The sequence below is a fragment of the Corvus cornix genome, chromosome 4A, assembly GCF_000738735.6.
Source record: "Corvus cornix cornix isolate S_Up_H32 chromosome 4A, ASM73873v5, whole genome shotgun sequence".
NCBI classification, from domain to species: Eukaryota; Metazoa; Chordata; class Aves; order Passeriformes; family Corvidae; genus Corvus; species Corvus cornix.
Genome location: NC_047058.1, coordinates 2,285,233 through 2,422,526, shown reverse-complemented (window position 1 = coordinate 2,422,526; position 137,294 = coordinate 2,285,233). Strand labels below are relative to the sequence as shown.

The 137,294-nt window shown below is 54.5% G+C and overlaps 9 protein-coding genes across 17 annotated transcripts in view; 2 read left to right on the top strand and 7 right to left on the bottom strand.

The window, feature by feature from the left end:
• The window catches only part of RAB41 (RAB41, member RAS oncogene family), a 16,337-nt gene extending 2,335 nt beyond the window's left edge, over nucleotides 1-14,002 (bottom strand). Inside the window, exons 1-8 of one of the 4 annotated variants that reach the window (XM_039571871.1) lie at nucleotides 13,813-14,002; nucleotides 12,399-12,457; nucleotides 10,612-10,665; nucleotides 8,509-8,608; nucleotides 5,592-5,720; nucleotides 5,205-5,316; nucleotides 2,310-2,403; nucleotides 600-666 (exon numbers count right to left, since the gene is read on the bottom strand). In XM_039571871.1, coding sequence (XP_039427805.1) covers nucleotides 600-666; nucleotides 2,310-2,403; nucleotides 5,205-5,316; nucleotides 5,592-5,720; nucleotides 8,509-8,608; nucleotides 10,612-10,665; nucleotides 12,399-12,457; nucleotides 13,813-13,891 — 694 coding nt within the window. In that variant the 5' untranslated portion in view covers nucleotides 13,892-14,002. The remainder of the gene's footprint in view (nucleotides 1-599; nucleotides 667-2,309; nucleotides 2,404-5,204; nucleotides 5,317-5,591; nucleotides 5,721-8,508; nucleotides 8,609-10,611; nucleotides 10,666-12,398; nucleotides 12,458-13,812) is intronic. The other 3 variants (XM_039571874.1, XM_039571873.1, XM_039571872.1) reach the window with 3 other exon arrangements.
• A 721-nt stretch (nucleotides 14,003-14,723) lies between these two features.
• Nucleotides 14,724-22,517, bottom strand: ARR3 (arrestin 3). Of its 2 annotated transcripts, XM_019287707.3 has the most exons (18): nucleotides 22,338-22,513; nucleotides 21,049-21,098; nucleotides 20,590-20,620; nucleotides 20,200-20,260; nucleotides 19,806-19,850; nucleotides 19,321-19,520; nucleotides 19,161-19,220; nucleotides 18,839-18,906; nucleotides 18,409-18,544; nucleotides 18,248-18,332; nucleotides 18,069-18,141; nucleotides 17,428-17,565; nucleotides 16,908-16,991; nucleotides 16,621-16,644; nucleotides 16,491-16,543; nucleotides 16,031-16,040; nucleotides 15,208-15,210; nucleotides 14,724-14,922 (listed from the first exon to the last, which is right to left on the bottom strand). In XM_019287707.3, exons 2-18 carry the CDS (start codon nucleotides 21,063-21,065, stop codon nucleotides 14,823-14,825), a joined length of 1,188 nt encoding a protein of 395 aa, XP_019143252.1. In that variant the 5' UTR covers nucleotides 21,066-21,098; nucleotides 22,338-22,513; the 3' UTR covers nucleotides 14,724-14,822. The 2 variants fall into 2 exon arrangements, with proteins under 2 accessions (XP_019143252.1, XP_019143253.1); XM_019287708.3 differs by lacking the exon at nucleotides 15,208-15,210 and having other exon boundaries at nucleotides 22,338-22,517.
• Nucleotides 22,518-25,736: 3,219 nt separating this feature from the next.
• LOC104691345 (phosphatidylinositol 3,4,5-trisphosphate 5-phosphatase 2-like) lies at nucleotides 25,737-34,743 on the top strand. Its single transcript, XM_039571870.1, is given in 28 exon segments — nucleotides 25,737-26,077; nucleotides 26,230-26,650; nucleotides 27,616-27,679; nucleotides 28,246-28,378; nucleotides 28,457-28,574; nucleotides 28,651-28,791; nucleotides 28,938-29,025; nucleotides 29,147-29,233; nucleotides 29,370-29,477; nucleotides 29,566-29,680; nucleotides 29,866-29,972; nucleotides 30,167-30,269; nucleotides 30,666-30,862; nucleotides 31,117-31,234; nucleotides 31,343-31,439; nucleotides 31,609-31,747; nucleotides 31,827-31,926; nucleotides 32,181-32,269; nucleotides 32,495-32,576; nucleotides 32,677-32,766; nucleotides 32,849-32,965; nucleotides 33,049-33,137; nucleotides 33,306-33,393; nucleotides 33,581-33,606; nucleotides 33,608-33,737; nucleotides 33,853-33,934; nucleotides 34,011-34,090; nucleotides 34,093-34,743. Coding segments are annotated over 27 exon segments (3,198 nt in total). The 5' UTR covers nucleotides 25,737-26,077; nucleotides 26,230-26,513; the 3' UTR covers nucleotides 34,566-34,743.
• Nucleotides 34,744-35,605: 862 nt separating this feature from the next.
• On the top strand, nucleotides 35,606-40,958 carry P2RY4 (pyrimidinergic receptor P2Y4). 2 transcript variants are annotated; one of them, XM_039572209.1, is made up of 3 exons: nucleotides 35,606-35,746; nucleotides 38,185-39,058; nucleotides 39,297-40,958. In XM_039572209.1, the coding sequence occupies exons 2-3, from the start codon at nucleotides 38,283-38,285 to the stop codon at nucleotides 40,435-40,437; spliced, it is 1,917 nt and encodes a 638-aa protein (XP_039428143.1). In that variant the 5' UTR covers nucleotides 35,606-35,746; nucleotides 38,185-38,282; the 3' UTR covers nucleotides 40,438-40,958. The 2 variants fall into 2 exon arrangements, with proteins under 2 accessions (XP_039428143.1, XP_039428144.1); XM_039572210.1 differs by lacking the exon at nucleotides 38,185-39,058.
• Nucleotides 40,959-41,737: 779 nt separating this feature from the next.
• On the bottom strand, nucleotides 41,738-46,039 carry LOC104691343 (diacylglycerol O-acyltransferase 2-like). 2 transcript variants are annotated; one of them, XM_039572212.1, is made up of 8 exons: nucleotides 45,934-46,039; nucleotides 44,350-44,478; nucleotides 44,167-44,274; nucleotides 43,845-43,915; nucleotides 43,563-43,767; nucleotides 42,843-43,017; nucleotides 42,549-42,751; nucleotides 41,738-42,408 (listed from the first exon to the last, which is right to left on the bottom strand). In XM_039572212.1, exons 1-8 carry the CDS (start codon nucleotides 45,971-45,973, stop codon nucleotides 42,254-42,256), a joined length of 1,086 nt encoding a protein of 361 aa, XP_039428146.1. In that variant the 5' UTR covers nucleotides 45,974-46,039; the 3' UTR covers nucleotides 41,738-42,253. The 2 variants fall into 2 exon arrangements, with proteins under 2 accessions (XP_039428146.1, XP_039428145.1); XM_039572211.1 differs by having other exon boundaries at nucleotides 44,350-44,544; nucleotides 45,934-46,037.
• A 1,250-nt stretch (nucleotides 46,040-47,289) lies between these two features.
• On the bottom strand, nucleotides 47,290-52,197 carry IGBP1 (immunoglobulin binding protein 1). Its single transcript, XM_039572213.1, is given in 7 exon segments — nucleotides 47,290-47,814; nucleotides 48,152-48,255; nucleotides 48,854-48,939; nucleotides 49,824-50,019; nucleotides 51,174-51,240; nucleotides 51,243-51,472; nucleotides 51,995-52,197. Coding segments are annotated over 7 exon segments (1,023 nt in total). The 5' UTR covers nucleotides 52,186-52,197; the 3' UTR covers nucleotides 47,290-47,665.
• A 3,998-nt stretch (nucleotides 52,198-56,195) lies between these two features.
• Nucleotides 56,196-63,228, bottom strand: LOC104691341 (protein Wnt-11b-like). Its single transcript, XM_039572310.1, has 5 exons — nucleotides 60,002-63,228; nucleotides 59,694-59,914; nucleotides 59,009-59,286; nucleotides 58,009-58,301; nucleotides 56,196-57,267 (listed from the first exon to the last, which is right to left on the bottom strand). The coding sequence occupies exons 1-5, from the start codon at nucleotides 60,070-60,072 to the stop codon at nucleotides 57,093-57,095; spliced, it is 1,038 nt and encodes a 345-aa protein (XP_039428244.1). The 5' UTR covers nucleotides 60,073-63,228; the 3' UTR covers nucleotides 56,196-57,092.
• A 617-nt stretch (nucleotides 63,229-63,845) lies between these two features.
• Nucleotides 63,846-70,205, bottom strand: LOC104691284 (transforming growth factor beta activator LRRC32-like). Of its 3 annotated transcripts, none has more exons than XM_019287710.3 (2): nucleotides 69,828-70,205; nucleotides 63,846-68,500 (listed from the first exon to the last, which is right to left on the bottom strand). In XM_019287710.3, exons 1-2 carry the CDS (start codon nucleotides 70,122-70,124, stop codon nucleotides 66,557-66,559), a joined length of 2,241 nt encoding a protein of 746 aa, XP_019143255.3. In that variant the 5' UTR covers nucleotides 70,125-70,205; the 3' UTR covers nucleotides 63,846-66,556. The 3 variants fall into 3 exon arrangements, with proteins under 3 accessions (XP_019143255.3, XP_039428243.1, XP_039428242.1); XM_039572309.1 differs by lacking the exon at nucleotides 69,828-70,205 and adding an exon at nucleotides 69,047-69,680 and having other exon boundaries at nucleotides 63,846-68,915; XM_039572308.1 differs by lacking the exon at nucleotides 69,828-70,205 and adding an exon at nucleotides 69,047-69,680.
• A 2,748-nt stretch (nucleotides 70,206-72,953) lies between these two features.
• On the bottom strand, nucleotides 72,954-135,470 carry EDA (ectodysplasin A). Its single transcript, XM_039572223.1, has 9 exons — nucleotides 135,439-135,470; nucleotides 134,696-135,197; nucleotides 98,499-98,604; nucleotides 82,228-82,257; nucleotides 79,000-79,179; nucleotides 78,165-78,199; nucleotides 78,011-78,062; nucleotides 75,579-75,709; nucleotides 72,954-74,203 (listed from the first exon to the last, which is right to left on the bottom strand). Exons 1-9 carry the CDS (start codon nucleotides 135,468-135,470, stop codon nucleotides 73,952-73,954), a joined length of 1,320 nt encoding a protein of 439 aa, XP_039428157.1. The 3' UTR covers nucleotides 72,954-73,951.
• Nucleotides 135,471-137,294: the final 1,824 nt, after the last annotated feature.

Sequence of the window (137,294 nt, the reverse complement as noted above, 5' to 3'; positions counted from 1 at the left end):
CTAGCCCATAAACAGGGTCACACGATCCCACCATGGTCTGGGTTGGAACAGACCTTAAAGATCACCCAGTGCCACCCCCTGCCATGGGCAGGGACACCTCCCACTATCCCAGGCTGCTCCAAGCCCCATCCAGCCTGGCCTTGGACACTTCCAGGGATCCAGGGGCAGCCACAGCTTCTCTGGGCACCCTGTGCCAGGGCCTTACAATCCTCACAGAGAAGGATTCCTTCCCAATATCCCATCTAACCCTGCCCCCTCTCAGTGGGAAGCCGTTCCCCCTTGTCCTGTCACTCCAAGCCACTGTAAATATTCCCCTTCCATTCTCCTTGTTGGCTCCTTCACATCCTGGAAGGCCCCAGTGAGATCACCCCAAAGCTTCTCTTCCCCAGCCTGAACAATCCCAATCCTCCCAGACTTTCCTCATGGCAGAGCTGCTCCATTCCCCTGCTCATTTTGGGGCTCCTCTGGACACACTCCAACAGCTCCATGTCCTGTTTCAGCCACATCCCTGCAAAACCCATCCCCACAATATGCCAAAGAAAGTCAGTAAGCCCAACTTAACACCAGATAATTCCAATTCCATGGGAAAACAAGGATACTGTCTTCTTTGCTCTTCTCTGGTGTGCTGTCCATCCCAGGTAAGGCAGCAGCCACACGGCGGAAAAGCTGGAAAGCAGCAAGAGAGAAGCTCAAGGCTTGTCAGAAAAAATTCCCGTTAAAAACATTGTTTTACAGCAGGACTCGGAGTCTGAGTTGTATAAAGTCATTAAGGGGGTACTTCAGCAGGCAGTGATCAAAAATGCCATGAGAATTTTATGCAGGAAATTTAACAGGTTTGAAAGAACTTATTTTAAAGAACTTGTTCAGTACCTACAAAGCCCACAGTTTTATTTTACCTGGTCCTGCTTGAAGAGAACATGGAATTAATTACTAAGATTCTTCCAGGGATCCATGGAACTCCCTCCTGCACTCACTAAACACTATTTACCATGTCCAGCCTCTGCTCGTGCCCACAGGGTGAGCACCTGGGGATTTCTGATCACTCACCTGGCACTGAATATTCCCCTGTGGAATAACTGAGCTTTTACAGCCCAGCCCTTCAGGTCGGTCCTGCTGCCAAACAGCCATTCCTGAGCTGGTTCCAGGGAGCTGCAGTTACACTGGCAAGGCTGTGCTAGAGCTGGGAAGGGCTATTTATCCCCAGAAAATCCAGAAAATGGCTTTGCAAAATTTCTCAGTGTTTGGAGCTCATCCTGCTGCCCTCACACAGCACAGACACTGCCAGGCTGCTGAACTCTACTGCACCAAACACCAGAGCAATCGCTGCTGCTGAGGATTTTCCTCCTGGCAGCTTGGCAGGGGCTCCTCAGCCACCCCTCCAAAGGGTGTTCCTTGGGAAACCAAGGTCCCAGCGAGCTGCTGGAGTTTGCAGCCTTCAAATCCCAGCTCTCCCCACAAACACCCGCTGGGCAAAGAAGGCAACAGGAGATAAAATCAAACACTAAAGAGGGTTTGATCCAGACCAGCCACAAAAACCGAGCCCAAAGCCTCCTAATCCCACTGTGAGGTTGCACCAAGCTGCTGGTGTGCAGCAAACTCCTGAGGATGTTTCCCAACTCCCTCCAGGGCTCACAGGTCCTTGTTCCAAACTCTGTCACATCCAGAACAATCCCTGAACCAGTGGAGATGGGAGTCACAAGCAAGAGACAAAGGGCACAAGCAGAAATCTGAGAAATTCTGCTTAAAACAAAAATGTAAAGGGTTTTTTTTTGCTGTTTGGTCGATCAAACACTGGCACCTGGACAGTCCCTATCCTTTGAGATATTCCAAACTCAGCTGGAGTCAGCTCTGAGCAGGAGGGTTGGAAGGGAAGATATCCAGAGATCCCTTCCAGCCTCAACTCTTCTAAGATTTCCAAGATTCTCTGGCTGGCAAACAGAAGGAGGAACTTCTACTCCAGTGCATCAGCAGAAACAATTCTCCCCGCTGATGTCAGCAGTGATTTCAGCAAACAGCGCATTGACTGTGGACCACACCAAACCAAATTCCAGCTGATGGGCTGCACAAAACTACGATTTTTCCCCTTTCCCATCCCTCAGCACATTCTGGAGTGAGTTCTCCTTTCTTTCAAGGTTTAGCTTTGACAGGGAATCATTGACTCAACAGGAAAGGAGCTTCCACTACACAAACCAAGACAGGGGTTGGCATTAAACAGGAGGAAATTCCTGCAGGATCACAAACCCCACCCTGGAGCAGACCCAAAGCAGTGAGGGACAGATTCCTGGCTGGAGAACAGCACATGGATGTACCTGTTTGACATTGTACCCAGTCTTTGCACTGGTCTCAATGAACATCACATTCAGCTCTTTGGCTCTCTGTTCCCCTTCCTCTGTGGTGATTTGCCTGGAAAAGGTGGAAAACGGAGACACAAGGAACAGGAGGAAGAGTTAGAGATGGCTCTGAGTGAGTGGCTGCTCCCCCTCCAAGAGGCTACAGCCCACCTCAGGACCCTCAAGGCTGCACCACAATCCAGCTCGGAGTGAAACCACCTCAGGGAAGCTCCCCAGGGAACACCTGGAGCTGTGGTAGATGAGCAGCACAGGATGAAGCTCGTGCAGAACATCTGAGCCTCATCCACAGCATTCCACAGAAGGAAAAATCCCCACACCGAGACAGGGAATTTCTCAAACCCGACAGAGAGAGTGTTGTGAGGTGACACAAAGGCTCCAGAAAGGCTCCAGCAGCAGGGACAGTGCAACAGCTTGGGAACAAGCACCTGGAATTGCCCCTCAGAGCACCACCCTGTGTCCCACTAAATCCTGCTTCAGCACTGCTCTCAATACACAGCACATCCAGCTCTTGGGCTTTTCCCTCCCCATCCTTAACAGAAACCTGTCTCCAGCAATGGGAACAAATCCCAGAGCACAAAAACCAAACCAAAGCAAAAGAGTTCAAAAATGAGAGAAAGAAAACTGCAGGGAGAAGAAAAACAAACAAAAAAATAAACCAGCCACCAACTGAAGCAACATTGAGAGGAATGAAAAACTCAACAGGCTGCACTGAACAGGAACAGAGCTATTTTTAGTGCTGCTTTTCGGCCTCAGAACTTGCCTCATCCCCGGCTTTTATCAGAGGATGAATGGCTCCCCTGTATTCTGCCTCAAAAAATGTCACCTTTGTGACACCAGTGGTGGCTTTGTCCAGCCTTACAGGCCCAGAATTTCAGCCTCACACAAATCCAACTTCCTTTGAAAAGAAAGGCAAGGCAGCTCCTGTTCCTGACACCCGGATATTCCCTTCCCCATCATTCCAAGTGCCAGCCCGGGAATGCTGTCACATTCCCCTCCTAAAATACGAATTTCCAGTGCTGCACGAACTTCAGCTGCAGCTGCTTCAAACCATTTTCTGGTACTTTGAACTCTTCCAGCAGTGCTGGGCCAGCTGTTGTGCACCATCAGGAAACACTCCAAGGCTGAAATGATCCCACTGGGCTTTCCAGTTTCACATGAAACCGGACTTTGACAGGAATTAGAAATGCCAGGTTACTCAGTCAGGGAGCTGCAGTTATTCCCAGCTCCCAGAAGGGCATGGGAAGGGCTCAATGGCCAAAATCCAGAGCTGGCTCAGGGAGAACATCTTGGATTTTGCTTTTGTGAATGATTTCACAGACAGACCATGAGTTCATCACACATGGAATTCTTAAGCAAAATGAGCTGGACATACTTCATTGCATTCCTGAAGCCCTGAGCACCAAGTTTTAGGAATATTTCCAAAGTGCAAGGCATAGGACACCTCAAAATGCTTCCCAGTGAAGTGGGAAAAGCCAAGTAGAATTATCCCTGCTTTCCCTGCTGGGGATGAAAACTAAAAACCTGCATGGCAAACAGCCAGGGATGTAGGGGATGTTGGGACACAAAACCACCAGAACCACAGGAGAAAATATACATCACAGCACATCCTGAAGGAATGTTCAACTGCAGGAGTGAGTAAAGCTGGGGCTAGAATTTAAAATGTGGGAATGTCCCACAATGGAACACTCAGATCACTCTGCCCATCATCCCAAGAAACAGAGTGAACAATGACACTCAAATGAAAGTGCAAGATTTTGCTGAGAAAACACGAATTTCATCTATAAATTGTTCTCCTTTGATCAGGAAAGTCTTGTGAACAGCCAAAGGAAAAGGATTTGATATTTTAAGACTATTTTGCTGTGAGATCCAGGTGTTTCCCTGTGAGGTGTGATTTTCTTCGCATCAGATCAAAATCCCCTGTGGTTCCAACCCCTCACACATCCCCTGACACCCAAAGCCCACATTTTTGGGGTGTGTGAGGCTGTTTCAGTTGGAAGGGTTGGAATTGCCTGGTTTACTCCATCTTCCCTTTCCCAACTGCTTCTGGCACCACCCACTAGAATAAAAACTTTCCCTTATCTCCACTGCTCCTGATACCTTCCTAAGGAACAAAAATCTCTGAAAATATTCAACAAAATTATTGTTAAATCAACAATCCAGGAAGGATTTGAAATAGGAACACAAAGTAAAGCCTGTGCTCTTCTAAGAACCCATTACATTGGTTATTTTGGTTGAAGTGCTGGAGAATTAAAAGTTTTAAAGCGAAACATTTTATGGCACCTCCCAAAACATTAAGTCTGTGTCATTTTAGGAGTCTAATTAAACTTTTGGGTCTCTTGGGGAAGTTTGGGTTTTGCTGATCTGGCTTCCTCACACACATCCACAAGCTCAGTGTGTGCTGTGTGTGTGACATGAAATTTATACCCAGAGAAGTTCGTACTTTTAGATCAATCCTACAAAAGTTCGTGCTGCATTTTAACGAGGAGAAACTCTCATGAACTTCCAGCTGCACATGCAGAGAGAGAGAGGGAAATTAGGGAAAATCAGCTGATTTCCTCACTTTTGCAGGCAGCTTTTAGCCTTTGCCTCAGTGTGAAAATGAAAATCAGACAAAATACCCCACTGAGAAAATGCTGTGGAACCGCTCAGGTAATTTTTTTTAGGTGGGTTTAGGTGAGTTTAAAACTATTTGTAGGAGAGAAAAGGGAATAAGTTTTGCTGAAACCAGAAATGTGAATTTCCTGACAAGTAAATGATGCTGTGTTTAAAACCAAGCCTTGTTTCAAGCCCAGACTGGCCCCAGTCCCTCTGGTGGCTCTGGGCAGGGCAGCAGGGCCCAGTTTGCCCCGTTACCTCTTGTCTGCCAGGTCGGTTTTGTTCCCCACCAACATGATGATGACATCACTGCCTCGCTCTGTCCTGACGTCATCGATCCACTTGGAGGTTTGCTGGAAAGAATTCAAGTCTGCAGGGAAGAACGAAACAGCAAAGCTGAGGATAAAACTCCTTCAGGAGAGGGAGAATGCTTCACTTGTACTCAGGTGCTTCTCCAAACCTCCCCCACCCTATAAATGATTTCCCGCCCAGACGGAAAAACAAGGAAGGGGGGAAAACATTTCTGATTTTAATGATCTTTGCAGAACTTGTGGTTGTAACTTCTCAGTTCTGCTCACATGGGGTGTTTCCAACAAGGCCACAGCAGAGCACCGCTGCCCTGGGCTGTCACAGGGCCACACTCACTTGTGATGTCATAGACCACGACAGCGATGGTGGAGTCGCGGATGTAGCTGGGGATGAGGCTGCGGAACCGCTCCTGCCCCGCCGTGTCCCAGAGCTGCAGCCGGACCTGCTGGGGCCAGCCCGGCCCACCAGGGAGAGGAGAGAGAGCAGGAAAACCCTTTAGGGAAAAGGCCACTTCCACAGCCAACTGCAGCAGCTGAGGTGACCTCGTCATCTTGCCCCAAATCCAACCACTGCAGAGCTGCTTCCCAGATCTGTTTGTAAAGGGCTTTAATTCCCTCCTTTGCTTGCCCAGAGATCCTGCTACTCCCAAACATCTCTAGGATTTGGCTACCACCTCACTGCTGGGGGTAGCCAACAGTACAGCACTGATCTCCCAGGATTATGGATGGGAACTCCACAGGACTCGTAGCCTGGAGCATCTCTGATCAAAGCTTTTGGGGCAACCCCCACAGGACAGACACCAGGCAGGAAAACGGCATCCAACCTCCAGCACGGAGCATCCAGATGATGGCAATGGAGATTTTCATGTGAGATTAAAGCAATGGTAACTTAAATCCCAGCAGAAATGAGAGCAAATGTTACACACTGCAGGGTTCAGGTGGTGCAAAGGGCATCGGGTTCTCCCTTCCAGAGCAGCACGGGAGTCACAAAGATGCTGGGCCAGGTAGAGTTTGACCCCAACACAAACTGTTGTTATTATATACTATTATATATTATTATATATGACAGCTCCAAGGTCTGGGACCTGCCTGGCTGAACCAGCACTGCTCAAAAACTCCCAAAACGCTCCAAACAAAAAGCTTTCTGCACTGGGAGTGCCTCCCTTTCCTTCACCCCACAGTGCCAGAAAACAGGATTGCTCCTCACTCCCAACAGTTTTATGGAGGCAGCCACTGGTTCCCAGTTTACAGCCAGGAAAAATCCCAGCAGGGAGGCAGAGCACTGGTTAATGAGGCAGCCCATCAAGGAAAAAGCAACTTCCCCAGGACCAATGATTGCTTGTTTAGAAGAGGAAGAGAAGCTGATAAAGCACAGGGCTGCAGCCAGATTCAAAACATCATCTTATCTACATCAGGGAATGTCGAGCTGATGCTCTGAGGCTTAAGGAAGATTAGGGTTTATAGTTAAAGCAATTAGCTCTTGCTTCATTTTGAATGCAGGTTTGATTACAGGAGCAGAAGTCAGGGCTCTTCTCCATGCCAGGAAACTCAAGGTGACAAACTGTGAGCACCTGGGCAGTGTCACAGCAGAGCTGGAAGATCAGATTGATCCCGACAGCTCCTGGACTTCCCAAGCTTCCACACCCTCCCTGGACAGTGCTGTTACACTGGGATATCCACCATGAACATTCGTCCAGGTGGTGACTGAACCACCCCAAACCTTCAGACTCACAGGCACAAGGCAACTGGAAGAAGCACCACAGAGCTGGCCCAGGTAATTCGTTTAATTTGTCATTTGTGCAGGGTGATGCTCTTTGAGGGAAGGTCTCCAGTGAGCAGGAACCACACAGACACTCCTGAGGTGACCCAGGTTTGCTGCATTTCTACAAGTCCAGGTTTGTGTGCACCCATTTTAGAAGGGAAAATATAAATAACCACCGTGGGACACCAGGAATGAGCCCAGCCTCCCTTAGGAACAACCTTCAGGAGAGGCCTGAGCTGAGTATGGACTCCCCCCATGGATCTCTCCACCTGCCTTTTGGGATGTCCAGCACATCAACAATAACTAAACAATTTCCTTGTGCCCCCCAGAAGTACCTGAGCATGTTCCTTCTGCAACACATGAGAACTTTAAACCTCTCTGTCACTAAGAGCAGTGAAACAATGAAATTATCTGCAAAGATCAGCCCGTAACTGAAGAATGATGAGATCAGCTGTCACTTAATTACTTCTGACATGACTGGGAGCTGTTAAGAACAGCCTGGACTGGCAAAATGTTGCCAGCTGCCTGGATAAACAGCATCCTGTACCTGTACAGTGGGAAAAATGATGCCAAGCTGTGCATTCTGCCCTGCTGCCTCAGCCAGGAGAGTCCCCAGCACAGGCCACCACCTGCACATCTCCGTGCTCCCCACACAGGCCAGTTTGACATCATTTGCACCAAAACAGGAACTCCCCCAGAATTCTCTCCAGCTTCAGGACTGGGAGAAAGACCAGGAAATTATTTGCCCTGAATAGTGAGGATAAATCACAACCTATTGTTTGCTAAGCACTTCAGCTTAGCAGAGTGAAACAAACACCTGGTCCTCACTCAAAACTTGCTGGTAAAAGAATAAAGCTGGGCCAGAGCTTTTCCACCTGCGCTGTTTTCTTTACTGAAATTTATATAAATCCTGATACTGGAGATTAACAAAACCCCCACCAGATCAAGTGGGATCAACAGCAAGGAGTTACAATGAAATAATTCTCTTCATGATTTCCTATCTTGTACTAAAACATTCATGTCAAGAGTCACAGAGAATTTCCCTCTAAGCTTGTTTGTTCTTTAGAAATTGTGGTTGTTGCATCTCTCCTCTTTCAAAAGCTCTCTCATGAATCTCCAGGTCTCTTTTCCAACTAAATGGGAATCTTGAATCCTCCTAAGTCACTCCATGGCTTCTCTGTTTAAAAGGGTCTTGTCCTGTTTTATCTACTCTGACAACGTTCCTTTGCTTTGGCACCTGAAGCTGTTACTTGTACAACCTGTCTCATTACCCAGAAATGAAAAAAAAATTAATAATTTTGAAGTTAAAAAAATAAAAAACACAACAGAAAAACATAAAGCTTTCCAAAGGCTACCAACAACCAGCACAGACACAGGAATTCCCAGTCCTGGGAATGAGCTGTTTTAGCTCTTTTTAGGTACCACCACCACTTCCAGAGTAAAGATATGTGTTACAAGCAAGGTCCCTGCAGACCCTGGGCTCGATACCTACTTGTGATGTCAAAGACAATGAGAGCCACAGCAGAGTCACGGATGGAGCTGGGAATGAGGAACCTCTCCTGGCCGGCTGTGTCCCACAGCTGCAGCCTGATCTGGGAAATGGAAAAGTGTAGGGGAAGGGGAAAGGGAACAGCAGGAAAATGGAGAACAAAACCAAAACTCAAGTGAAATAAAAACAAATAAATAAAAATAAGTTGCAAAGCAAAACTAAGGCAACAAAAGGAAAGTTCAAATGGAACAGAAACATGAAAAGAGGCAGCGACACTTCCCGAGGTCTGGGAACATCCCTCCCTCCACACACCCGGGAATATCTCACACATACCAACACCAGAAACCAGGAGAGCCCTACAATCCCTCCTCACAGCACCTGCTAATGAGGGAAATGCACAGGCAGGCCTCAGGGATCCTGCCAGAACAGCCACATGAGCAGCTGGCCAGATGTGGGACTCCTGCCCCTACGGACCACCTCACCCTGGTCCGGATGATCCCACTGGAAAACTGGAGGTGGTGGAACACAGAACAGTGACCACCCTCCAGGCTGACTTCTCCTGCCCTGCAACCCAACAAGGCTGGGAAGATACGGACACACAGAGAAGGAAATACTGCTCGGTCTTTCAGGAATGAGGGGAACTGGCACATGGATGTGGCTCATGACAGCCAGGACTGAGCATGGGGCTTCTGGTGGCTCCAGCTCACTTTATGCCACACATACCAGTGCTGGGAATGTCACACAGCTGCCCTTCCTGGGAGATGGTTTTGAAGAATCAAATGTATTCCACATGTATTTCATGGAATCCCAGAATGGTTTGGGTTGGATCTTAAAAGTTCATCCCATTCCCACCCCTGCAATGGGCAGGGACACCTTCCACTGCCCCAGGTTGCTCCAAGCCCATCCAACCCAGCCACGTTTAGAGCTGAGTGACGGAGCACAGGTACAATTTCAGGATGCATTATTTGCTGTAAGGCCACATCAAATCCACCAAAGCACACATCCCAGCTGGAGGCTCAGCATTCCTCATTTCCAGCCCAGAAATCAAAGCCTATTGCAAAATCCAGCATTAAGCACATCTGAGAAATTATTCCAGTGTCTGAATTTTCCCAGCTTGTTTGCTTGTATTTGTCCCTCCTCTTATCTACACTCCACACCTCTGTTATTTGAACAGGCTTTGTGGGCTCTGTGGACCACTTACACAATCAGGAAAGCTAACAGCATTCCAACATTGGCAGGAAAATGGTATTTTGGGGATAGCAGGGCAGCAGGTGAATGGCATCCTGACTTACACAACCATGAGAAACCCACAGCGCTACAACAGCACACAGGCATCCACAGGTGTCAAGCAGCATTCCCAGGATCTCTGCCTTAAACAAAGGTTAAGGAAGGGCTTTTCTAAGAGTGAATCATTGGTAAAATGGCAGAGAAGCTCTCAGGAAACGCATCACACATGCTGGGAAGAGACTTCTTTGAAGCAGGAGGCCCAAAGCTCCACACAGAGCGTCCCCTGCTCCCCACAGCTCTGTCACACTCCTCACACAGCAGTAAACTGGGAAAAAGGCAAATACTGGCAAAACATGAGCAAACCCACAAATACTGAGAGGAAATCCAGGAGAAGGGAATGAGGAGTCTCTGTGCAAACAGGAATCTCATGCAGGCTAAATCCTAAATTGCTTTATTGCAGTAGGTCAGAGCTGTGTTATTACTCGGAACACCAACTCCTTGGCTTTTTATTGGCTTCAGGACCTGCACTGGATGATCCATGTGGGTCCCTTCCAGCTCAGAATATTCTGTGGTACCTGAGGTCTGCTCAGCCCTTTGTATCCTGACAACCCCAGAGGCAGAGTTGCAAATTCTGGGAGCAACCCACACCTATAAAGCAGGTACACACAACAGGCAGCACGATCCCTGGGAAATGGCAATTATCTGGCACCAGTTTTCCATGGAAGACTTTGACTTCCTCATAGGGGTATCAGATCTTGTACCAGTGATGGGATTCAAGCAAGGCTGGCTCTCAGGTGGCTGCTGGGGGATTGCAGCAGCTGCTGGAGGAAGGGCCAGGGGGAAGAGCCCTCCCAGCCATCCCACTCCCACCCCACTCACCGTGCGGTCCTCCAGGTACATTGTTTTGGACAGGAAATCAATTCCAATGGTTGCCTGGAAAGAGGAGAAGCATTAGGAGCTGTGACTTGCCTTCCAGCATCCCCATCTTTCTGCACAAATTTTCAGAAATGTTCACAAACTTCTTGTGAACCTGGTGAAGTGATTTGCCTTCAATCGCCTTCAATTGAGGTGATAAAACCAAAGCAATCTGGGGATCTGCACCAGCTGCATTTCACAGCGTTCTTCAACACTTCTCAGCTCCACAAGAACCTCAGAGTCTGGATTTTAACCTCAGACATTCCTGTATCTCCACACAGATCATACCTGAGCTGGCAGCTCCTTCTAGCCTGCCCCAATTCAGTCTGGTAAGAATTATCTTGTTAGAAATACCCAAAAGGTAGAATAAACGAGATCTATAAAATATGGGCAACTGAAAGCTAAAGAGCCACGTTTATCCAGGCCTTTCCACTTCAGCATGTGCTTCCAGTGACACTCAGCAGCTTCATTTCCCTGGCAGGTCTGCATCCACTCCCATTCCCATTGCTCCAGCAATTGCAGCACAAAGACATTTAAAATAATGCACTCAGTTAGGTGCACTCCCAGGCACTTCAGTCAAGGAGCTGTCCCAGCCCATCAGAACCCCAGGAAAGAGGAGAGAGCTCCTGATGTAACAGATTTGAGCGTTTTAGGTAGATTATCCCCACTCTTAACACACACGGCTTGTGCTGGGAGGGTTCCAGCAGAACGTGGACCACTGGATAATTGGAAAAGAGCAACACAGTCGGTTTTGGGAGGGAGAATTTATTTCTGGGAGGTCTATTTTCCACCCAGGCCATGGTTTATAACAGCTACAGTAAGCAATAAATAAATCTATGAGAGCATCTTACAAGAGTCAGGAAAAGAATGGAAGCACAGGAAAAGAAAAAACACAGGAAGCACAAGAGGATTCAGTTCCAGTGAATGACTTGTCCTCAACTTCAAATCACCCCAATCTAAACCAGTAACTCTTTCAGGCTGAATTAAAAGAGGAAGCCCCAACCTCATCTGCTTTACAGATATTTGATATTCCCCTGAAATATTTCTGAGTGCCTTTGATGCAATTAATTCTTCCCAAAATCTTCAGGCCTCTTACACATCTTCTGCTTTTCATCTGCAGCCTCTTCATCCCTACCCCCTCTTTGCCTGCCAAGACTTCCCTGGCTTTTCCTATCTTTAGTCCTTCAGTCAAAAAATAGGAATAAAAAAATTGAGAGACAAAGTATACCAAGCTGACTTCTGGCAGATCCATCTACACACTCCAGACTCAACTATTCCAACTTAAATGGAAGCTCTAAAGATAACAGACACCAAGAATGTCAGAGGATGTTGGCATTTTATTCATTCCTCGTCTCCTGAGGCTCCCATATCCATCACCAGAAATCCTGACTGTCATCTTCCCATAAAACAATGTTCTCCCCATTTTCCTCAAGGTTTCTCACTGGATCTATCCCACGTCCAAAGGGGATCTACCCCACATCCAAAGGGGATCTATCACCCATCCAAAGGGGATGTAAACCTTGCTGCCTTTCTGGACACGGTGCTTCCTGACATCACACTGGATGCTTTCATTTAATCATGAAGCTTCATCTCCATTTCACGGCACATTTTAACCTCTCATCTGATCTTGAACTGACATCTCACAAAGAAATGGTCTCCCAGGCATCCATCTGAACAGCAGGGAATAGATTTATGCATATATATATATATATATATATATATTTAAAAAGCAAATAAATACTATCACATACCTGGTATGTATTGTCAAAACTGTCATACATAAACCTGGTGATCAGGGAGGTCTTCCCAACTACAAGAGAAGAGAAAAATTACTTTCAAGCAGCAGTGGAAAAAAAAAAATTAGCACTGCTTTGGGAGTGGCACTGATCTGACAGCAGCTGCCAATCTCAGGCCATTCCAGCTACACCTTCCAGGGAAATAGCCAGCTGGAAACTTCATTCCCAAAATGACAGAGGCAGATCAACCTCTGCAGGTCCAAAATTAATCATGGAGATAACCTAGCCCTCAAATCAGGTGTGTGGATAACAAGGAACCAGTTGTTTGCTTTGGGCAAGCAGTAAATCTGCTTTGTTACCCTGTTCTGCTCCTTATGTAATCCCCAAGTCTGGGACATAAACATCAAAACAAAGCAGGTGATACCACAGATGCTGTTCTGCTGCCTCTGGCTGCATGGAAAAACAACATTCCACACTCCCACCCTTCCTTCGTAACAAGATTTTAGATACAGAGCAAACTCTGGTGGCTTGCTTCAAAACTTTAAATTTACATCTCCAAATACCATCAAGAGACAAAGTGCAGAACTGACAAGAAGTGAAAAACAAAGATAAAGCTCCAATTCTCGCTCAGGAAGCTGGAGGAAGCCAAGAAAAATGCAAAGGACATGGATGGAAGAGGAAAAAGGAATAAACTGCCGAAAAACGTTGTGAAATTATGAACATTGGAGAGGGTTAAAAACAGATTAGACAAACGCATATCAGCAGCAATGTCAATCCTGCATTGGAAAGGCTGGCAAATTAGAGAACTTCTGGAAAACCCTCCAGTCCCAGGCTCAAGGAGAAGCTGAGCAGTAACAACCCAGGGATGGTTTAGATTGGAAGGGACCTTAAAGCTCATCCAGTTCCACCCCTGTCATGGGCAGGGACACCTTCCATAGCCCAGGTGGCTCCAAGGCCCCTCCAACGGGCCTTGGACACTCCCAGCGAGAAACACCACGATTCCAAGGAAAACACACAACTCATCCATCTATTCCCGGGGAAGGGGCACAAAAGGGAGGCCATTTGAGGCAAAACAAAACCCCCGCGGGTGGAAGGGAGGCCGCGGCCAGGGGGGCAGCGCAGCCGCCGGGAGCCCCCGCAGCTCTGGGGCCGCCTCCCCGCACGGGCTGCGGGCGCACTGCGGGCCCGGGAGGGCGGAACGGAGCCCCGGCCGATGGGAAGGGCCGGGAACGGAGCCCCGGGCCCCGCCAGCCCCGCCCGCCGAGGCCTCAGGCCGGGCCGCCCCTCCCCGAGCCCTGGCACGGCCCCGCCAGGCCCGAACCGCGTCCCCCAGCCCGGGCACGGCGCGGCCTCGGCCCGCACGGCCCCGGGCGCTCCCCCCGCCCCGCCGGCCCCTCCCGGTTCCGCCCGGGCCCGGCCCGGCGCTCACCGCTCTGCTCGCCCAGGAAGACGAGCTTGAACTTCCTGAGCGGGTTCCCGAAGTCGCCGCCGCTGCCGGGCGCGGACATGGCGGCGCGGGGGGCCGAGCGGGAGCCGTGATGGGGACAAGGAGACAGCGCCGAGCGCTCCGGTACCACCGCCCCGCGCGTCACCTCCGCCGCGTCACCGCCGGCCCGCCCCGCGGGGAGGCGCGTTGCCATGGCGACGGGAGGCGGGACGGGACCATGGCAACGGCGAGGGCGAGGGCCGTGGTGCCGGGGAGGGCGGTTGCTATGGCGACGGGAGGGGGTTGCCGTGGTGCCGGGGAGGGCGGTTGCCGTGGCGACCGGGCGGCCTCCGGGGCGAGGATGCTGCGGCTTGCGGCGGGATGTGCCCGGGCTGTAGCGGGGATGTTGTACCGCGAATGGAGCCGGCTGTACCGGGATGCACCCGGCTGTGGTGCGGCTGGACCCCGCTGTACCGTGGATGGTTGCAGCAGAATGGGTCTGGCTGTACCAGGGATGGTTGTACTGGGATGTACCAGCTGAAGCGTGGATGGGCCCGGCTGTAGCAGGGATGGGCCCAGCCGGGACTGGCTCCACCAGGTCCTGCATCACCTCATCTGCCCCTGCACAGGATGCTCCCCCCCAGGCACAACACGGAGCCTGCACCGGGCCACCGGGTGGGTTTATTGGTATCAGTGTCACAGAGCTGTGCACAGCACGGGCAGGTGACAGCCACGCTGGTGATGCACTCGACTGGGGCCATCGCACCCGCCCTGTCCCTGTGCTGGTACCCATGGGAACAGGGAACACCGTGGGGCTTTCCAGCGTGGTGGGCCCGGGATGAGCTGCAGCAGCTCTCACCACCACTACCAGGGCTTGGAGTGGGTGCCGGGAGCCTGGGGAGGAAGGGGGACCTATGGCGACTGTGAGGGGCTGAGGGGGCTGTGCCAAGTGTGGCACAGTGGGGACACTACAGGTGGCTGCAGCCCAGACTGGGGCGTGGGGGGCTGGCAGCTTAACTCTCCTCTTTCTCAGCTTCCTCCTTCTCATCTTCATCATCCTTCTCTCCCTTGAGCTTCTGGCGAGCAAATTCCTCAATGACAATGTCCTCCTCGCTGGAAGGGAGAGCAGAGCACAGTGAGCCCGCAGGAGGGGAAATCCCTGCTGAGCCCAAACCCTGCTCCTAATGGGACAACGCAGTGGCCACTCTGCCCTGTCACCCCCCCAGGGAACACTCAGGTCACTGTGAGGCACAGCCTGGCCCCAGCACACAAACCCAGGCCCCATCACTGTGAGCCTGCATGACCAAGGAGCTGGGCCTGCAGCTTCTGGTGGTTTTTAAGACAATATTTTGCATTTCCAAGGGAAAAGAAGGAAAGGAAAACAAAGAGCTGAGTTACCTTCTGGAGAAAGGTGAGCAGCGAGTGACAGCAAGGGAGAGCATAAAGTGAAAAGTAGGGGAGAAAACAGAAAAAAGAAGTCAGCAAAAGAGATTCCAAAAGCTTGGAAATGTGAAATGATTTGGCAAAACCTACATGGAGCCATGGTGGGTACAGACCAAGAGATTTGCATGACAGAAGTTTAAATAGTCTCACTGAGCTGGGAAAAGGATGGTGTGAAAGGGATAGGTGTGAAAGCCTGGAGCTGCAGCCTGGTTTTCCAGGCCCCAAATCCCAGTGCTCGTGTCCTGTTGCAGGGTGTAACCAGACCCGAAACCTTTGGGGTTTTACAAGGCAGGGCCGTGGCTGTCAGGAATGGATTTGGCACTGCAGCTTCCCAGCTGTGGCTTCAGACGGAATAAGCTGATGTGGGAGGAGAAGAGGCCTCTGGTGCTGGGGAATGGGCAGGGGCAGAGGGATGTGACTTCCAGCAGCCCAGGGATCTCTGTGTGGGGACCAAGACCATGGGGATATTGGGTCCAGTGGCGGCATTTGTGGCTGGAAGACACTGCCGGCTGCTTTTGAGGGACAGGGCAAGGCCTGGGCTTGCAGCTGCTGTGGTGGCAGCAAGAGTTGTTGTCAAATAAGCCCTGGAAGTTTGCAGAACACATCCCAATCCTAGGATTTGATCCCTCCTGCTGCCTCTGGGAGTGGCTGCTGTGACGCAGGCTCAGGGCTTTGAGATCTGGGTGGTTTAATCCAAGGATGTAACCTCAAGCTGGAATGTCACATCCATCTGTGATGGATCTGTGTGGTTTGTGTGTTAGAGGGAACGTCTCTTTACCTGGGCTTAGCTGTACTCCAGTGAAAAGCACAGGGAGAAAGGGATGGGGAGAGAAAAGTTGTGCAGGTTAATACAGAAAGGACATTTCAACTAACAGCTCTCCTTAGTTCTTGTGTGTTTTCCTGGAAAGAGGAACACTGGGAAGGGTGCTATGGGGAAGACATCTCCCACCCTGCTCCAGGACACAGGGTGGGTGCAGCACAGCTGGGAAAACTGCTCCCACCCCGCTCCAGGACAGCTGGACAGCTGTGCCCATCCCCTGGGAAAACTGCTCCCACCCCGCTCCAGGACAGCTGGACAGCTGTGCCCATCCCCTGGGAAAACTGCTCCCACCCCGCTCCAGGACAGCTGGAGCTGTGCCCATCCCAGAGAGGGCAGAGCAGGGCCCTTGGCAGCTTCCCCCTGAACCAGAAGTGCCTCTTCCCCACTGATTTTTGGCAGCATCCCACACACAACTCACTGTCTTCAGGCTTCGGGTGCATGAGGATGACGGGCATCTCCACCCCAACATCACTGGAAGGAAAAGCAGCTCAGTCAAGGATCCTGCCCAGCACAGCCCCGTGCTCAGCCCCACAGGCAGCCCCCCTTACCTGGCAGTGAGATCCCCCAGAATGCTGTGGCAGCAGGAGAGAAGGGACAGAAATGAGCCAAGGCAGAGGAGGGGAGGTGTTAGACTGTGCTTTATAATGAGGTGGAAGATGGTTGATAATAGGGGTGGTGGGGTGGGCGTCAGAGAGCAGCCCAGTGCCCGCAGGGGAGCAGGGCAGGGATGAGGGGGCCCATGGTGTGAGTCCTCTCTCATTTCCCCAGGGTACAAAATCCCCCCCAGCACAGCCCAAGATGATGATCCCTGATTCCCATGCCCACAGAGCCTCACCCTCCTCGGGACACCACCAGGTTGACCTTCACTTTGTAGGACACCAGGATGCCCAGCACCTCCTTGTCCATGCCAGGTCTCAGGCTGTGAAAAAGGCAGAGGGGAACAGTGAGGGGGCAGTGCTGCCTGCAGACCCCATCCACTCCCCCCTGGCAGTTCCCAGGATTTATCTGTGTCCTGCCCTACATGGGATGTGCTGGGGATTAGCAGGAGAGGAAAACAGGAGAAGAGAGGAGAGGGCACTTGGGTGAAGCCACAGAGCAGCTTCTGGAGGCCCCTTCCAAGATGAAGCCCAGCTCTGCAGAGGGATCCAGGAGCTTTGAACAACACTGGAGCTGGGAAGCTACATCTCTGCTATGGGATGGAGAGGTGAGTCTGTGACAGTGTCACAAAACGCCTACATTTTCCAGCTGGATGGGCTGGGCTCAGGGGCTCTTGGTGGGAGCCCAGAGCATCCTGAACAGGGGGAAGTGAGGGGAAGGTGGTGGTGGGGGGCAGGGGGAGCCCACACAGCCCTTACATGGTGGTGGAGGCCAGGTTGGTGTCCTCGTGCTTGAGTTTGCCATCAAGAGCGAGGCCTCGCTTCTGGCGGTTGGACGAGAGCAGGGGGGTCAACGAGTACGTTTTGGTGAAGGTGGAATTGGCGGCCACAGTCTCACTGGAAGGGTGGGAGAGGAGAGCTCAGAGCCAGCCCCAGCCTCGGGGGGCTCAGCATCACAGCAGGCACCTGTGCAGGGCCAGCCCTGCCCTCCCACAGCTGCTGGGCCATTTCCTCCTTTCGTTCCCTCCTCTCTTTCCCCTCTACAACCACTTCTTTTTTCTCCCCGCCGCCTTTACTCCCTCCCTCCTCATTCTCAGCGGGGCAGAGGCTTTGTCTGGCCTCAAAAATGCAAAGTGAGGAGATGAAGAAGCCTGGGAGCAGCTGTGCACCTTCCCCAGGGACCTTCCCAGCCACCACCAGCTTGTGCTGGGGGGACGTTGTCCACAGCCTTCCCTCTCCTCTGCTTCCTCTGCACCTGCACTTCTAACCCAGAGATTTTTGCTGCTTGGTGTGGAACTGTGTCACATCCCCTCTCCCCATCACTCGCCCATCCTCCTCCTCCTTGTTTCTCTTCCTCCCTCTCAGAGATGCCACATCACCTCCAGCCCCTTGTCCCTTACTTTATCTCCTCGGTGCACACAGTCTTCATGTATTTATCCAGGGAATACAGGACCACGTCTGTGATCTGATCCACTGGGGACAGACAAGGAGGAGCCATGTTGGGGACGTGGCAGGGGCTCACAGTCCCCATCTCTGACAGTGATGGGTGCTGGGACACGCCCCTTCTTCCCCCTCTCACCTGCAATCTTAATTTTTTTCACAACCTTGTTGGTGGTGTTGTTGATGTTGACGGTCACATTGATGGGTTCTCCGTGGTAGTAGATCTGCAATGGGAAGAGGCTCAGTGATGTGACCAGAAATCCTGGTCCCTGGCCTTGGGGGGACAGTGTCCCTACTGACCTCCCTGTCCAGGGAAGCTTCGAGGTGCAGAGGCTTGTCTGACATCATGAACTGCCGGGTGGTCTCGGCTCTCGGGGCTGGCCCCGTCTTCGTCGGGGCGAACTGGACCTTGCGGATGATGAGGCGCACAGAGTTCCTGTGGGGACAAAGGTGGCACCCCCAGTGTCCCCCACAGCGTCAGCAAGGCCTTCAAGGGGGCACAGGGACTCTTTGGGGACATCATGGGGTTTCCAGCCAAAGGGTGCAGGTTTCAGCTGGCTCCTAGGACATGACACGGGGACCACTGCCCCAGTTTCAGGCAGACTTCCCCATCCAAGCACAGTACAGGCTGACAGAAGGTCCTCGGCCCGACCCCTGTCTGGTCACCCCAAAAAGATCCTGTGGTTTGGTTTTAGGGCCATGGAGCAGGAAAGGGATCCCCTGAAAATACCTTTTGTGAATTTTCTCCTCCAGATTTTCAGCACAAAATCCTTTGACCTCGAAGTCCACGCCACAGGCCTGGGGGAACATGTATGGTCACTGAGCGGGAGGGGCTCAGAGCTGCCTGAGCTTTAGGTTCCTTTCCTTCCTTCCTTCCTTCCTTCCTTCCTCCACTGCATTCCCAGAGATCCTGGCGCTGACTCCGGCCATCCTCCCTTCCCACCCCTCACCCCATGGGCCATGAGAATCAATTCTCATTTTTAGCACCCCACAACTCAATCCCCTGCCAGGGAAGACAGTCCAGGGGACACAGGCTGGGGGCAGCAGTTCACCTTTCCCACATCATCTGGCCCGGGCTGGAGGGTGATGGAGCAGGGCAGGTTGGTGGCAATCTGGGCAGAGAGAGAAAAAAGGGAATAAAGGGCATGTCCAGAGCTGAACCCCAGTGACACCGCGGAGCCATGTGGCCGGGAGGGGCTGACCAGCCCCTACCTCAAAGGTGAAGGGGTAGGCGTTCTCCCCGAGCTTCTTCATCAGCTTCTCCTGCAGAGGAGTGAGGGTCTTGGGGGCCTGGTCCGGCACGGGCGGGTACAGCTGGGTGGTCAGCACGTAGATGTCCTTCCTGAAGGTCAGGCCGATCACATCGAGGTCATCGCGGCCGTAGCGGAAGGCGCAGGTCAGCGTCACATACACTGAGCCAGGGAGGAGGGGCAAGGGTGGGATGGAGGGAAGGCACAGGGGGTAAATAAAGAGGGAAGAAAAACTATTTCAAAAACTCTTCAACAGAAATGAGACTTCCCAGGACCTCAGACACTAAATATGAACAGGATCCCTTGTGTCCTTTGTTGCCATGGGCCCGAGGGACAACGAGCTGTAGGTGACCTGGAGCAGCTTTAACCTGAGCACAGTCCCAGGTTGCTGCTGACCTTTGAACCGGTTCCATCCCCTTCCCTCACGCTGTATTTCTGTATCAATACCTTTCCTGTCCTTTAGGTACTCCGGGTCGATCAGGCAGACACCATCTGCAAACAAGCAAAAGGAGAAGGACCGGTGAGCTCAGCTGCCTGGGAAGATCTTTGCTAAAACACAGCTTTTTAAACCCAAATAATCCACGTCGAAGGTGACTGAGAGGACCTGCTACCAAGGGGGATGGTGATGCCTCCTCCAGCATCTCCACCAGCAGCGTGGCTGGGTTGTTTTGCAAAGGGGCTTTGTCCCGTTCCCCACTACTCTTCCTAAGGATACTTGCAGGAAAACATGGCATTTGCTCCTGCTCCTCCTGCTCTACCAGCAGCCCCCAGCACTGGGACTGGTCTCCCCAGCCTCTCCTGCCTGTACTTCTCCCTCAGTGCTGGGCACAGCCCCACTCACCTACAGAGTCCACTGAATCCACATGATCCACAAAGTCTCTCTTCCCCAGGTAGAGGGAAAGCTGGAGGCAGCACATGGGGAAAGGGAGGGAGGAAACAAGATCGTGTTTGTCATTGAATTGGCCCAAATTTCAAAGCCCTGAGTTGTGTCGTGGGGTTTGTTACCAGGTTGGACCAGAATCACCTTTACGGGGTCCCATCAGAGTATTTTTTAATGTCTGTTTTGGGAAGCCAGTCCTGCAGTGACATCGTGGCAGGTCTGAGAATCAATCAGGTTTCAAAGGCAAGGCAGACCCAGCCTGGATCCTGTGGGTAGATCCAGCCTGGAGGGATCCCAGCACAGCCTAAACCTTGGGCTGGCCACACGAGGGGACAGGGCACACAGACTCACCTTGCTGTTGGGGCTGGTCTTCTTGAAAACCCTGTGGAGAAAACAGAGACGGATGTTTGGGAATGCCTTGGACAAGGCTGGATGGTGCACAGGGGGATGACGGACTGCCCTGCAAATGTGCTGCATCCCCAAGAGCCAGGGTGTTCTGTCCCTGGGGAATTCCATGTCCTGCAAATTCAGAGCCAAACCCACTTTGTGTAGCTACCCCAGGATGTGCTCCTGAGCTCAGGGTGACCATGCAGGAGTGGGTGGATTTTGTGTCTTAAGGACAAGTGAGAAAGACCAACACAACAGAGAAGGGGCTTTGTTGGCTCCATGACAGCTCCATGGGAGCTCACATTCCAGCCCCTGGGAACAGCAGCCGGGGGGAGCTTGGGTCTCACTTCCTCCCTCTGCTCCTGCCCTGCAGTGCCCTGCTCCATCCCAATTCCAGATAAATAAATCAATAAAGATACTTACTTTGCTCCGTCTGCCATTTTAAGTCAGGACAGGAATCTCCAGGTGGAAATCTGTGGGGAGAAACAGGGAAAGTGCTGGATGAGGTCCTGGGGAAGAGGCAGCCCCAGCCATGGCCACCATCCAACATCCTGCATGTCCCAACAAACTGCAGAGCCCTCGGGCTACGGTGCTGCCACCTTTGCACAGCTCGGGAGCTCCAGGTTTGGCTTTGGAGTGGCACACAGGAGCTGAGCCAGCTCCTTGTTCCAAGCCAAAAAGGTGATGGAGTGTGAGAGAAAAAGGGAGAGTGTTGCTCCAGAAAAGAGGGAGCACAGCGGTGATTCCCAATGGAGCAGGTTCAAAACTAGGAAAGGCAAGGAAATGAAAAAAAGGCCTTACAGAGTCTCAGTTATAAGAACTTTTCCGGTATGCTGGAAATTGTCAGTCATGGCTCAGTGGTAGGAATGGGCTTGTTTTGTCCTGTCATCCAGAGGAAAGTGAGGAAAACATAGGGAGAAAGGTCAAGGGAAGCTCAGCTGCCCCATGGAAAGAGGAGTCTTGGGGCACACAGTCCCTCCATCCCCATCCCTTTATGCTGGGAGTGGGGCCGGAGCTGCCCAGCCCTGCCCAAGCTCTACTGGCTCGAGCCTGTGTCCAGACGGAACCTGTAAAGATCCCACTGATCACCAGCTGATTCTCGGGATACTGGATGGGATGAGCTCAGCCTCTTAGGGATAGACAGCTCTGACACGAGCACAGCTTAAGCCCAGGCAGGATTTTAAGCCCCAGGGGCACGTGGACAGAATTTCCTCTGTACACAGCCACAGGAAAGCTGGTGAGAGAGAAGAAATGGCCATGGGGGTGAGGGGATGAGTCTCTTCCCCACGGGAAGACAAGGGAGTAGTCCCAAGCTCAGGATCTTTGAGGCCCTTGGGTGCTGTAGGATGTGAAGTTTGGGAATCCTCGCAGGGTGAGATGGTGCAAAGGGAGTGGGAGCAGAGCTTGGCCCCTTCCAGACTCTGGGAACTGGGGATGAGGCAATGAAAGGTGGAGGGGAGAAGAGCTCCTGCTCTACATCTCCCAAGCCCCAAAGAGGGGACTCGGACCCTCCCTGGCTGGGCTCAGCTGTCCCATACCACTATCCAACCCTTGTGCCATGTCCTTTGGCAACACTGGAATCCTTTTTGTCCACGTTTTTCAACCATAAACCACCCTCCTTCCAACCACAATCCAGCAGCAGTGTCCCTGCCCTGAGTGTTTTCCAAACCCTCAGAACCCCGGAGCACTGGCAGGGCCCAGGCAGCACTCACCTGGCAGGTGGATGGACAGACAGATGTTCTCCTCTTCCTCTCCCAGCACGTCCCAGTGCCACCCAGTCACTACGGGCTGCTCCCAGTCCTGCAGCTTCTTATATCCCCCCAGGCCGTCCCTCCCCTGGCATCTGATCTCACCCACTCAGCCCTGGCCAGGGGTGCAGGGCGGGTGTGTCTGTGTGTGAGGGCTCCGTGGGAGAGGGACTTGCGGGAAGAATCCTATTAGTTGATTAACTGGGGAGACGCTTCATGAGTAAGAGTGGGCTATAAATACATCTCTTGTTGGAGCCCTGGGAAAGCAGCTTAGGGGGATTGGCAAAGCGGGCTTAGGAGCAAGGTGATGGTAATTGAGGTGGAAGCTCTGCTCCTGGTGAGAAGGGGTGTGGATTCCCACAGGGGCTCTCTGCAGCTGCTCCCGTGGCAAGGGGAGATGGGCCGGGCCTGGGCATGGGGTTGGATGGAAATGGCAGAGAAGGAGGGACCGGCCTGGAGTTCTCCCTCCCTCACACACCTTCCTGGCTGGATAACAGATGGATGGAGGCACAAGCAGCTTCCTGCATGGCCAACATGCCCATGTGGTCAGTCACCTAGAGGTGACCTGCTGTGGCCCAGGGCACACAAGACACCCTCCCCACAAGACACTGTTGTACAAGATGATGGGGTGAAGGCAGGATTCACCCTCCCTGAACCATGAGGGAAGGACCAGCCACCCCTGGGGGTGGGACACAGAGCTGCCACTGTCCCCAGCACAGCCTGCCCAGGCCAGCATCATTTCGTAACTCCCAGGCTGGCCTGGCCTGACCCGATTAGCGCATCATTAACTCCAGGTTTGCTGCTGCAGAGAGAAGACTGTGGAAAGCCCAGAGTGGCTCTACCTTATGGCTGCCAGGCAAGAAGAATTCCCACTGCAACCCCATCCCAGCCACAGCCATTGTGTGGGATACCCCTCCCATGGGAACGGTCGTGGGACTAGCTCTAGGGATGGGGCACAAGGACAGCCCAGGGCAGCTACAAACTGCTCCAGCAAGGCCCCACTCATCCTCCTCACCCCCACCATCCCTCAAGCCCTTCCTTTGGGGCTGCGCTTGGTTCTGGCTCAGCCCCCAGAGCGGAGCACCAGGATCAGGATATCCCTGCTAGGAGCTGTGCCTCCTCCCAGGACCCTGCATCAGCTCAACAACCTCCATCACCTGGGTACCAACTGCCCCCAAACACAGCTCACCTGTTCCCCCATGGCCACTGGGAGCCACTGGGAGACACCCTGGCATGTCAGCCCCAGCAGCCCCACTGCCAGGGCTTTAGCTGCCAGCACACGTTCCCCGGGGCCGGGACCTGTGATCTCTTTAATTGCACACAGGAGAGCTGCTTAGGTTCCAGATTAACGGGCACTATTTCTGCCGCAGTCAGGGGGACACGTGAACTGTGACCTTCACACTGGCGGGTGAAAGAGGAAGAGGAGGAGGCAGCCCCACCTGGACACCCTCAGCCTGGTCAGCGCCCCCAGCACTGTGCCCAGGGCATCTAATCCTGGGTTTTGTTTGTGGCTCTTCCTTACGCTCTCAATGAGGGCCCTGTGATAGGGGCCGCTCCTCAGCTCTGCAGGGTCTGCACAGTGAGGTGAGGATGGAGAGCAGGGCTTGTCACGGGCCCCTTCCGCTCAGCCTAATCCAAACTGGGTGGATTCAGCCCTGCCCAAGATGAGGACCAGATAATTCCCCTCCCCAAAACAGTGGGGAGATGGTCAGAGCACACATCCCTTCCCACGTTCATGCCGTGCTCCAAACCAAGCACTGCGGAAGGAAGAGGGGTGCAAAATAATAGGGAAATGAAAGAGGCCTTCTTCCTTTTTCCTGTGTAAATGAATGGCCAGAGGTTCCTCTCATCTCCTTATCCCACCACCCCTCCAGGTGCACGTACTGTGAAGCACAGCTCAAGGAGCCACTTCCAGAGGGGCAGGACACCAGTGGATGTGGGGCTGGTGTAGGGTGGGGGACGGCCTGCCTTCATCCTTCTGTCCCAAGGGACAGTGCCCTGGAGCGTCCTGCCTTCCCAGGGAAGGGCCATGGGGCTTCCTGCATCCACAGGCTCTGGAGGGAGCCTTGGTGCAGCCAGAGCCCCTCAGCAGTCTGGCCCCAGTGAACCCACGTTGTCCTCCCAACCTCACCTGTGCCCAGGTGCTGGCACAGCTCCCAGGTGCCTCTGGCACGGTCCCAGCTCCGCCTCTGGCACTGCACACCGCAGCCACCTTACATAAACACTCACAGCAGGCTCTGCTGATTTCCCAAAGCCCCTCAGAGCTCCAGGGCTTCCTCCCCTGATCCGGATTAAGCGGCGTGGATGGCATTAATCGGGAGACAGGCTACTCCGCACCTGCCAGGAATTACTGCCGTGCTGTTAAGCAACGGGAGCGAGCAGCACTGGTGGGACTGGGGCTCCAGCAGGATGGGGGTCTCCAGCCCCACACAAAGCTGCCACCTCTGTGTATCCCCACGGCAGGTGCTGGGCAGAGTTGCACCTGCTGCTGTGTGACCAGAACCACCAGCCCAAAACCAAGCAGGTGGCCCAACTTCTCACAGGCCTGGCCACAGGTTCCTCTCGAGGCTGGGAACGCAGGAGGAAGCCTCGCAGGGGGTTTTGGCACATCTGTGCTGGTGGGCTGGGGCAGGAGGGGGGGGCACCGTCCCTTTGCATTGGCCCAGGGCTGCAGGGATGTGCAGGGGTGCCAAGGGTGGTGGACAGCCAGGAGCGTGGCTTGGCTCCATCCTCATCCTCCTCCAGCAGGACTCTGATTCTCCAGAATCTCTATCCCCCTGGAGCTGCCAGGCACTTGGACAGAAGACGGTGGCTGCTGCTCATCTGTAATTAATTGCTGCTAATCACCCTGGCAGCTCGAGCCACCGCACGCGTGTGGCCCCGCTCCCGCCCGGCCACGAGGAGTAAAAGCTCTGCGGCTGCACCCAGGAGCTGCGGTGCTGTCCGAACCCTGTCCTGCTGGGAAAAGTCTCCCTGCTTCCCGACCCCTACCCGGAAGCCCCTGACCCCCAATTCCCTCCCACCTGCAGGCAGGGCACACACAGGTGGGGTGACATGAGTGCCACTGTGGGTGCCCAGTGCCCGCAGCAGCTCTGTCTCTCTCTGCCAAGGGCAGAGCTCGGCCCCAACGCAGGCAGCAGGTCCCCAGGAGTGGGCCGCCCAACCCATGCCCACCGCCCCAAACACATTTCAGGGGCTTTCTGCCATCCTGCACCACTGGCAGTCCCTTGTCCCAGGGTTCTGCTCATCCCTCGGTCCCGAGGAGGGAGAGCAGCGGGAGCCGGTGGAGGCGGAGCGCGCTCCGGGAGCGGCCCCGCTGTCCCCGCCGTGCCGAGCCCGCGGGGCCGCTGCCTTGCCCCGGTAGCGGGGCTGGAGGAGGAGCGAGGAGGCCGCTCCCGGGGCTGGGGAGAGCTGGGCGCACGGAAGGAGGAAGAGCGCGGCCGCCGCGGTGCCGAGCGAGCAGCACCGAGCGGGGGAGCCCGGCCCGCGGGACGGGGACCGAGGGCATCGCGGTGGGCACTGCGTGACCCCGAGCTGCCGCCCCGATGGGCAGCGTGGCGGGCAGGGGGCCGGTGTGACGCACCGGGGGAAGCCCAGCAGCATCAGCGCTCCGCTCCCGCTCGGCTGAACCCCAAAAGCTCAGCTCGCTGCCCACAGCACCCCACAAGGGCCACGGGAGCCCCGCACGGCGTCTGTGAGGGACGGTGAGTGTGTCGGGTGAGGTCGGACCCCCGGGTGCCACCAGCGTGGCCTGTCCTCGCCGTGCACCACGGCAGGATGGTAGCCCAGGGCCACCTTTCCTGTGACCCCCCCCAGGAAGGATCCGCTCGCTGATCTGCCCCCGTGTTCCCTGCAGGCTGGAGCCTCCGTGATGAGGATCATCCAGACCTCCAGCCTCCCCCAGCTGCCCCCCTGGTGCTCCTGCCACGCTGCCTGCCCGCAGGGTTCCCCGTCCCTATGAGCATCACCTCGGTGGCTCCCTGTCACCCGCCGAGACCTGCAGCCAGCACCGCTCTCGGGTACCGGGGGCCCGGTGTCCCCACGCCACCCCCTCCTTTACCCGCCCCAGCAGCCCCCGTGACTGCCAGCAGCCCCTGCTGAGCTGGATGTGGGGCTGGGGCGGGGACACGGCGCAGCAGGATGGCGGCAGCAGGATGGTACCACCGCGACATCAGCCAGGTGGTGGCCGAGGGGCTGCTGGCCAAGGCCGGGCGGGACGGCTCCTTCCTGGTGCGGGACAGCGAGTCGGTGAAGGGGGCATACGCCCTGTGCCTCCTGTGAGTCCCTGCCCTGCTTCTGCGTGTGGCTTCTGTCTCTTGTCCCTTGCCTGCCTTCGTCTGTGCCTCTCCCTGCGCCAGGCACTGCCACAACCTCATGGAAGGGCCATCTGCAGGGATGCCAGTGGGGTGAGCAGGGTGGCAGCTCCCTGGCGCCAGGGTTTTGAGTGATCCCCAGCTCAGGCCAGTAGAGAACCCTGTGTCCTTGGGAGCAGAATGAAGGTTGGGCCCGCAGCCCTGCCAAGCACCGTGGCTGCTGAATGGATCACCCCAAATTCAGGGAACATTGAACTGTTTGGAGCTGCCTGCTGGCCTGTGAGCATCTCCCATGCTGGGGCTTTGGGGCTACAATCCCCAGTATGGGGGCCTCTTGCCATGCGTACACCTGGAACCAGGTGTGCAGCCCCTGAGAACACTGCTGCCTGCACCCTTCCTGCTGCCTGCACCCTTCCTGCTGCCTGCACCCCTCGTGCTCTGCCCCCTTCCTGCCTGCTTGTCACACATCTGTGTGGGCAGGTTTGGCAGGATGCACCTCCTTTCCTTCACTGGCCTGGCCCTTTTTGTGGGACAAATTGTAAATACATGGTGCCAAAGGGCACCAGGCATGCGGGGCACTAGCCAGAGTCCAGGTTGGTGGCACAGGGTGGTGGCACAGGCAGGGATGTGCAGTGGTCCCACAGGCAGCATGGCAAGGGCTCTGTCTGGCCAAAAGCCACGGAGCCATGGCACTGTGGGTACCCCAGTGAATGCTGCTGGAGTCACAGCTGTCCCACGCTGTTTGGAAGCAGGGGGACACTGCACATCCTCCCACAGACCCCGAGCTGAGGGTGATGATTTATTTCTGGAAATGCTTGCTCAGTTCCTCTCTCTGCGGAGGGGATGGGGTGTTTGCCTCAGGGCCGGGCCCCCAGCACTGCCACGGTGCCGTGGGCAGCGGGCAGGGGCCCCTCACCTGCTCTTTCCAGGTTCCAGAGGCACGTCTACACCTACCGCATCCTCCCCGATGACGAGGGGCTGCTCTCCGTGCAGGTGGGTGCAGGGGGGGTGCACCCCCGGCCCCGGGCGGTGCCTCGGAGCTGGGCGTGGGCAGGATGCAGCTGCGGAGGGCCCGGGGTGCTCGTCCCCGGTGCGGTGCCAGCAGCCTGTGGTTTGTTTTCTGCACGAGCTGCAGGATGCGGGCGCTTCGCAGCCACTCCTTCAGCTCGGGGCCGTCGGAGGCTGCCTCCCGACAGCACAAAGCATCCTGACACTGTCCCTTCCTGCCACTGACCTCATCACTGCCTGTCCCCACGGGGTCTGTCCTGGCCTCGCTTCCCCTCCTCGAAGTCCCCTCAGGGTTTCTCCTGGTCCCCAGCCCTCTGCAGCTGCCCTTTCTGTCCCCTAAAAGAGCATCCTGGGTGTCCACAGGGAGAATGCCTGTCTGCTGAAGGAGGCCGATGCCCCCATGCTCCTCACCCCACGGGTCCGGTGTCCAGCTGGCACTTCCAGCTCACCACGGGCACATTTTGGGGGACAGACCCCCTGCACACGGCAGGCTGGGGCTGCCCTGGCAGAGGAGGGGATGTGATGGTGCTTCCCCTGCTCTGCCTTCCCAGACCATCCAGGGCATCCAAGCCAAGTGTTTCCGCACCCTCCCCGACCTGATCGGTACCTACCAGCACCCCAACAACGGGCTGGTAACCCCGCTGCTGCACCCCGTGCACCGGGCGAGGCCGGACGAGGACTCGGGTGAGCCGGGGAGGGCCCGGGGGCTGTGCCAGGCTGGGAGAGGGGAGGATGCCGCTGAGCTGGTGACTCTGCCCACAGACGGGGAGGATGCCCGAGGCTGGGGGCACACGGTGCCGTGTCCCGGCGCTCCCCCCTCCAGCCGGACCCACATCCCGCAGCAGCTGCACCAGAGGCTGCAGGAGCAGGTCCACAGCAGGTAACGCACCCCTGCCCGCTCTGGGCGGTGGGATGGGCATGTCCAGGGGCGATCTTTATGTCCACCTCTCTGCCAGCCCGGCCAGTGACTTCATGGGCTTCATGGCCGAGTACCTGACCCACCACGTGCAGCTGGACCTGGAGGCTCTGTGCCACGGGCACCCGCAGCTGCGGCACCTCAGCACCGCACTCGCCACTGCCTGCCGGGCACTGCACAGGTCAGTGGTCTGGGGACAGTGGGGTTGGAGCGGGGACACTCCCCGGGGCCACCCACCTTGTCCCCGTCCCCTTTCGGTGGCTGAGTGTCGCGTCAAGGCACGGAAACGCCCACACCGCCTCTCGCCCGCTCTCTCCTCCTCTGCAGTGAGATCGACTTCACGCTGGCAGGTCTGGAGACCCTGGCCAGGGTGTTCGACCCCCCTGTGTCCCCTCGCAGCCCGGCCAGGGAGCAGGTGAGTGCCCCTACAGACCCCAGGGACCTCCACATCTTGTGGTGCAGCCCAGACCCACAGCGAGGAATCCACAGGTCCAGCGCGGCTGTGCTGCTCCAAAACTATCCATCCTCCCCCGCAGGGTTTCCTGAGCAGCGATCCAGACTTGGAACTGCTCCTCAACAAGATATCCACTGTCAACCAACTCCTCTCTTCGCTGGAGAAGAAGGTGCCTGACCCAAGTCGGAGGCACAGCTACCCCTCCCCTAAATTAACCCCTCTGTCAAACCGAGCTCTGGCAGCAGCACAGCCCAGGGCTCCCCGCTGGCCCAGTGCCCCCAGCACAGTGCCCGTCTCTCCGGCAGGTGCTGAAGTCGCTGCAGGAGACGGTGACAAGGCACAACCTGGCACTGCCCAGCGTGGCCGTGGCCCCCCCGCCAGCTGCCAGGCCCCTGGCCGTGCAGAACTTCGAGGTGAGGCTGGCAGCACAGTGGGACCCCAAAGTCACTGCTGGGCAGGGCAGGTGTGGGCACAACTCCGGAGCCGTGCCCCTGTGTGCAGGTGAAGGTGGGGAAGTCCCAGCGTGCGGCCCTGACGGTGGACGTGGAGTTGGGGACAGTGACCGTCACCAAGCGGGGCAGCGGCTCCCCGGAGGAGGTGATCCCACAGGATAAAAGTAAGGGGCTGCTGCATCCCTGCTGGCTGCCAGCAGGATTTTTGGGGCTGTAGGGTTCCCTGCACAGGCCTGATGCCACAGGGATGGGCCACATGCCCCGTCACACCCCAAACCCCCATCTCACACTGCCCTGTGGTGGGAGGTGGGGGCCACCATTGCCCCCCTGACCCCCTGACCCCCTTCAGTCCTGCAGCTGATCAAGTACCAGAGTGTGCAGAGCAAGGTGAGGCTGATGTGTGCCCGTGACAACCAGAAGAGCGTGAGCAGGGATTTCATCTTCCCCAGCGCGCGGGTGAGCAGCACTGGCCATGCCCACGGCGTGTCCTGGGGGAATATGAGGCCCTTGGGAATATGGGACACAGCAAATCAGTGGTCTCAGGGCTGAGACCACCCCTGCAAGCCGGTTCCTATGCCTGGGGGTGATGTCCACCTGATCCTGGGGTGCTGTGCCTCCCGTCTCCCTAAGACACCCTCACCACCCCACAGAAGCGAGAGGCCTTTTGCCAGCTGCTGCAGCTGATGAAGATCCAGCATTCCAACCTGGATGAGCCTGAGCTCATCTCAGTGTATGTCGGGACATGGAACATGGGTAAGGAGCCAGGAGAAGGTGGCCTTGTCCTGGGAGGCTGCTGTGGCTCCTTGTGAGCCTGGGTGAGTTTTGGGAGGTGTCCCAGGAAACCTCAGGTCTGAGCTGGTCAGTGGGAGGAGGAGGCTGGGGAAGATGCCAACCTGACTGCTTTGGGCTTTGTCTGTCCTGTTGTGATCCGCTCACTTGGAGGGTGCTGGGGATACAGAGGAGCTGGGCTATCACGAGAGTTTTGGGCTGTAAATCCCAGCAGCAGTCTGGGATGCACACGGCTGATCCATGGGGCCGGCATGATGCTTCCCACCCCTGGCAGCTCCTGGAGACAGGCAGGGCCTGTGCCGGAGAGGAGCTCGGGAGCTTGGCACGTCCCCTCTGTGTGACCCGTGTCCCTGCCCGCAGGCAGCACACCCCCACCCCGCTCCCTGGCCTCCTGGCTGACCTCGAGAGGTTTGGGGCGCACGCAGGATGAGACCACGGCCTGCATCCCCCACGACATCTATGTCATCGGCACCCAGGAGAACTCCCTGGGCGACCGCGAGTGGGTCGAGTTCCTCTGCGCCTCCCTCAAGACCCTCATGGCCATCGACTACCGAGTGGTAACGGCGGGCACAGCCTGGGCCCCGGCAGGCCCGGGGGGCTGGGCACCAGCAGCCACTGCCCCGTGGCTCCTACCCCAGCCCTCAGGTCCTCCCCCACCCAAATCACCCCAAATCTGTGCCCCACGGACTCCATGAGTGCCATCCCCAGGAGTCAGGGATGGGTTGCTGACCTACCTGCACGTCCAGCCCCATCCCCCGTGGCCGTGGGGCAGGATGGGGGCCCGGCAGGCTCACCCCCTGCCCCACCACAGGTGGCCCTGCAGTGCCTGTGGAGCATCAAGATCGTGGTGCTGGTGAAGCCGGAGCACCTGCGGCGCATCAGCCACGTCCACACCTCCAGCGTGAAAACCGGGATCGCCAACACACTGGGTAGGGATGGGATGGGGCAGGGAGAGGACCCCGAGGGAGGGGACAGCCTGAGGGCCAGGACAGGACCTCTGGGCCCCCCCAGAGCTCAGTGGTGGCGCATCCCTGCAGGGAACAAGGGAGCTGTGGGCGTCTCCTTCCTTTTCAACGGGACCTCCTTCGGCTTCGTCAACTGCCACCTGGCCTCTGGCAGCGAGAAGACCCACAGGTGATGCAGGGACGGGGAGGATGGGGCTGCCCCGGGGCAGGTGGGTGTCTCAGGGTGCTGGAGGTGCCTTGAGGAGCTGTGGGGCTGTCCCTGTCCCCAGCTGGCAGGGGCAGAATGAGGGTGAGGTGTCCCCGGGGTGGCTCACACGGTGCTGCCGTCCCTCCTGCAGGCGTAACCAGAACTACAGTGACATCTTGCACTCCCTGGCCCTGGGGGACAAACGTCTGGGGGGCTTCGACCTCACCCTGCGTTTCACCCACCTCTTCTGGTTCGGGGACCTCAACTACCGCCTGGACATGGACGTGCAGGTGGGACCCCAGAGGCGCCAGGGCGGGGCCAGCGGGGGGAGAGGAGCCCCGGGGGTCACCACCCCTTCCCCTGGCACAGGACATCCTCACCCACATAGTCAAGAAGGATTTCCAAGCCCTCCTGGCTGTCGACCAGCTTAACCTGGAGCGGGAGAAGAACAAGGTGTTCCTGCGGTTCAGTGAGTGTGGGGACAAGGGCACTGCTCCTCCCACTGGGACAACTGGGGCACCAGGTCCCCACAGCCCTCCCCAGCTCTCGGGGGTTGCCTCTCCTGGCACAGCCCTGCACGAGGTGCCCAGAGCCTGGGAGACTTTGGTGTGCACCAGGCCAGGGGTGCCAGCCATCGGTGTGAGCCTCCTGTGGGGACCATGATACCCCGTGGGGACAGGCAGGGACCATGGTCCCCGTGCCACCTGCGTGTCATGATTACAGGTGAGGGTGACATCTCCTTCCCTCCCACGTACCGGTACGAGCGGGGCACCCGGGACACCTATGTGTGGCAGAAGTCCAAGCCCACAGGGGTGAGTTCCAAAGGCTTCCCACCAAGCAGGACATCTCTGGGGACAGGGACAGCAGGGTGCTGAGGGGGCTGTCTGGTGATGCTCAGTCCCCACATCTCCATCAGCCTGTTCCCTCCCAAAACAAGGTCTGGACAGGAGGGAACTCACTTTTTGGGGTGCTGGGATGCTGGGCTGGGGGAGCCAGACCCGAGAGGCCACTGAACCAGCTGCTTTCCCCATTTCCAGGTGCGGATCAATGTCCCCTCGTGGTGTGACCGCATCCTGTGGAAGTCACACCCAGAGACCCACGTGGTCTGCAACTCCTACGGTGAGTGAGACCCCGGGGACAGAGCAGCCAGGGATAGCTAGTGCTACCCAGGGCCCCGGGGCTTGGGGACTGTCTCCCAGCTGCCCCTCCCACCATCCAGGCTGCACCGATGACATCGTGACCAGTGACCACTCACCTGTCTTTGCCACCTTTGAGGTGGGAGTGACGTCGCAGTTTGTGCCCAAGGAGGGTAAGGGATGGGGTCTTTCACCCCCTGGGCCAAGTTTGGGGTGAGCCCCGGCACGCTCTGACCTGCCAGGACCTGCCTGCAGCTCCCGGCTCCAGCCCCGAGGCGCTGGCCTGCATCGAGTGGGAGAGCATCGAGGTGATCCTGAAAACCACGAGCCGCAGCAAGTGCTACATCGAGTTCCACTCCTACTGCCTGGAGGGTGAGGGGGTGCCTGAGGTGCAGGGGGTGGCTGGGAGGGTGAGCTAGCCTGGCTGGAGCTTTGTCCTCCTCTGTCCCCCACAGAGATGCAGCGGAGTGGGGAGAACACCTTCCAGAACTGTGACATCCCCGGATTCCTCAAGCTGGGCTGGTCCTCCAAGCATCTGCCTGTGGTACGCAGCCCTGGAGCATCCTTATCCCTCCTCTTCCCCATCCCTCTCACTGGCTCTGTACCCTGAGCCCCAAGGGGGGCTGGAGCTGTCACCACACCCCAGGGCAGAGCCACCCTGTGCCCCCTACACTGCAGCAGCCTCCCCAGAGCACCCCCTCTCTGTGCACAGCTGAACCCCATCCTGCCCGACCTGGAGTACCTGGGGGACCAGCACCTGCTCCTCAGCATCAAGGGCGTGGAGAGCTGCGAGTCCTACGGTACGTGGGGATGGTGACACTGGGGCCACCATGGTGGCACGGTGGTGCCAAGCACAGCCCCCCAGGTTACAGCCGGCTGAGTGTGAAGTTGGCAGCTGGAGCTTGGCAGGAGGGACCGTGGCACCCACCCTGCACACGGGGGTCTCCCGTGCCCCCCGAGCCCCGGGCGCTGACACTGTGCCCGCAGGCGAGTGCTGCCTCGCCGTGAGGTCAAGCGATCGGCACCACGGCCCAGCAGTTCGAGACCTTCCTGTTCCACCGGGGCGAGGAGACGGGCTCCGTGCGCGGCTGGATGCGGGTCCGGGTCCCCCGGGGCCGCTGCGGCACCCGCGAGAGGCTCTACGGTAACGGCGGCCGCACGCAGCCCCCTCCCGGTGCCCTGGGCTCGGGGACACCCTGGGCCACGTTGTCCTCTGGCCCCCGGCCGTGGGGTGAGGCCAGACCGCCCTGTCTTTGCAGAGTGGATCAGCTTTGAGGAGGAGGATGCTGAGCCGGCGGCAGAGGCCCCGGTGTGCCCCAAGCCACGCCCGCAGCGCCTCAGGTACCCCAGGTGGGCTCAGCCCTGCCGGAGCCCCAGAGGGGGGATGCTGAGCCCTTTTCCTCCCCGTGCTTCGCAGGAGCCGCCCCCGCAGCCTCCCGGAGCCGGCCACCGGCTACACCAACCCCGCCTACTTCATCTTCGAGGGCGTCCCCAACGCGTGGCTCCCGGCCCCGGAGCAGCCCCCAAGAAGCAGGCGGAGGGCTCGGCCGGGGGCCAGCAGAGCCGGAGCCCCACTGGACCGCGGGTCCCGTTGCCCTCAGAGGAGGAACCGTGTGGTGGCCGGCCCCGCTGTGGGCCACCGAGCCCATCCCGTGGGCACCCACTCAGCCCCCCCAGAGTGGGCCACCACAAGAGACCCAAGTCGGCCGTCCTGACGAGGGACACGGCGGGGCTGGGCGACTGCTCGCTGTATGTGGCCACTCACCTGAGCCAGCTGGACCAGGTGTCACCGCACTGCAGGGGGGACAGACACGAGGTCCCACTGCGCCAGACCCACCCCGCCCTGGAGCCGCCGCCGCGGCCCTGCCGGGAAGCGCCGAAGCCCCTGGGGAAGCGGGGAGGGCTGGGTGCTTTGGAGCTGGAGGCTCAGGCTCCTCCTCCCGCCGACCTGCAGCCTGCCAGGATGCAGTGACAGCTGTGCCAGCCCTGAGCACCCTCGTGCCCTCGGCAGCTGCTCCCTCCTGCTCAGCCCTGCTCAGACGGTGTTCCCGGAGGACTTTCCCTTCAGCACAATTCCCGAGGCTGCTGCGCTGGTTCCTTACAGGATTCCCTTTGCTATCACTGTCCAGAATAAAGCGTCAGGGACTTGGGTGCGTGTTTGCACACCTGGTTCTGCGCAAGGGCAAGGAGGGAAAGTGCCGAGGCAGGTGAGGGAACACCGGCTCCCGGTGTCCTGGATGGTCCAAGGAATTGCTCCCCACCTCCTCCTGTTCCATGGGAACCCTGCACACCGACGCCTCGAGGTTGCCCTTGCCCGTCGCAAAGCTCTCGGTTGTCACCGCCCTTGTCCCCTCCGCTCTGCTCTGCCCGGCACAGGGAGCGGGGTGCTCCCCAAAAACATGGGGACACCCCGACCCGGCAGTGTCCCGGCTGTGCGACATCCGAGGTGGCCCCGACTCTGGAACACGATGCCCGGGCTGGCCTCAAGGTGGCAGTGGCCACCTTGTCCTCAGGATTGCCCCGCAGGGCTGGGGGCCAGCGGGACAGCGCCGCGGGCTGCGGGACCCAGCGGGGCAGGGGGGCTGCCCTGGGGCGGCCGAGGGCCACGGGACCCAGGGATGGGGGGCTATGACCCTCGTGGCTGAGGGACCCATGAGTGAGGGGCCGTAGTCCCCATGGGCTGAGGGACACAACCCATGGGTGAGGGACTATGGACCTCGTGGTTGAGTGACCACGGCCCCGTGGGTGGAGAGGAATGTGGTAGCCACGGGCGGGGGGACACGGTGCCCGAGGATGAGGGGCTATGCCCTCGTGGTTGAGGGGCCGTGATCCTCCTGGGGAAAGGGCTGTGACCCCACGGGAGAGGCCACCATGCCCCATGTCCAGGGGCTGCAGGTGGCCCAAAGCCTGCGAGGGCAGCAGAGGGATGGGAGCGCAGTGGGGCTGAACCCTGCGGCAGCTCCTGCCTCCGCCTCCGCCCGCCTCCAGCCCTGCCTTCCCTGGGCACTTTGCTCCCGGCCGCGGGAAGCGGGCACACTCGGCACGGCAGGGCACGGCCAGGGCCGCCCGCAGCCCCCGGCATGGCCCCGTCCCGCGTGGGGAACAGGCTGTCCCCGTGGGGGCCCCACTCCTGAGAGCCGCCCAGGTCTGCAGGTGAGCCGGGACAGCCCCTGTTTGGTGACAGCCGGGACAGCCCTGCCATGGTCACGCAGTCCCAGCTGGGCTCCGGGGACGAGGGACAGAGGTGGGATCTGCAGGGCTGGATGGGTGCAGGGTGGGGTCAGCCAGTTCTCACCAGCCCTCCGCCACCCTCAAATCCCTCTGTACAGCCTCCTCTCTAACACGCCGCCTCCTTCCTCTGTCACCGAGGGCCTTCATCCTCCCCGGTGTGGCCCCCTCCTCTCCTTCATCCTCCTCTGCATCCCCCAAATCTCTGTTTCCTCATGGGCTGAAGCTGCCCTGGTGCTGCCGTGGCTCAGCCTGACACCGTGGGCTCCTGCCCATTCCCAGGGGGACAGGGACAGCCCAGCAAGGGTGGAAGGGACCCCTCACCCCCACCCTGCCCAGGGTCACCTCGGGGCAGGGGATGGGGTGGACAGCGAGGGAAATGCCCGACCCTACTGGTGTCCCCGGGGAGGTGTCCCGACAGAGCGTGCCTTGGCTGCTCTTCCAGGCGAAGGGAAGGATTGGAATTAGGTCACATCCCCTTGTGCCGGGGCTTTGGCTGCATCAACCACGTGGTGATTAGGGACAAGGGTCCTTTTGCAGGATGTTTTGCATAATTTCCCCTTGTTTTGCAATTTCCAAGGGCTTAGTCGAGGAGAAAAGCCCTGTTTTTCCCATGCTCCAGCAGCAGCCAGTCCCAGGCTCACCCATCCCTTGGCAGCTGCTCCAAAATCCGCTCTCAACTCCCCTCTCCGAGCTCCTGCCTGCTGCTCTATGATCCCCAACACCACGATTCCCATCCTGTCCCACCAGCAGGGCTTTGGCTCTGGGGCAGAGTCTGCTCTGGTGTTGTTCCACTCCTTCATTTTATTGGAGCCTTTCCAACATCTCCATGAATCCCCAGGGCTGGGGGAACCCTTGGATGTCACCAGGACTGGTGCTGCCAGTGGGGCCAAAGGACCGTTCTGGCTGGGCACGTCTGCAGGACCAGGAGCTGGGAAAAGCTGCCATTCCTGTGGCAAGGGCATCACTTGCCCTCAACGTGTGCCCCATGGCTGGCCCCTGCCCCTTCCCACTGGCCCATGGCTACTGCTGTGTTTTCCACGACCCCTGGCTGCTTCCTGGGGAACACCAGGGGCCAGTCCATAGGCACCATGGGGGGATGTGTCTGTCATGGGCAAGGGATTCCCCAGCATTCCTTGTGGATCCACAAAATGGGCAGAACAGGAGCACCACCTCTTCCTGCAGCACCTTCCATCTCCCTGCTCCAAGTCCTCTTCCTGCAGGACATTCCATCTCTCCAGCTCCACGTCCTTCTCCTGCAGTGCCTTCCATCTCCTGCTCCAACTCTTGGCTCACACCTCGATCCCTCCTCAAAAACCCACGGCCAAGGATAGTTTTGCTTGGAATGTCTGCAAGGAATAGGAATGGGGCTGGTGGTGATGTGTCCTCAGGCTGGACTGATATGAATCAGTAATTTCAATCACTGATTTTGGTTGTGACTAAGATGAGGAAGCAAGAAACCTGTTGAGATATAACTTGCCAAATGTCATCTTCTTCTGCATTTCTGTTTTTTCGGGGGTTAACCTCAAAGGAATGTGCTTGGGAATGGTTAAGTCCCACTGCTGACTGCGCTCAGGCTGTATCAGCTGCCAGAAGCTGGGTGCCTGTGCTCTCCTCTGAGCAGTCCAGCACTCCATAGCTGCTCAGGATTTTTCCCTATGCATTTCTCCCACTCGATAGTTAATTTTTATTTACTGTCTTCTCCATATCTTAATTGTTTGGTGACCTGTGTCAGGGATACTGATTTTGGACACTGAACCTGCAGCAGCTCCACTCTGGTCAGGCTCAGGGCTTTGTGCTCCCTTGCACTCAGAGGTTGGAAGAGGAAATTGAATCTCCTGGTCCCTCATGTCCTCAGCAGCTTGGGGACATGTGGCTGCTGGGCCAGGACCACCACTGGCACCTCGCTTGCAATCTCAGGTTTTCCTACCGCTTGTTTTCCCTCCTGGCTCTGGGAAAACAAACCAAGTTGTTCCCCACTGTTAATATTTGATCAGGACCTGCCTGTTGCTCTCTGAACTCATCCCTGTGATAACGGCAGGAGCTGTGGCGGGCCGGCAGCCGCAGGGTGTTGGATGTGGGCCCGGAGCTCAGCCCACAACTCAAACAGAGCCCCGGGAGCGCCGCTGGAGGGGCCCGGCCCCGCTGTCCCATCTGCCTGCTGAGTCATTTATGAGCACCTCTGTCAACCCCGGGTGTCTCTGCAGGCAGGGCGTGGCAGGGATGATCCCACAGATACACCCTGTGGGATATTCCTGCTGGGAGAAACCTGCTCATCCTCACGGCAAAGGGAAAGGGGAGGGGGATGATGAGGGAGCCAAGGGATGAAGGAGCCTGAGAGGACATGTCCTTCCACCTTGTAGCACCAGCTCCAGCCAGCGTGCATCCCTGAGCCCCGAGTCCTCCTCTGTCCTGGTGCCTGTCACCTCCTGGGTGAGCTCTGAACAAAGAGATCTAGAAGATGCTGCAGCATTCTCTCCATCAAATATGGTTTTGGCTACACCCTCATCTCCACCAGCAGCACAGCAGCTCCTGCTCTCCGGTTACTCATGCAAGCATCCATCCTCGGTTGGAGGAATTGTTTCACCAGGAATGGTGGAGGGTGTGGTCAAGGCACAGGCAGCCCTCACCAGTCCTTTGCTGGACACCATGGTGGTGGCAGAACCTCCCTTTTCCCTCGAGAGTTCTGAACTTTGACAGCTTGTCCTCATGCCGACTTCCCAGGAGTTCCCAGATCCCAGCCTTTGATCCTAATGCTTGCAGGAGGGAATGTCCTGCCGGCCTTGTGAACTTGCTCTGCCATGAGCTGGGACATGGCTCCAGCAGCTCCTCTCCACAGGGCTCAGTTCATCCCTTCCCTACGGACAGCACCCGGCGGCTCCTCGCTGTCCAGGGACACTCTCTCCCAAAGGCTCCTTTAACAGCCCCTGCAGGACTTCTCTGGGTCACAGCATTCCCCCGGACAAGCCTTTCTTCTCCTCCCGCCTTTCTTCTCCCAAGGAGCCCTTCGGGAGCAGCGGCATTGTCAGGATGGTGCCAATTAGGCTGCGGCAGCTTCCAAGAGGCTGCGCTGGCCCCGGCCGGGGGCTGCTGGTGCTCGTCAAGGTCTCATTGTTCGGCAGCCGTGGGGCTGTGCCCGGCGGGGCCGGCGTGGTGCTCTGTCCCCGGGGCGGAGCTGCGTCCCCGGCCCGCTCCCGGCTCCGCGTGGCGCAGCCGCCCCTGCGCCGGCTCAAAGAGGTGATTAACGGGTGATTAATGGTGTCAGTGCAGGGGCTGCGGAGGGGAGGCTTTGCCGAGAGCCCCCCCGGCTCCCCGCGAGGCCCGAACACGCGAGTTGAGAAAAACCAGAGAACCATCAAAGTGGCCGGAGCTCCTGGAGGGGGAGAAAATCTGGCAGCTTTGGCTCCCTTCCATGCTTCGTGCCTGACAATGGTCAGGATCAGTGACTAGTGTGCTTTTATGAACTGCTCCCTAGGTCTGGCTGGCAGAACATGGCTGCTCCAGTGAGGACGTTCCCAGTTGCCCTGTGGACACCGACGCCGGCTCCCTGGCTGGGAGGGAACACCACAGCAGAGCCTGAGGCAAAGTGTGTCTTCAACGAGGAGTTCAAGTTCATCCTGCTGCCCGTCTCCTACAGCTTCGTCTTCGTGGTGGGGCTGCCCCTCAACTCCTGGGCCCTGTGGATGTTCATCTCCAGGATGAGGCCCTGGAATGCCACCACCACCTACATGGTCAACCTGGCCCTCTCGGACACGCTCTACGTCCTGTCCCTGCCCACCCTCGTCTATTATTACGCCGACCGCAACAATTGGCCCTTCGGGACGGGGCTTTGTAAGATCGTGCGGTTCCTCTTCTACGCCAACCTCTACAGCAGCATCCTCTTCCTCACCTGCATCAGCGTGCACCGCTACGTGGGCATCTGCCACCCCATCCGCTCCCTCAAGTGGGTGAAGACCAAGCAGGCCCGCATCATCTGCGTGGCCGCCTGGCTTGTGGTCACCATTTGCCTCATCCCCAACCTCATCTTTGTCACCACCAGCTCCAAGGGCAACATCACCCTGTGCCACGACACCACCAAGCCCGAGGAGTTCGACCACTATGTGCACTACAGCTCCTCCGTCATGGCCCTGCTCTTTGGGGTGCCCTTCCTGATCATCGTCTTGTGCTACTGCCTGATGGCCAAGCGGCTCTGCAAGTCCAACTTCTCCAGCCCCAGCCTCCGGATGCCCTCCTACAAGAGGCGCTCCATCAAGATGATCATCGTGGTGCTCGTCGTCTTCGCCATCTGCTTCGTCCCCTTCCACATCACCCGCACCCTCTACTACACCTCCCGCTACTTCCAGGCCGACTGCCGGACCCTCAACATCATCAACTTCACCTACAAGGTCACGCGGCCCCTGGCCAGCATCAACAGCTGCCTCGACCCCATTCTGTACTTCATGGCCGGGGACAAGTACCGGGGGTGGCTGCGCCGCGGGGCTGCCCAGCGCCTCCGGCCCGTGCCCACCCTGGACGTGGCCTTGGTGTCACCCTTCACAGACAACGTCATGGATGGCAGCCACATCTCCAGTGGCACCCGAGGGACCGGGACTGCACGCAGCGGAGGCGGGTGCTGAGGGGATCCCATAACCTCAGCCCTGGGCTCCAGGAGTTGCAGCCCCCCAGGGCCCCGTGTGGGCACCCCCAGGTCCCCAGACCTGAGCTGCCCCTGCCCAGCCCCTCAGGGCTGAGGGCTGGAGGTCATGGGCTGGTCCCAGCTCTGCCCCGGGATCCTGTGGGAGGAGGGTGCTGGTGCTGGGCAGGAGAGCCACTGGGCACTCATGGGAATGGGAAGAACACTGAGGAGGCTCTTTTGGGGCAGCAGGCTGGTGTTCCATTCCAGGACGCTCCTGGGGACACAAGGGGCTGACAAGTCACTAAAGAGAAGGGACACTGGTGCCTCACTGTGCAGACACAGCTCTTCCAGATGACTCAGTGGTGACACGCAGGGACCAGACTGAACCTGGGGACAGAGCCCATGCTGGGCAGGTTGTCAGAGATGTCCCTGTCACACTGCTGGCCTTGGCAGAGGGGGAGGGACATGGCCTGGAGCACTTGCTGCCCATCACCCCAAATAAAGGCCCTTCCCCTCTCTACACTCAGGCCTGGTTCTCCCTTCAGCACAAGGAAGGGACAAGACACTCACCCTCACCCCAGAGAAAATCCACTGGGGCAGGCCCAGAGGGATGAGCCGGAGCTCCTGTGGTTACAGGAAGGTTCTTGGGAATTTCCCTTTATGGGTGTTTGCTCCTCAAATGTTTACCCAGGCCTTTTGTTTGACCAAGTGCCTGCGCAGAGCGGCGCTCTGAGATTGGTATCAGTGCTGTTGACTCTCCCACGCCAGCCTGGCAGGGATGGGACAGGGACAGAGCTGTCCCCACATGGGGAGCCCCAGGAGGGGCTGTCCCCATCACACCCTGCGAGTCCTGCCAGCCTATGCCTAAGAAAGGGGCACCCAGAGTGTCACTGGGGTGTAACACCCCAGCCACTGCACCAGTCACACACAGCCACATCCCACAAGAGCTGCCCAGAGCAAGGAGAGGGCCCCAGGGATGGCACATCCCAGCCCCACAACCCTGTCCCACCCAGAGAGCCCCTCACTCACCGCTGAGCAGAGAGAGCAGGAGACCTCCCTCCTGAGCCCAGTTCAACCAGTAAGAGCTGCCCCTCACCTCCCATTATATCCAACGTGGCCCAGGTGCACCTGGGAGCTGCTTGGCTGCACCTGAGCGGTGCAAGGGCCCTGCCAAACACTGCCCCAGCTGGAGATGGGACTGCTAAGGAGGGGACATGCTGAGTGACAAGGGCACCCACATGGACAGTGCAGGTGTACGACCACAGCGCTGCCAATCCCAACCTCTGGAACACACACAGATGGTAGTTGGGAGGTTGGAAATCTGTATTGGGTATGGAGATGGCAGAAAAGGCTCATCTAGGGCCACGTGGTCCTGGCTCAAGCCACATCCACAGGTCCCCAAGTCCAGGAGTGTCCCCCTTCCACCCCAGGGTGGGCTGTCCCCCCAGGCTGGTCCCACTCATCATCAGGATGCCACCCCAAAGACCCCACATCAATCCCTGCTCCCATGAGAGCCCCTCCCTCAGCTTGTGGTGACCTGGTTATTCCAGGGGGACTGTGCCCATTGCTGGCCCCAGCCCCACACCAGCCCCTTGCAGGGGACAGCTGTGTCACCCACAGCCCCTCCAAACCCCTTGCAACGGGGAGCCTTTCCCAATCTCCCCCTCGCTTCCCCCTCTCCTCCCACCTCCCGCTCAGGTCGGAGGAGCAGAGGGCCAGAGTGGGGACTGTCCCCCGCATGTCCCCCATGCCAGGCTGGCCAAAATTCCCCCTGCAAGAGCCCTCGTGAGCCAGGACGGGGCCGGCGCTGGTGGCACTCAGAGGATGTGCAGCTCGTCTGACTCGGACAGCCCATACTTGGTCTTGTTCTCCTTGAAGAGCTTGAGCAGGGCATGGATGTAGAGCTCATGGTACCGGTCCACCAGCTCCCGGCTCGGGTTCTCCACCTTGGGCACGGCCACCGGCTCCCCCACTGCCGGCAGGAGACGGGTCAGGATGGTGGCAACACACCCGGGTTGTTGGGGACACAACCCAGGAGATGCCTTCCAGCACCACCCACTGTGGGGTGTCCCCTTACCCCCCACCCTGGGGAACCCCAGCCCCGCTGCTCACCCACTGTGGTGATGGGTCTGGAGAACGGCAGGAAGCCGTGGGAGCGGCCGGAGGTGAGGCCACGGCCGTAGAACAGGCAGGGAGCGAAGCCCATAATCTTCTGGAAGCGCCGCTGGATGCTCCTCATCCAGCTGCCCTCCTCAAAGACCACCTGGCGGAAGAGGTCGTTCTCCCCAAAGGAGAAGGAGGGGACGAGGAAGGCCCTGAGGAGGGGACACGGTGCGTGGTGACGGGGTGCTGGGGACTCCCGGGATCCGCGGGGGTGGCAGTGCCGGTGACCCAGCCGTGACCCACCCGTGCCGCAGGGCCATGCGGACGAAACCCTTGCGATTCTTGAGGATGAGCGTGGTGACGCCGGGCCGGCAGGACAGCGACTCGGCCGCGCCGCCGATGACGATGGCCACGGCGTTACCGGTGCCTTTCTGGGACAGCAGGTACCCGATGGCACGGCGGGTCACCGGGCACAGCCCTGCGGCGGGACGGAGCACCGGGGCTGTGGCACCGCAGTGCCCGGGCACCCGACAGGGACCGCCGAGGGAGCGATGGGAGCTGGTGGGAGCAGCGCAAGGACCGTGCAAGGGCTCCTCCTGCTGCGGGCAGGGAGCGGGCAGGGGGGCGGGCGGAGCGGTGAGGGCAGGGTGGGCACAGCGGCGAGGGAGGGCACAGGCGGGGTGTAGGCAAGGTGCGGGCAGGGTTTAGGAGGGGTGCAGACAGGGTGTAGGCAAGGTGCGGGCAGGGTGCGAGCAAGGTGAAGGTGTCGCTCAGGCAGGGTGCGGGCAAGGTGCGGGCAGGGTGCGAGGTGAAGGTGTCGCTCAGGCACGGTGCAGGCAGAGCACCATCCCTGCCCTGCCTGCTCCCGGGAGCACCATCCCTCCCGTATTTCCCTCAGAGGGATCAGCCCCCTCCCCCGCACCCCCTTGCCCATGGGCACTGCGGGCAGAGCTGGGCAAGAGAGGGGCGGGCAGGGGCTCGAAGCAGCCCCACCCGAGCTGGGCAGGGCAGGCACCCGCTCACCCCCACTCATCAGGTACTCCCGAAACACGGGCAGGCGGAAGTTCCCGGCCAGCGTAGTGAGGAAGGAGCGGATGCCCGGGAACAGCTCCTCGAAGCCCGTGGAGCCCGTGATGAAGTTGCAGAAGGCGCCGACGCAGAGGATGCCGTGGGGGTGCGAGCCGATGATGTAGTTGTGGCTGGGGGAGAGGTCGTGTGTCTTCACCAGCTGCGGGCACAAAAAGCGTCACGGGGACGTGACGGTGGCACCGCCTTTTGGGTGGTCCCATCCCGTCCCGGCCGTACCTTCACGGGGAAATAATCCCTAAAGTGCTTCCACACGGTCCATCGCCGCAGGCACGGCAGCCTCCTGCCACCTGCGAAGCCGGGAGGGGCCACAGGAGATGACGGCCAGCCCAGCCCAGCCCAGCCCAGCGGGCAGCAGGATCCCAGGGAAACGCGCCCCGCGGGCCGCTGCATCCCGCTTCCCACCGTGGTGCTGATGATGAGGGAGCGGGGGGAAGGAGCAGGGCGGTGCTCCCCGTTTTCTGGGAGGGACCCGGAGAAAGGGGGACCCCACCCCCATCATGCTGCAAAGCTGGAGGAAGGGGGGACACGGCCACCCCACCTTTCTCCGGCGTGTCCCAGTCGAAGATGATCCACGCCAGGTAGAGCACGGGGACGAGCCAGAGGCTGGTGAACAGCAGGTAGATGAGGAGCAGGAGGCTGACGGTCCCTGCGGGAGCCGGGCAGGGGGTGAGCGGGTGTGTGGCCCCCCTGGGGACCCCCCCGCAGCCCCCCACTCACTCACCCAGCAGCAGGAAGCTGAGCACCCACTGCAGCACGGCCAGGAGCTGGAGCGCAGAGCGGACGTCGCGCTGCGAGGGCCAGGGCACGGCCAGCAGCGTCCTCAGGGCAGTCTGGATGCTGGCCCGGCTGCCTGCGGAGAGGGGGACACGGCCGCCGCCCAAAACAGCACGGCTCGCACACGGGCGGGGCCAGCGGGCTGCCGGCCAGCACCCAGGGGCGCCGGGAGGGAGGTGGGATGGGAAGGATGAGCAGCTGGGTGAGGAGGGATGGGATGTGGGGGGTGGAATGGAAGATGCTCATCCCCAGGGAGCTCTGGACCATTCCAGGAGGTGGCCCTGGGCAATCAGGGCTGTCCCCAGAGCAGGGGACACCTGGGCACCCCCAAGCCCAACAGCTCCGTGCACCAGCGGGGCCGAGAGCAGCGGCACATCCCGCTCAATGCCCAGTTCCCCAAGGACAGGACCATTCCCGTGCCGTTCTTGGTGTGCTCAGGGTCCCAGGGGATTTGGGGATTTCTCAGATGGCGCAGCAGGGAGGCACCACCCCCAGCAAGTGCCAAGGCCAGCGGCAAGGCCATCCCAGTGTGTCCCAACAGGGACACGGCGCTGGCAGCGCAGCCACTCCGCTCCCCCTGCCACCCCTTCCCTCCAGCCGACCTTGGTGAACCATTAACCTCCCTGGGCTGGGAGCCAGGATCCAAACTCCAGGTGCGGCCCTGTCCCTGCTCCCTGAAACGGGCCCGAGGCGCTGGCCCTGCCAGCACAGCGCACCTGGCCAAAGGTCCCCCACGCCGAGACCACCCCAGTGTCACAAGAACCTTGTTTTCTTGGGAAAGCAACCCCAAATCCGCATGTTGGCCAGAGAGGTGATCAGGGGGACATGGCAGCAGCCCTGTTCCTGTGGCTCCCCAAGCCAGGGACCCCCGGATCAGAGGAGAACCACCAACCACTGGATGAGGAAGCTGGTGGAGTTTCAGTTCTTCCCAGCTCAATCCAAACCAGGAATGGGACAAGTGAAATAAATTAAACACTGGAGCCATCTCTGGCCCATGGGGGATTTTTCCAGTGAGGAATTTTTGTTCCTTTCTCCCATGCAGCATGCTGGGCTCTGGAAGATCCCTTCCACCCACCCTACATCCCCCAAATCCCAGCCACCTGCAGAATCCAGTCCCTTCTTTTTCCCAGGGAAGACACAGAGTTCTTCCCAGCAAACTTGTGCCCACCAAACAGTTGCTTTTTAACATCCTTCTCCCAGCTCCTATTCCAAAAGCTCCATGGAAGTCCAGAGCACAGACACAGAACACCCCAGGGCTCTGCTGCCGGCCCCATCCACGGCAACAGGAGCCTCTGCAAACCCAACACTTGGAATTTGGAGGAGCATCTTGTGTGAAACATTCCCAAATGTCATCCGAAATTTCATCCCTGTGGAGCAACTGTGCGTTTTCCTGTGGAGTTATCCCCAAATCGCTCCCAACACCCCCTTTCTCCTCAGCACTCCCAAGCAAGCTGACAGCAGTGACCACCACCAGCTCCCCACATTGCTGGAGAATCAGGAACCATCCCAACCCGCTTTGGGAATCTCTTACCGCTGAGATTCTGGGAGCAGGCTGCGATGATGGTTTTCATGGTGGCAGGAGCGCCGTGGTGCCGTGGCTGGAAAGGTGAGTTGGGCAATCAGAGGGTGCCGGGTTGTGTGTCCAGAGGCTTTAACCAGGTGACCAGAGGGACCTGCTGAGGGGAGGGGACCTGCTCCAGCTGGGATTAGCAGCACGGAGAGGAGCTGGAAGGGTCACACCGAGGGTGAGGCGCTGCTGCCGTGCTGGGTGGTTGCCGCTCCTTGGAAAATCCCGGCTGCCGGTGCTGGCAGGGGCTGAATTCCTCTGGGAATGGTACTGCTGCATTCCCCTGGGAATGGTACCGTCCACGCTGGGGTATGTCACAAACACTGCCGTGTGACAGCCCCAGAGCCACCCAAAAATATCATCCCGAAGCTGCACAGCCACCAGATGATTCCCGGTGCTCCCAGCCCCAGGATGGGCACTCTGCCTCCAGCCCAGGAAGCCTGGAGCGCTATCTGCAGAGGATTAAGGGTAAAAATGATGAGAAAGGGAAATAGGAGCAGCAAAGAGTCAGCACTGAGGTGGGGCTTCAGGCCAACAGCCCAAGGAATGGTGAGAATCCACAGGGAGTAAGTCCCTGAAGCTGCTTCTCAAGATCCAGCTCTCCAGAGGTGCTCCCAGGAATTGCTGGCTAGCATCAGTGCAGGAAAGGGATAAACACACCCACAGGGCTGTGGTGGGAAAGTAAGAAACGTTTCCTGGGAGATTTGGAACCCACAAACCCCTCTTGTGAATTGTAGGCACTCAGTACCTGGGAGTAAGGACCGTATTCCCTGCAGGCTTCCTGGGCGAGGATCAATTCCGAGGACAGGGATTGCAGCTCTCCTGCAGCCCAGCTGTGCCCAAATCCTGCTAATTGGAAGGAAAACCCCCAAACTGTCACAGAATCCCAGTGTCCCAGGGTAAGGAGGCACCGTGCAGGTGACACTGCTCCAGGTGACACAAAGCACCAGCCAAGTTTCGTTTTCCATCCCAGTATTTTTACCAGGTTTGGAACAAGTCCGTCCACAGCTACCAGCCCATACTGGGCACTTCCAGAGCTTCCAGCTGTGATTCCTCACCTCCCTGCACACACCTGCCCTGTGCCAGCACCCAGTGACAGGTGCATCCTGTTCTCCGCCAGTCAGGAATGGTGCCAGAGGGATCCAGAGAGTTTTTCCCCCTTCAGGGGTTGTTCTAGAGGGTTTCAAAGCACATTGACTACTTTGTCTTGGAATATGGCACCATTTGTCCCAGTTCTGTCCCTTGTGGGCTCCATGAGAGAGTCCAGGGTTCACCCTCTGGAAAAGCTCGGGATGAAGAGCAAGGGAATTTCACAACAAGAACGAGGCAGCACAAAGAGAGTTTATTTTGCTTAAAATAGAGAGGAAAAAAAAAAATAAATACATCCACCCACAATACAAAGAGCAGTTTCCAAATCCATGGAGCTCCCCTTGGAGGCTGCCTCCACCTGGAAGGGCAGAGGGAGCCTGACCCTTTTGGAGCTGCCCCTCAGAGCTCTGGGGCACCCCCCAGCATGACCAGTGCCCCCAGTCTGACACGGAATGCGAACCAAAGCAAGGGGTCACGTGTCCTCCTGCCATCCTGTCCCCTGCCCATCCAGGCAATTCCCGGATGCTCCACCTATGTACACTGTATTCCCTCCTCCCTCTCCAGGTTGCTCTCCCAGGATCTCCAGGCCCTGCTGGCAGCCAGAGCATCAGCCCATGTTGTGCCTGTTGCCGTAGCCCCGGGGGTGTGTGTCCTTCCAGTCGTCCCAGTCCCGAGCTTTCCGAAGAGCTTCTTCATCATCCTCCTCCTCCTGTGTCTCCTGCTGCTGCTTCTGCAGCTCCTCATCACTTGCACCTGCTGGAGTGGAGGGACAGGGAGGAGATTCAGGTTCCTCAAAGCCCTGCTGGAAGCTGGGCTTGCCAGGCAGCAGGAGTGGGAATCATGGAATGGGCTGGGTCACAGGGGATCTTAAAGCCCATCCAGTGCCACCAGGGACACCTTCCACTATCCCAGGTTGTTCCAAGCCCCATCCACCCTGGTCTTGGACAGGCCAAGCACAGTCTAACCCAGTTGTTTTCCTAATAAAGCTTAAATTCTTCCACAGACAGGGGTGTTCCATACCCTGCACACATCCCTGTTCGCCCACCCCCTCAAGAGGCTTCCCAAATCCCCTGTTCCCATCTCTGTTCCATACCTGGAACCCTCTGAGGGGTGGACACAACTCCCTGCCTCTGGCGCTGCTCGTACCAGTCATTCACAGTCATGGAGGGCACCGCGGGATAGCCAGCTCCAAACACCCTGCAGTGGGACAGAACCAGGCAAAACCAGGCAATGGAATCCCCTGGAATGAGCAGGAGCACAGGCACAGGGCTATTCCACGATCCAATCTGTGCTAAGGATATAAGGATGGCACAAGGAGGGCTTGAGGAAGGCTTTGGGGTGAGCCAACTGTGGCCTTCCCATGCCTGAGGTAAAGACGGAGAGGGCAGGGTTAGGTGGGATTTTGGGAAGGATTTCTCCCCTGTGAGGGTGGGGAGGCCCCGGCACAGGGTGCCCAGAGAAGCTGTGGCTGCCCCTGGATCCCTGGAAGTGTCCAAGGCTGGGCTGGACAGGGCTTGGAGCTCCAGGAATAGGGGAAGGTGTCCCCAGGACACCCCTGGGAACTGAAGCAGATACATGGAAAGCTCAGGATAAATCATGTCCCAGCCATGACAGGAAACCTGGTTTCTATCCCATTCTGTGCTTCACGTGCTGAAATTCCTGCATGGATTTCAGGGTGCCACAAACAGAAATGCAGACATGAAGGTACCACCTGGATTTCTGCACCTGATGGAATATTTCAGACTCGACATGAGAGTCCTGCCTCAAAGTGTGGTTGGATAATCCCAATCCATACCTGGCCTGAGCAGCATCCCGGGTGAGGATGAAGGGTTTCAATGGAGGTCTGGCTGGCCGGGAAGGGCCGCGGAAACCTGCTGGAGCCTGGGATGCAAACAACAGTCACCAAGGAATTGTGGGGATGAGAATTCCCCCTCTGCTTCCCACTCCCAAGTCATTAAAGCTCTGGTAGAGGAGAAACACCTCAGTTCTCAGAGCAACACCCCAGGATGGACAATCCAGGCCTGAATTTGGTTTAAATCAGGAATTCCAACTGTGCCTGTACAGGAATCACTTCCTGTGTCTCTGTGCCACCTGCTGGGGTCAGAGCAGAGCTGCCAGGGCTGAGCTCAGAGCAGAGCACGAAATGTTGCTCATTGCTCCAGTGGAGCATTCCAAGCTCGTCATTCCACGGCATCTCCAGGACACCTCGGAGGAGCTGAGTCCCGCAGTGCCAAAAATGACCCCCCCAAGCAACCCTGCCAGGGGGCTGTGCCAGCACATCAGGAGCCACTGTTCCCAGCAGACATCCCAGGTCACAGAAATCCTGGACACAACGTTCTGCACAGGGATTGCAGTTCTGGGGGAATGTCATTCCAAAAGGGCTGTAACACCCGGACACCCTGCAGACCAGGAGTGGAGGCTTGACAGAAACCACAAGGGTCTTATTTTAATTCCCCAATTCAACTGTTCTTCAGAATTAGGGATCTGCAGAACCCAGGAAAAGCCTTTGCACAGCCCAGTTCAGCTCCGATATTCCAAGCTCCAGCATTCCAGAAGGCCAGGACTGTGAGAAACATGTGGCAGCAGAACCCAACCCAAAACTCAAAATTCTGAATGAAGGAAACCCCACCAGCTCACGTTGTGATCGAGCCCAATTCCAGCTGGGAAGTCACTGAATAAAACTCCAACTCTGCCACTGAATTCCTCTGGGATTCATCCCACCATGCCCATCCCACAGCACCCAGATTCCAGGAGAGCTCCCTCACCTGCCTGGCTGCATCCCTGCTCCTCAGGATCACCAGCTCCTGCTCGATGCTCTCAGTCTCCTCCAGGCTGGTGCCGATCCATTTCTGGATCTGGAGGATGTAAAACTCCCGGATCTGATCCTCATCCGCCGTACCGCTCTCCACGGAGCTGCTCATGGAGGCCAATTTGTTCTCCAGCTCCTTCTTCTGTTTGTATCTGGCTCAAACACAGCAAAATCAGATCATGGAATCATTTTTCTCCGGCCCAGCCCAGCCTTGGAGTCTTTACCACCCTTTCTAAGAGGTTCAACAAAATTTCATGGAGGTTGTGCTGGTTCCTGTTGGAATTTCAGCCTCTCCTGTCTCTTAAAAGCAGCTGTAAAATGACATTAAATTCAGAGGGGCCTCGATGGTTTTATTCTTCTCCCAAACATTGAGGAATCCTTGGAAACTGAAACCTTCCTGGTAAAATTAAAACATCAGTCTCCTGGAGAAAGCAGGACTGAGAAAAATCAATGGAATGGCTGGTTTGAGTTGATTCCATGTCACACAAAGAGAATAAAACACTTTTCCAACTTCTGTCTCAGGTGGTTTTGTGTGTGCAGGTGGTTTTTTTAATATAATTTTGGCTTTTTGACCTATTCAGGAATTAGTTATTAAAGGGGAGAACTCCCTATATAACAAACTTCCAAGCTAAATTTATTTTTACTTTTTCAGGAATTAGTTAGTAAAGGGGAAACTACTCCTGTAGAACACTTCCAAACTAAATCCTTGTGTCCTCCTTCCCTCAGTTATTGTCACCTGAAGAATGAACAATAAGAGCCAAGAACCTCTGGGAGATGAGAGGACAAGGAGCATAAAAGAGTAATTCTAAACAAGAAACCATTCCCAATTAGAATATAAATTGTGTTTTTCTATGTTTTTCTACCCAATTTAAGCAGGTCCAGCCCAGTTTGGACCTCCCAGTGTTGCCACAATGAGCAATTCAGTGGCCAAAATCCCAACCAAAGCACCAAAGGCACCAACCACCTCTTTTTTAAGCTCTAATGAACCCACTGGTAGGAAATTACCGGTTTGGAAGTCTTTATGCTGTCAGCAGTGATTAAATAACTAATGGTAAAATTAATTATTAAAGATTAAAGAGCTAATTATAGGTTTTTGAGCAGTTTTTCCTCAGAGACCAGAAACTGGAGACTCTGTCCCTCTCCAGCCCTACCTATTAAACAATGAGCTGCATCTCTTAAAATAAGCATTTGATGATCAAATTATTCCAATGCCCAGGAAGCTCTTCCCTGTCCAACCCTGCACTGCCTTAAGCTCCCACTCCTCCCAGACCCATTCCCAAAGCCCTTCCCACTGCACAGAACCCACCTTTCAATTTTGGCTGTCCTACTCATGGCCATGGCCACCAGGTTGGGCTGGGCGGGGTCCCGGGGGCCGAGGGGCTCCCGGCTCCCTCCTCGCTGGAGGTGCCGGGGGCCAGCTGGAAAGATCCCAGCCCGTAGTTCCTGCAGAGCCGGAGGAAGCGCAGGAAGTGCTCCCGGGCAGTCTCCAAGTGCTCCCTTCTCCTGCTCAGGTCCACCTGCTTCAGCGTCAGGGCTCCCAGCAGCGCCGGCAGCAGCATAAATTTCAGGTCGGCCGAGGCGATTTCCTCCAGCTCCTCGTTCTCGCTGCGAGGGAGAGACCAGGGAGTCCAGGAAAAGGAATGGAGATGGGAAATGGGTTGGAGTCATCCTGTGAGGGGCGGCTGAGGGAGCTGGGGGAGCAAAGGGGGCTCAGGGGGGACCTTGTGGCTCTGCACAACTCCCTGACAGGAGGGGGCAGCCGGGGGGATCGGGCTCTGCTCCCAGGGAACGGGGACAGAAGGAGAGGGAACGGCCTCAGGCTGGGCCAGGGGAGGCTCAGGCTGGACAGCAGGAGGAATTTCTCCATGGAAAGGGCGGTCAGGCCTTGGCAGGGGCTGCCCAGGGAGGTTTGGAGTGCCCATCCCTGGGGGCGTCCAAGGAAGGTCTGGAGGTGGCACTCGGTGCTCTGGGCTGGTGACAAGGTGGGGATCGGCCACAGGTTGGACTCGATGGTTTTGGAGATCTTTTCCAACCTCAGTGATTCTCGGATTCTGTCCCGCTCCCGCCCTACCTCTGCCCTGGCCGGGGACCCTCCCTGTCCCCCTCAGACGCGTCCCCTGCGCTCACCTGAACAGCTCCAGCTGCGCCACCATGGCCGCCGCCCGCTGCAGCGCGTCCAGCCCCTGTCGCACCTTCTCCTGCACGGCCGGGGCTCCCGAGGAGGGCTCGGTGCTGGCCTCCAGCTCGTCCCAGAGCCGCTGTCCCAGCCCCAGCAGCTCCGCCAGCCGGGGGCCGCCCGCGCCCGCCTCCGCCATCATGGGCCGGGAACGGCGCCGCCGCCACTTCCGGCGCGATCCGGAGCGACCGTACCCGCCCCGGCCGCCATCTTGGGGAGGTCACTGCCATAACAACCACGCAGGGCGCCATCTTGGGGAGGTCACTGCCATAACAACCACGCAGGGCGCCATCTTGGGGAGGTCACTGCCATGACAACGAGGGGCGCCCTCTTGGGGAGGGCACAGACACAGCCGGGACGCGGGTGCCGCCATACTGGTGAGGGCAGGCCGAGGGGCAGGGGCCCGGTGGGCGCCGTGATAGCCCCGGTGGGCGCCGTGTTGGCCCCGCGCTCGCCCCGCGGCCGTGGAGCCCCCCGGGACCCCCGCGGCGGGCGGGCACCGCGGGCAGGCACGGCTCGGCGCGGCCGGGGCCGCTCACAGGCCTCGAGTGCCTCCACTCTTTTCCCTGCCAGGTCCTGCCTGGCGCACGGACTCGCACGGGTCCTGGCAGGGAGCACTGGGATGGAGCCTGGGAAAGTGGGAAAAAATGTGGATAATTAAGATAAATTGGCAGAAAATATTCGTTTTCCTGCTGTATGAAAGGCGTATACAGTGGAGATCCTTGATAGTGCAGTGCTGGATGTCAATAAATATACATTTATTTGTTTAAGCACAGCACTTTCCTATTCTTCTCTATTCTTTCTACAGTACCAGTGGGACATGCGACCTTTCTCCTTTCTTTTTCATCTATTTCGCTCCTAAAATCTCTAAAATTCAACCAGGCATCAGGCAGGTTAGGGTTAAATCTGTGTTTTTGGGAGCAGGTTATTTCCCTTAGAAATGCAGGTGATTGACCTGTCTGTGAGCAAAGTATGGATGTAGCAACTACTACTACTGCTTGTTACTGCTGAGCAATTCTAACTCAGCCTCTGAGGATGACTCAGTTTATGATTTATTCTGTTTGTTTTCTTCATGCCTGTGTCAGATTGTGCAATAAATTGTTACTCACAGAGCCCAGGAGCGCTGTGGGTCCTCAAAACCTGTCCGGCCACAGGTCTGGGCTGATGGGAGGATCTCCTGGATATTCCCAGCGGGATGGCAGCCCCAGGGTGCCTCATGGCCACGTCAGTGTCTGCTCTGCAGAGCAGGGAGTCCCAAGGCTCCCTCCTCACCGGAATGGCTGCCCAGCCTGGGAGAAATCAAATCCTTCCCTGTGAGGGTGGGGAGGCCTTGGAATGGAATTCCCAGAGAAGCTGTGGCTGCCTCATCCCTGGGAGTGTCCCAGGCCAGGCTGGACGGGGATTGGAGCAACCTGGGCTAGTGGAAGGTGTCCCTGCCCATGGCAGGGGGTGGGACAGGATGGGCTCTGAGGTCCCTTCTACCAAACCATCCCAGAATTCCATGATTCCAAGGGACAAAGAGCTGCTTCTCCTCCGAACCCCCTGCAGCCCCTTTCAGAACTGACCTTCCAGCTACACCCAAAATTCCTCAGGCTGCAGCTGGATCCCCCTCGGGTCTTATGGTTCTTACTCACCCCTGTTTGTCCCCGTCCCTCAGCTGAAGATCCCCACACGGACAATCCCTGTTTTTGTTTGTCGTCCTTAGAGCACCACAGCACTGCTGAACAGCCCGGGAATAAAAGAGAACAGAGAGGGAAGGGTTTTTCCTTAAATACGGGCATTTACTCATGTGTGTGTCTTGTGGTGCGATGGTGCACGGACCAACCATCCCAAAGGTCACAGCAACATCCCCCAAATATTCCCAGCAGTGCAGGTTGGACGGGGCTTGGAGCAACCTGGGCTAGTGAAAGGTTCCCTGCTCGTGCCAGGGGGTGGAACTGGATAAGCTTTAAGATCCCTTCAAACCAAACCATTCCAGGATTCCCTGATTCCGTGAGATGCTGATCCACAGCTGAGCCCCTTTCTGGGCTTTCTCCTCCTTCTGGCTCAGCTCTGTGAGCAGCACAAGGGAAAGCAGGTGCAGGTCCTGATCCACATTCCGGTGGGAGCTGCAATCCAGGGCTGTGTGGAAGAGGTATCCCTACATATCCTTGAACATAGAGTCATCCTTCCTCCAAAGTACTTAATTACAATCAGTTTGTTGCCCTTGCTCAGGTTACCCTCCTGGAATGAGTTATGCAGTATGAATATTATAATATTCAATTATAATATTATAATAGTTAACGAATAAAGAAATAAAAGGAAAAATAAATATATCAGTGTTTTAACAGCAAAATCAAAAGAATCCATGAAAAGCACTCGCCTTCCTCCAGACTTTGTTGTTTGCACAAGTTTGACCAGCAACAAATAACCACGTTCACACCAAGGTTACTCCCTTAAAACCCCTGGGACAAACGCAGTGATCATTCCCACCGCATCCACCCTCTGGCTGCCGGTTCCTGGCGGATGCTCCCAGCCCTGCAGATCTCACATCCCTGCTAATTCCAGGTGTGGGCCCGGATCCCAGCTGCTCCCATGGGGAGCGTTGTCACAGAGCTGTCACCCCCTGCCAGCCTGACCCTTTGCACTCTCCAACTAATTCCGGCGCCTTCCCATTTCCCGCAGGATTCCGCCTGCACAGTGACACCTCCAGTCTTTTCCCAGCTCTTCCCCGTCGGGCTTGGAGTCAAGGAGGGAGAGGAGGAGTGGATTCTGCATATTCAGCACTTGACCCTGCCTTTTTCCCAGGCAGAAATTCCAACGGGACCTCTCTAGGAGGGATCCCGACGGCTCCCCTGGGCATTCCTTGCTATTGTGGCTCCTCTCCTCTCCCCCAGGCGCTGCGTGTTTGTAGTTACCAAATGCAAATCACATTTCCCACCCTCCTGGCTGGAGTTCTCCACAAGATCCTTCCCGGTTTTTTATTCTCCTCTCACCAGCTCGTTTTGCAATGCTCGGCGGAGTCCGCAGCCCCTGCCGGTGTCACCTCCCTGTGATCTGGGATGCGCTGGGAGGTGGATGGAGGGAAGGCACCGAAGCAATCCTAGTTTAGTACCCGCAGCTCTCCGGACACAGAAACTGCGGCAGTTTTGCAGCCTGGCCGCTGCAACTCCTTTTCCTGAGGAATGCCGGGCACTGACCCCTAATTGCATTTTAAAGGGAAAACTCGAGATAGCTTTCGGCCTTGGGCAGCTGCGGTTTTCCAGGCGCTCTGGGAAGGGAGATGGCAGCGGGCAGAGCCAGTCAATGGCACGTTAACAACTGATAACGAGGGTTAACTCCCTCCTGGCGCTCCCTGAGCTCGGGCTCAACTTCCAGCCCCTGCATCCTCTCGAGCCACCTCCGACTCCTTCCCTGCTCGCACGGAAACCTGGAGCACATTAAGGGGAGGGGATGTTTTACAAGAAACGCTCATGAATTGATTCCGTGACCCAGCAGAGACCATTAAAAATGATGGAATGGATATGGAAATGAGTAATCGCCCAGCTGGGCTCGGGCTGAGCGCGGCCAACTCCAGTCAATGGGAACCAAAAATAAAGCGGAGCTGCTGGAGCTCTCTGGGAGCTGCAGGAATCCACACAAAGATTCCCATCCCATTTACCTGTCCTCCTGGTGCTGTGGAGTCTCTCCAGCACTTGTTTGGCCTCACCCTTCCTCTCCAAAGTCTGCAAAAGCAGGAATCTCATCCCATCCAAGCTCTTGGCCAGAGAGCCAAGGGAAATGTGGGAGCCCCCATCCCTGACTCCCAACCCCTTGCTGTTCACACACACCCTTGACTAGTCCAGCCCGCATTCCCAAGGATCAGAAATTAACCCTGGACTGCTGCAGTTTCCAGCACCAGCCCTGAATCCCAGGCAGCCAGTTCCCAGGCAGCTGGAGACCTGAGGCAGCAGGGGATAAAACAGGAGCTGAGGCTGGCAGGGATCTGTAATTAAAGGCAAATCTAGGCCAGTGAGAAGCAGAAAGTTGAAAGTGAGCTGGTCCTCAGATATGTGTAAGGAAACGTATGGACACAGGGATACAGCCTCTCTTTCTCCAGGACCAGCTGGGAAGGACAGGGAGGAAAGATTGTCCTAGAAAACAAGGCACAGAGAGTTATAACATATTTATAACATATTTATTTAAAATCCCACACCAGAATCCCGCTTACAGGAAGTACAGAGGCTAAAGGTTCTTTCTTGCTTCCCCAAGGCCCTGGAGTCGTGTCCCCTCTCCAGGCCAGAATTCCAACACACCTGGCCCTGAGGGGTGGAAGGAGTGGGCTGAAGACCTCAGTGGGCCAGAAGGAGGGGCAGGAAGGACAAGCCATGAGAATTTCACGTACTGAGTGAGTGGGCTCCCACCTCCGACGTGGGGACAGAAGCTACAGTGATGCCATGGCTGGGCTGTCAACACATGGTCAGGTGTGGGTTTGCCAGGCTGCCCAGTTTTGGCAGCCCCCAGGACCTCTCCTGTCCCTGGTGTCTCTGCCATCAACAGAGCAGCACCATCTCCATGCAAATGAGATGCTGCAAAGGGCACTGGAGCAGTGTTTTCCCCTGACGAGGAACATCCTGGATGAGCCCACAGCAGAATCCTGTTCCCAAAGGAGCTGCCCACGACCCCCTCACCCGAAGCAGCATTCCATCCCTGCAGCCTTGTCCCAGTGGATAACTCCACCCCTCCCATCCATCACTCCTGCCTTTCAGGCCGCTGTCAGAATCCTCCTGCAAAGGGACAATGGCAGCCCAGGGTCCCTGTTCCCCCAGGAGAAAGGGGCCTGTGGAATGATCAATGGCTTCTCCCAGCTGGAGACAGAGGGCTGGCCACTGACCAGCTGCAGGAGGGCAGCTTTGTCCTGCCCTGAGGTCTGGGTTGGAGGGGACCAGAGGCTTCCTAAAATCTCTCAGTCTGAGGTTTTCCACGAGAGACAAGGCTTCCTGCAGAGCCTCCTCCTTGCAGGGGGCATCCCTTGGGATGGGCTCCTGGTGTCCAGCTGTGCCTGGTGGGTGCCAGCATGAGCTCTCCTCCTTATTTGCAGACATGTCTCTGCAGGCTGCGCCGGCAGCGCCTGCACACCACGGAGCAGCACCAGCGGTAGCGGCAGTGGCAGCGCTCCGTCACCTCCTCCGTGTAGGTGTTGTAGCCACGGCCACAGCACAGCAGGTCACAGCTGTCACTGCCCACGGAGCTCCTGTTGCACGGCCTGGGGAAAGATGTGGCACCTGGGGACCTGCCCTCCCAGGCTCTGGCCTCTCCCAGAGCTGGCGTGCCCAGAGCAGGAGGCAGCAGGGTCATGGATCATGGAATGGTTGGGTTGCAAGGGACCTTAAAAGATCACTCAGTGCCACCCCTGCCATGGGCAGGGACAGTTTTCACTATCCCAGGGTGCTCCAAGCCCTGTCCAGTCTGGCCTTGGACATTTCCAGGGATCCAGGGGCAGCCACAGCTTCTCTGGGCACCCTGTGCCACGGCCTCCCCATCCTCACAGGCAGGAATTCCTTCCCAAAATCCCATCTAAACCTGTCAGTGGGAAGGCATTCCCTCTTGTCCTGTCCCTCCATCCCTTGTCTCAAGTCCCTCCCCAGCTCTCCTGGAGCCCTTTTAGGCTCTGGAAAGGTCTCTGAGCTCTCCCTGGATCCATCTCTTCTCCAGGTGAGCACCCCCAGCTCTCCCAGCCTGGCTCCAGAGCAGAGAGGCTCCAGCCCTCGGAGCAGCTCCGTGGTGTCCTCTGGACTTGTTCCAACAAGTCCAGTTTCTGTCTTGTGTTGGGGTCCCCAGACCTGGACCCAGCAGTGCACGTGGGGTCTCACAAGACAGGGATTCAGAGATTCGGAGATGCAGGGATCTGCTGCAAGCTCACCCCAGCCCATCCACACCATCTTCCCAGGCCGCTCAAACCCAGCGATACAGGCACTCCTGGAATAAAAGGCTGGGTTCTTCCTACCTGTCCTGTGTCCCCAGAGAGCCCAGCTGGGGGTTTGGGGTGCAGTAGTCGGGAGAGTTGATGAGATAAACAAGGTCCATCTCTGTCACTGGCCTGGCATCCCCTTCCTTGGGGATCAGCTGCTTCCTGGGCCCCACGAGCCGGTGGGTCACTTTGAGGGCTGCCAGGTACCTGGATTTGAGGTCAGAGGCGATTTCATCCAGATCTGGCAGCCCTTTCCAGCAGGTCTTCACTGAGCAGGAGCCTGAAACCCCGTGGCATTTACACCTGGTATCCAGGGAGTCCCTGAGCACCTGCAGAGCACAGGGAAACAGGTGAGTTTGCCTCTCAGACCCCAGGGACTGACTCCCAAGGACAACCATGGGAAGTTTCAAGGGGTGGAAGAGCTCAGAGCTGAATATAAGGGGGTGATCAGGGGCTCAGCCCTGCTTCAATCCCTTCTGTTAAGAACCTGATCCTTGGGGAACTTCCCATGGGAGCTGACAGCAGGGTTGGGGGCTTCCCAAGCCTCACCTGGGGAACAGGAGTGGATGGAAGCAAAAAGACTGGATGATCTGGGGAGCCCAGTGGAGAGGGGCAGGAAGAGCCGTGTTTCCAGTGAGAAGGGTGGAAAGAAGCACTGGGAGTACTGGTGTGAGGTGTCAGATAACTGGGAGTACTGGTGTGAAGTGTCAGATGTGCTGGCTGTGGAAAGGGTGTGGGACGTCTGGGGGTGAGCAGCAGTGGGGGGTGTCTGCTGACACACTTTTTAACCATTTAGTTGCCTCCCGATGTTCAGGACATCCCAAAAACCTGGCTGGCATCTGCTGCCTTAAATCAGGGACCTCTGCCCCTGCTGCGAGGGGTGCTGGGCTCCGTCTGTCCCAGGGGGCTCAGCCCCTCTGTGTGACCCACTGCAGAGTCCCGGGGGGCTCATGCACCCCATCCCAGACTACAGCAGCCCCGGTGGGCTCCATATCCCCCACCCCATCCTGCAGAGCCCCGGGGGCCCCGCACCCACCGCCCGTCCCACGGCTCCGTTGTGCCGGTTCACCGCCCTGAGCCCGGGCGTGCCGCCGGTGCCGGCTCTGGCGGAGCCCTCGGTGAAGGCGGCCCCGAGCTGGAGGCCGTGGCTCAGGTTGTCCCCGCAGCCGCCCCAGCGGGAGCCGGGCGCGGGGGGCTCGGAGGGGCCGGGGCCGCAGGAGCACAGCGGGAGCTCTCCGGAGGCGCAGGAGCGGGCGATGCCCTGGGCCACGGCCGCTGCTGCCAGGGCGTGCACGAAGGCGGCTTCCCGGGTTCCTGCGGAGAAAACAGGGGTATTTCCTTCCTCCCCGCCCAGCCAGACTCCTCTCTCACACATCTCACAGTGCAAGGAGTTTCTTTATTTCACCTTGCATCAGGATAAACCCGAGGCCTCCCCATTTTTATATTTTAACCTGTGGCCCCCCCTATTGCACTGCCCGTGTCCAGCCTGTATCCCCACCTCTTCCCCCGCTTCTTTCGGAGCCCTGGCAGCTGTTTGAAATGGGAGCTCCCGTCTGTCACCTCCCCCAGATGGAAGTTACGCAGGATTAACACCGCGTAAAGGCAGGATATTTACTCCAAAACAGAAATCCAAGGCAGAAGCCACCCGGGAACGCGCCGCTAGCCCGGGCTTCCCCGGGGCAGAGCGGGAGCGGCGGCACGGCCGGAGGAGCATCCCTTACCTGTGAGCAGGTCGCGGCCGAAGCTGGGGGCACGCTGGATGGAGGAGCAGTTCCACCTCATGTCCGCAAAGCTCTGCTGGCACAGGGCCTGCGTCCGGCGGGCGGCCCGGACGATGCTGGGCATCACCTCCAGGTGCCGGCGGCACAGCTGCAGCTGCTCCGGCACCAGCAGCCGGCAGTGCTGGCTCTCGTTCCAGGCCACCCCGCTGCCCGCCAGCCCGCTGTGGGGAGAGCTGGGCGTCACCGAGGGGCCACAGCGCCCCGAGGGACCCGGGGGCAGCCCCAAGGAGGGGGAGATCCCTACTCACAGCCACTGGATGGCTGCGGAGAGGCCCAGCTGGCACAGCAGCGCGGTGGCAGCGGCGGCGGGGCGGCCCATGGCCGGGAATGGGGCTGGGATGGGGACCGGGACAGGGACTGGGAGCAGGGCTGGGGCTGCTCGGCCCCACCACCTCTTTTGTAGCAGCGGTGGCGGCGAGTCCTGCCCCCCGGGGAGGGGAACAAAGGCGGTTTCGGTGCCATTCACAGGGTTAGGGACAAGGAGGGGCTGGAGGGGGGTCCAGCTGTCATTAGCAGTGACCGTCGCCAAACAGCACCTGGGAGGGGGTTGAGGGACCAGCACTGCAGGATGTTCCCCCAGCGCTGCCAAGGCCAGCACTGCTCATGTCCCCAAAGTGCCACATCCCCACGGATTTTAAATCCCTGCTGGGATGTCACTCCACCACTGCCCTGGGCAGCCCTTTCCATGAGAAATTTTCCCTAATATCCAACTAAACTTCCCCTGGCACAGCTCGAGGCTGTGTCCTCCTGTCCTGTCCCTTGCTCCCTGGGAGCAGAGCCCGAAGCCCCTGGCTGCGCTCTCCTGTAGGGTCAGCACAGGCCCAAAATTTCTGTATTTTTTTCTTATTTTCTTCACAAAAAGCTTTAAAAAGTACATTTTTCCTTGACCCAGAGGAGTGCACATCCCTGAGCTGGCACAGGCACCAGCCCTGAAGTGCAGGCAGGAGCTGCCCAGGGTGCCACAGCCAGGGCTGGCACGTGCCTGTCACAAGGTGCATTTCTCAGGATCTCTCCCTCCTACAAGTACAAAACCAAAAGTGCTGCCTGATGCCAGTGAGGAACCAGGTAGGCTGGGATTTTCCCAGAGTGGGAGGTGACATTTGACACAAGCCCAGCTGACCTCAGGTCTTGGAAAGGGTCACAGATTGAAACCCACTTTTGAGGCTTTCAATTTCTCCCTGGCTGTGCTACTTCCCCTCTCTCTGGAAAGTGCTTTTCCTTGACAGAACTGAACTGGGAGTTGGTTTTCACCCCTCTGTGACCTCTTACCTTGGCAGGACATGCCTGGATGGTTGATCATTGTCCCCTCGTGACCTTCCTTTGACTTAGGATTGTGTGCACTAAAACCGGCACACAGGGCTTGAGTCGTCCTTCCCAAACTATTCCCTTGGGATGCAAAGGCCACAGCTCATTGTGCTGCAGCAATGGCCCTTGAGGAAGGGTCCCAGGTCACTCCCAAATCCTGAGCAGTTACAAGGGGATTGGTTAAAGGGTGGACAGAAAAGGAGGAACACAAGGATAACCCAAGTCTGTATTCCCTAAACACCAAATCCTGTGTTTTGGGGTCTGTCCCTTGTGGCTTCCAGGTAAACATCTCCTCAGGGCATGGATGGGGTCTCGTTTGGGGACCTGGAGAATCTCCAGGGTGTTGCCAGGACAACCCAGGGGTTGGATGGCAGCTGGGAAGGCACCTGAGTTCCCAGGAGGTTCAGAAGCCATGAGACTGGTCAGGAAAAGCTGCTGGAGAGCAGGAATGCAGAGAGGAACCACTCCAGGATGGGCTGGCAGGAGGGAATTCCCTTTACAGGTGATGGGAGCTGGGATCAGCACCAGGACAGGGGGGCTTAGTCCCACCCCATCCCTTGCTTTGGGATGGGAGCTCACCCTGGGGACTGGGCAAGGGGAGCAGTGCCAGAACACTGTGGAACTGTGCCCCAATGTCACAGGCTGCCACCTCCCACCAGAGGTATTTTTACCAATCCCTCTTCACAGGAAAGTTTTGCAATGACTGAGTAGTAGGAAAAACACAAACCCTTCCTTTTAAAGCAAAGCCAGCCCTCCTTTGAACGTCAATTCCTCTTTTTAGATCAATCCTTGGAACAACCGGAGGGTGAGTGCTAAAAATACCCCTTCCTTCCCCTCCCAGGCTGGGCTGGCTCTGTGGGAAGGAGGGAGGCAGGAGGGGATTCCCAGCCCAGGAGAGGCTTCCCTTCCTCAGCTGGGGCTTCACTGGCAGCAGGGAGACCAAAGGAGCCAGGAGAACATTGGGAAAGGTCCCTTCCACCTGCCTGGTGTTGGCCATCCTGGGGACACAGGGAGGGGACAGCTCCAGGAGGGGCTCAAGGGGCAGAGCTGGTGCTGGGTCGGAGCTCCTGGCATGAGGCTTTAGTGGAGGAACAGCAAAGAATTGTCCTGGATGGCCAAAGGTTGGTGTCCCTCACTCCTGGGACTCGGACAGGGGCCAAAGCAAACACCGGTGAGTGGTTTGTGACCCGTGTGAGCACACGGTGTCCCCATGCACCATCCCAACTCCCCATGGCCTGTGGCTCCCAGGCTCAGACGGGGCTCCAGAGACCTTCCAGGGGTTCCCCTACCACCAAAGTGTCCCTGCAGAACCCGGTGACCTCGGCTCCCCACCCTCACCTACCGACCAACCCTGTGAGGAGCCACATCCTTTGCGTGGAGGCTGTGCCAGTGTGGTGACAGTGACGCAGGGGGTGGTGGCACGTGGTCATGTGGCACTGACGTCCCAGCTCCTGCCACAGCCCAGGGGCTGGGAGTGAGATTCCTGCTGCTGGTGGACACTGGGAGCATCCCGTTCCCTCTGGAGCCTGGGGACAGTGGGACAATCACCCTGGGTGGCAGGAGCCTGTCCTGCCGTGGAGCTCTGCTTTCCTTCAGGGACACCGTCCCCTTCCTCTTTCCAGAGCAGAGCACAGGACAGGTACTGGGAACAGGCTGGGGGTGGCAGGGACCTGATCCTGCAGAGCCACATCCCAGTGTCACCTGTCCCCACAGCCACACAGAGTCCCAAATCTGGGAGCAGGGCCAGCGGATCTGCTCCTGCTGTGAGGATACAACACGAGGTGACACTTGCCTGTGACAGAGCTGCCCGTGCCCCCGGCAGTGTCCCCGTGCAGGCAGCCCAGGCACAGCTGGGAGCGAGGATCCAGCTGCAGAACATGTGGCAGCATCTGTTCCCCTCCAGCCCGGGGAGGTGACACTGCAGGGCTCTGCAAGGCCAGGCGGACCCGGGGGAACACGTTCCCCATCTGCCACAGCCCGAGGCGCCTCGGGATGGAGGTCCCAGCCCGGCCAGAGGCCCTGGAGAGGAGGAAAAGTGTCATGAACGACACGCCCGGCCTTGCCCCCGGGCTGGGAAGAGCTGCCAGGGGAGCTGTGCCAGTCACGGAGTCGATGTGGCAGGGAGGGATAATGGGAAGCAGCCCTGCGGATGGGAGGGACACAGGGTGGTGTCCTGGAGGTGCCACCAGCCTCCCAAAGCCACAAAGAAAGCGCCACACTCACCAGGAGCACATCCCAGGCAGCCAGAACATGGCACGAGGACGGGCCTTGATGAGATCCAAAGGATTTGGGACTGGGCACTGCATCAATATGGGGGAAAAGAAAAGAAAATGGTACCTCCAGCAGCCCTCTGGAAGGGGATGTACCTTCTGCTGGGGGAAAGGAAGCCTTATCTTCCTTATCTTATCAGCATGGGGGAGGTCTGGGTTAATTGAGGCTCTGTCTGAACACAGAGGAGGAGAAAGGGCTCTCCTTGCTCTGCCATGCTGGGGTGGCCTGAAGAGAGAGATAGGCCAGGCACTTCCCAGGATATCCTTCAGCTCCTGCAGCACATGAAGCTCTGGATCATGTCCAGGGAGAAAAAAAGAAGAGAAAGGGGAAAAGAAGCACTGTTGTAATTGAAGTGAGTTGAGGGAAGGTAATTTCCGCCCGGGTTAGTGAAACGGCTCGGTGGAAATTTCTGATAAAAATCTATTCTTCTTTGAAAATGCAGATCCAGAGAAATGTGAAGGCTTTCCACTGGAAAGAATGAGTTTTGCTGGATTTCTCAACCAGTTCTCTAGAAAATTTGTCAATGGTCACAACATTTTAATCACTGCTGCTTTTTTTGTCAGACCAAAATTTACACTCCCGCCACCCTCCAGCCTGACATGAAAATGCAACATTTTTGGCATCGCCGCTTTATTTGTTCAAAATTTAATATTCTACAGATCTTCTGCCCTCCTTTTGGATCAAGAAAACACTGGAGATGCCAAGACATGCCTGGGATAGGGAAACCATTTCGCCTAAAGCACGGGAAGCTCCGGATGAGGAGCAGTGCAGAACTCAGGACAGACCCCGGATTTCTCTGGGCCTCGTGCTGGTTCTGGGGACACAAATGTGCTTTCGTGCCACCTCGTTGTCCCCTGGGCCAACACAGGCTCACCCCATGCCCTGCTGCTGGCCAAGCTGTTCCTGGGGCTGGGAGAAGGGGACATTGCCCTCGGATTCAATTCTTGGCAAATCCATGCAACCACAACCTGGATTTCCGTTTTTCTTTGAGCTGGGAAAGCACACGGACATCAACAACAGTGATAACCCAACACCATTGCCCTGGCTCATTTTCCACAACTTCACAGCCCCTCCTTGGTCTGGGAAGTTCCACCTCTTCCCCCCTTACCCTGGGCTTTACACAATCCTTAGGGTTGGAAAAATCCTCTAAGATCGAGTCCAGTTATTAGGGAGCCTTTTCTGTGGGGAGAAATCAGCCCCAGGATTCTCCTCCCTCTATTTTTAGTACCTTTTTCAGCAGATGCTTCAATCCCCAGAGAAACTTCCGGATCAGCAGCTGCTGTTCCCAAGTGCCACTGCCCCGAAGGGGTCAACCCCTGCCAGCTGCTGCTCCGCGGGGACACGACACTGGATAAACACGGCTGGGGACACTCAGGATGCCCGAGGCAGCGCCTGGCACCGAGTGCCGGCAGCACATGGTGTCCCTGAGCACCCGGTGGTACGTGGTGTCCCCGCCCGTCCCCAGCTCCGAGCCTAACGCGAGGAAGATGCCGGTGGGAGCAGGCAGCACAAAGGGCAGGACATCTCCTGGTGACACGAGTGGGAAGCTCGGCCTGGGGAGGGGTTAAACGAGGAGCAGAGGCCACAGAAATGCACCAGAAACACCCAGTGAAGGCACTTTGGGCCCTGAAGTGTCCCTGCAATGTCACCGAGTGCTGGGGCAGGAGGCTGGCACGGCATCAGGGATGTGCTGAGCTCATCCATCTGCTGTCCCAGCACTTGGGGGGGCACTGGAAAAGCAAATCCCTGCCCCAGGGACAGTCTGAGCTCACCTGGGGACACTGGGACAGCAGGTTCCTGCCCCAGGGAGTTCAGGTGCCACCCGAGGACAGGGGACACAGTGCTGGGGAGAAGCCCCAGGTGGGCACAGCAGCTCCTGGGACACTCCATGCCCAGAGCCCAGCTGGCTGCAGCTCCCCAGGGACGGCAGCTGCGGACAGCACTGGGGACGGAGCCGGCAGGGGTGGAAATGTGGGGGCCACCAAAGTCACCATGGGTCCTGGAGCTGGGTGCCCAGCAAAGGACAGGAAGCTGAAGCCCTGACAAATCTGACACCAAAAATGCCCTATTTGCTTCCCAGTAAAACCATGATAAGCTTGAAAGAAAAAAAAAAAAAAGGAAGAAAATGAAGTTATTGGGATTTTAAGTAACTTCCAAACCCTTTTGTTCCCACAGCTCCAAACCACCAGGTGTGTGTGGAGGTGACTGGGCCCAGCTGGGGACTTCCGAGGCGGAACCAAATGGATGTGAAACGCTAGAGTTCACTGCAGCCTCAGTTTTATACTTCCTGGAGCTGGCCCAGCCCTTCAGGTGCTCCCATTCTGCCCTGGGAAGCTGGACAGGTCACTCAAGGGACAGATGGACAACACCACACAGTGACAATCCCAATCAACACCTCCTCTTGCTGCCTTCCCGAGCTGGGGTCTGAGCCCCTGGATCATCTCTGGCTTTGGGGGGTGTTCAGAGGGTGCCAAATCCATCCAGGACCACAACTTGGGCAGCACTGACCCCGTGCTGGGACCAGCTGCCTCTGCCACTGTCACTTCGGGGGTCCTGGCACTGAGGGTGGGACATCTTGCGCCAGCCAGGGACAGCACAGATTCCCACTTGTCCCATTCCCGCTGTCCCAGTGCGTGAGGACAGGGTGGAATTCCTCCCAGCATCTGCAGCAGGGAAAGGCAGCAGAGAGATGGGCAGAGTCCCAGAGATCCCCCCCTCCCTTCCCCAGCACTGTGAGCCACCACCAAGCACCATTCCCATTCCCACTCTCATTCCCATTCCCTGGCTGCTTCTTCCTGGAAAAGGGAATGCTTCAGGAGCAGCAGCAGGGATTTAGTATAGCTATTAAACCTTCTTAAAGGGGCTACTGGGCAAGCTGGGAAACAGCCAGGTGGCCCCAATGGAGATAATTCCCATCCAGCTGAGCGTGATGTGGAAGAAGGCGGGTGATCAGTGCAGCCAGCCCAGGGCTTGGCTTCTTGTGCTGAGTGATGGGAATGTGTGATGGCACCCCATATCCCATATTTAATTCCTGGCAGGGATCAGAGGGGATGGGGGAATCTCCCTTCCGGAGAAGGGGAGGTGGCTCAGAGCCCAGCACCCTCCACGCTCCCGCCACTGGGTTCGCAAATCCCGCAGGTACCAGTGAGACCTAAACCACAATAATATTATTAATATTAATATTATTAATAATAATTAGAGTTCTGACCCAGGGCTGCAGGTCTGGGCTACACTTCGGTGACGCTGTCAGGTGGCCTCTCCTCGGCTGGCCCCTCTCCTTTGGGATGGGGCTGGGAGACTCCCACCCTGTTGCTCCCGAGTCCTGCACATTCCGGAGCCTTCTGCCCTTTCCTCAGGAGGCAGAAAGCCCAGGCACCGAGGAGGGAAAGGCCCATCAGGGCCACGAGCAGAGCCAGGGAGGCAGTGCCCTTGGGCTGGGGACAGATCCAGTGGGGAGTGCCGGTGATCCTGGCTGAGATATTCCGGCCGTGCTCCTGGAAGGCACAGCAAGCTTGGGGCAGGTCCAGCACGGCCACGCTGGCGGCACGGAGAGCGTCCAGCCAGCCCAGCGAGCAGCAGCTCCAGGGGTTCCCCGCCACGGACACGGCCCTCAGGCTGTGGGACCAGCTCCCGAGCTTTCCCAAGGTCTGCAGGTTGTTATCCCGAATGTGCAGGCTCTCCAGCGGGGAGCAGGAAAGCCCCGAGGGCAGCAGGTTCAGGCGGTTGCCCGACAGGTCCAGCACTCGGAGCGTGCCCAGGCAGGGCAGCGCTGCCTGGCTCTCGTCCATCAGGTTGTCCCTCAGAGAGAGCTCCTGCAGGGACAGCTCCAAGCCCCCCAGTGCTCCCGTGGGTATGGACAAGTCCCTGTTTCCTGACAGGTCCAGGGAATGCAGCAGGGTCTGGTTGAAGGCGTAGGGCTGCAGCCTGGAGATGTTGTTCTTGGACAGGCTCAGGTGCTTCAAGTGAGGCACGTTGTAGAAGGGGGTGCAGGTGTCTCCGGGGGCTGACGTGTGAGAATCCACTCCCAAATCCCTTCCCTGGTCACTCACCTGGCTCTCACAAGGCTGAAGGCTGTTGGAGCCCAGATCCATGGATTCCAGGTGAGGCAGGGAATCGAAGAACCAGCGTGGCAGCACGCGGAGGGCGTTGCTGTGGAGGTCCAGCGAGCGCACGGACAGCTCCGTGCCATTGGAGACAAACTCCCTGACCACATCCCGGAGACAGTTCCTCGCCAGGCTGAGGCTGTGCAGGGTGCCCAGGCTGTGGAAGAAGGAAAATGGGAACAGCTCCAGGCGGTTGTTGCTGAGATCCAGGTCAGCCACATGTGGCAGAGCGGCCGTGGGATGCACGGTCCTGTTGAACCTCTGCATCTCCTTGTAGAGCAGGACGAACTCCCTGGGATGGGGTGAGCCTGGGAGCAGGGAAGCAATGAGGTTGTTGGAGAGGTTTAAGTGTGTGAGATCATGGGCTTTGGGGAGCTCTGGGAACGAGAGGAGTCTGTTATGGCTCAAGTCGAGCATTCGGAGCAGGTAGGGCTGCGCTCCCTCCTCGGAGGAGAACAGCTCCAGGGCGTTGTGGCTGAGGTTTAAAACTCGCAGCTGTGTGAGGCTGAAGCCAGAGATACAGTGCAGGGAATTCAAAGCCAAGTTCAGCACCTCCAGCTCTTCCAGAGGCTCGAAAGCTCCCTCCTGGATCTCCATGATGTAGTTGTTGCTGAGGTCGAGCTGGCGCAGCCGCGGTGAGCTCCGGAAGGTCCCTGCCAGCAGCTTGGTCATCATGTTCCCGGAGAGATCCAGCACCCTCAGGCTGGTGAGGTTGCTGATGTACCAGCTGGCCATGTGGCTCTCCAGGTTATTCACAGACAGGTCCAGGACCTCTATATTCCTGAGCAGATGGAAAGCTTCCCCGTTAGCCAAGTAATTCCGGTCCAGGTGGTTCGATCCCAGGAGGAGCGAGTGCAGCCGAGGCAGCCGAGCCAGGGCGGTGGCTGACACAGCTTCCAGCTGGTTGAAGCACACATCCAGGTACTCCAGCTGCCCAAATCCTGGCATGGTGCTGCCTGACAGGTTTTGAATGAAGTTGTTGGAGAGTTCAAGGTACTTAATTCCTTGGCCAAGCTCCTTGGGAAACTTCCGTAGGCCAACTCCTTTGCAAGACACCTTCATGGGGCTCTGTGGAGAGACAGGAAAGGTGGGAATGAGGGGGGGCTACAAGCCACAGCTCCAGGTGAGCCAGCAGCTGGCCAAGATGGGCACGAGAAGCGGGAATGAGCACTGCTTCCCCTTCCCAAGCCCAGCTGGTCCAGAGCATCCCTGTTTAGGCAGAGCAAGGGTGCTGTGTGGGCTCCACCTTTCCTCTCGCCCTGGTTTCCTCTGGAGCTGGGAACCTGGATGGGGAGCAGCTGATTTCTTTCTGGGGTGACAGAAACCTGCTGTTCCCCATCCAGGCTCCCAACTGCCTCACCAACATCCACGGGAATCCCTGCACTCCATCCTCTGAGCACCTCAGGCACGGCAGGGATCTGGGAGCATCTGGATGTAGGGGACCACCTCAAAGGAGCTCGAAGGCAGGAAAACAGAGGAAAAGCTGGGAAAGTTAAAGAGATGGAGGCTGGAGGGAGGTGAGAGCCACAGGGAGGAGATCCAGAGGGATGCTGGCAGCCCCAGCCACGCTGCTGGAGCCATCCCAGCCCAGGTGCTCCTTGGAAACAGCCTTACCTGCTGGCACAGCGCGGGGCTGGGCCTCGCCTCCGGGCTAGCCCCGGCTCTGAGGATGGCCGAGAGCAGCCAGAGCAGGAAACATCCCCGAGGAGCCCAGAGCATGTTGGGCTGCGGGCGCCGCCAGCCCCGTCCCGCTCCTGCGGCGTCGCTGGCAGGCTGGGCAGGAGCCAGGCTCTGTATAAATAGGCTCCAGGATGGGATGGGGGAAGGAGATAAGGCATGTGGGTGTTCGTAGCTACGGAAGTGGGAAAAGAAAGACATCAGCTCGCAGAGGGGGAAAAAACGGCACAAAGCCGCAGGGAAGGGAAAGAGAAACGGCGGGATGGGGAGGAGGCAGCTCAGGTGACCGGCCGGACCCGCTGTGACATCAAATGCCAGCAGGCAGAGGTGGCACGTAGGAAAGCTGAGAGGGTTTGGGGGAGTTTCCCTGTGCCAGGGACAGGCTGTGCCAGCTCCCGGGACAGCAGGGGCAGCTGGCGAGGGCTCTGCAGCCATCCTGAGCCAGGGACAGCTCCTGGCTGTGGGATCACCTGACTGTCACACCCGGGCGGTGGCATTCCCTCCCCATCCCAGCACAGCCCAGCCGAGGGGACTCTGCCCCTCTCGGGAAACAACAGCTTCCCAGGGCTCGGCGCCCCTTCCCAGCGGGATGTGCAGAGCTGGAATTCCCCTCCTCCTCCTCCTCCTCCTGCTCCTCTCCCTCCCCAGGGGTCTGCGGTGTGCAAGCGCTGGGCTCCGCGCTGTCACACCCCGTGCCCCACCTGGGCTGCCGGCTCACCTCCTCGCCCAGGGCAGGAACCAGAAGGGAACTGTCCCTGCGGCAGCTCCAGGTGGGATCTGTGCACCCGGAGCTATGCCCCACCCACAGAGACTTTTTTTGTGGTGGCATCTCCTGGTCCTTGTGCCGCCTAGTGCTGACACACTCCTTGGGGACACGCCCCCATGCTTCACGGGGCACTCTCCAAAATGCACAATTTGGGTTTTTTTGGCTCAGTGTGGCCAATTCCATGTGATGGAGCGACTCAGGCTGCTGAGGGGTTGTCCAAGGATGTGAAGTTTCAGCCATGGAGCTCATGCTCTAATCCTGGAGGTGTCTGGCAGGAAAAAAATAATATATAGACATAAAATACATAAATAAATAAATACAGATTATATATATATATATATAGAGAGAGAGAGAGAGAGAGAGTTACACATCTGGAATGTTACCCCTCACCCTCTGACAGCTGGCGTGGTGGGGGACACTTTGTCACCTCAGGATGTGGCTCAGCCTCGGGCTGGCCGGGTGTCCCCAGCATCCGGGGCAGGCAGGACAGCGGTGACAGCCCAGGGACAGCGTTTTGGGCTGATGCCCCGCGGTGCCGGGCTGCAGCTGTGCGCACACAGCACATCTGTGCAGATGTGAGCTCCTGCCAGGGAAACACCGACCTCTGGATGACCCCCCCGGCCCTCCCGAAAGCGGAACCGGCCCCGGGGGCGCTCCAGCCCCGGCATGTCCGGCCCTGCCACGCCCGGGGAACCCCGGCCTGTCCCCCTGCACCCCAACTGCTGGGCATGGGGCTGCGCGGTGACACAGCCCCTGTCAGCAGCTGAAAGTCCCTGATTTGGATCAGGGACTTCTGCAGAGAATCCCTGGGCATTTGCATCCCGAGGCTGTGAACTCCCTTCGCGGGAGCACCGGGCGTGAATCGGACCCGGCAAACACCGAGAGGCTTTTCTTGGATCACGGTAACGGCAGAGTGAACCACACGGCCTGAACAGGGAGAGATCTGCTCTGAAACCAGCTCTCCTGTGCTTCCTGGCCTTCCTGCCCTCCACGCTGGCTCCCAGGGCTCCAGCAGGATCTGTTGGAGAGATTCCCTGTTCCCCCCGAGGCTTTTGTGGGAGAGGTCTCCAAAGGATGTGAGGAACGAGTAGCAGGACTGAGGTGTGGAGGGAGCAGGGACAGAACCACCCACCCAGGTCACATCCCTACCACGGGTGATGGGCTCCAGCCTGGGTGTTCGGGAGCAGAAGGATACCTGGTTATCCAAGCCCATGGGATCTGCCCTTCCTCCAGTGCATTCCCAGGGCATTGGGAAGGTGACTCCTGACTGTCCCTGATGAGGGGACAGTGCCTCTCCCACCCCTGAAGGATGGAGCTGTCCCCTCGCAAAGCACAGCCAATGCTCTGCTATGCCCATACAGACCTTCCATGGGAGCTCCTGGTGTGGCTGGGAAAGGACATCCCACTGGGAACACTGAGAGCAGGAAAAAGCTGGATTTGCCAAGGCCACCTGCAGCCAGCTTTTCTCTGCTCTCCAGCTCCAATTCCATGTCTCCAACTCACACTTCGGTTAGTGTGAGCACCAGAAAAAGCCTGTTAACACATTCCATCGAGGAATTGCTCCCTCCTCCATCCCAAGCATGCACCAGAGGGAACTTCCATGCAGGAATTGCTCTCTCCTGCTCTCCTCCAATATCCTGAGCACACACCAGAGGGGACAGCAACACTCCAGCCTTTTACAGATCCTGCCAGCGGGGGACGAGGAATGCAAACTCCACGTTATTCATGGCTGCCCCCAGCCTTGCTGCTCAGGCCTGTTCTAAAGCGATCCTGTTAACGATTTGCTTCATGTTCTCACTGCACACAGTTGTCCCGCTTCATTCTTGTCACAGGAACATGTCCCTCTTAATCCATTTGAAAGGAAAGAAAACCACAGAGCCCAGTGAAGAGCCCCCAAGGCTCTTGCCCGTCCCACATGTCGAGGCTGAAGGGAGGAGAAGCCACTAAAAAGGCAGAGCAGCCCATTTGTCACGCAGTTGTTTCCCGAAGCGCACGGCTCCTGTGAATAGCGAGGCCGCGGCCAACGCCGCTGCCCCGAGGAATTTTTGTCTCCCAAGAACTGCAACACTTGGCAAGGGACACCACTCGCTAGGGGTGGAGCCAGGAATGCTCCAGGCAGGGTGGACCCTCCGTGGCCACAGCACAGCGCTGGGACACGTCCCTCCCACACCCTGCAGGTGACCATGAGCCACCCCTGCATGGAGCCATCCCCGAGATCCTGGAATCACAGGACTGGGCTGGGAGGGATCTTAGGGATCAAACAGTTCCACCCCCTGCCATGGGCAGGGACACCTCCCACTGTCCCAGTTTGCTCCAAGCTCCATCCAACCCGGCCTTGGACACTTCCAGGGATCCAGGGGCAGCCACAGCTTCTCTGGGCACCCTGTGCCAGGGCCTCACCACCCTCACAGGGAGGAATTCCTTCCCAATATCCCATCTAACCCTGCCCTGTGGCAGTGGGAAGCCATTCCCTCTTGTCCTGTCACTCCAGGCCCTTGTCCCAAGTCTCCAGCTCTCTCCAGCTCTCCTGCAGCCCCTTCAGGCACTGAGGTCCCCAAAACCTTCCCTGCTTCTGGCTGAAGGTGCCACTACGGGACTTGTCCCGTTTCCACACAGGCTGCAACTTCACTCCCCTCCTGAAAGCACAAACAGGCTCTGGAAAGAAACAGAGGGAAACAAAACCCAACCAAGCCGAGCAAGTGTGAGCCAAGGGCTGACACAACAGAGCAATTTGTGCCTCTGCCTCAGCTCCAGAGCATCTTATGGCTTTAGGTCTCCCCAGCTGAGGGGAGGTAACGGGACAGAGTTGCTCAAGAAGCCAAAAGAAACAATAGTGTCCCAGCTCCTCTATTAGTCACCAGAAATCGAGTTATGACTAGACTCAGCAGGGCTCAGAGAAAAGAAAAAGTGGTGACTTCATGCTGGACCAGATTTTAAAATCCCATTTTTTTTCCTTTGCTAAAGTCTCCATCACCACTTATTTTAGGTAGGAGGGTGCCAAAAGGAAAGGGGTGGGGGGCGGAAGGCTAAAAACCACATCTAAAAGCAGGACAGTTGCTATTAAAACAGAAAAAAAAATTTCCTGTTTGAATATTTTATTCTTAAACATAACAAACTTCCTCCGAGTGTTGTCACAAGTACTTGTGGCTGCTCTACGTGGCCCGGTGAAGCCTGTAGAAATGTGTTCTGGTTTGCAAAATATTAATTAAAAAGAACAAAACAAACCCCCCCCCCAAAAAAAAACAAAACAAAAAAACAACCAAAAAACCAAAACCAAAATACCCCCAGCCCAACTCAACTTGCTGTAACAGCAGCAGTACTTGCAGGCAGCCCCCGCTGGGGCAAGGTTACCTCTGGGATAAGGGCAGGAGCTGAAAGGAGCAGAGGCCTGGACCCGGGAATCGGCGTTTTCTTTGGGATTTGGTGGTTTCTGGAATGTGGAGGCAGTTTGCTATCTGCTAAGCCTGCTCTAGTTATTCCTCTTCCTCTCGCACTTCCTGCTTTTGCTTCCAAGCTCTAGGTCGAGGCACTTCTCCTCCTCCTCCTGAGGATGAATGTAAACACCACTGACCCTGTCTCACCCAGCTCCCCTCGCCCCTGGCCCTTCCAGCTCCCCCTGGGAAGGCAGGAAGCCACAACCCCTTCCTGGCTGTCGTTAGCGTGCACAAGCAGGAGCCTGGCTGGGATTTTGGGACAGGAGTCCGTGTCCTCCCACTCCCGCCTGGGATGCTCTCGCCAGTGCAACATCCGAGCAGAGCCCCCAGCTCTCCCACCAAGCCTCGTGTGAAGGTCACAGAGCAGAGTATCAGTGCAGTAATACTTGAAATACTGAGACAAGGCACACCCAACAGCCTTTCCTCCTCACAACGCTCTCCCCACCAGCGTTTCGGTTTGATCCGAGTCTCCCCGCGAGTCACAGAGGACAGTTGTGCTTCCTGCATTCACATATAGGAATAAATAGCTCTGGATCAGTTTCCTTTATGGCCGGATTACAGAACCCCTGAAATACTGATACGCTTTATGAACAGCAGCACTGTGCAGTTCCGTGGGTATCCCTGGCCACGCCAAGTTCCTCTCTAGGATGCCGGTGCATCTCCCAGGCGGATGGCCCCAAAGAAAGTCGTGTGCTTGCTCATGTTGATGGAGATGTCAGCGTGCACCATCTTCACGGCGATCTTCTGCCTGGCTTTGAGCAGGCACACCCCGGCCGTGTAGCAGGTGTTGAAGTTGGTCTTGCCGGTCTCGATGCTCCGAGTGCATTGCAGAAAGGGCTTCTCGTCCACCACCACCTCGTAGCTGGCGAAATCAGTGAAGTTGATGTAGTAGACCTGATGTGGGGCAGGGAGAAGAAAGGTGTCAGGGATGGGATTGGGGTGTGGGGAGCAAGTGCAGCGTCCTGGGGGTGTGTGCAGCCCCTCCTAGCCCCAACACCTGCACTCACAGGTGACTTGTGCGAGGCAGGAAGAGCCCCAAGCTCACCAGGAACTTCTTTTATTCCGTTTCAGACTGGCCCAAGCATGCAAAACCCCCTGAATCCATGTGCCTAAGGCTGAGCTACCATCCTGCTGACTCCAGGGAAGGGACGCACCTGCACAGAGCCATGCAGGGCTCCCTGTGTGCTGCAACAGCTTCTCATCCCACACACAGACAGACACATCCCACTGAAGGCCTCTTGCACTTACCTGGCCAGTCCTGCTTCCTGTTGCCAGGAGCCTCCTTTAGTGGTGACATCAGAACTGCCCTAAGGTGCACTGGGAGCTGCCTCCTGCGTAACTGGACTCGGTGCTTGCACAGGCACGAGCTACTACAGGGAAAAGGCTCTCCCAACCTCCACAGCTTGGAAGGAAATCACCTCACAGCGTTTCTACTGATTGAACTCCCTGATTTCCAAGGCCCTGTAACTCCACTTGTCCTCACTTAACCCTCTCCCACACTCTGATCCCAAAGAACTGCAGGAGGAAGACCTGTCCAAGGAGAAGTCAGTCTCACGGAGATGCTTCTTCCTGAGAGAGGAAATCCAGCCCTTTTGGAGACAGGAGCTGCCTGAACACTGAATCCCCTTTTTTTTCCTTGGTGGACCACAAATGATGAGGCTTCAGTGGCCCAACACTGTGGTCAGCAATCAGCATCAAGCACTTGGGAAACAGTAATACTTTGGCCCATGTGGAGTTGTATTTTCTGTCCCCATCCCAACTGGACAAGTGTCACCAGTTCCACAGAAGAGCACCTGACACCCATGGCCCACTTCATCCCAGAGCCGGTGCTGGGGTGGAGCTACACGGAGCAGGGTGAGGCAAACGGAGTCACCTGGGCTGGAATCTGGCCAAACCACCTGGGCTGGGAGTCCAGAGTGACACAGCTCCAAAATAACCCCAAATGACCAGCGTTCGGGTCCTTTAAAGCACTGAGCTCAGCGCCTTGCCTGCAGGGAGGTTCGGAAGGCTCAGGGAATGACCGCACAGATAACTGGGGGGACAAGCCCGGGACTGGCGGCTGTGGGGTGTGCTTTCAGTGACTAATCCCTGGCGGGTGGTGTCCCGGCGGTGACAGGGGTGTGACACTCCTCCCCACACCCATCCTGAAGCGGTTACAGCTCCGCACGAGCTGTTGGCATTTGGTTGTTGTCTGGAGCCCTCTCGTGGTTCATGCAAGGCTTCCACCGGAACACAAGAATAGGAGGAGTTAGCCTAGGACCGTACTCACTTCTACCTGACTATAGATGAAGTATGTGCCGTCCACCAGTACCTCCAGCTCCCCACTGCGGGCATGCAGCTTAAACACCTTGGGGTTCAGAGTGATGCGAGACCAGTCATTGAGGACTCCACCTGAAAGATCTCAGTATGAGAAAACGGCGGTCACTCAGTACCCGTCAGGAGGAACAGCGCAGGAGCAACACAAATACAGTCACAGCACGACAGAGAGCAGGGAAATTGGAGAGGGAATCCCAGGATTGCACGCTAGGGAGTGGGAGCAGGGACTCCTCTCTAGCTCTGAGCACACCACGGCTTGTGGGGTCGCCTGTCCCTCCAACCTTCCGTGTTCTCATCCTCAAACCCTTGTGCAAGGTCTGTTGGGCTCTGCTCATCCCAGGGCTGGACACAGACCTGCCTCCTCCTGACCCTGCAGCCGAGCTTGTTGGATCCCTATTCTCTACTGTGTCCATGGGAATGGTTACCAGGGAACCACCATGGAATGGGTTGGGTTGGAAGGGACCATCAAGATCATCCCGTTCCACCCCCTGCCAGGAGCAGTGACACCTTCCACTATTCCAGGGTGCTCCACGCCCCATCCAACCTGGCCTTGGACACTTCCAGGAATGGGGCAGCCACAGCTTCTCTGGGCAACCTGTGCCAGGGCCTCACCACCCTCACAGGGAGGAATTTCTCCCCAACATCCCATCTAAATCCACCCTCTTTCAGCTTAAAGCCATTCCTCCTTCTCCTGTCACTCCAGGCCCTTGTCCCAAGTCCCTCTCCAGCTCTCTTGGAACCCCCTGAGGCACTGGAAGGGGCTCCTTGGAGTCTTCACTTCTCCAGGCACATGGAGAGCAGCTTAGGGCCACACGATTGATTTTAATTCTGGTGTTCCTTGACTTCACCATTCCTGACTTTGTCATTGGGATAATTTTAACAAACCCTTTGCCATTACAACTCCTAAGGTTTTTAAAAACAAAAAGGAAATTGCATCATATCACAACACAGAACCCCTAACTGGGGTCCCTCAACACAGGCAGGGATTTATGGATCCACCACCCAGTCCTCTGGCACCAGGATAACTAGGACAGACCTAGGGACAGACTTTGCTGGGAGCCTCAAACTGAGCCAATCTCTGTAGGTGCCTCAGTTTGTCAAATCCCACTCTCTTCCTCCCAGTCTCCATCTGCCTCTCCTCTCCCTGCCCCCAGCTGGAGCTCGCCAGGCTGGCAGCTGGACAGCATTCCTGGCTCCCAGCTCTGGATTGTTCCCGAGCAGCAGGGAAGGACACTCACAGGGCATTCCCGCTCTTAGAGAGCAGCGTTCCCTCTGGAAACCCTCAGCATTCCCAGTAACGAAGGGATAATTGCTTTCTGAACGTAAGCAAACAGCGTCTTTTCCCTCACATTGTTCCTGGGAACGGGCGGTTTCCTTTTAATTTTGGGGAGCTGTAAGCACACGTCCCTGTCCATGAGAAATTCCAGCTGCCGCTGCTCACGCCTGCCGAGAGGGAAAGCTGCCTTCCCACAGAAGCAGTGGCCAGCCCTCCTCATCCCATGTGTGAGGCAGGAATTCGTGGACAGGGATCCTGCAGCCCCTTCCTGCTGCCCCCACCCTCGGGAGCCGCGTCCCTCCCAGTCTGGGATTGGGGTAAGGATGGATGGATGCGGTTCCTGAGGAGCTGCATGTGGGGACTCGGGGAGGGGACAAGGCAGCTCCTCTCCAGCACAGCCAGAGCAGGGAGGCAGGAGGTGATGAATGAGCCCCAGCTGTTGGCAAGGAGAGCAGGAACTTGGGGAGAATTTGGATGAGGATCCGGGAAGGAGGAGGAGGAGAGCGAGGAGCTGCCTGCGATGGGAAGTGGCTCGGCCGGATCTGGGATTCCAGGCTCTTGGTGGGGGCAGAGGTGCTCAGGGGATCCCAGGAAGAGCTGGTGGCTGGACACCTCCGTGTCCTCACACCACTGTGCCTTCCCTGCCTTAAATTCCTGGGAAACTGGAGGAAAATGGGCAAGTGGGGATGAAACGGGACAAGGATCCACTGAGGGCTTAAAATAGAATGGGGGGAAAAAAGGCCTGGTCATGGAGGGGCTGGGGCGGCACAAGGTGTACCTGGAGGTCAGGGAGAAGGGAGAGTTAGTGGGATGGAATTACTGGGATGTACAGAACAAGAAAAATCTGGGAGATAACAGGAGCTCAGGGGAAATGGGGATGGAGACTCCACACTAGACTCTTCTCAGGGGGTCTGGGCAGGGGTATTGGAAGGCAGGGATGGGCAGGGATCATCTTGGAGCTGTGTCACGGGATGGATTGGGATCCAGGTACGAGGCCATGGGTGCAGGGAAAATCTGGGAGCTGTGTCATGGGATGGACTGGGACCCAGGAATTCTATGGGTGCAGGAGGGGCTCTGCCCAGTACCCACAATTATCAAGAGATCCTTACCATTCTTCACTTGGATTGCTGAGCCTTGGCCTTGGAGATGGACCACAGCTGGCTGCAAGGGAGAGCACAGGGATTGAGGATTAGCGGGAAGCATCGCACCAGTCCACAAAAATCCCCCCCAAAGCTGGGTTTTCCCATGGAAAGATCAACCCACCTGGATGTCTCTGGAGCTGGCCTTGTCTGTGGCACCTGCAAAAGGCAATTCCACATCGTTGAAGAGGAAGGTTGAGTGAAAAATCCCATAAATAAAACTTCTTTTACCCCAAAATAACCCTTAAACCCCCTAACAAATAAATTTTTTTACCCGAAAATAACCCTGAAGCCCCCATAGAAATCACTTTTCTTACCCCATTATAACCATTAAACCTCTGTTTTAAGAGGAGGAGAGGTATGGGGTGCAGGTAATATTAAAATATATAAAATAGAAATATTAAATATTAAAAAATACTAAAAAACACATAAGGAAGAGAAAGATTCATCCAACATTTCCCTGTTTTATTCCTGGCATTTCTGTCCAACCATCAAAATTCTTCATTATTCAACAGGCTTCTACTAGAAGGAAAAATTGCACAACTCATTCCCTGATCCACAGTGGGAATAAAACCTCTTGGCTGCCAGGATGCCAAGTTTCCCTCTGCAGGTCATTCATTGCATCCCCTTCCCTGGGAGCCAAATCCTAATTAAGGAGGAGATGCCTGTGGCAGCACAGCACGGAGCTGAGGGGCTCCTGCTGCTCCTGGCCATTTAGAGCCATGGAATCCCAGAATCCCACAAATCCACGATGGTTTGGGTTAGAAGGGACCTTAAAGCCCATCCAGTTCCAGCCTGTGCCAAGGGACACCTTCCACAGGTTGCTCCAAGCCCTGTCCCACATGGCCCAGGACACCCGAGTCCTGCCCCAGGCCGTTGTGCCATCGCATCCGTGACACCTCCGGCATTCCCAGCTCAGCATTCCCAGCCTGGAGCAGAGGGCACGGACGGATCCTTACCTGAGGGGCCCTGCACTCCGGGTGGTCCCTGAGGGCCCGGCGGGCCAGGGGGGCCAGGTGGTCCCATCACGGTTGTGCCTGGAATTCCGGGGATGCCGGGAATGCCGGGGGGACCCTGCGGCCCGGGAGGCCCTGGTGGCCCTTGGGGACCGTTGGGCCCTGGAGGACCAGCCTTTTTACCTGGAAAACACAAGGACAGGCATCACCTGTGGAGCTGCAGGAAATGGGGGATTGGGGATGGGTCACTCCTGGCTGCAGGCAGGGATGAGGAGGAGCCTCAGGACAGCTGGGGTGGGTGTCCCACAGCTCCACACCACCAGGACAATGCTGCCAACAGGGCAGGACCGGGTCACCACCCTGCAGGCTCCTTCCCGTTGGGAATTACATTTAAACGAGGCACCGGGGCTCTCCAGGGCCTCCCAAGGGATGGAAGCTCAGGGGGTCTTTTCCCACAGCTCTGGTCACAGCTCTGGTCACTCTGCTCTCAGCACGGGGTCAGTCCTCAAATCCCATGCCCTGGAGCTGGTCACATCCCTACAGATCTGGGATGATCTCTGGACACGGCCAGGATGCTCCCAGAGCGCGTTCCAATGCACCCAGCCCAGGCTGGAGTGCTACAGTCCACATGAACCACTCCACAGTTACTCAGATTGCTGGGTTTTGATGGAAAACCGGGATAATCCTTCCTACCTGTTGCACACTAGGATTAAGAGATGATCCCCATGGCTCAGTCTCCCTCCAGAGGGCAGTTCAGAGCTGAACTCCAGCTCCACTCCAGCATTGCTGGAGGAGCCCCTGTGCTGCTTGTTCCTCAAAATAATTCAGTATTTTGCGCTTCGGATGGAGGGAGGGGCTCGGGAAGGACTGAACCCATCCAGGGGATGGAAGCACTGGAGAACTGTTACAATCATAGAATCCCAGACGGGTTTGGGTTGCAAGGGACCTTAAAGCCCATCCAGCTCCACCCCTGCCATGGGCAGGGACACCTTCCACTAGCCCAGGTTGCTCCAAGCCCCATCCAGCCTGGCCTTGGACACTCCAGGGATGGGGCAGCCACAGTCTCCCTGGAAAACCTGTGCCAGTATTTTACCAGCCCTGTGGTAAAAACCTTCTTCCCTACCATGATCCTCAAACACCTCACGTGTCCCAAGGAAGAGAAATGGCACAGCCACATCAGGAGTTGACTCCTACATACACAGAGTGGGATGAAACAAGCTCTGCAGGGAAAGCCTGGTCCCTGCTCTCCTGATTTTCCATGTTCCTGACAAAAATGATGTTCTTTTGATGTAGTTTTTAAAATGCCACTTTGGAACAGCTTTTCTGCCAAGGAGCAAAAATGGAGCAAAATCGCTTCAATTGCTGCCACAAGGTCCCCAGTAGGACAGAATTAAACTCGTTTTTAGATGACAGCGGCAGTTGGGATATGAAATTATGGTTGTTGGAATAGTTTCTGAGTACATTTATGTACTTGTTTCTCTACTAATATCAATCTTTGTAATGGACAGAAGTGTCAGGAAAAATCCATCTGATTTAGCACAGGAGTGAGAATCTCTGGATGGCCACTAGCCAGGAGCAAGGGCACAAGGACATTAGGGTGGGACAACTGTGGGCGTAATTGAAATGTGCAGAAAATGAAGTTAAAGCAAGCAGGGGTGAGTAAAGTCACACTGGTGTCCTACAAGAAGTGAGAAAAGGCTTCAGGGGACAAATGTCCACAGCAATATGTCTGTCCAGATCAGCAGCCATGACTTCCAACCTGAGCTGGCCGCAATCCAGCCTTCCTCTAATCCAGTACTCCTCCTCCTCGGGATGATGGTGTGCTTTGGAAATGATCCCCTTGAACTACACCCATTTTCCCTAAATCACACCAAACTCCTCTCACTGACACCCCCCCCAATCCAGGCCATCCCAAGGGAGGATTGCAGACAGGGAGCTGGGAGTGCTGCTGCTGTCACTGCAGGCTTCCCTTCCCAAGAGGGATGCACATCACAGCTGGTTTAACTCATCTGCCTCCGAAATCTGCTCTGCTACTCAGGGAGCTGCTGCTTCAGCAGTGACACAACTGCTCATCCCAGCGACACATTTCTGTGCTTTCCCCTCCCTCAAGGCATTTCAACCACTTCTCTGCATTGACAAACCTCACAAGACAAAAAATATTCTATTTATTATCTGACAGCTCCCTTATCAGGTCTCCAAGGAGGGTCCCAGCACCCAAATCCCAGCCTGCCAAGTCTCCCGTGCCCGTACCCACAGGCTCCGAAACTCGGAGCAGGCAGAAGCAGGGAGTTCTCCAAAACCCTCGCTCATCAAACAATGAACTGCAACTCTAAGAAGAATTAAATGTGACAATACCATAAAATTAAGCTACTTTATACAGCTGTATGCAATCCAGCTCCACGAGATCCCCCTGCCCCTCTGGAATTGCTCCGGAGGCTGCAGCCATCAGTTGCTTTTTGTTGGGCTGATTGAAGGCGGGTTGAGCTTTGTTAGGACAAACTTCTCCAACATAAAATTTTACGCTGCTTCTCAGAGCAAATACAAATGAAGTTGCTAAGTGTGGCCTGTTCCCACCTCTCAGCTGCGGCTCTGGAGTTTGCATCCAAGGATTAAAGCCATTTGATGTGCTATTACAGTAGCACGGACATGGAAAACTCGGCTGCTCAGATCCTTGGCTTCACTCAAGCTCCTGGTAGTAAATGTGGGACCCTAAGTGTTCCCAGCAGTCCTACAGAAACAAGGATGGCATCAGGAACCCCCCAAACAGGGCTGCCTGAACAACCCAAATCCCAGCAATCCTTTGCAAACTGCCTGAGGAACAGCATCAAGTCCACAAAACCCTGAGGGCTGAGCAACACCCAGAAGGGGCTCATAAAATGGTAAAGGAAAAGTGGGATGCAAAGTGTGTCCACGCCGAGTTTGGTGGGTCTGAAGGAGAATCCAAACTGCAGGTGGGCAGGATTGGGATGAATTTTGTCAGGGCTGGCAAACAGCAACAACTCCTGGTATTTGGCACTGACTCAACTCAACTCTTCAATTGGAGAACCATCAGGATTACTTCTGTACAACATAATTAACTTCCTTCAGTATTTAGGGAAGTTTTAAGGGGTGCTTATGGGTGTTATTCCAGCCTTTCCTGGAGAGGGAAGCTGCCTTTGGTTTCTCCCTTGTGTTTGCCAAAGAGAATTCACAAGGCACAGAAAGGAAAATTCAGTTAAAACTCAAACTTACCCTTTTTCTTGTTTTTCACTGAACTTGGACCTACAAAAGGGGGAAAAAAAAGAAAATTAGTGAAATTCAGGGATCATTTCATCAGAGAAAATCCCCACTGCCATTTTGTTTTCCAAGTGGACAATGGAGGTACTTGTGACCCATGCAGCAGCACAGGAATGGCCTCAGCTGAAAGCAGTAACCCAAATTTCAGAGCATCACAGAGTGGTTGGGGTTGGAAGAGACCTTTAAAGATCATCTGATCCAACCCCCTGCCGACTCCTTGTGAGCCAAGTTGTTTAAAAATAAGAATAAAACCCTAAAAAACCACAAAAGCAAAGAATTATTCTGAACTGGCTGTTTGAAACAATGGGAACCCAAACCTCCCGAGCACGGAGAGAAAATATTTACAGTGAAGTTGAGAAATGACAGGACTTTGTGAGCAGAGGCTGAAGTGTGAAACATGTTCCACTGCTTCCCCAAGAATTCCTCACGAGTGGGAATGAACTGCAAAAATCCCCAAATACTCCCTCGCTATTCATCAGGGAAATCCCTCTAAAACCTGGGGTTTAGCACAGCAATGACTGAAGTCAGCTTTAACTGAGATAAAATTATAACCAATTGAAGGTAATGAGGGTGCTTTGAGTCTGAGGGGGTGGGGAAAGGTAAATTCCCAACAGAAGAGCCTTTTTCCCATGCATAATTAGAGGAAAGGACCAGTGAAATTACCCATCAACCTTACTGATCCCTTTCCAACAGGAATATTGATTTTCCTACATTGTGCTGCTGGGTCATGGGAAAATGATGGTGTTATCTATAAAGGACATTATCTCTAAATGGTATTATCTAGAATTTTAGGGAGAAATTCTTGCCTTTGAGGCTCCGGCACAGGGTACCCAGAGAAGCTGTGGCTGCCCCAACCCTTGAAGTGTCCAAGGCCAGGCTGGTCAGGGCTTGGAGCAACCTGGGCTAGTGGAAGGTGTCCCTGCCCATGGGGATGAATGAGCTTTAAGGTCCTTCCAACTCAACCCAACCCAGCCCAGCCCATTCTATGATTCTCTTATCTAAATGACAATTTCTGCTAATTTACTATTTTTAATAATATTTTTATAGTATTTTTTGTAATATTCACAGGTTGGACAGCACGTGGGTTCCTAATGACGCCATCCCAGTATCCCACTAGGAAGCCACACCAGACTGCAAAACCTTTTAGGCTGGGCATCCAGGTTCATGATTCTGAACTTCTGAGCCCCACCAGTCCTTGCTGTAGCCACCAGCCAGTGAACAACATTAGAAGAAGAAAAAAATCCCATTTAAAGATCCCAGCCCATCCCAACCCAGCAAGACGCGAGCGGCTGTGCCTCGGCAGCCCTTGGAGTCACGAGAGTTTATTTCATGTTCCATAGATCCCACCATTAGCACCAGAACCAGAGTGAAAGTACAAATAGCTGCGGCCAGCCAGACACATTTGGGCTGGCTGGATCCAATTAGCTTCAAAGATGACTGGGAGGAATGAGAACCACATGGGATGTCAATGTTCGCAGTCTATATTACAACACACGCATCTGTTCCAGGCACGGCAGAGAGAGATGTTATGGATCTGCAAGTGGAGCTTTCGACAGACACAAAAATATTCCTGACACGAGGGGGGAAAAAAGCCAGGCTTATTAAGCTTGGGAGCTTCTGAGTCTCTCTGGGGTTTGCATCTGTTCGCCTCCCGAGAGCAGGGGGGGATCGTTTAATTGGAGTGCGGAGCTGAAGCTTCTGATACAGCAGAATTTCCCTTGGTTTTGCTCAAAATGGGAAGTTCATGAGCTACTGCTCCATTTAGGCTAAAATGGTAATAAATTACTGAGTCTAAGCTGAGGGCCACCAAAATTTCAGATCAGTATTCCTCTCGGAACTAAAGGTGCTGAGGCACAAGGCTTGAAAACTTGGCTTGATGGATGTTGTCCCAACATTGACGTGCACAGGAGAAAAATGGTAATTAAAAAATCCTTTCTGCCAGGGTTTTCAGAGGCCACAACCCAATATTTAAACATTAAACTTGTTAAAATATTTTAAAACACTTTTCAAAATATTTACACTTGTTAAATGCAGTGGTTGAACACACAGATAATATCATTATAATATCATGGATGCCCCATCCCTGGAAGTGTCCAAATAGCCAGGTTGGATGGGGCTTGGAGCAACCTGGCATAGGGGAAGGTGTCCCTGGCCGTGGCAGGGGAACAAGGTGAGCTTTAAGGTCCTTCCCACCCAGTCCAGCCTGGGATTCCATGATATATCTGACCCACTGGTTACCTCTTAACTGATGGTTAAATACCTACAAGTTAAGCAAACCTGAGTCTTTCCCAGACCCTTCTCCCACAGTGCCAATCCCACCTCCCCATCCCATTCCTCCAGTGGAAAGGCTTCAAGACTCAAAGCCTGTTATCCAACCCACGTTTATTTACTGTAGTTTCATGCAGGCCTTGATTCCAAGGATAGTCTCAGAGAAAACTCTGTTTTTTTCCGCTCCAAGATGTGGATCACAGGTGTATCCACCGTGTTCCTCCACTGTACAGGCGTATAAAAAACCAAATTACAGACTATCTTCTGCTGCTCCAGAGTCTGCAGACCTGCCACCTTCATGGAGAAGGAAACTGGTTTGACCTGAAGAATTCCTGACTGATCCATGTCTCCCATCCCTGATTTCAGGGACTTTGGCCATGCTGCAGTTGAGGATTTATTCCAGTCCTGATGGGATCCGAGAGCAACCCAACCTCTCAGCTGTTCCCTGGCACCTCTTTGCCCTTCTTTACAAGAATAACCTTGAGTGCACCTTTCTGCTCCTCATGCATGCCTTTCCATATCCATCAGGAATGTCCTAGAGATGCAGGTGGTCCTGTCTGCTGGGATTGAATGCGGCAGACACCCAAGCACAGTTATTCTTCCCGATTTCTGTCCTTCTTCCCACTAACCCCACCTCTCCCACCCCCTTTCCACATACTGTCTGCTCTCCTTTGAGGTCAAACCAGGCCCAGACCTTGGGAAGTCCATCCCCTTCTACTTTTCCCATCTTTCAACTGGAATTAAATTTATGTTTAAACTCTGATCCCTCCTTGAAGGAGCTGTCAGCTCTGTTCACCCCTTGGTTTAGGGTGAGGGAGGTTGGCTGGAACTGTTAATACAGAAAAGGATTGGGAGAACAGGACAGGCTGGATGGCTTTGAAGGATAATAAGCATGGAATGAGATTCAGTCATACAAAATATACAGTCCTATAAAATATATATACATGGGAAATAATAAAAGTGTTCTGGTGGATGCTGGAGGACACCTGCACATGCTCAGCTGCTGCTCCCCAGCCAGGCAAGGCAGAAACACAACCCTTAAATGGAAATAGCTCTGGAAAACATGGGGAAATCCTGCTGCCACTCAGTGAAGGAGTGACGAAATCCTAGGAGCAGTGAAGTCAATCCTGATCATCTGATACAGAAAGATGAATTGAAATGAGAAGAATTCCACACAAAGGCTCCTGGGAAGGGCAAGAAGTGGCAAGTGAGCTTGCCTTGGTGGCCATCAACACTAGGAAAGGGGGGAGAGCACCACTGGGAAAGGCTAAAGAATGAGAAGACCTGCAGGGCTTCAAGGACAGCGCTGGCACATCCAAATTGCTCCCCGAGACCACTGAGCTGAGAATGAGAAGGCTCCCAAGGAGGAGCACAGGTCTCGAGGGGATCTTCTGGCTCAGAGTGAGCCCTCCTGTGTCACAGGTCACAGCTGGAAAGTCTCACCAAAGTCCATCAGTCCCTTTGGAATGTTGGTTTTGGGATTATTTTTGCCTAACCACCGAAACCATCGCTAGTGAAGCTGCCACTTGAAACATTCCAGATATCTGATCTACTCCTACCATTGATATTCCCTTTCCCTGGATTTCCTGTAGGAAAAGCCCCTGACTCTGCTGCAGTAACTCGGGCCAGCTGAATCCCTCATGAGAGGACGGGATTCCCCCAGGAAAAGTGGGAGCAGGAATGCTGCATGCTGGGCTCTGGACACCCTGGCTGTGAGCAGCGCTCCAGAGCTTGACTCCTCCAAAAGCTGATTTTCCACAGCTGCTGGGAAAATAAAAGGGAAGAACATCAGAAAAGGAGGGAATGTCAAGCCAGCAAGAGTGGTAAACTTGGAGGGAAAGGTACAAGCAGGAAAGATGTCTCTATATGATGACAAAAGACCCTCAACCCAAACAGAGCCACCACAAGTGGAATGCTCCGAACAATTCCAAGCCACTCCAAGGAATTCCAAGTCCCTTCTGGCAGAAGCACTTTGGGTTCAGATGCAAACATCTCACTTGAAGCTGAGGAAAATATTTGCAAGAGATGAGTTTTTGGTGTGCAAACCCCCAGCTGTGGCCCAGCCAGCAGCAGAAGACATCTCCCCATGCTTCAGGGAGCAGGTTCCAGCCCCAGCTCCTGCAGCCCTACCATCTGCTGGATCACTTCCAAGGCCTTCAGAAAAATCCCAGATGGTGATGCAACTCAAGGATATTACATGTGACATGTTTGCTCTTAGCAAGATTAATAGAGTTGACTTTGCCCCCCCTCCAATCTCTCTTTCTGCACGCTACACACTGCTATGATTTACTATAAATACAGAAATATCCCAAACTTCTTTAGGACATCTGCTGATATAAATAGGATATTAAAAAACCCCTGCCTTCCCTTATTAGCTCTGTGTGTGGATTAACAAGAAATAGTTTAAATTCCTGCCAAACAGTTCCAACTGGTTTTATGGACGGGAACAGATCTTTGTAATTACGCTGATTTTATATCAAACCTATAAAAGGTTGACCATTATAGGAATGCGTCAAACAAAGGATACACCTAAGGAGGTACTGAATGTGCTAGAACTCCCAGCTGCCAAGAGCAGGACAAAGCCATGGAGTGCCACAACCATGTTCTAGCAGCATCATTTGATTCTGGACATAACATTAAGTGATGTCTTCAAGGTGTTTATCCAGTTTGGGAAAGGTACATGGCAGCAGCCACCAGTTTTGGGTATCCATCCATCCATCCATCCATCCATCCATCCTTCCATCCTTCCATCCATCCATCCTTCCATCCATCCATCCTTTGGAGACCGTGCCAACCTGTTTTCAGCATGCACTGGGAATTACTGATCCTTCTCCTATTTGCTAGCACTAAGTTACTGTGGAATATCCTCAATCTTCTTACCTAAGTGTGACTCTGGTTTGGGGACGTTAACATCAGATAATTCAACTGAGGCACCTCTGTGTTTCTATCTCCACTCTGCCCTGGGAGATGAGAGGATGCAGGTACTGAGGAATTATCCTCATCCCAGGTTACAGATCAGAGACAAAATCCTGATGGTTAACGAGATGTCGGCATCATCCAGAAACACCACATCACTTCTGACTCCTTCAGAAAATAAACATTAAATTATTAAGTCACAAAATCATGGAATGGTTTGGGTTGGAAGGGACCTTAAAGCCCATCCCTTTCCACCCCCTGCCATGGGCAGAGACACCTCCCACTAGCCCAGGCGGCTCCAAGCCCTGTCCAACCTGGCCCTGGACACTTCCTAGGATAGGGCAGCCACAGCTTCACTGGGAAATCTATTCCAGCCCCTCACCACCCTCACAGGGAAGAATTCCTTCCATATGTCCAACCTAGGTCCCCTCTTCCAGTTTGCACCTGTTTCTCCTTGTCCTGTCACTACAGTTCCTAACAAGGAGTCCCTCTCTGGCTGCCTTGTAGGTCCTTTCAAACACTGGAAGTGGTGGAATGCCCATTCCTGGAGGTGTCCAAGGAAGGCCTGGATGTAGCACTCGGTGCTCCGGGCTGGTGACAAGACGGCATCAGTCACAGCTTGGACTGGATGATCTTGTAGGGTTTTTCCAACCTCAAGGACTCAGGGATAAGTCCTACCCATGAACCAACCCCTCTATCCCTATTTGACCAATATTGAAGGTGGAAAGAGCAGCTCAGGTGTTCTTTGAGATTCCAGGCGATGATGAACCTCCTGCCATCCAGGATGTCAGTTTTCCCAACGAACAAGAAACCTCCAGAACTCGGCTGTTGCCTTTCCAGCACTGGTGCAGTAACATTCACTTCATTCCCATGGGTAGGAGAAATGCAAAGCTTTTCAAATATTTTTAAGTGTGGGGTTATTAATGCCAGATTCCAGTGGATTGGGGAAAGAGGGATGTTAGCTCCCAACACATGCCTAATCTAGAACATGTGCTTTCGGGGGAGGTTTGGAACCAATATGTTTTCAACATTTTCAGGAAATTTGGTCTATCCAGATGAAAGCTTCTTGGACCCTACTGAACTATCAGTCAGTGATACAAACACTGAAACAAGGAATTTTCTCCCTTTTTCCTGAAAAGAAAGTGCTTCTTCACCAACTCCAGACAGAAAGCAACGGGGCTTGAAGAGCAGCTTTGGGATTATAACTCCAGAATATTTAGAAAATAGGATAAATGATGAATCTAAGGAAACATCCCAGAGGTAAATCACATCCTGTGCTACCACGGAATTCTGGTGTGTCTTCCCAGGGTGGTTTTTTGATGCGGAAGGGGAATCTTCTGCTGAGAGTGGAGGAAAGGTGCTGCCCACACTTACAGGAACCCAAGTCAGGGGTGTGAACTAGAAGTAATTTCAAAAAATCTGAATATGGGGAAAGTGTTTTGTAAGGGAATGGGGAGGGAATTCATGGCACAAAGTAGGGGAAGGATGAAACACCACTGTGGGATGTGTGAGTCCATAGGGCAGAGCCCAGGGCACTCCAGCTTTCCTCAGCCACCACTTTTCCTTCTCGCCCTGCTTTTGTTTCAGTCTTGTTTTAAAACTCCTCAAAATTCACACAGGAACACAGCCACCCTTAATGGTCTTTGCCTGGTGACACATTAAATTGAGATGGTCCACAACAGCACCCCACAAAGCAGCGATCCCTCCCTGTCCTTCATCCAGTGGGATCTTGGTCCCATGCCATTCCCAGAGGACCATCCCAGCCTGCTCCACCTGCACCACACAAGTCCTGAATTTTAGGAGCCTTTGCTTCATGTCAGCCCATCCCTTTGTGCAGTGAGAGGCTGCTGAGTCCCCAGAAATGGCTCGGGGACAGTGACACTTGTGACCCCCCAGCTGGACTGAACTGCCCCAGCCCAAAACCAGTCCCCGCCAGCCCAGGAGATCAAGGAGTTTGCAGCTCATTTTGGACTCTTCTGAGGCACTCCCTTGGCTCCATCCAATTTTTGAGGCAATTCTTCATCTCTTTGATGGACTTTTCATGTGTCTCCAGGGGAAGTGTCCTGCAGCGAGGTCACTCCTGGGGCTGCTTGGCCACAGGGTGTGAGAAGGGCTGGGAATCATCTCTCATGTGGTGGCTTAGGGATGAGAGTGGCCTTTGCTGCCTCCCTGCTCCTCTCCTCACATTCCACCAAAGGACAAACCTCCATCCATGTGTCATCCAGATGAGCAGATGCTGCTCCAGGAGCTCCATGGATCAGTAGCCTGCTCCCTCCCCATTCCTCTGATCCCAAACACCAGCCCCCAGTTCAAGCTCATCGGGCTGAAAACAAACGGAGAGAAGTCACAGCTCATCCCTGGAATCCCTGGAGCGACACGAGATGCCAGAGAGCCGCAATCTCTCTTCTCAAACAGCTTCAGACCACGTAAGCTCTCATCAGGAACAGGTTTTTTTTTTGCTGTTGAGAAAGTTTTTTTTCTCCTGCCAGTACTCAGAGATTTTTGCTCAGTTTGACAAAACCCAGGACTCCTCAGGGAATAATTTGGTGAAGCTCCTAAGGACAGTTAAACTCAAATTTACAGATAATGCCAACAGTGGCAGTAGGTTGTGATCTAGTTCATCCTGATCTTTAATCATATTCAAAGGAAAAAAATCTGACCAGACGATCAGAACTGAAGTGTGAACAGGACACAGACCTAAAGGACAACCACTCAACAACCTGATTTTTGCTCCAGGTAAACGGGACATGGGGAGCAACCCCCAGCTGGAAAGGACAAAAGGAGCAGGATGAATGAGTTGTGCTCATGCATTCCACAGGTTTTTCCACCTTCAGAAGGATGATGGGGTTCAAAGGGCTGTCCAAAGGGAGGTGAGGTAGAGCCCCACCAGCCCTGCGTGTCTCCTTCCTAAGGGCTTTTTGGCATGAGGAAAACTACAGGTGCAGGATCGTAGGAGAAGCAGGATGGAACAGCACCCGTCCTTTAGCGGTCTGTCAGCTCCACTGTTGTCACCTCTGCCACAATGCTGGTCCCATTTAGGAGGAGAGGCTGGATTCAGTCACCTCCTGGGGTTCTCTCCACCCTACAACCTCACCTCTGCTCTCCCAAAGCCAGACTTTCTCTGCTGAAAATCCCTCCTCACTTCCTTGAACAAGGCAGACGTGTCCCTGCTCACTGCAAGGGGAATTTCCAAGGCTTTACAGGACACAAGGAACAACCAAGGTGATTTACCTCCTCCATCCTATCCAGATCCACCTTGGGATCAGCGGCAAGGCACCAGGACAGGCTGCTGGTACCAGAAGGCTCTAAAAAACCAGCTCCGGTCTCTGAGTAGGTGCAAGAACACCACAGCACAAATGTGGTCACGAGCAAAGACAAAATCCTGCTCCCAATTAACTCCAGAGCCACTGTTGCTGGCAAAATCCTCTTGCACTGCCTCCTCAAAAACACAAAAGGCCAATCAAACAGAAATCTCCACCCTCCTCAGCTCCGCTCCCACATCATCAGTCCCAGCCAAGTTCCTGGGGTTCACACCAGAACCTGTGGCCATCATATTTCATTTTCCACCCTCTGGCTGGCTCCGGAAGGAGGATGCGATGTGCCTTTTGTTTCCCTTCAGGCATTTCGGTTGGATTCCAAGTGCAGAGCTGACAGACAACACTCCCAGTTCTAATTTGAGGATCCCAAGGCTTTTTTTGGCTGCTGGCTGGAGTCACCAGGCTGATTTTCTATCCATCACTGCACCCTCTTGCTTCCTCTATCAATCCCACATATTTAAATCCAACAATTTGAAGCGTAGCGTTACAGCTGTGTTTTTATTTTGTTTGTTTTATTCGGTTGTTGCCTAACACAAAACACTCTGACATTTTCAGTCACATCCCACTAAGATAAACAACGAACATATGTCATGAATTCCAGCAGAAACGATTCCCAAGTGGGGCAGCAGCAAGGTTTGAAGCGGGAGTACGAGAGACTCTCCCGAATTGTTTGCTGGATGTTTGAAACGAGCTCTTCCCGTGGTTATCCATAAGGAATCGAGGGCAGGTGGGAGGAAACCTCTCTCACTGTCCCACCCCTGCAGAACTTGATATGTTTTTCCTCCTCCCATCCATAATCCTGCCTAATTGGATGGAAAACCTCCATGGCATTGAGCAGCTGCCTGAGAACTGATGGTTTAATTACACAGAAAAATGTGGGATCTGTATCCAAGGATCTACCCATGTGCATCCACACATCTTACAGTGGGATGAACCTAAAAATGGGGAAAGGGGAGGGGGAAAAAAGGGGGAAGAAGGGGGAAAAAGAAGGAAATCCAAGAGAGATCCCACCACTTGTGGGAGGATTTGGATGAATTTGGTAAGCGGTAAAAAGAAGGGAAAAAAGTGGGAAACAAGGAAACCCAGGAGAGACTCTACTGCTCTTGGGAAGCCCAAATGAAATCCCTGCAGCAGCTGGGACACAGGGAATGCTGCCTGGCTCAGCCAACCCTTGCATTTATCCATTTAACCACTTCCCCAAATCCTGCTGGAATTAGTGGGATCAGATACAACTCCAACAATGTCTCCACAGCCAACAAAGCCCTCATGAAAACATTCAACCTCAGCCTCATTCACAGCTTTTTCCCTAAAGAATTCCTCACCGGAGCTCTGCAGCTCTGGGCCTGTCTTTGGGCTGGTGCAGCTGCTCTGTGACAGCCGAGAGGGCTCCGGTGAGCGGCCGGAGAGGGCACAGTGAGGACAATCACAGCTGCCACCACCACAGCAGCAGCTCCAGGTTTGGCTGTTCACAGAATCCCAGGATAGCTGCAAGGGACCTCTGGAGATCATCCAGTCCAAGGCAGGGTCACTCCTTGGAGCAGCTGACTCAAGAACATGTTCATACGGGTTTGGGATGTCTCAAGAGAGGTGGACTCCACACTTTCCCTGGGAAGCTGTTGCAGAGCTCTGCCACTCTCACGGAAAGAAGTTCTTCCTTGTGTTGAGGTGGAACTTCTTGTGTTGTAGTTTATGGCCATTGCCCCTTGTCCTGGAGCCTGGCACCATCCTCTGACACCCCTTGGAGATACATGTATGGATTATGAGATCCCCTCAGCCCTGCCATGACCCCCAGCCAGAAAAACAAGCTTACTCATCCCAAAATCTGCAGAAGAAGGATCCCTGTGGTTGCTGGGGCAGGACCTGAGGGGGGCCTCAGGTGGGGAAGGTGGATCTGATCCAGCTCTGCACCAGTTCCTCCACTTGGAGCGACCAGACAGGCCTGAAGCATGTGTTGAGCCTGCAGAACCTCCCTGGCTGAGGGCTTTTTCATCGAAATCAAAGCTCAGCTGCAAATCCTCCAGCAGGGAGACAATGGAGCCTCTCACGCTGCGGGAAGGGAGCAGCAGCTTCCAGAGGAGTCCGGCATTTCCAGCGCTCGGTGCAGCTCAGCTGCACTCAGGGCTCAGCTGCAGCCACATTCCTGCCCCTCTGGAACATCTGTTCTCCTCTCATTAGTGCTGCCCTGTTTTGTAACACAAGGAACTCTGTGAGATTCCTGAAGCTCAGTGTTTGACCCGGGGCGTTCCGAAAAGCCCCAGGGTCTCAGGAGTGGAATTCAGACGGAATCACCAGTCACTTCCAATAATGTCGCTCGCTGCTCAAAGCACAGCTGGAAAAGGAGCTGAGCTCTGGTCAAGTTTAAGCACAGCCCCTGGGAGCTCAGAATCCACCCACAAGTGCAGTCAGGGCAAGTGTCTGAAAGTGCCACCGAGGTGACAATGACCAGAGAATTCCTTCTCATCCTCAGCAACTCCAAATCTCCCAGTGGCCACCCCACGGCCTCATCCCAGCCAGGGAAGGACAAACATGCCCAGAGCAGTGCCAGGGATGGACCAGATCAGCAGCACCTCATCACAGCTTTGTAAACATCCGAATAATGAAGCAGAGTTCCTTCTGGAACAATCCAGACCCCAACTGGAAGGGCTGCTCAGAAGCCAGGGGGCAAAGGGAGGTTGTGGATGGGTCAGGACACACCGACCATTATTCCACTGTGAGCTGGGACAATTCCTCACCCTGGACACCACACAACTGGGCTTGTGCCTCTCCCAGCTTTTCCTATTTAACATCCAACTGGGACAGCAACATAGCAGAGCTCAGTGAGGAATTCTGGGCTCCAGGAGTTAGAGAATCACGGAATCATAAAGTGGTTTGGTTGGAAGGGACCTTAAAGCTCATCCCATTCTGCTCCCTGCCATGGGCAGGGACACCTTCCACTATCCCAGGGTGCTCCAAGCTCCATCCAGCCTGGCCTTGGACACCTCCAAGAGCATCCACAGTTTTTCTGGGCAACCTGTGCCAGGGCTGGAACTGACACCTAAACAACACTCTGGGTTTTTAGGGGCAAGACTTTAAACAGATCCCTGTTATCATAAGCCTGGGAATAACACAGAGATAGGGATATGTAAATAAGATGCAGCCTTAATTTCATCACAGTAATAACAAATACTGACAGCAACATCCCAGGAAAGGGATGAATTTATCCCCAAAGATTAAGACATCACATTATTCCCAATTTCTCCCATTCAGGGGGAAATCACTGAGAAATTCTGGGGGAAATCAGTAAGAACAAGCACTTTGTGGTGAGCCTTTCCTTCTGGGAGCGTCTCCCGTGCTCCAGGATCCAGGAAATGTCCAGTATTTACTGCGTGCTCATCACCATGGTTTCAGAGCACAATAAGGCTCTATCGCCCTGCATCCATCTGTGTTTCTGGGAATGCCGGGGCTTTGGGAATTGCACGGGGCCAACACAAAGGCACCCATTGTTCTGGAGGCAGAGGGACGAACCTGCCCTTTCCACAGGAGAGGAAGCCGGCAGGAAAAGTTGCTATTGTGAGCTGGATATTAAAAAAAAAAACACGGAAAAAAAAGTCCTATTGCATCGTCAGTGCTGCCGGGTCGGGAAAGGGGGATGGCTGGGACAGGGCACCTGTGGGACTGGGGGCTGTCCAGGGGGAGCCAGGTACCCCCAGCCAGGCTGGCAGCCCTGTAGCCCACTGGCTACACCATCCCAGAAACATCCAAAATCCTCCTAAACCCACCCTGAAAGCCAGGCTGGCATCAGCTACCTGCTAAATCACCCAGAAAACATCCAAAATCTACCCCAAAACCACCCTAGAACCACTCCAAAAGCCAGGCTCTGGTATGACCTACCTGCTAAACCATCCAGAAACCATCCAAAATCTACCCTAAAACCACTGTAAAACCATTCTAAACCCACCCTAAAACCATCTTAAAACCACACTGAAATCACCCTAAAACCACTGAGCAAGTCCTAAGAGGGTGAAACTGGACCCACGTGGCTGGAGCATCAGTTCCAAAGCTCCAGGTAGGAGCATGGATGGGGAAGAGCTTTCAATTCCCCAGCATTTCATTTTCCTTTCCAGCCAAAGCCATTTGCAGCGCTGGAGTTCTCCTCCAGGACTTTCCTCGGCAGGAAGAACTGCCAAAGTAGTAGGAACCAAATTGTTGTCAGCTTAAGGCCAGCCATCTGCTCAGCCTCTTCCCAGCTGCCATGCTCCCAATCAAAGCCTGGAGAACAACCCCTGATGTTTCTCACCAAGCTCAATATGAAAAAAATCTAGGAAAGAAAAAAAAAAACCAAACCAACAAACCAACAACCCCAAACCCAAAATGCGAAAAAACCCCAGAAATCAGGAACGCAGCCCGGCAGGGATCTAACTGGGAACAGAGATGAAAGTAGGAGAAAAAGAAACTATTTTATTTGTTTAAAACAATGTTTTTTAAAGAGTCCTACTGACATCTGCTTTGTAAATGCTCTGTCATTATTTCTAACCTCCAGAGCACGGAATTGTCTCTGGAGTTACAACCATGCTACTCCCAGATTTTGGCTTTGTTAGCAAAGAGCCAGCAGCATTTTTACTGGCACTCTGGGAATAGAGATCTAACATTTCATACCCAGTTTATTTAAAAGTGGACTAATTTAACATCCTTGATGGTTCCTTTTAGCACAACTGTTGCTAATTAGCAGCTCCAGAATGATTTGCTCATCTGGGAGCAGTGGCGGTTCCACGGCAGCATAAATACACCAGGGCAAAAGGGAAGGAGGGGGAAAGGAGAAAATCGGGAAGAGGCATTGGAGAGGGGCAGGTCTTAGGGAATTAATGGAAATGAAGTGGCAGGTGGAGATGGGAACACTGAGGAGAAAAGAGGCAGGAAAAATAGAGTGGAAAAGGATAATCCTGGGCCTTGAGAAGCTGGAAAAATCGGTGGCAGGTTTTAAAGTTGTGCAGAAGTCAGGTTTGGTGACATGGACTGGAAAGTGGCTTCAAGATGATGATCCCAGGACTGAGACAGGCACTAGCCCCCAGTGATCCCCTGGGATGCCCCAGGGCTGCAGGGATGAGGAGAGGGACCCGGGCCAGGACACGACCTCGGCTGCTTTAAGTGGCCCCAGGGCACCACGGGTGCAGAGCCACAACCCAAAATTAAGCAAAGTCAACCATAAAACATATCAGGGGTCAAAGGGCTGAAACTAGAGTCCTCCAAGGAGGAGCCCCTGAAATTCCAGAGTCATGTGGGGAGTGACAGGATCCAGCTGATGGCTTTGCACACAATTTTCCTTGCATTTTTTAACAACGAGGCACCAAAGCAGCTTTGCTGCTCCCATGTTCCATCCCTGTGGCTCCGTGCTCTGGGCACAGCCAGGGCCATCACCCTCCCCTGGCTGCACGGAACCAGCTCTGCCCTGTCCCGAACCTGCCTCTTGCACAGCAAAAAGGCTTGAAAGCAAATCCTCCAAAAAGAAAAAGCTTTTGGGAAAGGAACCATGTTCTCCCTGATGTTTAAAAATCATCAAAGCCAGCCCCTCGTTGGTACCAGGATGAGCAGGACTGGAAGAGCTGGGAAGGGTCGGAGCAGCCTCCCTCCAACCCCAGCCTCCACGCTCGGATCACTTTGGTCTTTCCCTGCATGTGTAAAAGCACTTGAAAGTTCATAAAATTAATTCCAGACAAATATTAGCAAGGCCTCAAGTGGAAAGCACATCTCCTTCCTTCTGGGAATTTATAGTTCAGCCACTTTTATCTTTGGGAGGCTCTTTGGAGATCAAAGATTTGATCAACTTTCCCTTTGCGAAACTCACGAAGAAAATGGTGTTATCAGGACCATGACATGATTTTATTTATTAGTTTAATGATTCATTGCCCTGCTCTGACAGCAAGATTCCTTCACGCAGGTCTAAAACAAACAGCGTGAGTTCCCCAAGGCCGTGGCTCTGTTTGCTTCTCGATTTTATGGTTGTTACAAGGTCAAGCCCCGCCCTGACAGCTCCCACTTGTTAAATGCAGCTCTAGAACCACCATGGGCAAACACAGGGCAACCACTTGCCAAAGCCAGAGGGACACAACCTGTCACTCTGGCAGTTTTCCCCATCTCCATCACCTGTGGGGTCAAAATCCCTGATTTTCAAAAAGACACAGGTAAGACTCACAGGATCAGTGAGGTTGGAAAAGGCATTCCTTGGACACCCCCCGGGATGGGCACTCCAAACCTCCCTGGGCAGCCCCTTCCAGTTCCTGGCCACCCTTTCCATGAAGAAATTCCTCCTGATATCCAACCTGAGCCTCCCCTGGCCCAGCCTGAGGCTGTTCCCTCTCTCCCTGTCCCTGTTCCCTGGGAGCAGAGCCCGATCCCCCCGGCTGCCCCCTCCTGTCAGGGACTTGTGCAGAGCCACAAGGTCCCCCCTGAGCCTCCTTTGCTCCAGGCTGAGCCCCTTTCCCAGCTCCCTCAGCCGCTCCTGGGGCTCCAGCCCCTTCCCCAGCTCCATTCCCTTCCTGGGACTGGATAAGTGGTGGAAGTGCTCTGCATTTCTGGAGTGGCTCAACTCTGAGCATCCAGGGAACAGCAAGGAAATCCGGGAAAGGACTGCCAGGCATGAAAGGCCAACAATGGGCACAAGAGTGATGAGCAAAACCCTCGTCAGACACCAACCTTGAGCTTCTCTTTCTCTCCTCAGCAGCTCTCTGCACATCTGGCAAGGCAGAGGCAGCCTGAGGGATGAAGTTAATCCCTCCCAACATCTGCCGGCAGCGCTCCGTCGACACTGCTCGCCTCCAGTGGGAACTTGCTACTACACAAGTGACTTGTGAAGACACTGGGATAGATTTCAAGGAGACTGGGAAAAGGACTGGGACGCTGCCTGAGCCATCTGAGCACCAGAGAGACACCGGCTCCAAAATTGATGGCCCACACTGGGCTGGAATCACTCAGGGAGTCTGTACCAAATGCATCAGACTTGTCAGCATTCCAGGGAAGAGGAATCCAGGGAGTTTCACCAAGCTCTTTCTTGGAGCAGAGCCACAGGGAAATGCTTCTCCACTGTGAAACTGCGAAGGTTTCAGGGGAGATGGGAAACTCACGGAGCTGGGCTGGAAAACTAGAATGATAACGGAGTCAGCACTCGGGCTTAGCTGCACACAGACCATGGCTCCATCAGTTCTGTCCTGCTTTCCCTGGCATCCAGTCCTTTCTCCTCTCCTGTAAAAGGGGATCTGTGCTTTCCTGCAGTAGGGAAGCACAGGAGCTCTTCCAGGAGTTCATGCTCCTGTCTTTGTGTCATGACAATGATGGAAAGCCAGGACTGGAAATCAAATTCCTCACAAAGAAATCAGGAACCTTTCTGCTCTTTTAATCCAAGCTTTGTACAACTTTGCCTTCCCTTCACACGGGCTTTGACCCCACCTGAGACTACACAGCAACGCAAAACCCCCTTAGAGCAGTCACCAGTTTGGGATGCAGATGTTCCCAGCTGTTTGTTGGATTGTGAAAAGCTCCTTGATGATTTTAAGCAAAGCCGGGTGTGCAGGACAACAAATAAAGGCAAACAAGTACAAATTAAAGCCTTAAATGATCACAGTTTGAGGAGTCAAGGATGGAACTCCTAAACAGCATTCATTCACACAAGCCCTACAGTTGCAGACATCAGAACTCCTGGAATTCCTCATCTGGGAGGGAACCAAAATCAGGGAGAAGCTGAGCAGGACTCACCGTCGGGCCCTTCGCTGCCTTTACTCCTTTTATTCCGACGGACGCGTCTCCCCTCTTCTCCAACGTGCAGCTTCTCCTCGGGGTGAAAGAAGTTCAGCAAGGCCAGCTGCAAGAAAAGGGACAAGTTTAAACACCTTTGCAAGGCTGGTCTAGCCAGGCTGAGAGATTGGAGCCTAAATGCCAAATCCTTCCCGTCAGGGATAGAGCAGGAGACGCGAGATGGCTGCTCACGGATCTCAGCTCATCCCAAGGAGATGTGTCCCCTCGGATGCAGTCTAAGACTTGGGAAAACTCCTCCTGAGGCGTTTCAGCACGGAGAACCCTTCCCCCAGGAACAGGGGACTGCAGGCCAGGGCTGCAGGGAGATCTATGGCTGGAAATAATCAAACACCTCAAAGGCCGATGCGATAATTCCTAATTTTTTTCTGCTAAACTTGCTCAATCCTGGAGCTCTTTCTCCAGCATTACTCACTGCCAGTAAGTTTTTCCTCTCTCAAGCTCTCCTCTGCAAGCCTCATTAGCTACTGAGATTCAAAGGTCTTCAGGGACCTTTAAATCCAACCCAATATGCCACATAAATTAACACTTTAAACATACAGCAACATTTGTAACACGAGCTTTGCCAAGAGGCAAAAATTTTATGTAGCGACCTGTTATTCAGCAAAAAATTGCTGCTGCCTTAAAAACTCTTTAACAGATCAACATCCCCACCCAGAAATTGGAATTCGGGGTTAGAAACCAGAATCCCAGCTCATCACCAGCGGCGTTTTCCTGTTATTTCCACTTCATAAAAAAGGGAATTCAAAGACCAATTAGGGACCAAACACCTTCTGTGCGTTACTGCATCCAACAGCCAGGGCTGCTCCGACCAGGATGGGGTTTTCTTGCTGAAGGAACCCGATGGTGGTTATTTAAGCTGTAAATACACAGCAAAACCAAACACAGCCCAAGATAAGATCCAGGAGGCTTCAAAAAGCAGCCCCACAGGTTATCGAGCTCATCATTGTTCTGAGAACAAAACCTGGGGCATCAAAAGCATCTTTGAAAGGGCAGAGGAGAACAAACACCTCCCCTGAATTGCCGGGCTCGTTAAGCTCCAGCCCATAAAAGTCCCTATGAAGAGCAATAATCGCTAAAGGCCCTTGGCTTTTCACAAGCCCCAGGGCTCTCACCTCCCCTCTCCCTGAGCATTCCCAAGGTATTTCCCAGGCACAGCTCCCCTCCCAAAGTCAGCATCCCAGGCCTCCGTTCAGATTTTACATCTGCATTTTACTTTATTCCAACAAGCTCCGGTGCAGTCTCACAAATGGAAACGTTTGGAAACTCTCTGGTTTCCCAAAAAGAACCCTCCAAAGCGTTTCTCAGATTCCCAAACTGTTGCTATTTCCTTCTGTCCCTGTGCAGGTGGGTCTGCAAAATTCCTGGGTGTTTGTCATTGCAGTGATGCTGTAGCTGAAAGGAGCCCGAAACCCTGTGGGATGACCTGGGATCAGCTTCCCAAAGTCTCCCTACCAGGCTTTTAAACATCCCTAAAAAAGCAACGATGAGTAAAACTTATCTGCCTGAGGGAGGCCAGTTACAGGGTTGGATGGAGAGCTGAAGGCTCCCGTTTGCAACAAGGACAAAAGGGCAAGAACACGGGGCACAGCTCCCTGTGCCCACATTTCCAAAGCTCCCACATCCCATTGCACTGCCCCAGGTGTGGAATACCGGAGCAGGATGCTCCTGCAGGCACCACCAGCACCTTCTCTGACACACCAGAGCAGAGCAAGGCATGAGAACAAGTGAATTCTTCTTTAAACACCTTATTTAACTCACGCTGAAACACTGCAGCACTAACCGAAGGAACAAATTGCTTTATAATTCAGGTGAAAATGTCAATGAAATCCTCAGCGTGGCTTTGGAATGCTGTTATTGCCTGGATTTTCATTGGAGTTTTACAGAATGCAGTGAAATAGAGGCTGTTCCTCCAGGCCGAACAACCCCAACTCTGCTGCTCTGCTCCAGGTTTCCATCTGATGTCACTTGTCACTGACCACTCCGAAAAACACTAAATTTTGGCTAAAAGTCATCTGTCCATTAAACTTTGTGTTTCTAGTCAGAAAGAGAAATGACAGTGAGGGTGAGTGATTAAAACACACCTTTTACTTAGGAAATAAACCCATACAAGCAGCTTGTGACACTAACTGTGACCACAGCAGCTGCTGCTTTGGGACAACTCCCATGAAACGGTGTTTTCCAGGAGCAGTGACACACCAGCACTCCACACTCAACCTGGGAATGGACACAACCGGTGTGAGCAGAGAGAGGGGCCTATCCCTAGGGAACACCTTCCAGAGTGCTTTGAATTATGCAAATAATGGCACTGACCCTCCAGTGACTGGCAGGAGGGGTCAGGGGTCTGGCTCGGGATGGAGGGAATGCTCAGATCCCTGGCAAGGTCAGGGGCAGGGAAAGGGTGACCAAGCCTCTTGCAGCCATCCAAGCTCCCGAAGGCCAAGTCCTTCTCTGGGACTCAAGGGCTCTGTTGTTCCAGGGCTGCAGCTGCCCGAGGTCGGGGGATGCTCGGCCGCCGGCTCGGCCATGAAGGGCCCGTCTGTGTCCGGCTGGGAATCGTGGCCGGCACCGCTCGGATGCTTTTTCCATTCAGCCCTCACAAGATATCAGTAATACATTGGGAAGAAATTCCTCCCTGTGAGGCCCTGGTACAGGTTGCCCAGAGAAGCTGTGGCTGCCCCTGGATCCCTGGAAGTGTCCAAATAGCCAGGTTGGATGGGGCTTGGAGCAAGCTGGGACAGTGGAAGGTGTCCCTGCTCGTGGCAGGGGGTGGGATGGGATGAGCTTTACACTCCCTTCCCACCCAAACCTCTGCATCACCCCTGGGCTCATAGGGCACCCTGGCTCTGGCACCTTCTGGGGAATTCTAAAAGGAATTCTTACCTAGTCCATGATTTCACCGAAACTCCTCATCCTCAAAGTCACAGAGAACTGATTCTCTCAGCCTCTGCACTTGTAGAGCTGAAGAATTTTTGAGGAGTCCAGCACACGCAGCTTCTTTTTTGGGAACAGGTATTTTCCCTGCACAGTCTGAACAATCCCCATTTCCCTCCTCCTCCAACCTAAAGCCCTCAAATCACCTTTAATTTTAGAAACAACATGGGTTTAATCAAGAGAATCACTCTAGGATGCAAAAAGGTCAAAAAGCCAACACGGGAAAAATCCCAGGGGAAGCCATTCCTCAAAATAACCTGGGAAACAATAGCGCAGGCACCGCTCGCCAGAGGGAATCGGATCTGCCTTGGTTTCTCTGGGCAAAATAAAGCAAAACAAAGGCACACAGAGCCGGTTTTCCCTGCAGAACCTGCCTGGGAACATTGGACAAAGCTTCTGGAGGATGGATGCCAAGGGAGCACAGTGGGAACTCCCAAAATAACGGGGCCTGTGGTCACTCAAACTCATTTGCAGGATGGACATTCCACACTCTATGCAAGTAAGGATAAAGAAAGAAAGGCATTATCATTTTTCATAAAATAAAATATTATCTGTCCTGTCATTCCAGGCCCTTGCCAAAAGTCTCTTGAAGAGCCACTGGACACCAAGGGAATGTATTTCCAATGGTCAAACAGCTTGAAGTGGAAAAATACAACCCAGCTTACACAATGTTGCACAAAAGGTGGATTTTGTCCTTAGGCAAAGTTGGTAGGAGGAACAAGAGTCTCCCTCCTGCAAAACTGGGAAAAACACTCAAACCTTCAGGTGCACGAAGCCTTTTGGGTGAAATGTGAGAAAAACCCCAAAGATTTTCTGCCTCCAACAGCTCCCAATTCCTCCTGACAAAGCAAGTCCAGCCAAAGATCTCATCCAGAAACCCACAGCTCAATGTCTTAAAGCACCTGAGAAAACAAGCATGAATTCACCCACTTGCACAAGTGTTGAACAGGATTTTTAAAGTCAAATTCCCTCTTCCTTTGCAGTTTGGGAGATCATCAGTGTGAGGAGCCTAAGAACCAGCCCAGGCTCTGCTGCAGCATTCTCTGCAAGCAATATTGTTGTTTTTCTGGTGCTCTCAAGTTCAGCCTGTGGTTCAGAGGAGCAGCTACTTGAATATCCAGCCCCATTGTCCTCCAGAACTTCGCCTCTGGTCACACGTGGTGCAAAAAGAAATGATCAAGTAGATAATTAATATTCCACCAGCCCAGAAAGAAGCTCGCGGAGTAGCTTCTCTTTATTGAAAAGAAACCTCATTCAACATATTTTAAGAATTGTTTTTGTCATCGTTTCTTGCTCCTCATAAAAATGCAAGGAGCAAACGAGGGAACAATTCCCATTTCAACGTGACAGAACTTTGACACCATGTCTTGTCTGCAGGACAGGCCACAGCCCTGCCTGCAAAACTCACAGAATGTGATCAATACCATGACGGGGAGCACCAGAGGTAGAGCAGAGATGGGATAACCTGGACTACCCACCTTCCTCCCCAAACCTGGTATTCCCAGCTGGCTGTGGGAATCCTTTCCAGGGCTCTGGAGCGGGTTCCTCACCGTAACAAGCCCCTTCCATCAGCTTTTTCTGTGTGAAGCTCCAGTTTGGTCCTCACCTTCAAGGTGCCCAGAACTCCTCTGGTCCCTGTTGCTTCATCCCTCTCATCCTTCCCTCCCAACTCCAGCCACATTCCTGCTCTTCCAGCTGTTCATCCTGAAGCCCAAGATCCCAGAGGCATAATCCTTCACTCTGGAGTTGATAAGAAATCCCAACTCCCCCTCATTCCAATCTGCACCCAAGGATCCTCACCAAGGTTTTCAGACCCAACAGGGACCTTCAAAAGCATTTGCCACCCAAAGCTGTTCTATAATCCAGAAACACCAGTGATGCTAAGGAGCTTATCCAGGTGGGAAGTTTGGCTGGGAGGAGGGATTGAGCTCTGGTCCAGGCAGGAGCTATAACAGCAGAGCCACCTCCATCCCAACACTCATGAGGAGCTTCACAAAAATGACAACCAAGGACTCAAGGGAGTATTCGACCACTAGAAAACAGAAATGACCTTGGTCTTGGAGGTGGACCATGGAATGCCATGGATTGGGGGCACAGCACCTGCCAGCAGGCAGGAACTCCCATCTCAGCACATCTACACCCTGAACATGCCACCAGTACTTTTGGGAACAGGATCTGAGACGCTGCCAATCTGCCGAGCATCCCTGTCCCCAGGTCGAAAGCGTCTCCCAAGGACTGTGCAATCCCACTTTGGAGAAGGCCAGGGAATGACACTAGGGGTCTTCCAAGCACTGCAGTAACAGACTACCATTGGAGACCAGTGAAGAGGAGGGAGCAGGTTTTCCCAAGATTTTACTGGTGTTTTACCTTCATTACCCAGAACAGCCACTGTGTTTTGCAGCACAGAACCCTAAATCCAACTGCCAGTTCTCAGTCCAAGCCAAAGTGATGGACACAGGGAATTAATGGCCATCTGAACAATTAACACACCTTATAAACTTCCCTTCAGAACCAGACCCTTCCCAAAACCTTCCCTTTCCCTTCCTCCTTTCCACGTGGAACAGATCTTTAAGCAGACCTGTGACAGCAGTGATCACACCCCACAACTCCAAGTCTGACCAGGAATTTCCTCCTTTCCTCTAATCCAACCCTTTCCCAGCTCAAACTCAGCTTAGTTCAATAAGCAACATCCCAGACATTTACATTTCCACCACTGATCCAACTGAACATACCACTTGACTTTTACTTTCAATCAGCTCAGGGAACCTGGAGCAAATGCAGGTACACCTGGAAGGTAAGAACATGGCAGAGGTAGCAGGGGGGTGGATTTGCTTCTCATGGGAGAAGGAAGGTTCTAGCATTCCTTCAGCACAGAGAGAATAACCTATGGAACCCTTAGAAACACCTTCTGTCCTAAACCTCCATAGAAGATTTGCTTGAGCACAAAATGGAACCAGGTCCACAGTCTAAAACCCTGGATTCCACACACCCCACAACCTTCCCTGACTGAAGGAGCACCGCAATCACCAAATTTGACCCCAAACCAGCGCCACCTCAAGCCTGGAAGAGCACAATTTGTTTAACAAGGCTGTTTGTCCGTGCACTTGGCTAAGACACCTTTCCCTGGAGCTGCCTTGGGCTGCAGGGCAGCTGGTGGCTCCCACAAGGGCTTTGATGGGGGGACAATGCCACGGAGGTGGACACGGCTCCAGCTGAGCGACGGCTGAGGCTTCCCCTTCCTTACACCTGCTGGCACTGAAGGGAAAGCTCAAACACAACCCAGATGTGAGGAGAACAAGGTCAAAGAGGAGTTTAACACCGCACATGAAGACACCTGCAGTGAATTTTTTACTGGTAGCAGGAGTAAGAGATTCCTGCTGCGGGCTCTGGGTCCGGCACGGCAGAGCCGTGGGAAGTTCCTCGCTGGGAACAGGCTGGTTAAACGCAGAGAAGGATCAATGTCAGCAAGGTAAGGAACTTAAATCAGTTCCTTTTGCCTCCCAAGGAAATCAAATTTAGCTGTGAAGCAGCGCCAGGCAGGGATCTGCTGTCTATTAGCAGGAATTCTCAGTTTTTCACATTTTAATTAGCTTTTGTAGCCCTTTTCAGGCCCATTTTCAGCCAGCTGGGCCACACCCCCCTCCAGATGGAGGTCATGGGCTCTTCTCCTGCATTCCAACAGCAATTCCTTCCTTATATGAGCAGTTATACTCCCAAAATATTCATGCATTTTATAAGACATGGCATACACCTGGGTTGGGGGAACCCAACCCTCAGCAATTCCGTATCAGCCATAGTTCCTCCTTCTCCTTTCTCTTTCTCCAGCTGCACCTTTGCTCTTGCTCCTCATGACCTGGAGCTTCTCCAGCACACCCAGGAGAACATGAGGTCAACAGCACAATCCTCCTCAAAGCCAGAATCCCTCTTAAAAATATTCCCCAAGTCAGGAGCTGCTCCAGCAAAGAGATTCAGGACTCTGCTGCTTCTCTTGGCACACCTCTGTTCCCTGCAAAATGAAGTCCTGGACTCTTTCCAGCCTAAAACCACCCTGGGGGCTCCTCCTTAGGCGAAAAACTCCTTTTGGCAGATTTGAAAACATCTTTAGGAATACCTGGAAGGTCCTGATAGCCATAGCAGGAACAATTACCTCAACTGCTTCCACAACCAACGTAACACGGACCATAACGGGCACAGGGACCACTCCCAGAGGATGCTTTGGGTCATCTCCACTGAAGGTGCTTCTCTTCCACTCAGCTCCTTCAACTCCCACCAATTCCAATCGTTTCTCATGAGACAGGACACTGAAAACCCAACATCTGGGATGAGCAGCTGATTCAATGAACAGTCCCCTCTTTGAACCCATCTCCAAAGCAGACAAACACTCCAGGTGACCAAGCCACCTCTTCCTGCAGGAGGTGACCAACCACATCCTGCTCTAGAGCCTTCAACTGGGAATGTGGCTGCAGGACCCAAAGTTATGCCATTTTTCAGTTCTCTGGTATTTTTCCTTTTATCTCCATTCTACACAACCCCATTGCCTGGGGCGGGGCCAGCTGCAGCAAAGAATTGGTTTGGATGCACTCATGGAGATGGATCCATACGGGAGAAAGTTACAGGAGAACGTCTGCCAGACACTGGAACTGATGAACGTCATTCTGCCCCTGCTCTCAGACAGCCCCTCCCATCTTTTTGTGGGGGGAATCTTCAAAAATCTTCATAAGTTTTAAATCTTTTTGCTGTTCAGATAATCAAGCTATTTAAGGAGGTATCCAAGGCCAGGTTGGACAGGGCTTGGAGCATCCTGGTCTTGTGAAAGGTGTGCCTGCCATGGAAAGGGGGTGGAATGAGATGAGCTGTGAGGTCCCTTCCAGGCCAAACCATCCCGGGATTCAATAATTCTATGATAAAGTTTTAAAAACATTTTTCCTTGCTCCATAACAAACTCAACACTTCCTGTCCGAGCGCATTTATTCCCCCTTTTAGCACAAGGGCTTTAAAATCTTCTTTTCTCAAGCTGGATGTTAAATTTGGCCTTCAGCGGGGATTAATTTTTATGACATTTTATTGGAAGAAGAAAAATGGAAGGGAAGGAAACAGGAGGAGGGAATCAAGTAGTCCAGAATTAAAATGAAAACAAGTCTGCTGAAATTGTAACACCCATGAAATAATGCATCCATGAAATAATGTGGATAAACAGTCCACTGCAGCAACTGGGAAATAATCCAGTTATTACCCAGCCATCCACTTTGAGGGTGAAGCTTTTCATGGCGATTCCCACACCTGCGGGGATGCATGGAACTGTGGTGGGAGACAGGGACTGCCTGGTTAATTCTATACAATAATCTGCTCAAATAAATTATGCTCTGTTGCCTAATTAATCAGATCCCCTGCAATTAACGTCAAGGAGCCAATGACCTCATGCAGACAGGATTAAGAGCTCTGCAAGGCTCCGTTCCGGGCACAGCCATGGGAACAAGTCCCCGCAAGGCAGGGCTGGGTGCGGTGCCAGAGATGCTCCTTCATGCGGGAATTGCAAAACTCCGGATCCTACAGGGACTCCTCGGAAGCAAATGGGACACAGCATGGGAATGGGGGGAAGAGGGAATGTCCCCTCGAGCTCTGGATCCAGGGAGCACCAAGGGACTTCTCAGCACGTGGCACCGCAGAAGCTGCCTCCAGATAAACACCCTGCTTCCCAAAAACTGGATTATAGAAACATGGAATGGTTTGGGCTGAAAGGGACCTTCAAGACCATTTGGCCCAGCCCTCTGCCATGGGCAGGGACACCTTCCACTAGTCCAGGCTGTTCCAAGCCTCATCCAAGCAGGCCTTGAATATTTCCAGGGTTGGGGTATCCACCTCCTCTCCAGGCACCCTGTGTCAGTGGTGCTACAAACCACCCTCATTGAAAAAAAAACCTCAAATTCTGCTGCTGTTTAGTCCCCTCCTGGCCTGGCTTCCCCTGCCTGTGTGAGCTCAGCAGCAGGAATTGATGACACCTGGAGCAGCTCCCACAGCCGTAGCACCCACGCAAACCACCGGCACAAGGAGAAAACAACACCCCAGCACTTCTGGGATGGATCCTTCCAGAAGCAAACTTGTGGCAGCCTGACCCACCTGCCAGCTGTGCCATCTCCTCGCCCTTGGAATGTGCTCTGGGATATGTGGGCAGCTGAAGGTCTCAGAGAAGGCACATGGGATCCCTGATGGCTCCATGGAGCACGCCCAGAGCGGTGCCATGGGATCGACTGTGAGCAGCAGGCTGGCTCTGCCCCACCATTCCCTGTGCACTGGAACAGCACAACCCTGAGCTATGAGGGATGAGCTGGATCAGAATCGTCAGGATGTGCTGTAGAAACTCCGGGAAAGGCGCTGGGAGGAGTTCAGGAATGTGAGCTTTCCACAAGCCGCTATCTCACAGCCGGTCCCAGCACCGTGAGCATCCCCGGCCGCCCCAGGCCCAGCTTTGGGGCTGCCAAACCCAGTCCCACTTGCTGCTGCAAGCACCAGACGGTTCCTAATCAGAACAACATTCCCCCACTCCCTCTCCACATGGCAACAGCTCCGTTTTCCATCCAAACAACCCATCCCCAAGCCCCCACGGCCTGGCCAGTGAGTGCGAGCAGCTGGCACAGCACGAGCAAGTGGCTCTTGAAGCTGAGCACAGGAATTCCATTATCTTCCCAGCAAACAAACCTCAACCAGGGCATTCCTAGGTCTCTGGCTGCAGGTGGGAGCCACGGCAGCCCCAGAGCAGAGGCAGAGGTGTGAGTTTGTGCAAGCCAAGCCTTTCTGAGCTGGGCTTTGAAGTGCAGAGCCCGACGCACGTCTTCAAACAGCGCCCGAGGCTGCACAGCAGCATCGGCTCAGCGGCTCCCGCCATGCGCCGCAGCCCGTCCAGATGTTTCCAGCCAGGCAGCCAGGCCAGCTGCTGCACAGCTGCCTCGTGTCAGGCTGGGGCAGCTCTTGGGAGGGAGCAGCGCTGGGGAAGCGCTCGCTCAACATCCCCTATGACATGTTCTGACTTTGCGAGGCTGAAAGCAAAAGGTTTTGTGCTGTCTGAGTTGTTTGTTGAGAGGAGTTTAAGTAAGGAAAGCAGTAAAGGATTTAATATTTCAGCTCCTGGATGCCTCTGCAACAGCTGCTTCTCCATTGTATGGACAAACTGAGGCAGTGGGAGGTTAAAAAATAGAAGGTTTAAAAAACTGGAAGGTTTAAAAAAAAAAAGGAGCCAGAAAAAAAATTTCATGGACAGGTCCATACCCAGCAGCTAAAATGAGGCTCAACTGGCTTGGACTATTTGGAGCTGGCCAGCAGCTTTTGACCCAGGAAAAGAGACAATTCCAGCAGCACAGGACAGGGAATTCAAGACCACAGGATCCCAAACTGGTTTGGGTTGGAGGGAGGCTTAAATGTTCTACCCCTTGCCAAGGGGATATCAGATCAGGTTGCTCCACGCCCCATCCAACCTGGCCTTGGACACTTCCAGGGATGGGACAGCCACAGCTCCTCTGGGAAACCTATGCCAGGGCCTCCCCACCCTCACAGCCAGAAATTCCTTCCCAATATCCCATCTAACCCTGCCCTCTGACAGTGGGAAGACATTCCTCCTCCTGGCGCTCCAGGCCCCTCTCAAAGTCCCTCTCCAGTGTCCCACAGAACACCAACAACACACCTTGGGGTGACACATGAGCTTGGGGTCTCCAGGGCACTCCACACACTTACCAGTAACAGGAAATGCTGCTGTGGTGAAGGAAAATTAGGAAAACAACCCCCTCCTGCAGCCAGGGACTATTTTCCTACTTCTCTGTGCGAGATGAGCAGTGACATTGCTCGAGGCTCAGCATAAGAAAAAAAAATAAAATACTGTTTACAGACAGAATTTTGCAACTTCTCCAAATGTCATCCTGGGTCATATTTTGCCTGTGATGGGGACACAAAACCTGAGGGAAACTCCAAAGGCTGTGGAGCCCTGGGGTGCTCCCCGCGGCTCCCGCCTGGACACGGACATGGAGAGGCAGCACCACGTGCTGGAGAAGGACCCACAAACCTTCTGAAGGCTTGAAACTGAAGAGGGATGGAAAATGTTTAACTTTTGCCAGGAAAAAGTATCAAATATATCCTCCTAGGATTTTTCAGACAGCTTGGTTTGGGTTTGTTTGTTGGATTATTTTGGGGTTTTTTTCTTAAGTTAAAACTGGTTTCCTAAATCATCCCGGACAGGCAAACAACCAGGGACATCACACAAGTCAATACCCAAACAAAGATAAGTCCACTGGTCAGCTTTTGCTACAAATTGAGTGGATTAAACCCTTTATTTTTCAATAATGACCAGCCATGCTGCCTGCAGAGCCCAGGAATGTCAAGGGCAGGATTTGCCTAAAATCCCATTCCCGAAGAGCAACAACACCAGGGACCAGCTGGAACCACCACTGTGGGATTCCCCTGGGGTGATCAGGTCATGATATTTTATTCCCTGACCCCTGGGATCAGCCAAGCTGGGAAAGGCTCCCACAAAACAGCTCCAAACGAGAGGGATATTTTACCATAACCTTAAATAAACAAAAGCAGAGGAGAGAGAGGAGATGCTGCCGGGAACTACAAAGGGGAACTGTAAACACAACAGCAGATAAAGCAGATGGATGTTTGAAACAACCATTTGCACTGGAGAAAACACATGGGATCCGTCCCCAAGCCCGCAGGGAATGAATTTACTGCAGCTAGAAACCACGTGCTGCAGTCAAATTTCCATTTATAACCATTACCTGCTAAGCCTGAAAAACCCACAAATAAAATCCAGGGCAGAAGAAATTTGTAACGTTACAACAGGAAAAACCAAATGACTGAGGATCCCATGTGGAGAGAAGGATACCGGGAATGCTGCTGCAGAGAGCTCGGGGTGCCCAAGGGCAGAAATGCATCTGGTGGTTTTAATTCCCAGAGAGCTCGGACATCCAGCACCCAAAGGAGAGGGAAGTGCTTGGTCTGGATCCCATCAACCTCAATTCTGAATCTCTTTTTGCTTCTCCTGCAGAGAAAACAATTTGATTTTTACAATTAGCCTGGAGAGGTGCAGGGTGGAGGTGGGAAGTGAGTGAGCAGAGCAGGAACCAGCCTCTGGTGAGAGATCTTCTGGAAGTAGCAAAGCACAGAAACTACCAATAAAACAGCCTTATAAAATGGATTATTTGGGAATGACACCACCATTTAACGATGGTATTTTGGTAGCAGCTCCCATTCCCCCAGCAGCACCTTCACCTACAGCTTGTGGCTGAATTTTTACATTTAATTAATTAAAGAGTGGCCAGGGAGGCAGGAGGAGAATGTATTGCTTTGGCCCAGAGTCAAATAACAGATGCACACACTGGACTAATAGAGACACACTCGGCACTACTGGAGTATGCCAGACTCCCAAAAAAGCCCATTCCCCACTTCTCTTTGCTCTGCCTACACATGGCAGCTCCTCACACGGGGCTGGGATTAAAGGGGGAACATTTCACCAATGCTGGGAAGGGATCCTGAGGTGCATGCGTGATCCTAGAGAAATTCAGGGAATTAATGAGCAGCCGCCCCTCATTCCCAGATGCTCCCATATATCACCAGGCACGGACAGCACAAAGTCAGACAACTTTATGCAGCAAGGTCACCTTTCAAAAGGAGAAGCCACCCAAGGCCTCTTTCAACTTTTAGAGTCGAAGAAAAAAAGAGAAAAGGAGAAAGAACATCTAAAAGGGATGAAACCCCAGAAGCACAAGCTGTAACCCCCCCAAATTCACCTCACTGCTGAAAGACAACTCCCCGTGGCCTGAGCGTGCAGAGCTCCCTGCACCTCCTGAACCTGCTTCCTTGTGGGATGCCAAAAGAACTGTCAGTTTTGCATTCCCAGAGGAGAGGAGGGATTTCTGAACCAGCTGTCTGTGTGCAGACACGGCTCCAGCAGCAAGTCCCAACACCTTCCCCTCCGGCCCTGCTTTCTGGCCTCACCCACAGCCGTCAGGGGCTCTTTGTCAGGCCCCGAGTGTTGACAAATGCTGTTCTGCACAACTCCCCACAACGGGAAGCAACAAAAGGCTGGGCTGTGTTCCTGTGGATTAGCTGCTCTCATCCCTCTAGCCAGGAGCTGTGCCTGTTCTGTGTATTCATGAGGATAATTCCTTAGCCAGGCATTAGGCAGAAAACCGAGGGAAAGGTGGCAACAGCCACAACAAACAGCGGCTGCTCATCACTACCCTGCGCTCCAGCAGAGGCACGAGGAGACCAAAAGTGGTCTTCGTTTCAAGTACAGCCTCAAGCTGTGCCAGAGGAGGTGCAGGTTGGACATCAGGAGGATTTCTGCACGGAAAGGGTGGCCAGGCCTTGGCAGGGGCTGCCCAGGGAGGTTTGGAGTGCCCATCCCTGGAGGTGTCCAAGGAAGGTCCAGACGTGGCACTCAGAGCTCTGGGCTGGGTGACAAGGTAGTCACAGGTTGGACTGGATGATCTGGGAGAGCTTTTCCAACCTCAGTGATTCTGTGAAATGAAAAAGCAGCACTTACTGCAAGCAGAACACTCCAGGCAGGGAATGTGTAAGCAGGCAGCAGTGGAAGCTGCTCCTCCAACTTCTTCCTTGTTTAGCACCTCCAGCATCTCTCCTGAACCCTCAGCTGTGCTGCAGCTAAACCACCCATGTTCCAGCATCTCCTCTTGACACCAATGCCAGCTCCTATCTTTTAGCAGCAGTTATTCACTGACAAGCAGATTTTGAGACACTTCTCACATGGTAGTGGAGTCTTTCCACCCACAATCAGGGCAGTCAGCTCTTCCCATCACAGCCAGACCAGGAAAACTCTGACCCAGGAAAAAGGAAAATGTACTGGCACAACCTGGGTCACAAACTCTCAAAGCCCAGAGCACAAGATCAGAGTCCCCAGAGTGGTTTGGGTTGGAAGGGACCTTAAAGTTCATCAAGTCCCACCCCCTGCCATGGGCAGGGACACCTTCCACTATCCCAGGTTGCTCCAAGCCCTCTCCAACCTGGCCTTGGACACTGCCAGGATGGGGCAGCCACAGCTTCTGTGGCTCTGTGTCCACGGAGATGTCCATGGCCGTGGCACCTCCCCTGCAGAGGCAGCTCCCAGCTCATGGGCTAAGGATGGACAGTGCCTCTACCCCAAAACCCCAATATCTATATACAATATATACATAGAAATGTAAATAGAAATGTAAATAGAAACAGCAGCCTCTTTACCAACACTTCCCAAAAACTGGTACAAAACCAGGATAAAACCAATTCCCCCCCAGAGCAAGGCTCCGCTTTCCCATCAGCAACACACACACAACCCCCCAACACAAACATAACCAGATCTGAGGCCATCACTCAAGCCTGGCTGATGAATAATGTTGGAAATAATCCCTTTAATAGCAGCTCTGCTCCCCATTTCCCTCCTGTCCCTGCCCAGACACGCTCCCAGGCTGAGCTGCTCTCCCGGGCTCTGATGTGCAGACACAGAATCCCGCACTCACAGGACGGTTTGGGGTGAAAAGGACCCATTTGGGGTCACCTTTGTCATGGGGCACATCACCTGACCAGGGATAGCAAGCCAAAAGTTCAGTCTCCATTGCCTAAACCAAAAAAATCTCACTCCAACCCCCCCCAAACTCTGATAACATCGTTCCCAATGTGTCATTTCCAAAGAAAAAGAGAAGCCAGGAACTGACAGCAAATGCAGGGAGAATCTGTTCTTAAAAAACACTGCTAGAAAAAACAAATTTCAAATTCAAGTCCTGTGCCTCCGACATGTAACAGCAGCTTATCATGTTACCAAAACCCTCTAATTTGAAGTGAAAAAGCCCTCAATCACATAATTATCAAACTGCAGGCATTCAATTCCGTGTCTTCCCTAATTTCACAACTTTCCTTTTGTTAATCACTGATTAACACCGCAAACCCCAGCAGAGGGCCCTACCTGGCCCTTTACACTAGAAAGCAACCGAGAAGAGAGGGGAAAAAGCTTTATTCCTGCTTCAAAATCTCCAGTTTGGCCATGACAAATCCCTCCCAAACCAGCAAAGTTGTGCTGTTAGCAGGTGCTGGCACAGCAAGATGCTTCTTCTTCCCAGTTTATCCCAAAGTCAAACAACTCGTGCTAAATTAATTCTTATTTTCTGTGCAGCCAATGCTCAGCACCTGCAGCACCTGGTGGGTGAAGGGCTGGATTTCTCCTGGCAAACCAACCCAAGTAATCAAATAGGGAATAAAAATAATCCTAAACAAGACACGAACCTCATGGATCCTTGAGCTTTTAGAGGTTTAGTCGGGAAAGAGTGAGAAGCAACCAGTGGAGCAATAGGAGGCGGAGGTAAAGACAGAAATGCTCTAGAAGAGAGAATAAACCAACATGGAGAACACTCTGGTGCAGTGACAGGAATTAATTAATTAATTTAAAAATTGAGTTTGTGCATGACCTGCCCAAGAAAATGTGACTTCCAGCACTCTTCCTCGAGGTGTTGGTGCACGCCAGCTTTATTTCCTTTAAAAAGTTGCTTTTAGTTCACTTATCTCAGTTTTTCCATGTCCTCTACACAGGCAGGTCCTTGGTGGTGGTTTTCACCCTGATCCAAGAGGGATTTCAGGAGGAAATCCAGGAGGAAAAGCCACTTTAAGTTTATCGAACAGCCCAGGGGCTGGCAAAGCTTTCAATCTGTTCCATCACCACCCCAATTTTCATCCTACAAACCTTTGGGACAGAGCTTTTTTGACCTTTCTAAGCTTCAAAACCCAACCTGTTGGGGAATATCCTCTACAGCAACGCCTCACTGAGGAAATTTTGGACAAATCCCTTGGCATGCAGAGCATGAACCTGTGGATGACCCTCCAAACCCCAACTCCGCACCTCAAAGATCCAGGGAGAGACACAGATGTGTTAAACTCTCACAGTTTATTTTCTGACCAGAATTCCTGCTGGATCAGCTCCCAAGAACCCACAGGGTGCAAATCCCGGCAGCCCCGACGCCAGGGAACACGTGCTCCCCCCCACTGACGTCTCCAGCAGCTCCATCCCAGCTCCTGCACCACCCCAAGCCTCGGTCCCAGACGCTACAAATTAGTTCTGACTATACAAATCCCAGCCATAACACCAAACCCCAAATCCCAAACAATAGAAGGGAATCTAAACCTCACCCAGAGACCATTTGCTCACAATATAATTTTTTATAATGTTTGCTGCATAAATCAGAGCAGAAATGGCCTGGGTTTGATGACTTCATTTGGGGGTGGACATGGTGATGCCTCTTTTAGTGCCATAAAAGACTTTTCCAGAGCCACCTTGTGTGCTCTGCACCAAGAGGGGATGTACTGCCACCGGAGCCCCTGGAAAATGCCTCCAGCCCCTCAGGAACGGCCGGGACACAACACAATTCCCAACCCCTTCACCCACAGGTCAGCCTCAGCTTGACTGTCCAAACGATCATAGAATAATCCTGGAATGGGTTGAGTTGGAAAGGACCTTAAAGCTCATCTCGTTCACACCTCCCACTATCCCAGGTTGCTCCAAAACCTTGTCCAGCCTGCCCTTGAACACTGCCAGGGAACACTCCCATCAATCTGCCTCAATCCCAGCCCCACAGTGCCTCCAAAACAGTTGCCAGAGCATGGAAAAATGGAACAGATGGACAGCGAAGCCACCATCGCTCCTGCACGTGTGCTGCTGGCATTGGCTGACGCAGGATTTCGGGACACCTCTCCCACCCAAAACAGTTGAGTTTCCCTTCAGCAGCCTGGTCCAAGTGAAATCCCCGCTTTCCCCCGAGCTGCTCCGGCAGTTTGGGATGCCTTTTTTTCATTAAATCCCTCCTTCCAAGCTGAGAGCTTTTCCTAAATTTAATTTGAGTGAATCACTTTCTTGCCAAAGGAAAAAAACAAATCAAAGGTTTATTCTGATGCTATTGAATTCAATGCCCGCAAATTTAATTTCTATCTGTACTTTTGTTTAAACATTTTATGGTGTTAATTACAACAAACCATGCAAATTAGGCTGCCAGTAGAATAAAAGGCCTGTTCTAACAGATAATAAATAGCTCTCAACCATAAGCTCATTAAGATGCTGTTCAAGTGCGTGCTCCGACTCCCAGGTTGAGATCAAAATCTGCATCCTAAAAACAGGAGGATCTTTGGGGCAGCACAAGCTGCTGGCACGGAATGTTGCATTCTTTCCAAAGGAAGATCCTGGAGCAAGAGGATAGTCTGAAACTCAAACCCTCTGGGTCTGGTTTGGGGCTCCAGCAGAGCTATTTCAGACAGGTACCATGAATCCTACACACTATTCCTGATTATCCATGAGCATCTAAACACCACGCTTGGTGCAAATAAATTTTTTTTTTTGATTGAATCGTGGACATCCTCCAAGCCCTGCTGCCCTGATCCCCCCCCTTAAATCCATAGGGAAAACCAGCCAAAGTGTCAGACACATTCCTTGCAGTCCCTGCAGGAGAAGCTCAGCACCTTTCTGGTCTTTCACAAGGTCCCACTTTGACCACCCCAAAGGGGGTTGGAGCCCAACATGGAGCAAGGAGATGCAGGAGGGATGGAAAGACCCGAAATGGTTCTGCCTTTACAAAACCTGGGAGAGATTCCATGGACACGGAGTGAAGTTTTCCCTGCTGGCTGCAGGTCAGCCTCAGGATACGCAGGATTTGGAGGACATCTGGTTGATCCTCCCCTTGTGATCCAAGAGCCTGGGAGAGAGGAAGGTTTCCTGCCAACGCACTTGTGGGCCTGATACGCTGCTGACACAGAGCCAGACAGGACTTACCACTTCCAAGCAGGAGCAGGTGATGTGCTGACAGGAATCCCAGCAGCCAAGGCAGCCAAGGCTTCACGGGACCCTGGTCTATCCCGGGGCAAAAAGCTCAGCAGCCATGGCACATGGACAGCAGCAGATCCCACAGGGATGTGGGAATATCCTCCCACCCAGGGGCAGCCCAAGGGGCAGCTCCAAGCCCTCACCCTGCAGAGGGATGGCTGCAGCCACAACCTGGGAGGGATGGGGAGATCTGGAAAGGCATGGAAATATGGGCAGTGAGCACGAGGAGAAGCTTTTCCTCACAGGGAGTGAGACAGGAATGTGAACACCTCGGTCTGTGCTCTGGACCTCACCACCCTGAACTGGGATCCATCTCCAAACTGGCCAAGCACCAAGATCCTGCCAGTGCTCCTTTCCCTCCTGCCTTCTGGAAGGACGCCAGTCCTAATGCCAGACGGAACTGTCCTCCTGATCCTCATGAGACGCAGCCTCAGCCTGAGGAACGTCCCTTTACTCTGGGCTCATCGAGGGAGGAGGATGTGGAACGTCTCCATACTGACAGCTCCCAACATTACAGTCCCCATCCCACTTTCTGTGTGTCTGGAGCTCAGCAAGGACAAACAGCTTTGATGCTCAGAGTTTGCTCCTACAGGGAATTATCCCCCCTCACTACCTGGGAAATGAAGTCGTTAAAAACACCAATCATTAATCCAACAAGTTTATCCTTAACACCACCCCTGGCTGTTCTATGGATTCAAACCATGTCCTACCTAAGGAAAAAGATGGATTTACCACGAAGAGGAGACCACCACTCACAGCCCCTTCAGGCACCACCTCCCTGCTTTCCTCGGCAGAGAAATCCTGGGCAGAGCACCTCCAACCACAGATGTTCCAACCACACATCTGGCACATCAATGGCTTTCCTCGATCCCTCTGCATGGACAGCGACTCCTTGATCTCCTGATTTAATACGGATTTCAAAACAAAGCACAGGCAGGTGTTTCCCTCCACAGTTGGGCTCTTGGCTCTGTTTGAAAGGCCAGAAGAGCTCAGAGAGCTTTAGGCAGAGCTCTGACTGGAGCTGGTGGCTCAGGGCCGTGCTCAGGAGATCCAGCTGGAAAATGTTGGCTCAGCCAACTCTGCCACTCTGCCCACGAAAGCTCCTCAGTATCAACATCTTCCCATTTATGAATGGGGTGAAACTCTCCCCAACCCAACCATCTCCTGCTGCTCTTCAGGGCTTTCCTGTGTCCAGAGGAGAGAATGGAGCTGGGGAAGGGGCTGGAGCCCCAGGAGCGGCTGAGGGAGCTGGGAAAGGGGCTCAGGCTGGAGCAAAGGAGGCTCAGGGGGGACCTTGTGGCTCTGCACAACTCCCTGACAGGAGGGGGCAGCCGGGGGGATCGGGCTCTGCTGCCAGGGAACAGGGACAGGGGGAGAGGGAATGGCCTCAGGCTGTGCCACAGAAAGTTCCATTGAATATTCAGGAAAATTTCTCAGGGAAAGGGCTGTCCAGCCCTGGCACAGGGGTGGAGTCTCCAACCCTGGAGAGGTTTAAAAGCCATGTGGATCTGGCACTTGGGGACATGGGCTAGTGGTGGCCTCAGCAGTGCTGGGGAAGGGTTGGACTCGATTCTAGAGGGCTTCTCCAACCTGAATGATCCTGTGATTGTCTGAAACAGAAAATGAGGCCAAATCCAAGGAAAAAGGGGGCTTTGAAGGTGAGCTGGATGCACAGAGCAGCACTGGGCCCTTCTGGGGCCACTCAAAGGTCTGGAGAAGGTTGGGGCAGATCAGGCCAAGGGTGCATGGAGGGGTGAGATGCCTCCAGCTCCCATTCTGGAAACATAAGCCTCATTTATCCTTCTGGGAAAAGTATGGGCAGCCCGAGAGAGGTCTGGTAGGTTGGAGCTACAAAAGAGAATGGCAAAACACAGCCGAGAAGGAATTTTCCATTCAGCATTAATTAGTTTCCATTAACACCCAATTCCACAGCTCACTTTTAGAAGAAAAGCTCTTTTGTTCCACTTCCAAGGGCTGAAAAGGGCAGTGAAGGGCTGAAAATGCTCCTCCCAGAGAAAGAAGAAATATCAGGGTTCATATTCCTGATATTCCTGGGGTTTGAAGATGTAGGGAAGTCACTTAAACGCAGAGTTTGGTCTCCTCCTGCCAAGTTATTTTGTCATCAATATAGGAAATTCCAGGGAAAAGCAGCAGCCCTATGAGCATCCTCAGTACTAAACTCCTTCCGTACTTTAGGATAACTATTTGCAAAGAGTCTTGGAATGGTTTGGGTTGGAAGGGATCTTAAAGCTCATCCAGTTCCACCACTTGTCATGGGCAGGGACACCTTCCATCAGACCAGGTTGCTCCAAGCCCTGTCCAACCTGGCCTGAAACACTTCCAGGGATACAAAAGGAACGTCCCATACTTGGAACAAGGAAGGAAATCCAGTAGGATCAGATTAATAAGGAAATAAACAGAAAGGTGACTCTGCCCATCTTCCCTAAAGATCAGCATTCCAAAAACTGAAAAGAAGCAAATGCTGAGGGTTTCCACCCCTCATTCCAAACCCTTTCATGCTGGATTTGAGAGTTTTTCAGGGATTTCCAGCTATGTGCAGTGCAGGGGATGGGAATCGCCATTTCCAACCGAAGCGGCAGCAGCCGAGCCCGGGCACGAATAAAGAGGAGCAGGGAATGCTCATCCCATTTCCCAGGCAGCTCCCAGAGGACAACACAGCAACACAGAGCTCAGAGCCCCTCGGGTGCCCCCCACGAGCCTGAAGACAACGTGGGGCTGGAAGAGGCAAATCCTCAACCCCTGGGTGCCCCCCATCCCTCCCTGGGGCTGGAGATGCCCCACGGGGAAGGGGGCTCCGGAGGGACAGGGACATACAAAGAACAGCTCAGGAAGGACAGGGATGTACAAGGAACGGCCCAGGAAGGACAGGGACACACATGGAAAGTTTCCACATCTGCTCCCACAGCCCAGGCACATCCAGCAGCTCCCACTCCCTCCAAACCCCGGCATGGGGGGCACCCCAATCCCTGGGCACCCCTGGAAAGCCACCAGGCACCACATTCCCTGCTCTGCTCCCTCCAGCTTGGCAGGTTGCACGTATCCCTGTGCTTCTACACAGCTCAAAATCTGCTTTGTTAGGGGTTTGGGGTTGGTGGTTTTTTGGTTTTGAGGGTTTTTTTTAATACTATGTTTAAAGTTGTATATTGTTCCAAGGTTTCCTTGTTTCATGTCATTGTTTGTTACTGTGTTTGAAAGTTGGCACATATTTGTTCAATTAAAGATTTATTTGCACTATTTGTTGAATAAAGATTATTCTTGCTAAAAGCTAAATAAAGTTTCATAAAAACTCACACGTCCCATAAACAAAATACAATGTCCTTTCCAAAAAAGCGTTGCACAAAACATTTCAAAATCACTCAATTCATTAGACAATAAATCCACACACAAAATAACCAGGCCTTGCCAGAATACATCATAAAATCTCATTACAACACTTTCAGGCCGGGGCTTCAAAGCAGGAACACAAAGGCTCCACCAACCCCTCGGCCTTGAAAAATCGCCGGCGGCGTGGCCGGAGCGAGTCCCTGGCACCTCCCGAAAGCTTTGGCACCTCCAGCAGCACCCATGGATGCCAAATCCCTGCCTCCCGGCCGCTCCGGGTGGCTCCCAGCCAGCGGGCCCCGCCCCATCCCATGGCCCCAGCGTGGTCGGAGTGGGGGTCCTGGGCATCACACTCCAGCTCTCCCAAACCACGGGAGCAGATGGAGAGCAAGGCTTCCCAAATTAGCACCACACCAGCCCCTCTCGGCACTAAAGCAACAGAAGGAGTTTCCAAACCTGTGGATCCATCCAGATCCCAGCTGGGACGGTCAATGACCATGTTGGTGACGGTGACAGTTGCGAGGTGAGAAATAAATCCTTGACGTTTGAGATGAGGTTTGGGGCAGAAAGTGCTGTTACAAAGCAGTTAGGGAATTCCAGCCATGGAAAAGCATCCCTGGACTCAGAATTGCTTCCAAAGGAAAATGGCAGCCCCGATGGTTTGGTTGGACCTGGCACCATGGCAAAGGCACCAGCAGCACTGGCCTTTGTTACCCCGAGGGCATCTCAGCCTGGCACAGAAGAGTACAGTGGCACTGCCACTGCCACCTGCTCATCACACCAAAACTAGGATCATGGAATATCCTGAGTTGGAAGGGACCCCCATGGATCACCAAGTCCAGCTCCTGGCCCTGCACAGACACCCCAACAATCCCACCCTGTGCATTCCTGGGAACATTGTCCAAATCCTCCTGGAGCTCTGGCAGCCTCAGGGCTGTGGCCATTCCCTGGGAAGCCTGGGCAGTGCCCGACAACCCTCTGGGGGAAGAACCATTTCCTAAAATCCAGCCTAAAGCAGTTTCAGGTAAACATTCTCTGCCCCCAAACCGAAGCTGTGCCATCACACACAATCCCTTGTCCCTGAGCAATCCAGGTCCCAGAGCACAGGAACATCCAGCTGTGAAAAACTGGCATTTCCATTTACAACTCCACAACACCTTGATTCTTCCCCCAACCAGAATCTGGACTTTGGAGAGGTTTTGGGGTTTGTTTCCCTGGGTTTAAGTGCTGAGGGCTCCCAGAGAGCAATGGCCATGCACCAGCTGCGCTCCCTCCGGCACAAATCCCAAACTTTATGGATGCACTTATCCACTCCCCTCCGAGCAACAGCTGTCCATGTGGATTTGGTTAGTTGGGAGCAGCTACTCCACAGCGGCGCTGGAAGAAGCCCCCTGAGCCCAGGAGCCCTCAGCAAGTCCCAAAGGAAAGGGAAGATGGAGCATGAAAAGTGATGGCAGTGCCCCAGCCTGGCCTGGCTGGGTGTGACAGAGCACCCAGGCTCTGCTGAGCAAGGAAAACTCTGGAATAACACTAGGAAGAACCTGCTGAGAGAGAGGGATGAGGCTATGGAATCGCTTTCCAAGAAAAATGGAAGCGGCGCTGGCTCTGCTGCCAAACAGCGAAGGGGAAATTCAGGAAAGGAGCACAAAAGGGGGGTGGGACGAGATGATCCTTAAGGCCCCTTTTGACCCAAACCATTCCGTGGTTCCACGATTAACAGAGACTACAGCACGGATGCCCCATCACCTGAAAACCCAGGACACATTTTCCACCTGGAAAAGCTCCCTGACTTCATTAAAATCAGCTGCTAAAGCTCACGCCACAGGAGGAAGGACAGGGACAAAGGCAGCCGAAGGACAAAGACCCTTGAAATGGGTCTTGGTGAGAAGATCCGAGGCACACAAAGGTTCACAGGGTTAAAACTCTGCTTTTTCCTGCCTTTTCAAGCACATAATCACTTGCTTTAGTTGCTAGAGATGCCTCCCTCCCAGTTCTTGGGGAATATATTGTCTCAGCAGGCAGAGGGGGATGAACTCATCATGGTTTCCCAATCCTGACCAGGGGCTCTGCGAGCTACTGGCAATACATATAATAAGTTATTATGCAAATAAAAACTGGACCCGGCCAAGGGAAATATGCTGGCTCTTCAAGTCCCATCTGCATCCCAGCAAGGATCTCAATGAACTTTAAAATCCTTATTGTCACCACAATGGGCAATATTATATTCTAGTTTGGATCTGTTCCTTCGGAGCATTAGCTCTCATTTGGAGATATTTTTAGATTTTCCTATCCCACTCCTCATTATGAAACACTGAGCTGCAGATTGATTTATTTCTTAAAAGCAAGTTGCTGTTTTCCCAATAACAGATTTAACAAATTTGTTCCACCTGTTCAGCTATGCTTCCAATGTCTTTTTTGTGGTTTCATTGAAGTTTTTTTTAATCCAAACCTCAAAGCCTCTAAACTCAGCATTAAAAGACAAGCTCAGCATCATCACTACCACTCACAATTCAAATGCTGCTCCAAATTACTGCAAGCTTTCATTTGTAAGTCGATACAGACACCAAGATTATGGAGCTTAATGGCTGTGGGCACAAACACACGCTCTTCCAAGGGCATTCTCCTACTGGAAATCCTGCCTTGGTGGAGCAGGGACTCGCTGCCTCAGCCCCTCCATCCTCCTCCCTCACCCCAGCTGACCCCAGCCCCCGATGGCAAACAGAGCTACTGAAACAGAAATTAAATCATCCTGTATATTAAATACTCCTATATTCACCAGAGCCCCTCCAGTCCAGTGTTTTCCATCATTTTATGGAGGAAGCTGTGGCTGCCCCATGCCTGGAAGGGTCCAAGGCCAGGCTGGAGCAACATGGGATAGTGGAAGGTGTCCCTGCCCATGGGAAGGGGATGCTCCCATCTTGACCCACCCCACTGCTTCTAAGAACAGTTCATTTGCTTGAACAACCTCTTTTTGTGCAGCCTTAATTCACAAGTGACCATGAGAGAAGTCTCAAAAGAATAATTTTTAGCTCTCCCAAACCATTCCTCGGCAAATATTTTAGGAGCAAGATTTCAGGGCAGCGATTTCCTGGTGGGTGACGGGAATGCACAGGTGTGCACAAGAGCTGGCCAAAAATTCTGCTTCATTTATGTGCAAATGGTTCCGTTACGGAGATTTCAGGGGGAAAGAAGAAAACAAGGATCCTGCAGGGAATAACCCAAGTTCTTCCAAACTGAGCATGTCAGCACTGTGCAGTGATAGCAGAAACCTGAGAATAATCATGGAATCATTCAGGTTGGAAAAGCCCTCTGAGATCGAGTCCAACCATTCCCCCAGCACTGCCCATGTGCCCAGGTGCCACATCCAGCTGTTAAATCCCGCCAGGGATGGGGACTCCACCACTCCTGTGCCAGGGCTGCACAGCCCTTTCCATGCAAGGTGTCCCTTGAAGCCTCTCGACCAACAAAGCCCAACCCTGCTGATCTTCCACAGATGCAACAATCGGCACCTCCTGAGCAGCCTGACAGGTTCCCCTTCCCCATGGACAACAACTCTGTCAGATCTTGGCGGAAAAACCCACGAGGGGCCCAAACTCAGCCAGCCCAACGAGCAATTCCTGATCTCCAACACGAGCAGCGCAATTCTCTGGATGTAAAGATAAACTGAGTGACTCTTCATCCTCCTGCAACTCCAGCTGCCACACACATCTCCACTGGCTCCCAGTCAACAAAGCTCCTTAAATCACTCACCCTGTGGGGTGAAGCCATGGCTACACCAAGCCCAGCTGAACCAACCAACCTAAAAGCCGCCACAACAGAAGCTGCCGGGGACACAGGACCAACAGGGCATCGCAGAGAACATGGCCAATCTCTTCCATCTCTAAACCACCATAAATTTTCCCCACAGAAGTTCAAGATCTTCAAACCCAGAGAAGTGGCCTTAAAAAAACCCCAAACATCCAAGCAATTGCCCTGGGTTTTGTTCCATCTCAGGCGCCCGTCAGGCTGACACGTCCCAACACGAGAGCCCAGAGGCCAAAAGGGACACGGGGACATCCAGCTCAGCCACGGCTCCTCCTGCTCTCAGACCTCTCCCCGGAGCACAATTCCCACCACAACCAACCTCTTTATCAGCAGGAACATTTCAGTTGGGTCCCTTTCGGGGTAAGACCAAAAGTAGAGACCAGGGAAGGCAGATTTCTGGAGCAGCAATAATTCCAGCTCTGTTCTGGGGACGGCGGGCATATTTCATGGGAAGATGTCAGCTCCTCACATTTAATGCTGACGCTGTCATTTGCCCTTCAGCGAGAAGAAAGGCATGTAAGCAACACAAACCAAACTGAAATTTCCCCATTGCAAAGCATTCCTGCCAGGAATCACAATCCCAGTGTCATGTTTCTTATGCCCTTCCTTCCACAATAGCCCTTGAAGGCCGCACTTCCAAAGTTTTATTGCTCAGAATTCCACATGCCAGAGTTCACAGAGCATCCTGGACACCCTCTGGACCAGTTTCAGGCCAGTGCCTTTCTGTATCAGAGTGAACTCAAGGGGAGCAGCTGGATCAGGACCAACATTACCACTTTGTTCCTGATGTTTTGTGTCTAAGTTCCCCCGTGTCTCACAAATGCGGTTTTCCTTCATTCTCCAAACACACACAACGACCAGGACACAGGGGCTGGTGGATGAACACGGGACACAACACCCTCACAGAGACATTTATTCCCATTTAATTCCCCTTTATTACCATTTAATAATACTTCAGACCAATTCCAGCCCCAGCACAAGGGGAAGCGCAGCTGGGGTGGGGGCTGAGATGACTTTTGGGGTCCCAGGCTGCCCTTCCCACAGTCAATTTTTACTGCCCAACCCAAATGTTCTCCTTTAGTTGTTTCTAACCTACCTCTTCACCAGCCTCTAAGAGCCTCACAGAAGTTAAAAGTTAAAACCCTTCCAACACCAGTGTTTTTAAAACTCTGATTCAGGCACTATCTCACCACACTTGGCTTCGCTCCAATTAACCCCTAAATGCCAAGGAGTCAAACAAAAAGCAAAAATCATTTATCTCCAAGCTGCATCTGCTGACAAACCCCGAAGTGGGGTTTTTGTTGCTATTGTTCTCCAGGTTTGGGCTTTTTGAGCACTTCATGATAAGAAAATTGTTCGGTAAATATGTCAGGAGCCCTTCCCTGTCAGCCGTCATCGCCTCAGGGTGTGATTGCTGTTCACAGACATCAAAATTTTTGCTATTTGCCAGATTTCAGAGAGCAAACTTGGATCCCCTGGGAGATACCTGGCGCTGCTCGTGTGCACCAGCAGCAGGAATTTTTAACTCCTTCAGTACCTGATGCACTTGAAGCCACACGGGATCTTCACAGGGATCTGACTGAAGGGTGGCTGCTCCAACCACCCCATGAACCCTCATTAGCAGAATTATCATTTATAAATTGGGGTTTCAGCATCTTCAGAGATGGGAAAAAAATTTTGAGTCAGAAGGGCCCAAGAGAGAAGCTCATGGTCAGCAAGGTGGGCGGACACCAGCCCAGGGGTCTCTGGGAATCTTCCCCTGAACCCATCTGCACAAATCCAGGCTCAGAAAGCCTTTTTTAGAAACAAGCTCTTAAATATTCCAGCCCAAATCCCCCTGGTCCAACATTTAGGTACCAGACGAGAAGAACTTGAGTTATTCCCAGCTTAACGTGACACCCAGCCCTCACCTCAGCAATGGGATTGCAGAGGGACCCCACAGCCCCCGTGTGAGGTGCTGCTGTCTGGAATGGGGTGAGGATGGAGGGAAGGGGATGAAAGCATCGCTGGGAACCCCAAATTGCAGATCACTTCCAAACAGCCCAGTTATTCTGAAAAGCAGGAGAAAAGCTGCCCAGCAGCGTAGGGAGGAAAGAGTTGACAGCTCCTTGCTACATCCAGCGTCATTTTCCTTGGCAAATCCAGGCTGTTGTTGGAAACGTGTGCCAGACGCCGGGATCGGAGCTGAGCCTGCAGGAGCAGTGCTTGGGATTTAACACTTGGAAGACCTCAGCTTCCCAGAGCTCGTCCTGCAGCTCCATCCCAGCCAGGACTCGGACACAGCACGTCTGGAGTTGCCCAAGGACACAGCACATCTGGAGTTGCCCAAGCCCCGAAGCTGCATAGGGGAGTGTGAACGACCTGCCGAGCACCTGTGTTTGAAGTGAAACCCTGCTTTTATTAGGAATGTACTGGCTCCCAGCATTCCTGGCATTGGCACAGGGATTCTCCTGCCCCTCTGCTGCTGGTGCTGAGCCCAAAATAAGAACCAGCCCCTGGAGACACGCGGGAGATGCACCAGACCGAGTCTGCAGTGCTGGATTCCATACAGGGGATCCAGGGATTACATCAGACAGCATTCCTGCGGGTGCTGAGCATGGAGGCTCTCCCATCTCCTAAGCAAAACCCACGCTGCCAGCAAAAGGTTGGGTTTTTCTCTTGGTTTCAGCATCTCACCACACACAGAGGCCAAGCTCAGCTGAGCCAGGATTAGTGCTGAGCTCCCAAGGCTCAGATGAAGCTTTCAGTTCAAGGACTTTTCCTGCACACATTCCCTTTCCAGAGAATGAACCCCAGGATGGGTTGGGTGAGAAGGGACCTTAAAGCCCATCCCATCCCACCACCTGCCATGGGCAGGGACACCTTCCACCAGCCCAGAGTGTTCCAAGACCCTTCCAACCTGGCTTTGGACACTTCCAGGAATGGAACAGCCACAGAACCCGTGCCAGGGCCTCACCACCCTCAGAGGGAAGGATTCCTTCCCAATACCCAATCTAATTCAACCCTCTTAGTTTAAACCTGTCACCCCTTGTCCTTTCACCACCATGTCCTGCACAGCCCAGGAATCCGTGCAGGAGCCGTGTTCTGAGCCAGAAAAACTCCTGTCAACAACATAAGAAAACCCCAAGTTGGCAGTAAAGATAATGCCCAAAAGAAGATTTAATAATCCTTTAAAACTGACAATTAACAGCTTTGAACTTTGCCTTCCTGCCCCCCCTAGAAGAAAAACCTCCTTTTGACCTTAAAAATCTGCCAGAATTTACACTGACAGCACACAGAGGTAATTCCTGGTGGCTTCCCTTGCCCTTGGATGGGATCTCCCCTCTTCCCAGCAAGAGTTAACACCCCAGACAGACGGAGCAAGCACCAACAAGCCCATCCACAGCCCCAAGGCAGCCAGCTACTCACTGAGTTCATTATCACTCAAAAGATACAAACAGCTGCAGTAGAAAACCCAACTCTTTCCTTCATCCTGCTCTCTAAATGCACCTCATCAGCTGCCCATCCAGCGATTCCTTGTTTGATCCCATTTTCCTGCCATAGGTTACGTTTTATGGGAAAACGTGAGAATTCAAGTTTTCCAGGCAGAGCCTTCCTGCAGCCACAGGAACAGCAGCAACTGCAGTGAAAAATTAAAATAAACCCCTCATTTTTGAGTCTGAACTGTTCCATCCTCTTGGGCTGGCAACAGTTCCAGCTGCCAGCTTTAAATGCCTTATCCTATTTTCTTATCCCATGGGAAAATTAGAATAAAGTGCTGGTTAAGGGTAGCTCAGCAACTTGTTTGCAAAGTTGAAGGAAATAATTGCTCCAAAATGATTTCCTGGATTAATTTCACAGAGCCCAGCACGTGGAGAGGACTGGAAGAATCACAGAGGTCTGTTTAGGCCATTAGTGCCTGCCCCACATCCCTGGCCCCACACTTCCCTGGGAAACCCGGGGAAAGCCACTGCTGCCTCATGGATCAGAAAATATAAGGAAGAATTCAAATATTTAGTTATTTTTAGAAAATATAAATATTATTATCAAGTAAGAATGACATTAAAAAATTGGTATTTGATTTTTTTTTCCTGGACAGGGCACTCTGATCTTCTCAACTCTCTGGGAAGGAATGCCAGCATTATCCAATTAGAATAACAAATGGAAAAGGGAGAAGAAACAACAGGGAAGATGCCCTGAGAAGCTGTGGTTGCCCCATCCTTGGAAGTGTCCAAGGCCAGGCTGGAACAACCTGGGATAGTGGAAGGTGTCCCTGCCCATGGGCAGGGGATGGAATGGGATGAGCTTTAAGGTCCTTTCCCACCCAAACCACGCTGGGATTCCGGGATTAAGCAGCACAATGGGGTCTGTGCAGGACAACCCGACACAGCAGCTCCCCAACCCTCCCACCTGCAGGTAATTTACACCCACAAAGCCTGTACCTACTCCCAGGTGGATTTTACTTCCAGTGCCAGCTCATGGAACACCGTCCCTGTCTCCCCCCTCCGAGTGCTTTGTGCCTGGGGAGAAAGCCCAGAGGTGACAGGAATTGCAAAGAGTGATTAAAGGACAAAGGCGACACTCAGGGACAGCACCCCGCTGGCCCGGCACGGGATTTAACCCTGGTGTCACACAGGGATGCGATTTAACCCCTGGGACACCAGGAGGGGAGCCAGGAGGGGTCTGAGCTCCCAAGGGCCAAGCCAGAGGCAGCTCTGGCAGGAGGCGACTCTTCCCCAGCCCTCTCCTCCTCCTCCCTCCTGGGAGCATCCAGCAGCTCCCAGCCATTGTGGCCATGCCCTGCCACAGCAGCAGTGACCTCAGCCCCGTGCAGCACAAAGAACCCCTTGCACTCTCCACCACGGCAAAGCCACATCCACAAAGTCACTGCCACAAAGCCACCGAGCAAGCGGCTCCCACCACGGCAAAGCCACGGAACATGGACCCTCTCCATGGACACAAACCCGCACACGATGGACGTGGACCCTCACATCATGGAGCACAGACCATCCCCACACCCCACAAACCCTCCCCATGGACATGGACCCTCACACCAGGGACACAGACCATCCCCACACCCCACAAACCCTCCCCATGGACATGGACCCTCACACCAGGGACACAGACCATCCCCACACCCCACAGACATGGACCCTCACACCAGGGACACAGACCATCCCCACACCCCACAGACATGGACCCTCACACCAGGGACACAGACCATCCCCACACCCCACAAACCCTCCCCATGGACATGGACCCTCACACCAGGGACACAGACCATCCCCACACCCCACAAACCCTCCCCATGGACATGGACCCTCACACCAGGGACACAGACCATCCCCACACCCCACAAACCCTCCCCATGGACACGGACCCTCACACCAAGGACACAGACCATCCCCACACCCTCCCCATGGACACGGACCCTCACACCATGGAACACGGACCATCCCCACACCCTCCCCACAGACATGGACCCTCACACCAGGGACACAGACCATCCCCACACCCCACAGACATGGACCCTCACACCAGGGACACAGACCATCCCCACACCCCACAGACATGGACCCTCACACCAGGGACACAGACCATCCCCACACCCTCCCCACAGACATGGACCCTCACACCAGGGACACAGACCATCCCCACACCCCACGGACATGGACCCTCACACCAGGCACACAAACCCTCACCACACGATGCCACCTCATGTCACGCAATGCCTGTGGCTGCAAAGCCACACAACTCAACCCCACACTGTGCAATGAACCCCAAACCTGACGGGATCCTTCCAATTCAGCAGATCCTGGGATTCTACTGCAAGAGCCATCCCCAAGGAGCGCATCTCAGCTCCATCCCCAGAGCTGAGGTGCGGCCAGGCAGGAGGATGCCGGCAATTCCATTTGGAAGATGTTACAGGGCTGGCACCCCATCAGCGGGGTCCTGCATCATTAGGACTTTGCACTTACAACAGCGTTTCATTTGGGCTTGGGGAAAGAGCTCGTTTCCATCCACACCCATCTGGGAGTGATTATTCCCGCTGTAGTAGCATCCAGGCCCGACTGGCATCGGCACCATTAGCACACAAACCCAGAGTTTAACGAGAGAGTGCTTACCACTGCAACCGCCCCATAAAGGCTCTTAACCACAGCAAAACTGCAGCCAAATCTCCCACTTAACCACGGCAAAAGTGCAGCCAAATCTCCCACTTAACCACGGTAAAACTGCAGCCAAATCTCCCACTTAACCACGGTAAAAATCGCATCCAAACCTCCCTGTAATTCCACGTTCGTGCACAATGGATCCTGACAGATTACACCTCTTCAGAGACACACTTCCCACTTACTCACTGCACGGAGTTTACTCAGTGCTTCGCATCCCCCAAACCCCCCACGGACCGGTACCTTCTGCAGCCAGACACCTCTAAAAATAACAACCTCCCCAAGTGTTGAAAGATATTAAAATATAAAGCCATTAACATATAATAAGACTGGAATGAGAGCTCCGCATGCTCTGAAGCTCTCAGGGTTTGGCTTCCAGTCAAGAAAAATATATTGGATTAGTCTGAGAGCAAAATTAGGGTGGTGTGCAGTTTAATTAGCATTACAAGACACTACATGTGTATGGGAGAGCAGAGAAGATTTATGTTATTATGTGGTAAGAAAAATAATGTTAAAAGGTTAAAATAATATGGGGTTGATACAGCACTATTTACTCTGGGGTTAAGGGGAAGATAACTTTGGAATGCCACTGAATGCTGTTAAAAACCCAGGTTTGAGGGTTCGCCAGGGAACTCATCGAAAAATTGTGGAAAAACCCTGCAATTTGCTCACGGATCAGTCAAACACTTACTCTGGCAACAACATTCTCCGTCAAGGAACTCAGTAAGTGCTGATAAAACATCCTGGTCCTCACACAAAGTCACAGTTTTTATCCTTCATGGAATGAGCAGAAAATAGAAATAAAGGAACGCCAGCTCAGCTGTGGAAGAGACTGGGGAGCAGAAGGAAAGGCACCCTTGCAGCACCATAAATCTGGGAATAAGGACTTTGGGAAAGTCCTGATTGAGTTGAAGATGCCCCTGCCCGTGGCAGAGGGTTTGGACTCGATAGCCTTGAGAGGTCGCCTCCAACCCAAACCCTTCTGTGATTCCTCAGCTCCCAAGGACCAGCTGGGCTGTTCCCACACAGCCAAAGGTTTCTCCTCAAACCAGGAATTCACCCAACAGGACACGAAGGGATGCACCTCCAGCCCTCGGGAAGAGCTCCCGTTGTATTTAATTTCCCAAGGGATGCAGCACATCCCGCAGCCACTGCCACGCTCCTGCCACTCTGCAGCATCTCAACAGGAGGAGTTCTGGACTGAAGCCAAATTTTGCATGGAATATTCATAGGCACAGCAGCAGGAATATGAGAATTTGAGTTGTGAATGAAGGTAACCAGAGCCTGACATTTGCCACAGAGCTCTGCTGGCTCCCTTTATTGCCCTCTGAGAACTTCCTCCAGCTACAAGCACGGCCACAAAGTGGAATTTGAGAGAAAACCCACCATGAGGCACAGCCCTAATCACCATCTTTCCTCTGCACACACCCAGCCTTTCCCTAACCCGGGATCAGAGCGCCTGAAATCCCAACACATGGGCCCTGAACAGGGATTTAAAGGTCCGAGCCCACAGAACCCTGTGCTTCTCCAGGAGCAGCCTTTCCAGCACGAGCTCTGCTCAAAGCTTTCAGCACGTTGGGCAGGTTTCAGCTGGGATACAGGAACCAGACACAGGGATGAGGACGCATGGATGAGCTCCAGGTATGCTCAGGGCGGGAGAAGCCTCTGAAGCAGCTTCAACACTTTTAGAGCCTTTGTGCCAATCACACCAAGTGCTGTCTCCTATTCTGGAGCCAGAATTGACAAAAAAGGGCAAAATAACTACAGTTTCACAGTGGTGAGGGAAAAGAAAGGAAGAAATTCCCCCCTGTGAGGGCAGTGAGGCCCTGGCACAGGGTGCCCAGAGAAGCTGTGGCTGCCCCATCCCTGGAAGTGTCCAAGGCCAGGTTGGACGGGGCTTGGAGCAACCTGGGACAGTGGGAGGTGTCCCTGCCCATGGCAGGGGGTGTCACTGGATGGGCTTTGAGATCCCTTTGAACCCAAACCATTCTGGGATTCCATGAAGGCAATGCCCAGGTCAGGAATGCCGATGTGGGCACTGCTCCAAAGTGGGAACATCCCTTGTTAAAAACGTGCAAAGTGGAGACTGAGAACAGACACCTTGGCACCGGGAAGGTGAAATGCCAGCAAGCAAATTGCTGCTCAGCACATTTTTTTGGATGACTCAGCAGCTCCTCTCCCTCCCCCCACCAGCTGCAAGTGCCTCCACAATTAGTTTGACAAAACAGACGGCATTTGATCCAATTCCCAGGCTTTGGCAGTTTTTATCCCCATCTTGGGACACTCTCAGGGCACTCACTTCACCCAGCATTGGCCAAAACCCAAGTTTTGGTAGAAATGTGGCACGACATGGATTTAGTTGGAAAAAAAGCATGGGAATGATGCTCTGCACAGCTCAAATATAGCAAGGATGATTGGATGATTTTTTGACAGCAAAACACGATTTAATTTAGGCCCAAACCCCTCTAAAGGGACACAGTGTCCTGATGTGGATCTCTGCGAGCAGAGCCCGCCTGACAGAATCCCTCTCCCATCCCACAGCACACCCATCCGGAGGAATTATTTGGATTTTATACCACCAGCCAAGGCTCCAGCACTCCCCATACCCTCTCTCACACCTCTGAGCCACTGAAGAGTCAACGAATTAAAGCAGCTCTAACAAACTCCTCATCTCACAGCCAACGTGGTGATGCAACACCCGGCGGGTTCTGGGACAAAGATGTGGAACTACAATGCCTCAACCTCTGCCATGAAAATCTGCCCTTCTATCCCAAATGAGTTACATATTTGGATACCCTGTGAGATAGGGAAGCGGGGCGTTATCGAGCTGCCAAATCTCACTCCTGTCATGAGGTCATTTCTGGCACGCAGCCAGGTGAGGTTTCAGCCAAAATCTCAGCACTGACCATCGCTCCCCATCCTTTCCCCCACACTCCTCTTCCTCCTGCCTCAGGTCAGGAAGGGGGGGGGGGGAAGAAAATAATTTAAAAATAAAGAAAAATGGGTCAGGAAGAGGAGTATCTTTTGGGTTTAAATCAGCTTGTACAATCACAACACACACAGTCAGCACTCGGCCTCTTCACCGAGGACACCTCAGCAGCTGAAGGACTTTTGAGGGCCCACATGACAATGGCCATTGGGACGTCGGGTCCCCCTCAAATGAACCCTGACTCTGACCATGGTCCCCAGGAAAGAAATGCCATTGATCACATCTCTTGAATTAATTATTTAGTAATTTTGGCCTAATTTATGCAACCATCACATGTATGGGATCACACTTTGGGTTTATCAGCAGTGCAGTTTAGAAAAGCTGCCAGGAACCCCACTCGTACCCCAAAGCTTGATGATAACTTGCTAAATAAAGCTGTTTGCAAAGCCCTCGTTTCACTGCTTTAATCACTGAAGGGATGCACCCACAACACCCCAGGACACCCAAAGTGCTTGTTTTAGCTGCACATCGACTCAAGGCAGAAAATCAGCGAGAAACGGGTGAGCAGCACCACTAAAAATCCCATTAATCACACGTTGTCACAGCAGCAGTTCCCAACCAGAGTGGCTCGGGACGCTCAGCCTTCCTTCCCCATGTCCCTACTACCACCAAACTCTCTCTCCAATCCAACTGCTTCAATGTGCCCCAAAGAATATTTCATCTCAAGCCTGACAGGCCAGATGTAGAATAAAGAAATAAATAATTAGCGTTACCTTATCTGGAGTCCGTCAGCTGCAGCGAGCGACGCTCGGAGCTCCGTCCGCATCCAGAGACAAATTATCTAACGCTGTAATTTATGAATGCCTCAAGTATTTGCCCTGGTATTTCATTATACACTCGCTGGAAAGAAGAGCTCGAAAGCCTAAACAGATCCAGCACGATAACATGAAAGGCACTCCAGCCGCGCGCTATTCCAAGACAACCCAGGAATCCCAGCACGACATCAAACTGCTCCGGCTCCCTCTGTGTTGACACGGCTCGAGGGGCAGCGAGGGGAGAGCGCAGAGCGATGACCCGGGAGCTCGGCTTCCCTCCGGTTCAACGCTGAACTTGGATTTATGATGGGAAGCTGCGGGATCCAGGCAGCGAAGGAAGCGCAAGCCCGGCTTTCCCGGGGGCAGCCGAGGCCGGCGCGGCGGAACGGCTCCCGCTGCCAAGTGGGAGGAAGAGTTCCAAACTCGCCGCTTTATCAAAGCTATTTTTGTCCTTCCCCCCACACACTGATAACCAGCGAGGCGAGGACCGCTGGGGTGCCGAGGCAGGGCTTGGCATCTCCCCCGAAACCCCGCTGCGACTCCGCGGCAAAGCCACCCGGCACCTTGGGGGAGCGGGCCATCCGCTCGGGAGGCTCGGAGGGGAGGAAACTCCTTCCTCCAGCTTATCCTGCTCGCAGCGAGGTTTCGTGCCTGGAAAAAATGAGCTAAGTTTGCGAGCGGAGGCCCCAGCTCCGCTCCGGCTCTCCCAGAGGCTCTCGAGACAGGCGACCCCCCCAGGGGCTGGGGACACCGGCGGGGACAACCGGGAGGCTGCTGCCCACCTGTCCTGCGCAGGCTGAGGAGCTGCTGCGGGGGGGACACTGAGGCATCACCCAAAAGATGTACCTGGGTTGGGGGAGAGTTGAAATCACGAACCCAGTGCAGAGGAGGAAGGGAGGGGAGCGAGCGGAGGCCGTGCGGGACCGGGACCCAGCGCCCACGGCGGGTGCGGGGCCGAGCCGTGCGGGGCTCCCCGGCCGCAGCACCCCGCGCCCGGGGGGTCCCCGCAAAGGCCGGGGCAGAGCCGCTGCCCCCGGCCAAGGCTGGGCTGTCGGGACACACGGCGGGTCTGTCGCGATAGGGAGACGGCGGGCAGCAGGTGGAGCGCAGGCTGCCCCGCAGCCCGTCACCCCAGCCCCGGCGAGCTCCCCCCACCCTTCACCCCCGCACCGCGAGCTCGGGGCTCTCCCCCTTTTTCCACCAAAACACCCCCGAGGGGCCGTTCCGAAGCGTCCCGGGGCGCGACACCCGAGCGCGGGGATGGAGCCGGGGGATGGCCCCGAGCAGCGCAGAGCCCCCGCGGTCCCCCCGCCCCCGGCCGGACCCACCTGCTGGCGCCGCTCCGCGCCCTCGGCCGCGCGCTGCGGGCGGCCCCCGGCCGGGGCTCCGGGCGCTGCCGCCGTCCCGTCCCGGCGCGGCGGGGCCGCGGGCTGCGGGCCGCGGTCGCGGCGGAGCTCGGAGCGCAGCTCCAGGTAACAGCCCAGCGTCAGGACGTGCAGCGCCAGCGACAGCGCGAAGAAGCCGAGGAAGAGCCGCCAGCTGCCGCCGCCACCGCCGCAGGCGCAGCCGCGGGGAGCCGGCGCCCGCCGCCCTGCGCTCCGCGCCCATGGTGCGCTCGGGCGGAGCGGCGCGGAGCGGCCCCAGCGCTGCTGCTCCCGGGGCGCGCCGGGCACCGCGGGCTGCGCGGCCGGGCCGCCAGCGCCCCGCCAGGGGGCGGGGCCGGGCCGCGAACGGGGCGGGGCGGGGCGGGAGAGGGGCGGGGCTCGGCCGCGGCAGCGCCGCCTCAGCGCCCGGCCGGGGGGCGGGGCCCGGAGCGGGCAGGGGCGGGGGCTGGGCGGCGGCAGCGGCACCGCGGGGCGGGGTTATGTAAATGATAGGGCGGGGTCACCCTGGCGCGGAGCCACGCCCCGCTGCGTGTCCTGCGATCCCGATCCCCGTCCCGATCCCGATCCCTGTCCCTGTCACCCTGGTGATGGGTGGGCCCGTGCTCAGTGCGGTGCAGGAGGGCCCCGTCCCGATTCCGGCTCAGGTCCCAGTCCCGGTCCTGATCGCAGTCCCTGTCCCGGCCCACATCCCCGTCCCGATCCCAATCCCGGTGCGCATGGACCCGATCCCGGTCCCGGTGACCGCAGTCTCGCCAGTCTCTGTCTCTGCAGCCAGCGGAGGATGCCAAACGCCACCGACCCCGGGCACGGGCAGCGCTGTCTCCGCTCTGCCGGGGACACGGCCGAGCACGCTGTGCCCAGGGGTCTGCTGTGTTTTGAGGCGGCTGTCGCTGTCTTCTCCAGCTTTTTAAAGATTCATTCTCAGTGCTGGAAACTAATGGAAGGTGGAAAACAGCCTGGGAAAGAGTGAACCAGAGAGAGGAGTGGGTTTGGAGAGGGAACCATAGAATCACACCTGGCTTGGTTTGGAAGGACCTTAAAACTCATCAAAAGGAGTCGGCAAAGCCTGTGCTGGTTCTATTCCCAGTCAGTGGGTTTAATTGATAGCGAGAGGGATAATGAGACGAATAAGGTACTGCGTGATGCTCACAGGCCGCCAGGAAATTTGAACTCAGAAATTAGAAATGATCTGAACAAACTCGAGAGGTGGCCTGAAGAGAAGTGAAAGGAAAGAAAGGATTAAATAAAAGGTGTTAATGGCAGCAGAGGAGGTGGCGCTGCAGAGGAGGATTCCAGCTGCTTTTGGAGGATCAGATAATGCAGAGCAGCTCAGCAGCGCCGGGAGACATCAGAGCCATCCCCAGATCTCCGGGAAGGGCCCAGCACCAAGGACTGTCGCCAGCACATCCCTGGGATGGGCTCCTGGTGAGCTCCCCTGGGTGGGCTCCGAGAGCTGGGTGGTCCCATGCCAGGTCTGTGGTCCCAGACCCTGGGGGCAGGGTGAGTTTCCCACAAGGCTCTCCCTTCCAGGAGAAACCCTTCAAACTCCTGGAACACATTGTCTGGGAATTCGTGGGGTCTTCATCCTACCGATCACAGCCATAAAGGATCCCGTGGTGGCCTTGTCCTGCCTTTGGGGAGGAGGACAACCTCTTCCAGCCCTTCCTGGCCTTGTTTTCCTCCAGTAGGGTTTTTTCCTGTAAGTCCTGTGTCGTAGACATGGAATTCCATGAGAGTCTCTGTTTTCATTTAAGAAAGAAATGTTTCCCTAATATTTGGGAAGAACAAAACTGGAAGCATTGAGCACTGCCAACCCCAACAACTGAGGAGCAAAAAGCGAATAAACACAAATGAACCCTCTGTTCAAAACCCTGCAATTATTTTAGGAACATTCATAATTATTTGAGTGCTTAGGGTTGTTACTGGTTTTCATAGAATCACAGAATATCCTGAGTTGGAAGGAACGTGCAAGAATCATCAAATCTAACTCTTGCACCACCAAAATCCTGGTTTTCAAGATGAAAATCCCAACCCCAATCCTACATGGACCTACCCACACTCCTCGTCCCATTTTCCAGTCATTTATGTTACTTTGAAGGTGAATTTTAGCGGTCAGGTCAGCCTGGGGCTGGGTCAGAGAGAAGATGTGAGCTCTGCATTCCTGCCTGGATCTCATCGGGGATTTAGGCCAAATCCTCAAATTGAGGGATTTCTGCCTCCTAGAGCAGATCAGCATCCCACTAATTAAAAAGGAATCCCATGTGATGATGGAATTAATACGTAATTAATGAGTGGGGAGTGGGATCCCCACACCTGGACCAGTCGAGCCCCACAGCCCATGGTTGCTGTTTCTCCAGGGTTTTATTTTAATTCCTCTTGTTCCGAGCATTCCTCCCCTTCTTCTGCCATCCCTGAAAAACTTCATTACGTGGATGAAGAACCTCACAGGTTTAAGTTGTTTTCCATATCCCGCCCACGCTCCAATGGTCCTGGTCCAGGAGAAGCAGGAGCCAGAAGGTGGGGAAGGTGCAGAAGGGGCAGG

Coding starts and splice junctions, on each gene's coding strand:
- LOC104691341 (XM_039572310.1), bottom strand. CDS start 60,072: ATGGGCCGCCCCGCCGCCGCTGCCACCGCGCTGCTGTGCCAGCTGGGC. Junction 58,302..59,008: donor ACGGAGCCGTGGGACGGGCG/GTGGGTGCGGGG, acceptor TGTGCTCTGCAG/GTGCTCAGGGACTCCCTGGA. Junction 57,268..58,008: donor TCTCTGGGGACACAGGACAG/GTAGGAAGAACC, acceptor ATCTTTCCCCAG/GCCGTGCAACAGGAGCTCCG.
- LOC104691343 (XM_039572211.1), bottom strand. CDS start 45,973: ATGAAAACCATCATCGCAGCCTGCTCCCAGAATCTCAGCG. Junction 43,018..43,562: donor GGAGTACCTGATGAGTGGGG/GTGAGCGGGTGC, acceptor GTCCCGCCGCAG/GGCTGTGCCCGGTGACCCGC. Junction 42,409..42,548: donor CAGACCCATCACCACAGTGG/GTGAGCAGCGGG, acceptor TCCTGCCGGCAG/TGGGGGAGCCGGTGGCCGTG.
- LOC104691284 (XM_039572308.1), bottom strand. CDS start 69,544: ATGGCTGCAGAGCCCTCGCCAGCTGCCCCTGCTGTCCCGGGAGCTGGC. Junction 68,501..69,046: donor GCCCCGCGCTGTGCCAGCAG/GTAAGGCTGTTT, acceptor GTCTCTCCACAG/AGCCCCATGAAGGTGTCTTG.
- EDA (XM_039572223.1), bottom strand. CDS start 135,470: ATGCGCACCGGGATTGGGATCGGGACGGGGAT. Junction 135,198..135,438: donor ATTGGGATCGGGACGGGGAT/GTGGGCCGGGAC, acceptor GCCGCCGCCCAG/CCCCCGCCCCTGCCCGCTCC. Junction 75,710..78,010: donor AGCAATCCAAGTGAAGAATG/GTAAGGATCTCT, acceptor TCTCATACTGAG/ATCTTTCAGGTGGAGTCCTC.
- P2RY4 (XM_039572209.1), top strand. CDS start 38,283: ATGCTGCAGCATTCTCTCCATCAAATATGGTTTTGGCTACACCCTCAT. Junction 39,059..39,296: donor CCCTGCGCCGGCTCAAAGAG/GTGATTAACGGG, acceptor ACTGCTCCCTAG/GTCTGGCTGGCAGAACATGG.
- ARR3 (XM_019287707.3), bottom strand. Junction 18,545..18,838: donor GAGGAGAAAATTCACAAAAG/GTATTTTCAGGG, acceptor TTGTCCCCACAG/GAACTCTGTGCGCCTCATCA. Junction 18,333..18,408: donor AAGCTTCCCTGGACAGGGAG/GTCAGTAGGGAC, acceptor TTCCCATTGCAG/ATCTACTACCACGGAGAACC.